This window comes from Perognathus longimembris, chromosome 15, assembly GCF_023159225.1.
Source record: "Perognathus longimembris pacificus isolate PPM17 chromosome 15, ASM2315922v1, whole genome shotgun sequence".
Classification (NCBI taxonomy): Eukaryota; Metazoa; Chordata; class Mammalia; order Rodentia; family Heteromyidae; genus Perognathus; species Perognathus longimembris.
The window spans coordinates 24,799,373-24,943,551 of record NC_063175.1 but is presented as its reverse complement, the minus strand read 5'-3'; positions in this window follow the sequence as shown (position 1 = coordinate 24,943,551).

The following is a 144,179-nucleotide window of genomic DNA, read 5'->3' as shown; positions in this document are numbered from 1 at the left end:
GGATTCTAGATACCATGTGAAGTGGTTTTGGTTAATTCCATGTTCATGAAGTGTAGGTGGAGGAGAAAGTATGTATGTGCATTTTCAGCATGCATTCTAGTGATTTTGATATGTAGGCTCTCTAGATTACATTTTGAGAATTGCTATACACCTGAAATCAATAATAGCTGTGTTGCTTAGTGTCAGTTTAGATCTTAGGCCCAAGGGGTGGATCACAAGTATCTTTGAGGTTAACAAGCATAGCCCAATCCACTTTACCAATCCAACCTCACATGAGAATCAGAAGTTAAATCCTTAGTTAAACTAAGGGGTCATTTATCTCAAAGAGCCTCCCTTCTCTGTGTATTATAAAATACAGAGAATTAGAAGCCAATATCAGGCATAGCATCTAAAAGAAGAGATTTAGAACTGTGAGTATAAAGGAGGAAATGGCAAATCCTTAACAAATAATGATTAACTGATGTTGTAACCACAAATTAATGCAATATGAAACTATAGGGTCTGAAGTTCCTTAAAATTTGTGGTTTTTATCCTTTCATCTTCTTTTATTTTTGAGCCAAATCAATTGATTTGGAGGCATATCTAGGTTCAAATACCAAAGAGAAAGATTATATGATAGCATCCAAGTCTTTATTCAATGAGAGAAAATTATAGAAGACTTCTGCAGCCTTACCCTTTTCTGTTTAGTTTATACAATCTTTTCCAATTTCTTATTACTATGTAAATATTCATAAAATGATAGTCCTTGGAATTATGGTCAACATAGCTAACTTATGCTTGGTATGCCCTCTAGACATACTTCTGACTTAATTCATTTTTGTATTTCTTCATATCTAAAAGTTTATTACTTCCGAAATTAATGTGGGTTACTTAGAATTTCTGAAATTTTTAAAATTTTGCTTCTCCTTTGTTAGAAACACCAGAGAACACAAAACGTCTGAATATTAATGCATGACCCTCCAGAATCATTTACAAATTTCGGACTAAGGCTTATTTGATTTTCAATTTAAATGCTAAATTCAACTGTACTGGGTCATGTTTGCATTATGAATAAGGAAGTCTTATTGAATGTTTCTGCATAAGTTGAATGGAGATATTGCCTCAAGGAAGTGACTAACACTTGATGATATAGTGAATATTATACAATAAGTTGTGAGACCCATGAACAGATTCAGACAGATTCTATATATTTTGACTCAATCTATAGATATTAACCATCATACCATATAAAGTACAGCATTAAAATATATATATATATAATTCATTTATATATAAATGTGACATCAAATGTATTAGATTTGTGAACCTAAATATGTGGACTACATTTTATTTTATCATTTAGGAAAAAAGAGGACTTAGAAGTTACGCTTCATTTTCTGCTCATTACATTTTTATTCTTTAACCTGTTTTCAGATATCACATTCATTGGCTCACAAATAAGAAATTATATTTTATTCACCACCCAGAAGGTGTGAATTCTAAGTCATGTTTAAACAACCAATGACTTAACACTAAGAAATATGAATTCATCAGGAAAACTAAGCAATAACTATCCAATATAGCCATGAAGAATCCATTGTTATTTTTCCTAAATTATTTTAGGAAAATAAGTAGATATTGTAGCATATATATTTATTTCTACTGCCAAATATTTAATACTAGAATTTATTGTTTTGTGGTATATCATGCTTGTACTAAATAGAATTAAATATGTTCTGATCTCTAGCATAAAGATCTTCATTTGTGTGTATATGAAGATAAATACACATATATGTATATGCATAGGTGTGTATATATGTATGCATGAATGACTTTAACATATAAACATTAAATGGAGTTACCAAGCAGTTAATGTGATACATTCCAATAATAAAATATGTTGCCCTACTGTTTGTGTTTTATATTAGGTATATTTGTCAATGAATTTGGACCTACCTCTTCTAGAAACACTGATATACAATATTTACTAGTAAATAAGCCTTCTTAAAGCATAGAGAAATATTTCACATTCTAAAAATCATTCAGGTAGTAAGATCTCTCTTTATCTCTTTTAACATAAATATGCTTGAGTTACAATCTGAAGAGAAATACATACACACACACACATACACATCATACACACAATCTTGGCATTTGGAAGTTTAGTGTAATTTCAGCAGCATACAATTTTGGGTTCCTAAGTCAAAATTAAAGGATTCTTCTTAGATATGTAAAGCCGTGTTCTGTCAGTGATAACAAAGTAGAATGAGTCTTTTTGCTTCATTTCTCTGATTAAACCATCTGTTCAAAACATTCTTAATAATTGGCTCAGAAAAAAAGATATTATTAGAAATTAAATAATTCCATTTATTCCCAGGGACAATTATTCCACTCAGAAATCTGATAGTAAAAAATGAACATGACTGAAATTTTAACAAAGAACAATTTAATGGGAACTTCACTTCAGTCTCCATTAATAGATTACAGCTTTGTGACTATTGTTCTTCAAATTACACCAAACTAAGCACTTTGCTAAATAGCCAACATTCCCAGTAATCCCTTAATTTTCCTATATGAAGTTTATTCCATTGAGTGAAGAATATTTTTAGAGTTGATTGCCCCAGGTGTAATCTGAGTAAGGAAAAAAACATTCTTAGTTTTACATAAAAAACTAGAGTTGTTTTAGAAATTACTGCATTGTTTTTGGAAGCTACCCTAAGTAGTTGAAAGCTATCCATATTAAAGTTATATATAAATAGGATCCTAAATCTTTTTATCCCTCAGGATCCCGTAAATGCTATAACTGTCAAGAAGGTAACAGATAGAAACGTGGTACACGGTTTTAGAATTTCAGTCACAACATAGTTAATAAATTGCAGTGATATTCAGTACCCTGCTCAGAATTTAATCTAAAATCTCTAGCAAATCATTTTGTAATCATTATAAACAGTTTCATTAGGCTCCATTCTTCATCCCTTGGATTAACTATAAAAGACAATTATGTTGTTTTCTGTTTCCCAAATCAGACCATTTGTGCCCACATAAGTGAATCTTGTTAGACTCAATAGAGCCTTTTATGCTCCTCTGTCTTTTAAAAAGTCAAATTTTCTAAACATTAAATTACAGTAAAATTACACCTAAAATTTATGATGAAATAATGAGATTTTATAGTGTTAGTCATGCATTAGTTTTTGAAGAAATTAATTCCCCAATACATGCTGTTAGTGATTTCTTTGTTTTTGTAAAAATCAGACAAGCAATAATCTTTGTTTTGCAAATAAGGCACCAAATTCCTGTTGCCTCATCCCTGCAGTATAACTCAGAGTATATGCCTCACAGTAGTTTCGGTCAGTGTTGGGGAACAATTAGTTCTATGCTGTCCTGCTTCCTATAAGCCTTGCCCAGTCCCTTACCTGGGAGGACAGAAAACTATTAGCAGAGTTAAGGAAGCCTTTGTTGTGACATGTTGCCAAAAAACACCTGTAAGTCAGGAAATTCTGTATCTGTTATGCCTTCCCTCTCAAGTCATGTAGCTCTGCTTGATTGTCCTCTAATCAGGTACTATTCCTTAGCCATCTCATTTAAAACAATATCTAGTCACAATCATTGCCACCAACATCCTTTTCTCCACCTTACTTTAATCTTTCCTCTAGCATTTTTCGCCTTCTAAACTCATGTAGGTTTTTGTAAAAAAAATATATATATATATAGTAAAGGTAATATACAGAAAGGTTACAGTAATGAGTACATTTCCTTTTGATCAATGTTACCCCCTCACTCATTGTCTCCCAGTTTTTCCTCTCTTGATTTCCCTCCTCTTCAAGTTGTATAGTTCGTTTCCATCATAGGGTCTAGTAAGTTTGACTGCTGAATTGGTTCACTCTTTGTTCCACTATTTCTGTGCTACTCCTTCCCTCCCTAAATCAGATAACTTTATACACAAGACAAAAAATACAGAAATCAAAAACACTAACCAGGAAATTGCACTCAATTGGAGAGAATCTTGGAGGACTTTCCCCTATTTCACAAATTAAGTAATGAATGACTGGCAGAATTCTATAAAGTGGTTCATTTGTGAGCTAACCTTGTCCTGGAATTTGGGCTATTGCTTGCTTCTTCCAGAAGCTAAAGCTAGTTTCCTTCTGAGACTATTCTAGCTTATTTTTTTTCAAATTTTTATTATCAAACTGATGTACAGAGAGGTTACAGTTTCATACATTAGGCATTTATACATTTCTTGTACTGTTTGTTACCTTGTCCCTCATACTCCCCTCCCCCTATTCTAGCTTATTTTTATCCCTCTGCTACATTCTGCTCACTTCACACTCTGCCTCCTGAGACTAGCCCCAGCAATTATATCATTAGAGTATGAATCATTTGTAGATTCCTAACCCAGTATACCCAAACATCTTTTAAACATTAAATACTTAGTATTTGGACTTAACTAAATCCTCCAATAATAAGAGTTGGTCATAATAAAATGTACCTCATCACTAAAAACAAATGAAAAATCAGAAAACACCAAACAGGAACTTAACTAAGCATTCCTTTTTGTTTATTAAATCTAAATCTCTCTACAATGACTAATGTACTATCAGAGACACACTTTCAAAAGATGCTAGTTTGACTGAGGGGGAAAAAACAATATTTGTATCCCTTCAAGTCTCTGGAGTATACTTCTAAGCAGGGTCATCTTACTGATTTGATTCAAGATAAAAAGAGTAAAAGCCACTTTGGATGAATCTTAGATAGAAAGTTGCCAATATAAGACTCTTCAGTGTGCCCTCAAGTAATCTTGAGAACTGGGAACATGTTCAGCTTCCAGCAGCAAATCAATCTCATGGTTACTGTGGTAGGAGATTTTCACTGTCTGCTGTTGCCTTTCTCATTCTCCTCTAGAGTCCAAGACTTAAATAAGTCATCTTCAATCGAAATGGTGAAAAGACACAATTGGAAATGAATAATCTCTAAGAACAGATGCTAAAAAAAAACCCAAAACTGGCATTTGCCTATGAAAAATGAATTTGGATCTTTAACTGAGGAAAAGTAATCAGTTCATAGTAGTTTAAAAACATTTACTATATATCCTGAAACTAAAATTCCTGGTAAAAATCTCTGTAACATAGAATGATGATTTCTTGGATTCGACATCGGAAGCATTGGATAACACAAGCAAAGAATACATAAGTGGTCCTCTAATTAAACTAAACTTATTTTTGCAATACAGAAGAAACAACAAATATAGTAAAAAAAAAAATACATAGGATGGGAGGAAACCCTTTGCAACAGTGGTTCCTTAAAATTAGAAAGGAGCCACTTGAATTATTGGGAATGGGAAGTTTATAGTTTGATTCCTTGTAAGCAAATACAAATTCATGAAGCCCTATCTTAACAGAAAAAATGGTGAGCATGGTGGGTTGTGCCTGTCATCTACTGAGAATTCTGAACTCAAGGATAGCCTGGACTACCTAGCAAGACTCTATTTATTAAAAAAGGGTTTTTTTCTAATTAGTTTAGTATGATAAAATGATGCTTTTGATGGAAAAAAGACTTTTTATGAAGTTGCTATGGCTGAATTCAGTGATAGAAATTATTCAGTTATATTTATTAAAACCTTTAGAGCTCTTGTCATTTACAAAACATCATTATCTAAAACTTGTTTACTAAAAATGGTTATTTGATTGTCTGGATATAGATCTGATTAAAAAAACTAGTAATGGAGGCATAACAAAAAGCTAAACTGATCGGGAATCATGAACAAAAATATACTATCTAAGAAAAAGGTAAAATATCAAAAGGACTGGTGGAGCACACCAAACAAGAAATATAATGCGACATATTATATTCATAAACTGCTTTGTTAAATGGCAACTCCTTTGTACAGCTACTTGAAGAAAATTTTAAACCCCTCCAAAAAAGTAATGTGTTGAAATATCTTGCTTCAAAAACAAAGCAAAACATATCTTGTATTTATTTCAAAACAAATTTTCACAAACATAAAAACAATTGCCATTTTGACAGAAAGCATTTGTCTAAAAGAATATAATAGTCATCTGTACAAGACAAACACATGAAAATAGTTTGGCAACAAACAATATACTTTATCTTCACAAAAGTTTTTCTTTGGCAAAAGGTCATTTTGCTGTTCTCAAGCCAAATCTACACTTAAAGGCAGGCATTTCATGTAGAAAGTGTTGTAGTTACTTCTGGATTTAGCTGGCTGCAGAGAATGGTAAACATAGAGAATAGAAAACAGAGTGTAGCTAGACTTGTAGGTCAGTGACGAATGTTTGCCTAGCACATGTAAGGGTCTGGATTTATTGCCATCACCACAGAACAACCAAAAAATATAAAATAGAGTAACATTTACAAATATTTTGAATGTATGTGTGTACAATATACCCACGTGTATATATATATATATATACATATATATGTATATATATATATACACACACAAACACACACATTGTGTGTGTGGATAATTGAACTACTATTTCAGCTTTGCTTTTTGCTGGTTAATTGGAGGTGGAGTCTCTTTTCTTCCTGGACTAGCTTGAAGCATAATCATCAAAAATATTTTTAAAATATAGCTATATAAGCCTATTACAGCTACCCACTTGACATGTGATGTATATTCTTATTTTATAGACTTAATTTTTTTTGGGGGGGGCCAGTCCTGGGCCTTGGACTCAGGGCCTGAGCACTGTCCCTGGCTTCCTTTTGCTCAAGGCTAGCACTCTGCCACCTGAGCCACAGCGCCACTTCTGGCCGTTTTCTGTGTATGTGGTGCTGGGGAATTGAACCCAGGGCCTCATGTATAGGAGGCAAGCTCTCTTGCCACTAGGCCATATCCCCAGCCCTAGACTTAAAATTTTTTTTAAATCATCAGCTTATTAATAATAAACTGGCAAAGATGTTTTCCCAGTGTGTCCTATTTTCATGATATTTTATTTCCAATATTTTATTCACATCTTTGGCTTGAAATGTCTTTTAAATCCTTTTAATGGCCCCCACAGCAAAAATTCAGAAAATCTTCATACAAATGCATGTTGCTCTTATTTTAGTCATACTAATCCAAATATTATAAAACCACAAATGTCCCTTCTCTTCTAATGGAGTGCATCCTGACAATCACATTGTAAATTAAAAATACCCAAGCTAAAATATATATTGCATGGGCATATTGGATGTGCATCATAGCTGGGCAACACAGAGCACTGTTTCCCCCCAGGATTGCATGGCTGACTGACAGGTGCTGTCTCCTGGAACTCTTCAGAATCTCAGCAATATTGCATTGCATGCAGCCAGTACAAGAAACACCAAAACCTAACATTCAAAGAACAGGATTTACAGAATGTTTTATTTGTGCCATCATTAAATAAAAAATCATCAAGTTGAGCCATTCTAAGTCATTGCCCATCTGTATGTAAGATTTTCTCAATTTTAAAGGACATTATATTTAGTGTATATATCTATATACATATGTGTGTATATGTATATATTATTTATTTCATAATGTATTTCTAAAGACATGTACAGAAATTTTATTGCCCATGAAATGAACACATTTAAGACAAGAAAATACACATAAGAACTAAATAGCTAAGCAAAAATAATAATTTCCAAACCATTCACTTTAATAGCATAAATTGACCTTGCTTTTTGTAGTATTTATAATGAGAAGTCATTTTTTTCCTGCCTTAACTTATAAGGTTCCCCCAACAGATACTATTTTGATAATTAGTACACAGTATTTGGAGAATACTATTATTATTTTGAATGTCTTTGCTATTTGAGAATAACCATTGTCACAAAAATTGCTTTTATCCTTAAATCTAATCCTAATGAAGATTTAGCACGACCCTGGTATAATGATGCACTGCAGTAATCTCAGATACTTGGAAAGAGAGAAAAATGTCCATATCCAAAGCTGGCATTGCAAAAATAAATACCATACCCTATCTGAGAAACAAGCTAAAATAAAAGAAATCTCATCCTGTAGGATTCAGGTTTCCAAAAAACTTATATAGCAAGTACTTCCTGAATTAAATCCCAATATTACAACAAAATATTGTCAATTCTCTTCTGGAGATACAGGAAAAGCAGTAAATTACTCCAGACACCATGGAACAGCACATCATCTCATCATTTCTTAACAGGTTCACACCAGTTTCTGACCAAATCTTTTACGTAGTTTTCATTCACACACAAAAAACTGGTTTTCTGGAAGGAATGGTACAAACAACAAAGTGAAATTTCAGTCTTTTATTCAATGTCACACAGACAAAGCTCCAGATGGAAGATGCACCATTCATTACTTACTGTCTTTACTGCTTAAATACCAAAAAGAATTAAATTGTCTTATTGAAAAAATAAGTCTAGAAAAACTGGCAGCAATGCATTCTATGGAAACAGCTCTCAGGAGAATATTCTCTGATATGGAAAGGGAGAAGCAGTCCAAATCCTTCAATTACAAAAGAAGTGTGTGGTCAGATAAGTATGACTTCTGAATGCAATCTTGTAATCAGCCATTCTTCCTGAGATGCCCATGTGACTTCAGAGAAACAGGCCACTTTTCTAACAAAGATTAACATGCTTCCACTGTGAGTAGTACCAACCATTCATATCCTGACATGTCATTGAGAGTAATCCTGGACCAAAACCAGTATGAAAGGAAGGAGGAAAAGAAAAAAAGAGAAGGAAAGATTGATAACTTAAATGGTTTGATCAAAGTTAGGTGGTCACAACAGTAAGTTAAAAACAAAAACAAATGCCTTCTTCTAGATCTCAGCAGCAATGACTCCTAATGATGCACAGCAAAACTGTAGGAAACGGTTGACCTTAAAACAAAGATCATTTATTTTAGTGCTAACTTGAAGTGCACAGCATTCTATAGGAAAACTCAAATAACCATGTAGGCATTAAGGAGGAATTCCTTTGCACAATAGAAAGTAAAATAAAATTTAGCCAAAGAGTTATCCTTTTGGCCTACTAAGTCTAAGTGCATGTTAAGTACAAGAGAACTCTTTGGAAAAAATAAATTAAAAAGCAGAGGCCAGCAATGTTTGACAATAGCTAAATTCTTTAATCTGTTTCCTGTGAGATCCCATTTAGATTTCCACATGAGACACAAACAGCCTGGGAAATGGTTTTTAAAAATTATTAGGAATACAAAATTTATGTACAACTTGCAAAATTTGCATTGACCAATTCCACAGGTAACAATTCTTACTTATCTTCTTTATACTACCCAAGCAATTTAACTTCTCTAGTTACCCACATAGCAAAAGAACATTCAACTATAATCTTTCTGACTACATAATACATTTAAAATGTATTTCTAGTTCAGTATGCACAAAATATTAGCACCTTGTGGCATATATGCATACACATATGATATGAATACATATTTGATCTATACCAGAATATGTATTTAATTGCATTATATCAAATTATATTAATTATATAAATAAAAGTTTACAGTTACATCTGTTTGTAGTCATATTTTATAGAGAGTATGAACATGTATACACTGTACATATCAGCCCATGTGTAGACACACATTAATATATTTATACATTAAACAGCTATACATACTATATAAAATATATATTTATATGAGAGAAACAGAGAGATAAAGCCATTTACTTCCAGTAACTATGTGAATATGGCAGGGATTGTTCCTTCTTTAAGAAAGATATGCATTATGATTCTAACTTGCTTAACTTTTCTGATCAATTTCTTTCTCTGGCTACACTGTAAGTAGAAAGGATACATCAAAATGATAATAAATAAAATTCCAGCCACAGGCTACCTAGAGAAGTTCAAAGCCACTTTTATTCCCAATTTAAACCTACATAAATTGGAAGGTAATAAAGTAGTCTAATTTCAAAGAAATTAATATTGAAAAAAACTACTGAAGGATAATGTATAGTATATATTCCTTAAACTACTTAGGTGCATTTAGAATATTAAAATATCAATTTTAAAAGATAGAAATTGGTACTGATATTTACTAAATGAGTATTCCTGAATTAAGGGGGAAAAATTTCTTGAAAACCTTTATTCATTATATTTCTGAAAGTAATATGATTATATAAAACAATGAAAATAAAAAAATCACAGAGACTCTTCTTAAACATGACATTAAAAGTTTTTTTTCCACTTTCCCTATGTTTTATTCCTCTCTCCTTCTGTATAAACAGAAATTTATTCAACCTTTTTGTGAAAAATTAGCCAAGATTCAAAGATGTCTCCTTTCTAAACACCAAAATATAATATCTCCATGGAATATATCCTATTATGAAGTGGAACAAAATACATTAGGATACTCGAAAGCCAAAATTCTCCATCACTACTCTACCTGATGCTTATAAAGTAGCAACTTATTTATAATCACTTCAAGAGGAAGTTATTTATTTATTTGTTTATTCTGAACTGGGGTCTGAATTCAGATCCTGTGTTTATTGGATTAGATGTGGCCTCTACTGTTTAAGCCACACAGTCAGCCCAATTCTTCCTTTTATGTTAGTACTCATTTTTTAAAAAACTCAGATCATAGGAATTCTTTAAAGGCTTGTGTCTACTGCTTCCTCTATTGCCTGTAGATAAGCTTTTTACTTGTTACTTTACAGTTGATCAGGCTTCAAATTATGATCTTCTAGATTTCAGATTACTGAGTAGCAAGAATTAAAGGTATAAGCCACTGGCACCTTGCCAAAACTTAGTTTTGTAACACCAGTTGAAGTATAACTGATATCCAAAGAAACTTTACATATTTTGTGCATGTATTACAAGAAGCTTGAATGTATGCATACACTCATAAAATTATCACTACAGTCAAGGTAACAAGCAAGTATTACATTGCCAAATATTCCCTATGGCATTATTCTTCCCTGCCTTTTGGTAGTAAGACATTTACATGACATATATCTTTTTAAAAACTGAAGTATCACAAGAGAAATTCATGAGCTCTAGGAGTTACATTGAGTAACTCTTAAAGCTTAGCTTCTATACCTAAAACATTTCTATTTCCTTTCTTTGTCTCATCTACTTTTTATTTCCCCATACCTTCCTTTTTTATGGATTGCGTACTGTTATTACTCAACTTTATCAACATTATTGGCTTGTGATATATACTTTCAATGCTTATGTGTTGGATTTATTGCATACACCTGTAACTCACGTGAATATATATTGAAGTGAAATGTAACCTCATGTAGACATAACTATTTTGTAGAATTATACCAACATTTTCCTCTTCCCACATTTCCATCTGTGTTCTGATCGCTACAAAATATTGCACTTATTTTGCTGGAAATATGCAATGACTTTATTTTTAAAGAAATTGAACTAAGAAGCATATATCTATACTTATCTCTGTGACTACAGCTAAGGCTCCTTGTTTTACTGTGCATGTTTTCCTTATGTTGATAGGGGTCATCTTAATATTTCTTGCAAATATGTCATGATTAATTTTTATAGGGTTTTTTTGAAAAAGCTTTTACTTTTGATGAGAAAATATTTTATGCATACTGGGCATTTTTTCAGTACTTCAAATACTCAGACTCATTTGTCATTTGTATTGTTAATAACAACAACAAAAGTTGCTGTCATCCTATCTCTCTTCTGATTCAGCTGGTGTTGCCTTTTTCCAAATTATTTCTAGAGATTTCCTCTTGATTTTCCTCACAATTTGTTTTGCAAAACTGGGTGATCATATGAGTCCTCTGTCTTGCTATTCCTAAACTAAGAGTTTTTTGAACTGCAAATGGAGATCTAGATATTTGGTCCAGCTCCAGGAATTTGCATCAACATGACAAACACATAGTTTTGAAGGACAAGGAAAGAAGACTTGCCATGCAGTAAAAGTATGATTCAGAAAGAAACACAGCATTTCAGTCTGTCTTTGGGATATAGACATGAAACTCAAGAAATGCACACAAAAAATTCACAATTACTAAATAGTCCTGTCCCTGATCTGCAGGACAGGATTGGGTCAGGAATGCAGCTGGTTGTTCTTCATCTCAGGGATAGTCAGATAGATTCTGGTTAAAATGAAAATATTAGTGAATGGAGGATTATCAGGGGTTTTTAGCCTCCTGGGCTCTCCTGTCCTGCAGGAGAGACGGGAAAACACGCCCCACCAGGACGAGCCAAGAAGAGGAAAAGAGGACTGAGAGACTGCCACCCAGCCCCCCTCTTGACAAAGGAAACACAGACAGCCTGGGAGCCAATCAGCACTAAGACTGGTTTAATGGCGTCAATGAGCTGTTCTTTTAAACGGGTCGGAGGTCGGCGGAAGGGGAGGGGTAAGTGCACCAATGTAGGGGCTGTGAATGAATGCCTGAGCTGTCCGTCAGGGTGGAGCTCTGAGGGACCTCCCTAAGGGTCAGCCTACATCTACATCACGGCCCACAGGACCACCTCTGGGTTCACCACCAGCAGCCATCTTGGCTCACAAGCGGTCTGAGGCAGGGCAAGCTAGAACTGCCTCTTAATGATGCAAGGCGTCTGGGCAGGTGTGCCCCACAGAGGATGGCTTTGAACCCCAATGTTACCAGTCATTTAGGTCCTCTATTCCAAGTGGCTGTAAGTGGACTGCTTAGACAAAAGACAGGTGTATAAAATGGAGATAAACATATCAAGCTTCTATGTTCCTTCCAGTTAAATAAGAACCTGATATAGAACTTCTTGGCCATGTAGATTTCATCAAAGTTAAAACACTACAAACTATTATACTTTCAAATAATTTTTGTGTCTGCTTCTTCCAGATTCCATTACACAAATATTTGGATGTAATGGAACATCACAGAATATTGATATAATTTCTAGGTTTTTTTGTTGTTCATTTTATTTTCCAGTCTTGGAGCTTGCATTCAGGGCCGGGGAGCTGTACCTGAACTCTGTTGCTCAAGGCTAGCACTCTACTACTTTGAGACACACACAGCTCTGCTTCCAGTTCTCTGGTGGTTAATTGGATATAAAAGTCTCATGGACTTGCTTTCCTGGGCTGGCTTTGAATGATGATCCTAAGATCTCTGCCTCCTGAGTAGCTAGGATAATAGGCGTGAGCTACTAGCTGCCAGTTTCTGTGTAATTTTTATGCATATATATTATATTATGAATTATTTCTTCTACTGTCTCCAAGTTACCTATTTTTATCCTGATATTTGTAATATGCAATTATTCTGAAGCCATAGCTGTTTCTTATCTCTAACGGTGGAGGTATTATTTCTAGAAATAATATTTGGGGCGTGTTTACATTTCCACGACTCAATTGACATATTCTATATATCATCTAGATTATTGAACATATGGAATATCATATACTATTCTTTAAATGTCATTTATTTACATAGGAATGATTCCTTTGTTTTACATCTATTAATTTCTTTAAAGGTGAGTCATGTTTATTGACCTTACTTCAGAAGATTCTTAAATTATTTCCATTCCTTCAGAAAAGACCAAAAATTTGTAATAATTTAAGCCAAAATTTTTAGTACATGGGAATAAAATGAAAAGGAGAGTAAAATTATAACTTATCTACACACAAATTTTGGTCCTGTCTTATTGAGACATTTCAGAGCTCTATGAATTTTAGAAGAGGAACACCTTATAATTCTCATATATTTAAGCATACAATTTTTTCTAGGATGCAAACAGTTTAACACACTCATGATTAGAACCTACTTATTTAGAATTGCACAAACGGACACTAGAGAAGCAGCATAGTCTACAATGAAATTCTTTGGATTTATGGGAATAAGGAAAATTACTCAAGTTCATTACCATTTCTTCCCGTGCATAAATACTAGGTAGGTCAGAAGTGGAAGATTATAGTCAGTCCTTAATCCACTGCTCCCATTATGAATCCTGTAAGAGCAGAGGAGCTCACTCCACAACCATGTTTGAAAACACATATAATGTTTCGTTGGGTCTGGCTCACTTCTCTTAGTATAATTTTTTCCAAGTCCTTCCATTTCCTTACGAATGGGGCAATGCCATTCTTTCCAATAGAGGCATAAAATTCCGTTGTGTATATGTACCACATTTTCCTGCTCCATTTGTCTACTGAGGGCATCTGGGTTGGTTCCATATTTTTGCCATGACAAATTGAGTTGCGATGAACATTGTTGTGCTGGTGGCTTTAGTGTGTTCTTGTTTGTGGTCTTTTGGGCAGATGCCCAAAAGTAGAGCTGCTGGGTCGTAGAGGAGCTCTATGTTTAGCCTTCTGAGAAATCTCCATACCGTTTTTCAGAGTGGCTGAACCAGTTTACATTCTCACCAGCAATGAATGAGGGTTCCCTTTTGGCCACATCCCCTCCAGCATTTATTATTGTTACCTTTCTTGATAAAGGACATTCTTACTGGGGTGAGGTGGAATCTCAATGTTATTTTGATTTGCTATGGCCAGTAATGTGGAGCACTTTTTCATATGTCTCTTGGACATTCTCATTTCTTCATCAGAGAAGTCTCTTTTTAAGTCTTTAGCCCATTTTTTGAGGGGGCTGTTGGTTCTTTGTGGTTGTGGTTTGGAGGAATTTAATTCTTTTAGTTCTGCAAATATTTTAGATGTGAGGCCTTTGTCCGTTGTATGACCAGTAAAGATCTTTTCCCAATCTGTGGGTTTTCTGTTAATCTTGTGAGCTATGTCCTTTGCCATGCAGAAGCTCTGCAGTTTGATGCAGTCCCATTTGTCCAAACTTTCTTTGATTTGTAGCCTTTCTGGGTCTTTGTTAAGGAAGTTTTGTCCTATGCCAAGGAGCCCAAGTGTTTCTCCTCCTCCTCCTTTTAGTGTTTTCAGGGTATCTGTTTTTATTTCTAGGTCTTTGATCCATTTGGAATTGATTTTGGTGCAGGGTGATGTATAAGGATCTAGTTTTAGTTTGTTGCATGTGTTGAACCAGTTTTGCAAGCACCATTTGTTAAAGAGGCTATCTTTCTTCCAAACTATTGTTTTAGCTCCTTTATCAAAGATTAAGTAGGCATAGTTCTGTGGGTTCATTTCTGGGTCTTCAGTTCTGTTCCATTGGTCTTCAGGCCTGTTCCGGTGCCAATACCAAGCTGTGTTTGTTACTATAGCTTTATAATACAGCTTGAAGTTTGGTAGATTAGCAGTTAATATTTACTACAAAGTAGGTCAAGTGATCTTAGAGGACTCAAGGGTAAATATTAACTGCTAATCTCTCTTTCTGATCCCAGTCATTTCTCTTTAAATGTGATTTTTCACCCCGTACTCTGCCAATTCAGAATTCAATACCGATATTTTATTGTTTTACTATTATTCAATCATGCTTAAAATAATTTAATATGAGCATTCTTTAAGATTTCCAGGAATTGGAAAGATACATTGTAGTGCTGATTGGTAATTTAAAACATGAAAGTGCACAACTGATTCTAAGCTCTAAAATTCCGTCACAGGAATATATTTCAGACCACTTGCTTCTCTTTGTATTTGAACATACACATAGAAATTCTGTTCATTTCTGACACCGAACAGTGTAGCCCAGCTTGCTTTCTTGCTAGCTTTATATTTTCCAATAAATAGATATATATTTTTTAAAAATCTCTAAACGGACTCTCTAATTCACTTTTTATTCGTTTTATTTTCTCAATGGAATAAAGGAGGAAAAGTCAGGACAGAAGAGAAGGAAGTCTTATGAAAGCAGGTCACCTAGGTTTAAAACATGATGAAGAAATTTCTCTACTTATAATATGAATGCTATTGTCTCTTCTAAAAGGTACCTAGCTCCAAATGATATTCTTCAATGATCACATAACTTTGTCTAAAGCTTGCTATGTCATTTGTCATATGTTAGCCCAGATGGTAAGCTTCTTTCCAAACAGTAAATGGCTTGAGAATTTTAAAAACAGACCTTAGTAATAGTGTTTTTCACAATTTATTACATGATAATTTACCTGGACGATTTGACCTTGAAGGTTCTTTTTTATCCTGAGATTGTCAAAGGCCATGATTTACTGATAGAAAATTTAAGGAATTTTAGGAGTAAATTCTGTACATCCTAATGGCAAGAGCTAAATGCAGAGATCAGAACATTTCATTTAAATAGAGGTATATGAAAATATGAGGAGAGATGGAGCCAATTTGTACTTATTGATTTGATGACTATTATTTTTTAGACTTCTCTAAAATGATCATTTCCAGTTAGGGTCAAAATTATTTGTCTATGAATGTGTCTGTCCCTAAATTTCAGGAAATGATTGTTTGAAGGCTTACCATAGTTCATAGAGCATCTTGTCTGTCCTTGAATTGACCTACCAAATATTAAATGAGCATAGTCATCTTGTTTATCTTGCTCGGGTTAAGATTTCACCTACACTGCAATATTTGGGTACTATACATTCATGTCTTTTCCTGAAGCTTCTTTCACAAACTGTTCATATTTTTCTTCCTTTGTTATTTTCAACCCTGTGGCATAGCTCAGTCAATCAATTATTGCAGTCGGAGCTGATGCTGCAGGATTCAAACAAAGGCCCACTAGCAACACAAGGAAACAATGATGAAAGCAAGGCAATGTCTGTGTCACGGAATCAGCTGATCAATCCATGACTGAATTGTTTTTCAATGTATGTCAATTCAAGAACAAGGCACTGAGATATATATTTGAGGTGTGAAAAAAAGGGGGAGGTGTGATTTCCAAACAGTTTTCTTCACAACAGTGCAGAGCTGACCTTGCATTTAAGGATAGAGGATGGGGGCAAAGCTCTAGGAGACTGTGAGCTGTATGAACAAGTGCTGTTTACAGGAAGCTGTTTTAATACTCATGGGAGAGCTGAACAATAGAAGGAGACAAAGCTCAGAAAAATGCATGCCTTTCCTGTGATTGATCCTTTTATCTGTCCATTCCTGACAGATGATAAAAAGAAAAAAGCACTTACAGGGCCAGAAAGCTTCCTTCATTTATAGTCTCCTAATATGAGAAATCTTCCTTATTTAGAATTTGGCTATTAAAGCGTTCACCAGTGTATATTTTATATTCTCCTGTAATTTAAAAGAATAAAAAGGATTTAAGGATGTGAGAGGAAAATCTAGGACTCTTTTTAGAGACCTTTTGTTTTGTAATTAATGAACTTATTTGGGGCATGAATGTGACAGAAAGGATGGTAAAATTAAACAGGGCTTTGGTTGAAGTTTAGGAGGACAGTGGATGTAAATATGGAGGAAGACACTCATGTGAAGGTCAGCTCTCAGGCACTTTGGTTCTCATTAGCCACTGGGTGGAGGTAAGGATTCAACCACACTGATTCCCAACACCCTGGTTTCAACTTCCAGTAGCCCCTAGGAAATGACAATTCCATTAGAACCACACATTGTACATAAAGCAGGAGATAGACAATTGCACACTATATCAGCCTTTTGGATAAATATTTTTACTTATCCATGTATTAAGGAGCTCAGATCTGGCCAGTGCCATCATTGACCAGATAGCAAGTTGTACTATCTAGCATCTTGTCTTGATGGGTGTGCCTGGGTTCCTACAGGAAGGGAAGTCCCAAGCCAGGTAATAGATATTCCTGAATCCCAAGAGACAGGGGTGAGCACATGGCCTATAGGTTACTGAACCTCTCAGTCAAGTGCTTGGGACTGGGAGTTTCCTCTGGGTCAGGCCAGCTCAGGCACCATTATGCCGTGCCACAAGTCACCATGCTTACATCCTGGGTCCTGTCTCCTGGCTCATCTTTCGTCCCCATGGCATCCCAAGTCAGCTCTCCATTGGAGCTGAATTGGTTTATCAGTATCATTTTTGTTCTTTCTTCCCACTCTGTCCTGTCTCCTAAGAGTGTTAAGGGTATGTGTGGGCTGCAGAAGTTACTTAGAAATCTTCTGGAAGTAAGTCTCTGTGTCTCTGTCGTGTTCTGTGTTATGTTTTTCTGAAACCTGGGACCCTTCCATCTGTGGCCAGTCAGTTCGCTTTGTACTTCTTCAATAAATCCATCTTTTTTCATCTTTTTGCTTGACACTGTCTCTGAGTGGTGGACTCTTGAATGGACGAGGAATCCCCTTCCTCAAACCCTATAACAATCCATATGATTCAATTTGGCATATTTGGTATATCATCTAGATTACTGAACATATGGAATATCATATACTATTCTTTAAATGTCATTATTTGCATAAGAATACTTCCTTTGCTTTACAGCTAATAAATTTCTTTAAAGCTGAATCACATGGGATGTAGCATGTGAATGTGATGAGATTTGCTTTTGAAAACAATGCTTGAGAAGCAAGAGAAAGTTTCAGAATCATTAGAAAGATAAATTTCACATACTCGTGATCTAATACTATTCAATTTTCTTTTTAATGCATATAGAAATGACTTGCTATGCAGGTTAAAATAAAAAATAAGACATAATCCCCATCTTCCATTGTGATTATGACATGGCTAAATTCCTACACTAACAGTATACAAAATAGTACTTTTTCAGCAGATTTTTTTCAAAAGGTACTTTGGCCATTTAAGATAAAAAAAATATCATTTATTTTATTTTATTTATTTTTTTGTGAGATGTGGGGCTTGAACTCTGGGCCTGGGCACTGTCCCTGAGCTTTTAAGCTCAAAATTAGCACTCTACCACTTTGAGCAACAGAGTTACTTCTGGTTTTCTGGTGGTTAAATGGGAAAAAAAAGAGTCTCATGGACTTGCCATCCCTGAGCTGGGTTTGCACCACAATCCTCAGATCTCAGCCTCCTGATTATCTAGGATTACAGGCATGATCCAACCGCACCCTGTATTAGTACTGACAGGTTTTATTTCAGTCCCTTTATGATAAAATTCCTTCTGGTCAATATCACGTCTTTCATATTTCTCTGGGATCTCTCCCAACCTCATCCATCCCCTGCAGTTACCCAGTTTCATTTTCACATGCACTCACTAAAATGATGACCAAAGTTAACCTGTATCCTAAATTCATACAAAGTTTTCCATATACCCCAATAAAAAGACAACTATAAGAAGGATGTAGAATATTCCTTACATTTTGTGGGAGAGTTCTATTTTGTGGGGATATTTGGCAATGACTTGGATGTTTGTAATAAATTATAATGCTTTGAGAGTGAGATCCAGCAATCATACATGCTTAGCAGTTTTGAGTCAATAAGAAACGAGGACACATGAGCAAATGTGAATATAAAAATAAGTCCATGTAGCAAGGTTTTAGCAGTTAGAGAACAGAGAGGACTCTAAACAGTCTGGAAAAGGCACATTTATGAAGCAGCCATTACCCTGAAGGCTGAGATTTAGTACCCATGCAGAGTAGCCAAATCCTTAGCACAAAGCTCAGCCCCTCCTCCGAGCAACCTAGAGACATCCTATAAGTGGTGTGGCTGACTTGCTGAGAATTCCACTCCTGGAGCTTAAGTATAATCTGTCCCCAAAGGTGTTGGGGAAACCTGCTCACGAGGAGTTATCTTTTGAAAGAGGCCTGTTGCAAATGTGCACTGCCAAAGGAAGATCTTGGTCGCTGATGCTGGACAGGTCTAAGGGTAGAGGTCACACCAGCACTCACAAACCACCCACTTTTTCCCGAAAGGTATCTCTGGCACCCTCTGTTGACAAAATGTAGCATTTAAATGCCCCAGATAGCAAATTCCCAATTTGTCATTTAGAATGTGAAGGCTACACATCAATAGCCCACACACATTCCTGGTTATTTAATTTTCTTCGGAAAAAGTCTGGTAAAATTGTTAATAAAACTTTATTCCAAGCAGATAAAAAGAAAAGTGGCGAGACTGAGACAAAAACAGAATGAGAAACAATTGGAATTAAGACTGGATAAACACTATGTATGTATTCCACTTAGAGAAAGTCAGGCTTGCTTTACAACAAGGAAGACACGCAGATGCGTGATAACCTCAAAAGCATGCCAACCCCTCCAAAAAATATCAGAATGAAAAATAGTGCATACTAGAAGATTCTACATACATGAATTACAAAACAAACGAAAGTAATCTTTAGGGGAAAGAAACCAGGATAACCACTAGGTTTGGGAGAGGATGATGATAATTATGATAGATAATTATGTATGGTAGATAATAGATGATAGCAGTAAAGGGTCAGAAGGAATTTAGTAATGGTAACATTTCTATTTCCATCTGTTGATCAGATATTGACTAAACCCCTGTATACATTCCTCAAAACATCAAGCTATGCTTATTATGTGTACATTTTACTACCTGTAGTTGTAATGATTGTTTTAAAGTTTAGAGGTCTGACAAAATGACTTAAACAGTTTAGCTGAAACTAGCTAAATTCTGACACAAAGAAATTCTGTATTTTAAAATTAATTTTTGATCATACAGTTTTCTAAGAAAAAATACAAAAGGTTTTATGGTGATCAAAAATAATAATGAAAGGCATCTTCATAGTTGATTTTCTGTGGCTGTATTTTCATTAAAAACAAATGAAAGCATTTGTGTAAATAGTTTCAATTTTTGTTGAAAGAACTGTGTTTTATTCTTCAAATAATAGACAGTAATAAGACTTACAGAAAATACAGTTTTCTCCAACATAGGAAACAAAGCAGAAAATGGACATTTTTGACTTATTTTATTTGGCTGTGTGATACACAATAAAATGAATCAGAAAGGTTATCCAGCTACCATGACCTATATAACACACTCCTGCCAAGGGGAATAAAAATGATTTTTACCTATTTGAACATATTCTCAAAGAAGAGGTTATTTTTAAAAGTGTTAAGCTGATAACTCTCAGTAATTAAACAGTGAAAAGATCAGAGGTAGTGTCACTATAAATTTTACAATATAATATAGTCATTGGATTTAAACTATGTCCAGCATGCATTTTTAGAAAAAATATTCAATACTTTTATTTGAAGTGGTGTTCTGTACCCATCACTACATTGCTGATTGCTGTACTGATTGCACAGATAATTTATTAGTTAACTAATTAATCAATTAAATTTGGGGAATACTGAGGTTTTAACTCAGATCTTACACTCACTCAGCTTGTTGCTTGGCTGGTATTCTACTACTTTAGCTATATCTTCAGCTCCAGGTTTTGCTGACTATTTTTGGAGGTGGAAGCTTGATGATTTTCCTGCCTTCCAAGTAGCTAGGATTACAGATAAGCATGAGCCATAACTGGCAGGGCATACACTTTTGGCGCAAAATACAAATGAAAGAAGGCTGTAAGATATGTAGCATGAGTAACAAACACAAATCTACACATTGATTTTGGGAAAACAAAACAAAATTTTAAAATGTGGCAAAACTCTCAATATTTGTGTGTTTTCTAGGTTAATAGGACTGTGTGACAATGTTTGGGATAGGTTTTGGTGACAAAAAGTCATCAGCACCATAATATTGATAAACAGGCTCTCACATGTCTTTCTTTTTATAATTTAAGATGAACATGCATGATAGTGATAATTATAGATCAAAGCAGAAACTGTACCATCAGCAGCCGATATTATTGTCAGTGGAGGAATTGATGGTGAGAGCTTTTATGTTCTAAAAAGAATACATCAATGTTTTTTATTATTATTTCCATATTCCATTTGGTTGTTTGTCTTGCTTTTATGCCAATATATTTTAGAAATTACTGAAATCTTGAAATCATCTACACTTCACTCTTATGATCGAATGTAAATTGATAAATATATGTTAGGAAATGTGGATTTTTTTAACAAAGTTCTGAGATCTATATTTTCAATTTGCTTTTGATTGTATAAATAGCAGAGTGAAAAGTTATTTATAAAAGAGAACTCCCTATGGGTTTCATATGATTAGAAGAATTTATGTAATATTTTAATATTGTTCTCAATGAAATATATTATAAAATTTATGCTTTATTCATGATAAAAATAATTTTATCTTCTAAAGTAAACATATTTTTTAACACAATTCAATTTACAAGACAATAGCATTCTGCAGAGAAAAGTTACTATAGAACTCTTGGGTACAGGTCTGTGTTAATTTTTTTCTATAAATATTATCTTATTACATCAGAGAGATTCAAAGATGATATATATATACACACACATATATATATATATATATATTTTTTTTTTTTTTTTTGCCAGTCCTGGGCCTTGGACTCAGGGCCTGAGCACTGTCCCTGGCTTCTTTTTGCTCAAGGCTAGCACTCTGCCACTTGAGCCACAGCGCCACTTCTGGCAGTTTTCTGTATATGTGATGCTGGGGAATCGAACCCAGGGCTTCATGTATTAGAGGCAAGCACTCTTGCCACTAGGCCATATCCCCAGCCCCAAAGATGATATTTTGAACTTAGAATATTTGACTATATTATGTGACAATTATAGGAAAATTCCTCATATCAAAATATTATTATGCTAATAAAGAAAGCAAATACATCAGTATTCATACTATGTTATTATGAAACAATTCATATGTAACTTATTTGTCCACTATTCACAAACTTTAGTATTATTTTGGTGTGAATTGACAAAGAATTATAAAATTAAATGGACAGTACATGCTGGGCTCTTATGTCTACATTGCACTAGGATTTATATGTAAACCTTAAATATCATAACTGTTTGAAATTCAACCATGTTCTACTTTATAAAATAAGGCTTTTCTCTGGCAATTTGTCAATATTCGAAATTCTAGATGCAAGTGCCTTTGTAGGATATACTTCCCTACCAAGGAAATACTTTCTCTATAAACAAATATAGCAAAGACATTCTCTGTAAAAATTTCTCCCGTGAACTGCTCTGAGATTTGAGAATTCTACTTAAAAGCTAGCCAGGGAAGATAAGTCCCTAGGACTCTTATTGCCAGTAAACTCCCAAAAAGCCAGAAGTGGGGCTGTGACAGAGCACTGGCCTTGAGCAAAATACGAACAGAGAAAGAAAAAAAAAAGTCAAAAGTGGAGCTGTTGCTCAAAGTGATAGAGCATTACCCTTGAGCAAAAATACCTCAGAGACAGCACCCAGGACCTGAGTTCAAGACCCACAACTCAAAATAACAACAACAAAAAACAGGTAAAAGAATTGATTTGTACTTTATACAGTGATATCTTGTTTCTTTCATTCTTTTAATTTTTCCTTTGATTTACAATAATTTTTATTTTGATCCGCTTTGTATTCTATATAAGTTCATCTGATTTAAGGATGGAAAGGGGAATCACAGAAATGGGAGACAAAGGACAAAAGGTGAGGGGCTGGGAATATTGCCTAGTGGAAAAGTTCTCACCTGGTATACATGAAGCCCTGGGTTCTATTCCTCAGCACAACATATATAGAAAAGCCAAAAGTGGTACTGTGGCTCAAGTGGTACAGTGCTAGCCTTCAGCAAAAGGAAGCCAGGGACAGTGCTCAGGTGCTGAGTTCAAGCCCCAAAAGTGGCCAAAAAAAAATAAAAATAGGACAAAAGGTGAGCCAATGCAACAGTGATACAACACACTATGTTGGAAATGAACTTTACAACTGGGGGAGTAAGAGAGTGTGGGGGAGAAGTAAAGGAGGAGAAAATGAAGGAGGAGACAACACTGTTAGACAAGAGTTGTACTCATTACCTTGCTTACCTAACTCTGTACATCACCTTTACAATAAAAAATCCACAAACAAACCAAACCTCAGAGACAGTGGCAAGATTTTGAGTTTAAGCCCCAGGTCTTGTACAATAAATAAGTAAGCAAGAAATTGAATAATTAAACAAACAAATAGTGAAAAAATAAACTATTCTGTTTTGTTTTCATAAAGCCTTTTGCCAATTGTTTTACTTTCAAAAAGTTAAATCTATTTTATAATTATGCTTTTATTGTACTGTCCAAGATATTTTTGTACATTTTATGGTCATCTTGATTTATCTTTCTCTATATTTCTCAAGGAATTTTGTGTCTTAGGGATTTCATTTCAGTTCTTGGTCTCTTGATTATTTCTTCTATTTCTTAAGAGACAGAATTCAAAGTTTCTGTTTCTCCCACATAAAGATGATGTGCTTATGATTTTCTTTTCCTTGTTGTATTTTCTAGACATAATCTTTTGAAAAATAATTTATTACATTTATGTAGGTCTGTATTTTACCTGCTCTTTTGTGTTCATGTGGGTATTAACTTCTAATACTGTACCATTCTAATGTTTCTATCATGCTAAAATTTTCTTAAATGATCCCATACTCAATGAAATTTTAGAATAAAATTGTCAATTATGACCAAAATGACTGCTAGATTTGCAATTAGTTGAGGGAGACTTTCCACCTTAAAATAATTGGTATCCCTATTTTAGACTACAATATTTGTCTCTATATTTATTTGATTTTTTCTCATCAAATATTTTATAAATTTCAACAAACAAATGTGCATACACATCAGTTACACATATTTCTAAGTGTCTTTAATTTTGGTGCTGTTGTAAATAAACAGCCAGAGAAATAATAATGTGGATTAACATTGAATGAAAACAAACTGCAACATTTCCAGTGTTCTCCCCTGATGGAGTCATACAGGAAATACTTTGACCCTCCATGTGTGACACTATGCATAGAATCTCTTCCAGTGTAAGTCCCCGGAGACCAAATAACCCAAAGAATTTCTTGAGATCTGGCTATATAGGCACCTTGACCAGTGTGTATCAAAAGTCATAAAATATTTAGCTTGAAAGGGCAGCTTTGATCTGTCCTTACCTGGTGTGGAAGCTAACACTGATCAAGATTCAGCTACATCATAACCATACAAAGGCTATCTCTGCAAGGAAATCTTTCAAAAGATGAAAGTTTCAAGCCTTCTGGATTTACTTTTTTTTCACAAGAACATTTTGAATCCTTAAAACTCATACATGGAAACATGTTGGGTTTTTACTTCATATTGACTTCTCTTTCAACTTTGCCTGGCCTACTTCTCAGTTCTTATCATTTGGTTTTGTAAATTCATTATTATTGAACATTGGAATCTTTATGTGATGCATGTATAATTCCAATCATACTACTGTCATTCAAATCTAAAAAGCATTTAATTTTTGTTTCTTCTGGCATTATAATGATTATAACCCAAGTTTAACGTAGAACCCAAGTAGAACCCAAGTTTAACGTGGAGTTTGAAAGAATGAGTACAAACATCCCTGTCTTGTTCTTGATCTTCAAAGGGAAAGAAACCACTTTTGACATTCTCATTATAGAGAGTTTTTAAGGACAGTTTATCTGATAGAGAAATGTTTATATGGATTCGTTTTTTAAAACACATTTTAATCAAAATTTGGTATTTTTTTAACAAATAGAGCTATATCTGTTGAGTTGATTTCTTACATGTTTTTCTTTCTTTTTTTTTTTTTTTTACCAATTCATAGGCTGAAATACACAGCTTAACTTTTCAAAAGCTGATCAGAACTTCATTTTCTCAAATAACTGTGTATAATGTAATTCTGTTTTCTTACTTCCTGGGTTACACTTGGTAATGTTTTGTTAGTGACTTCTGTGTTTATGTTTATAAGGTTTATCGGTTTCCATTCAATTGAGGCCAAATCAATATGTGTCCATGATTACTTCTGCTCACTATAAAAGCAGGACCACCAGTGTCTCTCATAACCAGTGAAATCTGAGGTGTTCTGGTGTGGCTGCCAAGGAAGAAACATTATTCTGAGTACCAGGTACTACTTCTCACCCATTCAGATGGTTCCTTCCCAGCTTCTGATTATTTCCTTATGTATATATCTTGAATCTGTAACTTTTCTCTTTCTCAGAAACTTGCTCCTGTTTAGTCATCTAAAAGAAAGGGAGGCTCCACTTTGTTGGACTCTGGGAGCTCACTGGCTCAGCTGGGCTTTCCTTTCCTGGCTCACTTCAAGACTTTACAGGAAAGAAACAGTGACAAGTAGAGAGCACCCGTCAGAAAGCATTTTTCACTTGATTCCAGTTTCTCAGAAATATAGTCACCAGATCAATGTCTTAAAAAATGACATTTTGTTATTTTATATATTTTGTGTTGTTTCCTTAGTTGTTTCAAGTTGTGTGGGTTCCCTCTACCCCTGCATCTACAGAAATAAAAGCAGAAGTACACTCTACTTTTTTTTTCTATTTTATGTATGTCAATCTTAAATCATGCTGTCCTTGTGCAATTGACATGTTTTTTTAAATATGCTACCAACACACTTTTATTGAGCACTTATAAGAGCATAATGGCTTTTTGTAAATGCATTCAAGGGCTGAATAACAGATCATTTGGATTCTGATTCACACATAGGGTCATTTGGGGATTTAATTGCACTAGGAAAGAGAGTATTCCCATGGGGATTAGCTGCTTCACATTTGGAAACAAGAGTAGAAATGAAGGCTTGGTTTCCTGTCAACACAGCTCAAATTACTCTTTTTTAATTATATTTTTATGATCTTTAAGTAGTTGTAAAAAGGGTTTGCCATTCAACAAATCACATTATATGTACAATTCATCTTGATCAATGTCATCTCTTTCATCAATCTTCCCCATCCCTCGCAACTCTAACCCTCTCCCTCTCCTTTTTTCATTTCATAAAATCTGAATTGGATGTTATGAATCTACATTGCTTTTTCTCCCTCCATTATTGACTCCTTGCCTATCACCCCACCACACATTCCAAGTTCCATATTTTCAGAATCTGTGTATTTGAGGGTTTATTTATTTTTCCCCCCTTTGGCCAGTCCTGGGGCTTGGACTCAGGGCCTGAGCACTGTCCCTGGCTTCTTTTTGCTCAAGGCTAGCATTCTGCCCCTTGAGCCACAGCACCACTTCTGGCCATATTCTGTATATGTGGTGCTGGGGAATCGAACCCAGGGCCTCATGTATATGAGGCAAGCACTCTTGCCACTAGGCCATATCCCCAGCCCAGGGTTTATTTTCTTATGGTAAGACAACATTATCTTTTTCAAATAAGAACATGCAAGTTATAATCTGAATAATATTACTACTGAAGTAAGATTCTCTGTGTATCTGAAGATCAATGCAATAGGATACAAAACCAAGAAATAAATCCACATACTTAGAGTCAGTTGATATTGGAAAAATAAGGCAAAGTTTATACACTGGAAGTGGTAAAATAGAGGAGAAGGGGCACAATTGCTGAAATTGGCAGTGAGGACAATAAAGTAATCAATTCTAGGGCTGCAGAGAGGGGAAATTTAGAGAAGAAAAGAACAGATTACACTGAGCAAAAGAAAAGAGATGTAAATCATGAATCACCTAATATGAAAGGAAATGTTTACAGTTACTAATTGTGAGGAAGCAAGCATTGTAGACTAGAGTGACATCAGAATTTGGGATAAGATCTGTTTATTATATGTTATATGTTGGTTTTTGCAAAAAAAAAAAAAGTAATAAAGCGAGGGTCTGTGATGAGAGCCGACAGGGAGGGAAGGAGGGAAAGAAAGGAGAAAGTGTACGATAGGGATGACAAGAAGTATACTTGTAATCATTTCATTAAGACTTTAGATGTAACCCCTCTGTACATACAATATCCTGACAATAAAATTGAGAAAATGAAAAAGAATTAACAATATGAAAAGGAAAAAGAAAAGATTCTCTGTGTACCTCATTCACAAAGCTCAGTGAATCATGAAGTTCTGTAGATGCAAACTATGCAATTTACCTACTTCACCCATTCTACCTGCTTCACCTGTTCTCATCTTAATACTTGAAGACAAGTAGACTTTTATTTTTCTGCTTTCAACCTATATTGAACTAATTCTTCTCCCATGCCAGTTCAAATTAAGTACTTAAAGAAATTTGAAGTTATATAAAAATATGTCTAATTCAAGTGGGCTGATATGTCTTTTTCTGAAAGCACCAATTTGTCTTTTCTCTAATGGGTAGATTCATTAGAATGTGATAACCGGTATGGAATACTTGAAGTCAATTAGAGGATCATTATCATCTATAATGCATACATATATATGTGTGTGTGTGTGTATATATATATATATTGAACATGATTATTTTAGAAAAATTATATTTTCATAGTTACAGAGATTTGTTTCCCTAGAGGCATTTTATATGTGTTAAGTAAAGAAAATTTAACTAAGCCATATGTTTCATTTAGCAGAAATGGTGATGTCCGCCGGTGACACTTTTCATACTTAAATGATAAAATATACTGTAGCTCAAACACAGTATTTTATTTGGGCATAGAAAGAAATTTTGAATGCTCTCCTGAAAAGTAAGTGATTTTGAAGTACGAAATGAAAATGATCTTAAGTGTGATTTTCAGATGAATTTGGTAGTCCTATCCAACCCATGCTTTTATTCCTATAATTAACAATTATTTATCAGCCATTTAAAATTGCATCTATAGGGCTGGGGATATGGCCTAGTGGCAAGAGTGCTTGCCTCGTATACATGAGGCCCTGGGTTCAATTCCCCAGCACCACATATACAGAAAACAGCCAGAGTGGCACTGTGGCTCAAGTGTCAGAGTGCTAGCCTCAAGCAAAAAGAAGCCAGGGACTGTGCTCAGGCCCTGAGTCCAAGCCCCAGGATTGGCCAATAAATAAATAAATAAAAATAAAATTGCATCTATTACTTCCAGATGTGAAACTTCTGGTTCAACACATCACTGTGCTTCTGAATAAAAATATGAATTTTAAGATTTTCATTCCTAACAATAGACCAGCCGAAATGTCATAGCATTTCTCCTTCAGAAAACAATCTTAAACACATTGGTGAAATATTCTTTGTGCTTGGTAAATGCACCTCTGACCTCTAATAAGATGTGGCTTTTAGATAGCTTTATGTGCTTATTTACTATAGCAGAGATCACTTAAATTATGAGAAATATCCATTTCATCCCAGAGAGTTATGTAGGTTGCCTGACATTTGGCAAGGAAATGTGTTCTCTTCATTTGAATTAATATTTTAGTTATGAATACTTTGAAAAGGCATTCAATAGATCAAGTCTTTTCTGAGAATATGTCATTCAACAATTAACCTAAATGTCTCATTGCAAGGGGATAACCTGGGTCTTTTATTTACCTAGCAGCCCTCCAAAAAAGTGTTCATGAAGGAAATGAATATACCACAGCATCGCTATTTACTTCCCAAAAGGCAAGCTCTGTGGAGCAATGTGTATCAGATCAAATTCTATCGTAGGTGTAGGTACACAGCAGCAGTTTGAAGACTGATTATTGTCAATAGTGCTGCAATAATCATGATTCAGAGTGTATCTCTGTTTTATCTTGACTTATGCCTTCAGGAATGTATCACAGTACTGTTAAAGAAGTTCCACTTTTGTTTATATTGAAGAACTTTCATCCTAATTTCCATAGTAGCTGAATTACTTTATATTTCTACTAACATCTTCCCATGTACCATCATTCCTATCAGCATTTGATTGTTTATGATAGCCATGCTTAATGTTAACCATTCTGACTGGAGTGAGATAGACTTTCAATATCATGTTGATTTTCATTTTCTTTATGATTAGAGATGTTGAATATTTCCTCAGGTATTTTTTGGCCATTTGCATGTCTTCCTTCAAGATCTATCTGTTAAGAACATCCATGTTTTTATTAATATAATTAGTTCTTTTGGTTAGCGTTTTCTGTGTTCTTTATATGTTCTGATTATTAATCCTTTGTCAGATATATAGCTAGTAAAGATTTTTACTGTTGTGTAGCCCTTTGTCCTTTTTCTGGTGACAATTCTTTCTGCCTTGCAGAAGTTTTTTAATTTGATGGAAACTCATTTGTTTGCTCTTATTTGCAGAGCTATTGTAAACCTCCTATTCAAGTGATTAGCATCTACTTTTATTGGCTATGTCCGTCTGTATTAATTTCAATTTTTCAGGCCTTCCATTAGAATGTTCAATTCATTTTGAATTGGTTTTCACACAGAGATCTAGTTCATTCATAACCCTTCTTTGAAGGGTTATCTAGTTTCCTCAACACCATTTGCTGAAGAGGGTATCATTTCTTCAAGTATGTTTTTGAAATTATTTTAAGCAAGCAAAGTATAACTGTAAAAACTTATTTCTGGTCTTTCTGTTCTATTCTTTTGGTCTATGTGCCTTTACTTTTGTGCTGTTTTGTTATTATAATTCTGTACTGTGGAAGCAGTCTATGTGCTGCTTTTCAAATGATGAACAGACAAGGAATTATTGCACATATATATTCATATAAATGCATATGTATACAATAGATGTTGTTGAACTATAAGAAAGATACTAGGAAAGGCTTCAAAGTACAGCAAAAGTATTATGTTTCTTTTCTTTTTTTTTTTTTTTTTGGCCAGTCCTGGGGTTTGGACTCAGGGCCTGAGCACTGTCCCTGGCTTCTTTTTGCTCAAGGCTAGCACTCTGCCACTTGAGCCACAGCGCCACTTCTGGCCATTTCTGTATATGTGATGCTGGGGAATCGAACCTAGGGCCTCATGTATATGAGGCAGGCACTCTTGCCACTAGGCCATATCCCCAGCCCAGTATTATGTTTCTTGTCTCTTGTTTTTTTGTTGTTTTACACAAAGAGGACAACAAGTTTCTAGGAAGAGTTAAGAGCCAATCTGAGTGTGAAATCATGAAAGTACAAATTTTGATATGGAAACCGTAAATAATTTAGTGAAGTTTTAGTTGGCAGCAAATCTGATGATCTGAGACTGTGAATGGCTGGAGGTTTATTTTGAAGTCCAGGTAGATTTGATAAAGCATACTGTGTAATATAAGCCTTCCATAGTTACACACTAGAGTTCTTTTGTAAGGAAAATTGTAGAAATAAAAATAACATTTATTAACACCCAACCATTGTCTTTATCACTTTTTTGTATCATAACACATCTAATTCTAGCCCTAATTCTATGTTGAAAGTGTGATATATGATTTATATCTGTAAAAAAGTGCATTCACAAAAGTTTTATGATGTGTTCCAAGATATACAGTTTGCAAGTAGATGGAACTACAGTAGGAGTCTGTATACCCATGAAAACATTGTGGCAGTTCTAATAGCAATTCAGGTGAGTGATGCAAAGAGTTGAAACATGGGTAGTTGCTGTAGTGACTTTAAGAAAGTAAAGGATTTCCAGGAGTCTTACTGACAGTTTTTTTGGAAACAGGAATTAGATTGCAGGTACTAAAATGCCCCTTGTGTTTTGTCAAGATGGTGCTGGGAAAAAAAAAAAAAGAAATCTGGTCTGGAAAGCAAGCACTGGCAAGCACTCCCCCTGCTGGAAACCACATGCTCTTTTCTCTTTGATAAAATCTCCAATAGTTGTGAGGATAGGAAAATATTCAGTGATCCAAGTCCTTCCATTTCCTTATGAATGGGGCAATGTCATTATTTCTGATAGAGGCATAAAATTCTATTGTGTATATGTACCATATTTTCTTGATCAATTCGTCTACTAAGTGAAGTGACCAAACCCAAAGATACATGGACTCTATGTTCTCCCTCATAGGGAATTATTAGCACAGGTTTAGGCTAGTCACAGCAGAGGATCACAAGAGCCCAATAGCTATACCCTTATACATAAGATGATGCTAAGTTAAATGAACTCCATGTAATAGAAACAACTATTATATCACTGTTGTAATTACTTTCAACATGTGATGTGAAACCGTAGCTTCTATTATTGATGACCCTCTTGTATCCCCTTCCTGTGGTTGTACCTGCACTATCTCTGTATCTTATCTGCGTACATTGGAAACTGTGTATACTGGTATTAGAACTAGGAAACTGAAAGGGAATACCAAAATCGAGGGTAAAAAGACAAACCACTACAAAAGAAATACTTGCAAAACTGTTTGGTGTAAGTGAACTGAACACCACATGGGGGGAGAGGGAAAGGAGGAGGGGGGGAGGGGGGAATGAGGGAGTAGATAACAGTACAAGAAATGTATCCAATGCCTATTGTATGAAACTGTAATGTCTCTGTACATCCGTTTGACAATAAAAATTTTAAAAAAGAAAATATTCAGTGATCCAGTGTCACCTATTAGACAGACACAGTTCCCTGCACGATGAATATTTTCTTTTTCTTTTTTTGAAATGCAAGTCAAAACAACATTGAGATTCCATCTCACCCCAGTAAGAATGTCCTTTATGAAGAAAACTAATAAATGCTGGAGGGGATGTGGCCGAAAGGGAACCCTACTTCATTGTTGGTGGGAATGTAAACTGGTTCAGCCACTCTGGAAAGTGGTATGGAGATTCCTCAGAAGGCTAAACATAGAGCTCCCCTAAGACCCCGCAGCCCCATTTTTGGGCATCTACCCAAAAGACCACAAACAAGAACACACTGAAGCCACCAGCACAACAATGTTCATCGCAGCACAATTTGTCATAGCTAAAATATGGAACCAACCCAGATTCCCCTCAGTAGACAAATGGATCAGGAAAATGTGGTACATATACACAATGGAATTTTATGCCTCTATCAGGAAGAATGACATTGTCCCATTTGTAAGGAAATGAAAGGACTTGGAAAAAAATTATACTAAGTGAAGTGAGCCAGACCCAAAGAAACATCGACTCTATTGTCTCCCTCATAGGGAATAATTAGCACAGGTTTAGGCTAGTCACTATGAATGCATAAGATGATGCTAAATGAAATGAATTCCATGTTATGGAAATCACTGTTATATCAGTGTTGTAATTACTTTCAACATGCCATGTGAAACCATAGCTTCTATTGTTGATGATACTCTTGTATCCCCTTCCTGTGCTTGTACCAGCACTATCGCTGTATCTCATTTGAGTATCCTGGATACTGTATATACTGGTGTTAGAACTACAGAAGTGAAAGGGAATAACAAAATCAAGAGACAAAGGATAAAAAGACAAATGACTCCAAAAGCAATGCTTGCAAAATCATTTGGTGTAAACCAACTGAACAACCCATGGGGGAAGAGGGTAAGGGGGAGGGGGAAGGGGAGAATGAGGGAGAAGGTAACAAACAGTACAAGAAATGTACCCAAGGCCTAACGTGTGAGACTGTAACCTCTCTGTACATCACTTTGACAATAAATAAGAAAAAAATCTAATTCAAAAAATAAACAAATAAATAGAAAAGAAAAGAAAATATTCATCGTGCAGCGAACTGTGTCTGTCTAATAGGTGACACTAGATAAGATTAAATACTAGTATTTTGAAACTGCTTCTTGTTTTTCTGTTCTCTATTATTCTCTCTAGTGCCCTGGAGGAACATGTCCTAGAAATCTTATGGGCTCCTCATATCTGTTCCATGACAACTACCACCACCCTGCTGCTGTAAATTTCACATTCCATGGTAGATAATCTGCAGAAGGAAATAAATCTACATTACACAAATAGGAAAGGGAAATTGATCTCCTTTCAACTTCAGGATCAAATTTTGGAAAATTATGCCAATTGAACCCAGGAGCAAATGAAAATAGTGGCATCCACTAATAAAGGCACAGCAAGTGGTTTTAATTGTTAAAGTAAAAGAGGGTGTGATAGAACTGTATGTAAGAATGTAGTTTGGGTCTGAAGATTAAATAGGAGTCTTGCACTCTTACCCAACTTGACATTTGTTCCCGAAGTAGCCAACCATTTTTGCAAAAGGTTATCTCTTAACAAAATGATAAAAGATAACAAATATTCACAGGGATGTAGGGAAAAGGGAAATCTTACACTCTATTGGTGGTGATGAAAGTTAACATAACTGCTATGGGAAAATGTATGGGCATTTCCCAAACCATGTTACTCAGCAACCCCATTAATGAGCAAAGCCAAAGAGGATACCAGTTATTTATGAGATAGAGGAAATAAAGATTTATTGGATAAGATGGAGAAATCAATTAATACCATGTATAATTGACAATTTCAAAGGAAGTAGACTATAAATCTTCCCACAGAAAATAAACAGGGAAGGTGATGGATATATTAATTGCTTGGATTAAATATTCCTCAGTGCAGTCATACATCAAAATACCATGTTGGATCCAGTAAAATATACACATTTTTATTCATAAATTGAAAGTAAATTTTAAGAAGTCATTTATGTATCTGTCTCTGTGTGGCATTGTTTGTATGGGACAGACCTTAACTTACCTAGCTCATTATCTCACAAGTAAATTTGCCACAAAATATATAGAGAATACAGAACTCATACGTCTTCTTTCCCATTGATGAGAGTCCACAAATATTGTATACCTGGAACACAGTACAGACAGTGCAGAGCCATCTCTGCTTAAGTCCTGGGAAGATAAGAGAGAAATCCAGTATGGCACCTGTGGGTAACAGTAATTGTGACCTAGAGTCTGAGATGATTGTAGAAAGATAGGTTCTTTATGCTTGAGATAAATGTGAACTGCCTTGTTCTGGCTGAAGTAAGTATGTTTTTTTTAAACTTTAAGACTAAGAATGTTGAAATTCAGGGATACTTAACTCCATAAGTTTAACACATTACTAAGAATGTTTCCTTACCTACGTTATTATTGTTTTGGTTCTATTACTACAAAACTATCTCTTTCTGTACTATCATGATCTCCAGCACTCCTTAAGCTAGCTGATTTCTCATCTGTACTTGAGGGCATAAAACAGATTGGAGAAGTAATAATAGGAGAAAGATCTAGATAGAGATGAGAGGAAACATGTAATTGCATGTATTTTACCCAGTGGTCTTGTTCTTAGAAGAACACAGTTGTATACCCTTGTCATGGTGAGGAAGCTATTTCCTAGATCTGATTACCATACTCCACTTTGAATCAAAACACCTGAAATGAGAATGGAGACAGGTTTAAGTCATAATAGTTCACTATAGGAACTTGGTAATTTCCATCTCAATATCAATATTTTAAATTTCAGTGTTCTTTTAAAAATAAAGAATGGAAGTGGGTGTGGAGATATAAACACATACTGTGCAGCTAATGAACTGTAATTAATGATGACTCACTTTTATATAAGGGGATCCAAGAACAACAGTAAGGCTCCTCTAAAATTTCCCACTGTAGAGAGAAAAATAGAAACTTCAGAAACACAATAAAGTCCCATGAGATTTACTTTCCTAATATACTCAGCAGTTCATTTTATTTTGTCTTAAGATGTTGATATGTATGTTGATCTGTATTTTTTTGACAGTCCTATCTAGGGCTTGAACTCAGGGCCTGAGCACTGTCCCTGGCTTCTTTTTGCTCAAGGCTGGCACTCTACCTCTTGAGCCACAGCACTCACTTCTGGCTTTTTCTATATTTGAGGTGCTGAGGAATTGAACCCAGATCTTCATGTGTACTAGGCAAGTACTCTACCACTAGGCTTTATTCCCAGCCCCTGATCTATATTTTTATGTAGGAAAAATACAGATTGTAGTAGGTATATACATATAAGATGTAACTGTAGGCATGTCTTTTATTACGTAAAATGTATAAAATTAAAAATTGAGAAACACAGATCAACAAGCTCAATATTGACAAAGGGTAGTGAGTTTTATTCATTATTCAAAGTATTGTAAGTTTGCTAATCTTTGAAGCAATTCCACATGTCTTCATCAACTTTTCATTGCAGTTATGTAACATTTATGTTTTATAAATGTCACAAAAAGGTCTCGTTCTAATTTGTACTTCAGCTTTCTATAACCAACTATTTTCTCCACCAACACCTGCTAGAAAAAAATATACCTTTAAATATAACAAGCTTTTCCACTAGGTTTATATTTTATTTTATGTCCTAATTAACTTTAAATGAGGTAGATTTTTATGAGGAAAGAACACTATCAAGTCAATATATAAATAATGTTATAAGTAGAATCCCACAGGATGAACAATGATATCTGTTAAAACAACCCAATTTTTTTAAAGCCAGCTCTTGCAAATTGATATGTTTTTGTTTCCAACTAAAGATTGAATTATAACTTACTTCTAAAAGCAGGACTGTGTGTGTGTGTGTGTGTGTGTGTGTGTGTGTGTGTGTGTGATCTATCGTTTATATTGAACAAGGCTAACTCAGCAGTGGATAAAGTGTATGTTCCTTCACATGTATGAGCATTATATTTACCCCGGATTAACTAATTAACATTTATTGTGGAAGAAATACCCTTAGCTTTAGAAATAAAAGTAATGATATATAATATATAATACATAATATAAACATATAATAACACATTATATAAATTAGTTAGCATTGTATATATATATATATATAATACTGTTTATATATTTAAACTTTTTTATTGACAAATTAATGTACAGAGAAGTTACAGTTACATCTGTAAGGCAGTGTGTGCATTTCTTACCACACTTGTTGCCTCCTCCATTTTTCTCCCACCTTTCCCCCTCCCCGCTTCCCTTCCCACTCTCCCCTGAGATGTGCAGTTGGTTTACAGAATATTGTCTTGTAAGGATTGCTCTTGCATACATTCACCTATTACCCTTTGTTTCTACATTTTGGTGTTCCCCTTCCATAGTTCCAGTAAACGTTCATACAATACTCAGTGTACCAAAGTCAGTTACAGTGACATCAGAGGTAACACCATGGTCAAGAAAGAGAAAATAAAAAGGCATAATTTCATAGAGTACATTGGAAATAGCAACAACAAAAGCAAACCACTTATTTCCAAGTCTTGTAGTTCATTTAACTTAGGATCATCTTATGTGATCATATGTGTATTGCTATTGAGCTATTGTGCTACTCTGGTAAGACTATCATAGACAAGTACCAATTGTTTCCAATGAGTGAAACCATAGAGTTTATATTTCTTTGAATCTGGCTCACTTCACTCAGTATGATTTTTTTCCAGGCCTTTTCATTTTGTCATGAATGAGGCTAAGTCATTTTTTTCTAATACATGCATCGATTTCCATGTATATATGTACCACATTTTCTTGATCCACTCATCTACTGAGGGGCATCTAGATTGGTTCCATATTTTTGCGATAGTAAACTGTGCTGCAATAAACATAGTTGTACTGATAGCTTTAGTGAGATCTTGCTTGTAATCCTTTGGGCAAATGCCCAAAAGCAGAGTTTCTGGGTCGTAAGGGAGATCTATGTTTAGCATTTTGAAGAACCTCCACACCGCTTTTTAGAGTGATTGAACAAGTTTACATACCCACCAACAGTGTAGTAGGGTTCCTTTTTGGCCACATCTCCACCAGCATCTGTTGTTGTTAGTTTTCTTGATAATGGACATTCTTACTGGAGTGAGATGGAATCTCAATATTGTTTTGATTTGCATTTCTTTTGTGACCAGAGATGTTGAGTCTTTCTTGATGTTTCTATAGGCCACTCGTACTTCCTCTTCATAGGAGTCTCTCTTTAACTCTTTAACCCATTTATTATGTGACAGTTGTTTCTTTCAGGATTTGTTTTTGGAGAAATTTAATTTTTTGAGCTCTAAGTATACTTTAGATATGAAGCCTTTGTTTGTTGTGTGGCTAGTGAAGATCTTCTCCCAATCTGTGGGCCTTCTATTTATCTTGCAAGCTATGTCCTTTGCCATGCAGAAGCTCTGCAGCTTAATGCAATTCCATTTGTTCAACCTTTCTTTGATTTGTTGTGTTTCTGGATCTTTATTAAGAAAATTTTGACCTGTGATAAGGAGCCCTGGTGTTTCTCCTATTTCTTCCTGAAATGGTTTCAGGGTATTTGATTTTACCTTGAGATTTTTTTATCCATTTGGAATTCATTCTGGTTCAGGGTGATACAGGTGTTAAACCAATTCTGCTAGCACCATTTCTTGAAGAGGCTGTCTTACTTGCATCCTATTTTTTTTTTTTTTGGCTCCCTTATTGAAGATTAGGTGGCCTTAGGTTTATAGGTTCATTTCTGGGTCTTCAGTTCTATTTCACTGGTCCTCCAGCCAGTTCTTTTGCCAGTACAAAGTTGTTTTCATTACTATAGCTTTATAATACAGTTTTCAGTTAGGTATTGATATTCCTCCTGCTCTTCCTGCTAAGTATTGTTTTTGCTATTTGGGGTCTTTTACTGTTCCATATGAATTTTTTGATTGTGGTGCTTTCGTTAAAGAATGATGTTGGGATACTGATGGATATTTTATTGAATTTGGAGATAGACTTTGGTAGTATTGCCATTTTCATGATGTTAATCCTCCCAGTCCAGGAGCATAGGAGGTGTCTCTACTTCCTTAGTTCTGCTTTAATTTCCTTTTTCAGGTTTTTAAGTTTTAATCATAGAGGTCTTTCACTTCTTGGGTTAAGTTTATTCCTAGGTACTTTAACAATTTTTTGAGGCTATTACAAAAGGAGTTGCTTTCCTGACTTCACTCTCTCTCTTCTCATTGTTGGCATACCGAAAAGCCATTGAGTTTTGAGGGTTAATGTTGTACCCTGCCTCTTTGCCAAAGTTTCGGATCAGCTCAGGTAACTTGGGAGTAGAGTCTATTAGGTTCTCTAAATACAGGATCATGTCTTCTGCAAAGAGGGAGAGTTTTACTTCATCTTTCCCTATTATATTTGTCTCTTGCCTGATTGCTCTGGTTAGGAATTCTAGTAATATCTTGAATGTGTTAAAGAAGAGGGGAGAAAGCAGACATCCTTGCCTTGCTCCTGATTTTAAAGGAAATGGCTTTAACTTTTCACCGTTAACTACAATGCTAGCTGTAGGTTTGACATGGAGCTCCTGAAGCAATCTGTCTTGATTGATTATGAATTATTTTTTGTTCTTTCTCCATAAAGTCTAGACTAACTTCAGTTCTGGAGGTTTGGTCCTCTATATCACCTAGTCTTGATTCCAGACTTTCTACTTTTTTTTTTTTATCTCCCTTCCTTCAATTTTGTCATTCTTTATGGCTTCCATCTGTCTCATATAGTTTTCTTAAAGGTATTGCATGGATTTCTTTACTTCATTAATTTGGATCTAAGTGATCTGTCTCCATTCTTTTTTTTTTTTTTTTTTTGGCCAGTCCTGGGCCGTGAACTCAGGGCCTGAGCACTGTCCCTGGCTTCCTTTTTGCTCAAGGCTAGCACTCTGCCACTTGAACCACAGCGCCACTTCTGGCCATTTTCTGTATATGTGGTGCTGAGGAATCGAACCCAGGGCCTCATGTATACGAGGCAAGCACTCTTGCCACTAGGCCATATTCCCAGCCCCCCGTCTCCATTCTTGTATCTGAGAGTCTCTCTATTTATTCTCCTCCTTTTCTTTCTGTTGGAATTCACTGAGCCTTCTTCTGGAAGCAATAAATTCCTCTATAGGTCTTTGGTTAGCCTCCCGGCACTCACATATGGCTTCCTGCATGCTTTCCATCTTTTTACTGGTCATACTTACCAGTAGTGCTTGTAGAGCATTTTGACAACTATCCTCTAGCTTTTTCATTGACTGCTGTATGGCCTGTTTATTTTGAGTCAAGATTCCCTTGCTTGTCTTCTTTTTATGCTTTTTCTGCGCATTTGGGAAAAATTGCAAGACCAATTGCCCACCAGAGCACTATTTTTAAGGTATAAACCCACCTTGACTTGAGCCCAGTATTTGTACACATTTTAGAAGTTGACTATCATAGGTAAATTTCCTCTCTCCCTTTTTGGATATACAAACATTTAATGCTTTCACAGAACACAAAGACAGAAACCAACCCTGAGCCCTGCAATTGCACTGATCTCAGTAGTTCAATGTGTTAGGTTAGGACGAGGGAGTTTGTGATTCAAAATAAGCCAGAAGTAATGCTGTGGCTCAAGTGGTAGAATGCTAGCTTTGAGCACAGAGAATCTCAGGGACATCACCCAGGCCCTGAGTGAGTTCAAACCCCAGGACTGGCCCGCCCAAAAAAGTAGTTGTGAGAAAGTATTTTGTAGACTCCTGTTGGAATTTGTCTGATCTTTTCTTAATGATTAGAATCAATCTATGGGTTTTGCAGAGAAAGACAACAGAGAAACACATGCCAGTTTTATTCATTTTATTAGGAATTTATAATATCTATGATTTAAGAGCACTGGAATTAAACCTGGCTTTCTTAGCTGAACTAGAAAGTGCATAATTTTGTCTGGGACTTTACATTCCATATTCCCCCTTTTTACATTGCTTTTTGGGGGAGAAAGTATTGTTCATAACCATTAAAATGTTATTTCTATCCTTTGGATTTATTTCATACTTATTTGTTTTTATTTTCAACATTATTATACTATCCATGATGTCAAGTAATCAGATGAAGTGGACATATTGATTCTAAAAATATCTCAAATAAAATTTACTTTTACAATAGGAAGAATGATATTGTACCATTGGTAAAGAAAGAAGGGACTAAAAAAAATTATGTTAAGTGAACTAGATCAAGTCCAAAGAAAAAAGAATGCATGTTTTCCGTGTGTGTGTGTGTGTGTGTGTATGTGTTTGTGTGAGAATATATATATGTATATACATATGAGTGTATAATATATGCTAAATTTAACTGGCAAGTAAATCTGTTGGGTGATATGCAAATGTATACAAAAGTATTAATGCAAATAGTGTAGATTCAAGGTAGAACTCAAAATGTGTAATTCCTTGGAAAGGCAAAGTGAAGTTCAGCAAAATGAAACTCCAGGAAGCAGGTACTCAAAAGATGTGAGGTGGGGACAAAGGGAAAGAGAAGAGGGGCAGAATGTTGCCACGAATCCAATGTATATCATAAAAAATTAAGAGGAATGAACAAAGGGGTGAGTAAGGAAGGGATGATGAAATGTTTAAAATGGTGACACTGATGAAGATATATTGTGTTCCTAAACTGATTGTTAAGTGGCAACTTCTTTGTACAACAACTTAAAGATAATAAAATACTAGCTGAAAAATCTAATTTTAATTATAAAATTTTATTTTTGCTGGCATGTTAGAGCATAGATTCTCAGAAATACATCATTTATAGTAAGTTATTGTTTAATAGAATTTAAATATATTTTATTATAGTTTCTCTATTTATGTGTTTTTAATTAAGAGACCCAAATTATTATCGGTTATCTTTGTTATAAATGAACCTTTAGCAATTATGATTTTTTGTTCCACATGTATAACTATAATGATATGATTTTTGTTTGTTTTAAGTATGTGATTACTTACATATATTAACTTTTAATTACCAACTTCTGCATCATTTTCATCTTCTAGCAGTCTAAGGATTATACTTAGGATGTTGGGCATACTAGGAAAGTGTTCTGATAGAGGGTCTAACTATGCTGGTCTTGAAATTCTAGTCCTCCTACCTCTACTCCCTCAAAACACTGTAATATTTGGCTAATGGCACCAAAATAGATACAGAGCTCTTTATTTACTAAGGATCATGTAACTTTTTAAAATAAAATATTTTTTCAATTTATTTTCTTATATAATTTTAATTTTCTGTTTTCATAAGTCAATGGGTACCTTTGGCTTTTCTAAATCTTTTCAATTTGTTTCAGTTATCAAATTTATCAGACATATGTACTTTTTTGTCTTTAAGACTTATAATTTCTCTGATTTGTTTCCTATTTGGTAATGTTTCCTTTATTCTCTTCATGCTTTGGGCTGCCTTCTTTCTTTTCTCTCTTTCTTTTCTCTTTAATCTATTAAATTTGTGCTGTGTATATTTGAGGATAGTTTATTTTTATTTTTATTTTATTGTCAAATTGATGCACAGAGAGGTTACAGTTTCATACGTTAGGCCTTGGGTACATATCTTGTACTGTTTGTTACCTCCTCTCTCCTCATTCCCCACTTCCCCTTTCCCTCTCCCCCCATGAATTGTTCAGTTGGTTTACACCAAATGGTTTTGCAAGTAATGCTTTTGGAGTCGTTTGTCTTTTTATCCTTTGTCTCTCAATTTTGATATTCCCGTTTACTTCCCTAGTTCTAATACCAGTATATACCATATCCAGTGTATTCAGATGAGATGCAGTGATAGCACGAGTACAACCACAGGAAAGCATACAAGAGGATCATCAACAAAAGAAGCTAAGATTTCGCAGGACGTGTTGAAAGTAATTACAACAGTGATATAACACTCATTTCCATAACATGGAGTTCTTGATAGTTTTGACATGCATGTAACTTAGAATTACTTTATTTTCCTGTTGTAATGGTCATTTGATTTTAAAACACAATTTACTTTTCCAAAAGATCTTCTCTTTAAGTTTATTTTGTCATTAGTTCAATATAATTTTAAATATGCACCTATCTTTCAAGTCTTCTTAATGTTAAGTCTTTTATAAAGAATTACCCTGAAATATAAAATTAAATTTCTACCCTTTAATGTTTTTTCTAAGCAGATAATCTTCAACTTTAATTCTACTTTCAGTCTATTTATTCATGTGGACTTTTATTTGGATTCAATCATTATATCTTATTACTTTTCTATTTATTAAAACAATCTTATTTCAATCTTGACCGACATTGAATTATTCAAGAATTTTATAATTCTCTTTTCCTTTTTCTTCACTTTATATTTCAAATATGTCATCTAAGTTCTACAGTAATTACCATAGACATTATTACTCTTTTCTTTTTCATATAGACATTTACTATAAGATATTACTTTTTTGCCTCTTTCCAGTTCAGCTCCTTAACTTTTTTTATTATTTATATGAGTTTTACTGAAACATGAATTAAATCCCACACACAATTGGTCATCTGTATTATGGCTTTTATTGTTCTACTTAATTCAGTGACATATTTCTGTTGTTTGTTTCTTTGCTTCCTTGTACATAATGTGTTTTAACTGACTCTTCAGTCTTTTTTTAAATTTAATTTTGTTTGAAGCATATTATGATGAAGTTGCATTCATTTTGCTTTGTGCATTTGTGTACTAAAATTAGAATTTGAATCCTTGTATTGTTTTTAGAAATTTTTCTACCAAGATAAATCAAAACATTTCTTCTCTCCATTCTAGCTTCCAACAATATGCTTGCTCAACCTGATGCATACCTAGTGTAACCATTATACTTTTCCTACACTGCCCATTCTGCTTATTTTTGTGATTATTTTTCCAAAATGGACTTCAATTATATTGAAATTAATTAATCTAGATGAAACTGTTTTTCATCTTAACACACTAGTGAGATGTGTTATTCTTTTTGAGAGTGAAGAATGTTTTAGCCATAAGCTGTCTACTTTTCCAGCATTGCTGGGATCATAGGCACACGACAGTATCTCTGTGGTGATAAGATCATATAAGCTTTTATGCCTGAGTGGTCATAGAACTTCCATCTTTCCAACCAAAGGCATCCATGTAGTTAGGATTGTAGATGAGATGTGAGTCACTGATGCCAAGGAGTGATCTAAAGTTTTTTTTGTGGGTATAGTTTTGAGAAACTCAAATTAGTACACTTAACTGCTTCTCTAGTTTAGTGTGGTAATTGGTTGTTTTTCTTGTTGCTGTTGAGGTGATACCTTCATCTGGTTCACTGTACAAAAGCCATTTTTACAAATTGTATACGTCTCCACAACTTGTACCATCAGTGAAAAATATGCCGTGGAAGTGCAATCAATATTAATTAATTAATTATTGATTAATTAATATTAATATCACAATGTCCAAAGGAGGAGAAAAGGAATTCTTCTTGGTGAGAAGAAAGCTATCACTTTCCCAGGACTCCTGAAATGTGGTGAGATTGGCAAGGAAAGACACAGTACATGGTTTTCTGGCTGCTTAGCACTGTATCTCTGTGCTCTTGGGAATATGATGATTCAGATATCTTTCTTAATACCTTTCTTCCAATTTCAAGATAGTCTTGTTTAAAAATATCCTTAAAAAGAGATTTGAATGGTCATAAAGCTTCTAAAACTGCACATGGGGCGGACTTCTTTTTTTAATTTAATTTTATTGTCAAGGTTATGTACACAAGGGTTACAGTTACATACATAAGATAGTGAGTACATTTCTGATCAAACTTGTTACCCCTCCCTCATATTCTTCCCACCATTTTCTCCCATCTAAGTTCCCCCCGCTCTGAGTTGTATAGTTAATTTCCAACATGTTGTGAGTTCCACTGTTTCATTTGTTGGACTTCTTAGAAGAAGTCGCAAGTTAATTTTCTGCTCAATTCCAATTCTCTTTTCTCAGTAAGTGTCAAAATATCATGGAGTTTTTGTGACTTTTTTTTCCTCTGGGCTTTCAAAAAACAATCTTTACTTAAGTTAGTTTAAAACATGTTCATGAAGAACTATGTGCCAGAGTTTTCTTTCTTAGGCCTTGATAGCATTTTTATTAAATGATTTCCACTATCTATGAATATCAAGCTGAATTTCTCTTACACTTTTATAGTTTCAATTCAGCTTTGTTGACTTCCCCCCACTGAGTTTGTACTTTAATGTCAAAAGACCCCATAAGCTGTTATAAGAAAATTGTAAATGAATCTAAATTAGTTCCAAAACAGGAGACTTATTTTGACATGAAACAGAGAGAATAATATGAAAGACTTATCTATTTAGTAATTATCATGCATGAGTCAGTATATACAAATTCTTTCTGAGCACTTATGAGCCTTGCTGGGTTAAGTGCACTACCATCTATTTTTCTAATTGGATTTCTTTAGTTTTGCTGATATATGGTTTTTGCTCTTGTAATCTAAAAGTTAATTAGTTTAAGATTTTTCCTGGGAAAGAAGGATCAGAGGAGCAGCAGATACCTATCTAAGCTCTCTCCAAGAATCCACACCTAGAAAGTCATTTCAAGCAAGTTATAGTATTGTAGAGATTCTGGCCATAAAGGAAAAATCTAGGTAGCTGGCTTGAGCAAACAGATTTGAGCTCCAGACAGCTTCCTGCCACACTCTGGTGGAGAGCATGGCTCCCCACTCGCCTACAGCACACAATGGCAGTAAGGAGAGAAACCCTGCAGATAGGAAGCAGACAGACTTGGATCACGGGCAGATCATGGATGGTCTGAAAATCCAGAGAAAGCTTGAGTACCCCAGAAAGACATTCTCAATTGCTACCAAACCAGTATTACAGAAAATCCTCAAAGATGTCCTATATATTAAAAATCGACAAGATCACAATACTGACAGAGAAATAAACCCTAAGTACAAAACCAGGAATTGAGAAGATATAGCCTTTAAAAAGCTAAACATAAAGAAAGGAACAAACAAGCACTTCTCAATCCTGTCAATATTAATGGAGTTAACTCTCAAATTAAACAACATAGACTGAAAACTTGGGTAAAAAAGTAAGACCCATCTTTCTTCTGCCTTCAAGAGACACATCTTGCCAGCAAAAGCAAACATATTCTGAAGGTGAAAAGTGAGTATAAGATCTATCAAGCAAATTGCTCCCATAAGCAGGCCAGAGTTGTAATCTTAGTATCAGATAAAATTGACTTTGAAATAAAAGCAGTAAGAAGAGATAAAGAAGGTTACTACAAACTAATATAGGAATCTCTCCTACAGGAGGATATAACCATTCTAAACAACTATCCACATTAAAATACTGGAGCACCCAATTTCATCAAACAAACACCAATGACTCTAAACACACTCATAGATCCAAACACATGGATTGTTAGAGACTAACACACACCACTGTCACCTCTGGACAATATGCCAAAAACTGAGCAAAGAAACCTCAGAACTAAATAATTGCACAGACCAACAAGACTAACCAACATCTACATAATATTCTATTCAGGAACACTTGAATATACATTCTTCTTGGCAGCACATGGAACATTCTTCAAAATAGATCACATTTTAGGGCACAAAGCAAATCTGTACAAATTCACAAATATTGAAATCATTCCCTGCAATATCTCACAACACAATGGAATAAAATTTTAACTCAACACAAAAAGCCACCACAGAAAATCCTACAGCTCATGGAAGCTGAACAACATATTGCTGAGCCACCAGTGGGTCATCAAAGAAATTAGAACAGAAATTTAAATGTTTATAGCATTTAGCCAAGATGAGCACACAAAATGCCACCTCCTTTCGGAAACAGCAAAGGAAGTGCTCAGAGGAAATTTTAGAGCTATGAGCACCTACATCAACAAACTGGAGAAATCTCAATTCAACAATTTAAGGAAGTACCTTAAGCTCCTTGAAAGAGAGCAACAAGCCAAAACCGAAACCAATAGATGGAAGCAAATAATTAAAATTAAATCAGAATTATATGACATAGAGTCGAAAAACAAAACATAAAGAATCAGCAAAACAAAGATTTAGTTCTTCAAAAAAAAAAATTAACAAAATTGACAGACCCCTAGCAAATCTTACCAAAAAAAATGAAGGACACACCACAATGAACAAAATCAGAGACAAAACTGGAAACATTATGACAGAAACAACCTGGATTCAGAATATAATTAGGGAATATTTTGCAAACCTATATACTAATAAATTTGAGAATCTGAAAGAAATGTACAAACCCACTACCGACCCATATCTAGCAAGGAAATAGAAATGGCAATAAGAGACCTCCCACCCAAGAAAAGCCCAGGTCCAGATGGATTCACAGTGGAAATCTGTAAGGCTGTCAAAGCAGAACACACAACAATATTCCTCAAACTCTTCAACAAAATTAAAAGTGAAAGTTTGCTACCGAACACATTCTATGATGCCAGTATAATCCTTATCCAAAACCAGACAGAGACTCATCAAAGAAAAAAGAACTATATACCCATTTCTTTGATGTACGTCGATGTAAAAATTCTCAACAAAATTATGGCCAATTGACTTCAACAAGTCACGAAAAAAAATCAAACTTGATTCTTTCCAGGGATGCAAAGCTGGTTCAATACATGCAAGTCAATTAACATAATTCAGGAGCAAGAATCACATGATTACTTCTTTAGAAGCAGAAAAAGCATTTGATAAAAATCGAGCACCCATTTATGATGAAAGCTTTGGAGAAATTAGGATTCCAAGGAATCTTCCTCAATATAATAAAGGCTGTCTATGACAAACATACACTGAGCATTATACTTAATGGTGAAAAATAAAAGTTATTTCCTTTAAAATAAGGAGAAAGACAAAGATATCTGCTCTCTCCACTCCTCTTCAACATAATAACAGATTTCCCAGCCAGAGCAATAATCAAAGAGGTAGATACAAAGGGGATCCAAATAGGTAAAGATGACTTTAAACTCTCTCTTTGCAGAAAACATGATCCTGTATTTAAGGAACCCCATAGAATCTACTCCCAAGTTGCTTAAGCTGATACAACACTTCAGCAAAATAGCAGGATATAAAATGAATCCTCAAAAATCAATGGATTTTCTGTATGCCAGAAATGCTAAAAGCGAAGCTGAAACCAAGGAAGCAACTCCTTTTGCAACAGCCTCAAAAAACAAAATACCTAGGAACAACCTTAACCAAAGAAGTGTAAGACCTGTATGATGAGAACTTTAAAAACCTGAGAAAGGAAATTAAAGCAAAACTCAGAAAACGGAATAAACCTCCCATGCTCCTGGATTGTTAGGATTATCATTGTGAAAATGGTAATATTGCCAAAGGCTATCTACAAATTTAATGCAATACCCATCAATATCCAAAAATCATTCTTTAATGAAATAGAAGAAGCCATCCAGAAATTCATATGGAACAATAAAAGACACTGAATAGCAAAAACATGTCGAAGCAGAACGAACAATGCTGGAGGAATTTCAATACCAAATTTCAAGCTGTATTACAAAATTATAGTAATAATAATGGCTTTGTGTTGGCACAAGAACAGGCCTGAGAACTAATAGAATACAACTCAAGACCTAGAAATGAGCATGCAGACCTATGGTTACTTAATTTTGGATAACAGAGCTAAAAAAAAAAAAAAGAATGGAAGAATGACAGCATCTTCAACAAATGGTGCTGGCAAAACATGTTCAACACACTAACTGCAACAAACTAACTAGATACTTATATATCACCCTGCACCAAAATCAATTCCAAATGGATCAAAGATCTTGAAGTAAAATCATATCTCCTAAAACATTGCAAGAGGAATAGGAGAAACACTTGGACTCCTTAGCACAGGATGAAATTTTCTTAATAAGTGCCCAGAAACAACAAATCAACGAAAGGTTAGACAAATGGGATTGCATCAAACTACAAAGCTTCTGCACAGCAAAGGACATAGCTTGCTAAACGAATAGAAAGCACACAGATTGGGAGATCTTTTCTGATCATACAACAGACAATGGCCTCATATCTAAAATATATGTAGACTCAAAAAAATTAAATTTTTCCAAAACAAATCAGCAAAGAGCCAGCTGCCCCCTCAACAAATGGGCTAAAGACCTAAAAAGAGACTTCTCTGAAGGGAAAATGAGAATGGCTAAGAGACACATGAAGAAGTTCTCTACATCACTGGCCATAAAGAAATGCAAATCAAAACTACACTGAGATTCCACCTCACCCCAGTAAGAATATCCATTATCAGGAAAACTAATAATAGCAAATGTTAGAGAGGATATTGCCAAAAGGGAACCCTACTACATTGTTGGGAGTGTAAACTTGTTCAACCACTCTGGAAAGCAGTATGGAGGTTCCTCAAATGGCTAAACCTAGCGGTCCCCTATGACCCAGTCGCCCCATTTTTGGGCATCTACCCAAAAGACTATAAGCAAGAATACACTAATGCCACCAGCACTATGGTTTCCCTCATTGGGAATAATTAGTACACATTTAGGGTAGTCCTAGCAGAAGATCACAGAAGATCACAACAGCTCAGTAGCTATGTCCATATGAACACATAAAATGATGCTACGTGAAATGAACTCCAAGTTATGAAAACAAATGGTATATCATTGTTGTTATTTTCAACATGCTATGTGAAATCAGGTCCTTTTTCCTTAGTAATTTTTTCCTGTGGCTTTATCCTTGATATCACTGTAACTGATTTTAGTACCCTGGATATTTTGGATAAGTGTATTGGAACTAGGGAAGGGAAAGGGAATACCAAAATTAAGAGACAAAGGATAAAAAGTAAAACCATTGCAACAGCAATACTTACAAAGCTGTATGGTGTAAACAAACTGTGAAATTCATGGGGGCGAGAGGGAAATGGGTATGGAAGATTCAGGGGGCAAATGAAGGAGGAGGTAACAAGTTGGGTAAGAAATATACTCACTGCCTTATGTATGAAACTATAACCTCTCTGTACTTCACTTTGGCAATAAAGAAAAGAAGAATTTTCCCTTTGTAATGCTTTCATCTTCAGATCATCAGACAATTTTGTTTACTATAAAATTTTATTTACTTACCTATAAAATGCCTTCAAAAGCAAATATGCAATGTTTCAATGACAGCTGGCAAACATGAACAAATTGGTGCATCTAGTTGATAAATATTAACTGATTTTGTTTTGTGAACTGATTAAAGAGTTTACTAGAATACATGCTGGATTGTTCAGGTTTCCATTGCTATGAATTCATATCTCCCATAGTCAACTGAAAAGGAGATTCACTCATTGCTGAGCTTTCAGTTTATAACTACCTGGTACTGTTTACCTTTGGATCAAGAGTAAAGTACTACATATGGCAGAGAAAACTGCTGAACTCTTTGCAGAGGAAGCAGAAAGAGAAGAACCTCAAGGTCCCACATTCCCTACAAAAGCCCAGCCTGCAATGTCCTGACTTACACCAACTGGGTCTCAATGATTGAATAACCTACCATCTCCTAATAGCAACGTAGACTATGATTAAGCATCAAAACAATAGTATATACTCACATGTAGAATGATATTACAATATTTTATTATCATATCTCTTTAGAAGAGCAGATTTTAATAACATAGTCATATAGTAATTTAAAAAGTGACATGTTAGAAATATTAATAGGTATTTTTGAGAAACATTGTGAGAAAATGATTGCTTCATCTTGAAACTCTATTTTCTATCTCATTTGAGACACAAGGTATGGGGCAGCATGTATTACTTCAATCTATCCTGAATGTATAGCTGAGGTTGCTATGAGATGTTGACAAAATATTCTGATTCTTTCAAGATAAAAGTTCTTCCCCAGCCTTAGGATTTTTATGTTTTCCCATTATGTAGATTGATCTTTTGATAGGCTGAGTTGATTGATGATGTCTGGATCTCACCAGGTAGGAAAAACTTTGATTGTATGTGAAGTAGAGAGAAATGAATACTCAGAGAGACTGACAGTTGAATTGCAGGCATCACATTAACCTCCAGTCAAAAAAAAACCTTAGCATTTTTAGTAATTTTCTGATGGTCATTGAGTAGTTGCCTGAACAAAACTGAAATGGTAAAACTACAAAATAGCTATTTGCTAGAAATCTTGAACATTGTTGTATTATGTAATTTGGCAGAATAAAAGCGCTAGGATTAAGGTGAAAGGTAGGGTTAGAGTTAAGGTTATATTTAGGGCTAGGATTAGGGTGAGAGTTAGGGCTAGCTTAAGGGTTAGGGGTAGGGTTAGGGCTAGGTTAGGGGTAGGTTTTGGGTTAGGGTTCAGTCTAAGGTTAGGTTTAGGGTAAGGTTAGAGCTAGAAATACGGTTAGGATCAGGCTTAGCATAGGGCTCAGGTTAGGTTTAGGGATTTGTTTAGAGCCAAGGTTTTGGTAAATGATTGGCCTGGGTTAGCATTATGCTCAGGGTTAGGGCTAGCATTAGGCTTGAGGATAATTTTAAGATTAGATTTTGGGCTAGGGTTATTTGAAGAGTTATTGCTTGTGTTAGGACTAGGGTTAGTGTTGGATTAGCTTTAGCGTATGGATCAGGGTTAGTTTTAGGCCTTTAGAAGTTTATGGAGATGGAATCTTGCAGATTTTTTCTTTCTGTATGGCCCTTAGATTGTCATCTTCCTATTTTAAGTCTCTTACATAGGTGGCCACACCACGAAGTCTCAATGATTACTCAGCCTAGATTAGTCTCAAATCATGAACATTATATGAATTTCACATATTACCAGTAACACCAAGCAAGGGTTCACACTTGAAGTAGAAGCGTTATTCTTTTGAAGTTTCTATTTTGGATATTTTTAAAATAATTATAACATTTAGGACTTTAAAAATCAAATGTGCTTTTATTCATTTGATTAATAAGAAATACAGGTGTAAATTATGTATATATACACAAACATGGGCAGAGGTTCCAAAGAAATATTCATATTAGAACTGCAGGATTATTGAATTCTCTCAGAGCAGATCTTGAAAAGCTTTGTGAGAAAATTATTCATAAAAAAACAAAGGAAGATTTTGTTACAGCTGTCAAAACACACCCCAAACCCTAACAACAACCCTATTATTAGCCCTAGGAGTAACCATAACACAAGCCCTAACCATAACCTTAGACCTAACCCTTATTCTAACCCTAATACTAGATCTATCCATAACACTAATGTTAATATAATGCTGACCATAGCCCTAAGTCTAGACATAAACCTGTTAAGCCTAACCCTAGCAATAACCCTTATACTAAAACTGGCCTAACAAAAACCATAGCTTTAACCCTATACCTAAACTTAGTGCTACTGTGGAACAAACCTTATGAATAACCCTAACACGGAACCTATCCCTAACCCTAACACTAACCCTGGTCTTCACCCTACCAATAACACTAACCATTTCCCTAAGGCTAGCCCTAACCCTAACACTAAACCTAGCTGTAACGCTAACCCTAACCTTAACCCTAAGCCTAACCCTAGCCCTAACTCTAACCCTAACCCTAGCTGTAACCCAGCCCTATTCCTAACCCAAGCCCCATCCTTAAACCTAACCCTTATAACATTCACCCAAAAGGAAACCTGTGACATGGTTCAGGCAGAAAGGCATTTATTGAGGGAAAAGCAAACTGATAACCCACACAAGATGGAGGTGATGAGAGACAGAGGGGAAGGAAGTACAGAAGAGGAAAGAAACTGAGAGAGAAAAGGAACCGGATTATATAGGGAAAGGTAGGAGATATGGCCAGATGGGTTGGATGTAACCTCAGAGAAGGAGGTAACTGCCTAAATGTGTGTCAGTTGCCTAGGTAACACAGGTACTAGATGCAGACTTAAAAATCTGGGGGGCATATGCATGGAGGCCTCCCGAGTGTGGACCTTACATTTTGGCCTTTTAGTAATTATGAAAAACGGGGCCAACTCTCTCTGGCTACTTCCTGTTGGCAAGGGGCATCAACCTTAAGAGGAAAGTCAGAGATGTAGCCCCTCCAGGAGAAGGAAAGCTGCAGCTGTGCCTTGGTAGGAGATGCCAGTCCTTTGATGAAGCCTGGTAGAAATCTCATGAGCCAGTGGCTGTAACAGACGTGTGGTCTGGTGGATGCATAGCCAGCAATGGTAAAGGCAAGAAGTCCAAGGTGAGTTTCCTTCTACATTTGGCAGTATGGTCAGAGGAGGGGTGGTCAAGGAGGTGGATTAACCCTCAAAAGAACCAAGGGAGAAGGGGATCCAGTGACTCCTGACTCTTTCCCCTCCCTAGTCACAGCACCAGAAGTAAGGATTACCAGAAAGGAAACCTATCACATGGCTCAGGCAGAAAGGAGTTTATTGGGAGAAAGTAAAATAGGAGGCCACACAAAATTGAGACGTGGGGAGACTGAGGGGATGGAAGAAGGGAAAGAGAAAAAAGAGAAAGGGAAAGAGAGAAAAGGAAACAGAGCAGGGGCTGTTTTGAGCCAGATAATATGGGGAAAGATGGGAGATATAGCCAGGTGGATTTGATCTGACCTCAGGAAAGGAAGACATAACTGCCTCTAGGTGTGCCAGTTACCAAGGTAACTCAAGGACTGGGCTCAGATTTAAACAGGTGGGGTGCATTTACATGAAGCCCTCACCGGTGTGGACCTTATAACCCTAACCCTGGCCCTAACCCCAACCCTAACCTTAGCCCTAACTCTAAAACTAACTGTAGACGTAATCCTAATCCAACCCTAGCCCTAACATTAACATGAACATTAACTCTACTTAAAACTATTTTTATATTCAATTTATTTTTTTTATTTTTAGTGTCAAGGTGATGTACAGAGGGGTTACAGTTGCATAGGTAAGATAGCGAGTATATTTCTTTTTTTAATTTGAAAGTGAGTGACAGAAGGGTTACAGTTTCATACATAATACCTAAGACATTGAGTACATTTCTTATCCAACTTATTACCTCTTCCCTCATTTTTCTCCAGCCTCCCGCCTCCCCATCTCCCTCTCTCCCCATGAATTGTACAGTTGGTTTACACCATATAGTTCTGTATGTTGCATTGGTTTTTCTTTTTATCCTTTGTCTCTTGATTTTTGTATTCCCTATCCCTTTCCTAGTTCCAATACACAATATGATTTAGTTTGATTTTTTCTAAGTGCTTCTATTTCCTTATGAATGGAGCAGTTTCATTCTTTCTGATTAGAAGCATAGAATATCATTGTTTATATATATATGTACCACATCTTCTTGATCGACTCATTTACTGAGGGTCATCTGGGTTGGTTCCATATTTTAGCAATGACAAATTGTGATGTGATGAACATAGTTGTGATGGTGGCTTTAGTGTGGTCATGCTTGTAATCTTTTGGGTAGATGCCCAAAAGTGGGGTTGCTGCCTCATAGGGGACCTCTGTGTTTAGCCTTCTGAGGAACCTTCATACCCCTTCCCAGAATGGTTTAACAACTTTACACTCCCACCGACAATGTACTAGGTTTCCCTTTTGGTCACATCCCCTCTAGCATTTGTTATTAGTAGTTTTCCTGATAATGGACATGTTTACTGGGGTGAGGTGTAATTTCAGTGTTCTTTTGATTTGCATTTCTTTTATGGCCAATGATGTAGAGCACTTCTTCATATGTCTCTTGCCCATTCTCATTTCCTCTTCAGAGAAGTCTCTTTTTAGGTCTTTAGCCTGTTTTGTTGAGGGGGCCATTGGTTCTATGAAGATTTGTTTTGGAGGGATTTAATTTTTTGAGTACTAGATAGTACTCAAATATAGGTATATTTCAGATATGAGGCCGTTGTCAGTTGTATGGCCAGTAAAGATCTTCTCCCAATCTGTCCTTTGCCATGCAGAAGCTTTGTAGTTTGATGCAATCCCATTTGTCCAACCTTTCTTTGATTTGTTGCATTTCTGGGCATTAATTAAGTAAATATCATCCTGTGCCAAGGAGCCCAGGTGTTTGTCCTATTGCTTCTTGTAGTGTTTTCAGGGTATCTGATATTACCTAGAGGTCACTGATCCATTTGGAATTGATTTTGGTGCAGGCTGTTATATAAGGATCTAGCTTTGGTTTGTTACAGGTGTTCTTCCCGTTTTGCCAGCACCATTTGTTGAAGAGGCTGTCTTTCTTCTATCTTATTTTTTAGCACCTTTATCAAAGATTAAGTAGCCATATGTCTGTGGGTTCATTTCTGGGTCTTCAGTTCTTTTCCATTGGTCCTCAGTCCTTTTCTTGTGCCAATACCAAGCTATTATTTTTTTTTTTAAATTACGTTAGCTTTGTAATACAGTTTGAAGTTTGATATTGAACTTCCTCCATCACTGTTCTTTCTACTTAGGATTGATTTTGCTATTCAGTGTCTTTTATTTTTCCATACGAATTTCTGCATTGTTTCCTCTGTATCATTAAAGAACGGTCTTGGGATGTGGATGGGTATTGAATTGCATTTGTAGATAGCCTTGGGCAATATTGCCATTTTCACAATGTTAATCCTCCTAATCCAGGATCAGGGGAGGTGGTAGAGCACTAACCTTGAACATAAGAGACCCAGTGTCCAGGCCTTGAGTTCAAGCCCCATGACCACCATCACGAACAACAACTTCAACAAGAAATATCCCAATTTTCTGACACTGAATAATGTTAAAGTAGGTTATGGCGTAACAACATTGTGATGTATTATGAGACTATGGTTTAAGGTTTGCAAGCAATCCAAAAAGCCCTTCAGATATGCTATAATAAGTACAGGATAGTATTTTCTTTTGTTTTCTGAATTTAAAATATAGTATATTTTTATGACACAGTCAGGTTTCAAAGCAACACATAGTAACCTAAGGCATCAGTAGGTTAATTGTATAACATTTTATTCTTTCATTCCTTTATTCTTCCATTTACCAGGCAATATGCAAATGATAAGATTAAAAAAAATATTGTTTCATCCTCCAAACTATTATATAATAATCTAAGAAACAAATTATACTGAGTTAAATGAACTATTAAAATTCAATATAATCACAATAAATTTTAAGACAGTAATCTTTTTATCTTCTGCCCCATAGCTTAACTCTGAATTCCATATGTGTTAGAAAGAATATTTACTTACTGAATTTTTACACGAATCAAAGTGATTTATCTGTGTGATCATAGAATAAACAAAGACTACCCTAAAATCCAATGAAGATGGAGCTAATTTATCTGATTTATCCTACTTATTCATTTAACAAATATTCCAACTGTTTTTCCATGAAACAGTAACATTAACACTCTCTTTCTTCTTAAGTAAAATATTGCTTTTCCAAACAATATAAAATATCCACAGAATAAAATAATCCAGTTACTGCCTGACTCGCATAGTTTCAACTATGAGAATATGTACTATTCTGTAAATGCTATGTGTGTTTAGTGTTACATATGTACATATATGCATATATATACATATATGTATGTCTATTTAAATGAACAATCATTATATGTATTCCTATGTATGTGCATAGTGCTTAAGTATAATATTAAATATAGCATTTATGATATAATGGTGATAAGTGCACAGATAAAATGTAATTCCTTTTATTAATGATTGTAAATATATTTATTACAACTTAAAATTTTGTTAACAAGTGTATATACCAATAAAATTCCATGCATAAATTCTAACAAATTAGTCATGTTTAAACCTTTGGGTCTGAAGATGATTTCCTATGCTAAAAAAATAAATCTGATAGATCTGACTTCTAGTTAGAAAAGGTGTTAGAACATTATGTTATCTGTAGTTACTATGCTCATTTCATGATACTTTGAAGCTTCAAACAACATTACCTGGAACTATTGTGAAGAATGTGCACTTAAAAATCCTAGCCATTTTCTTTCTAATGTAATTTCCTCAAACAGAAAGCTTACATAATAAAATACCACTTCAAATAATTGGTACTTGGAAATTTTACATATTTCTGAGAATATGGCCATGGACTTCTAGCTTCCTAAGTATTGCAAGGTTGGTGGAAATTAAAACTCTCTACCACACTAAGGAGGTGCAATTTGTAAGCGAAGACTAGAGTTCTGTGCCACGCAATGTTGATTATTACTGAGAAATTTGAGAAGAGTACTGAACTGGAACTTTACATAATATATCTATCTCACTTCCTAATTGATACAGTATGCAGGTATTCAGTTCTCAAGTTAATATTGTTTTGCAGTTTTTCCTATCTAACAGATATATAAACAAAGTTTATATATAGCTACCATAAATTGGGTTCAGGGTTATATAGGAGAAACATGGGGAAATATCCTCTTTTACTTGACTGAAATAGTAAAGCCCTTAAAAGTTCATCTTAAATGATAGTGTGAAGTAATATTTTATTTTCACTTAATTTCTATTGGTATTGGTATTGATTTTGAAGAAAGTAATTTGTTTAATTTCTTGAATATGATTCACTGAGACTAAGATGCTCTTAGATATCTGAGTACAAAGATTAGTTCATTTCTCACTTTTGCTAGTTGACAGGTTGACAGTCCAATGTCATAGAGTTGATCTTCAATACTTAACATTGTAGGCTAAGTATCTGTGTTCAAGTTTTCTTTGTTCTCTCAGCCATAGGAATGGAAGATAGAAGAGGTCATATCCAATGCCATAGCCAGTGAAAGTAATATGTCACTTCTGATCAAATCACACTTGTTCACTTTGTATACTGTCTGCTAGTAGTAAGGTTCAAAAAGCTAGAAAGCATATCTTAATTATAGTATGCAAGAATTGTCCTCTGTATCTTGACTACTTTTACCTTCACTCACTCCCCATTTCTTTCATTTTTTTTTTTTTTTGCCAGTCCTGGGGCTTGAACTCGGGGCCTCAACACTGTCCCTAGCTTCTTTTTGCTCAAGGCTAGCACTCTACCACTTGAGCCAAAGTGCCACTTCTGGCTTTTTCTATATATGAGGTGCTGAGGAATTGAATCCAGGCCTTCATGAATATGAGGCAATCACTTTACCACTAGGCCATATTCCTAGCCCCACTTCTCATTGTTTTCTATGTCCACATGCAACATACCTTTATATCATGTTGTATATTCAGAAATTATTATTGTAAAAGACTTGCTGCTAGAATTCCCTTATACATTAAATTAAACTTCTTCAAATTTATTATTGCTCCTTTCCTTTCCTGGAGTAGGCTCCTCTTCATTGATTCAATACATTATTCCCCATAATTTAGAAGCTAGAAGAACTAATCTATTTAAAACTGATGTTTTTTCAGGATGAGAGCTAAGGGTCTCATTTCAGTCTTCTATATGTGGACAGATACTTTTCACAACACCATTTGTTGAAGAAGTGTATTTTTCTCCAATGTAGTTTTATGCCTTTGTATAATAATAATCTGGTGATTACAATAAGGAAGTAGAGAAAAAGGGACGACTGTATACTACTTGTGGGATTGGATATTAAAAGAACCAGAAGGTTAATTATAGATATTCCTTAGTACACTTAAGATAAAACTACCATTTGATTCTTCTATATAAATTGATTCCACTATGTCACTTCTAGACACAAATCTGAAGGACATGTCAACATAGAGTCAATACATGGACACATCCATGTTTATAAGAAGCATTCTGAGAAGCAAAATAATACAATCAGCCTAGATGCCAGTCAACTAATGAGTGGGTTGAGAAACTAAATATACACAATGAAGTATTAATCACCATAAAGCAGAATGAAGCCAGGCACTTGTGGCTGCCACTTATAATCCTCACTACTCAGGTGGCTGATATCTGAAGATTGTGGTTCCAAGCCACCCTGGGTAGGAAAGTTTGTGAGACTTTCATCTCCAATTATCCACTAGAAAACTGAAAGTGGAGCTGTGACTCGAAATGGTAGACCACCACAAAACCTCAGGGACAGTGACAACACCCTAAGGTTGATTGCCATGACCAACCAAAACATAACAAAATAAAAAAATAAATGTAAAAGAATGAAATATTGTTATTTCTCAGGAAAATAGATGGCAATGAAGTTAATCAAGGATATCAAAATGAATGAGAGGATTGTAAATCAGATTGTGAATGGAGGAGAATGGTGAAAGGAGAGTATGTGTGGGGAGTAAACAAGATAGACATTTTCTACACATAGAACAAATAGAACAATAGAATAGAATAGAATAGAATAGAATAGAATAGAACAAATTCTCTTGTGTTTGTTTCATGAAAGAGCAATGGGGTAGAATGGAGAATGATAGACAAAAGAAGTTTGCTTGTGGCACATTGGAAGTAGAAATCGTCATATGAAACTCCTTTGTAAACATAGGCCAGTAAAATAGAAAAAACAAATACATAGATGTAAACAAAGTGGTACAGAATGAATGTTTGTTTCCTTTCAAAATTTACATGTTGTTTTCTAGTCCTCTTTGTTATGGTATCGGATAGAATGGCAATTCAAAGTATTCATATCATGAGCATAAAGCACCTATGAATGGGATTAGTGAAAAATGTACGGGGGGAGGGGCTGAGAGCTGCCTTCTTCTAGCACAAGAAGAAATGTAAGAAGGAGACAGCTACCAATCAGAAGCTTCTGTATACTAGACTTACCAGACAGCAGATGTGAGAAATAGATTTCTCTTGTTGTTTTTTTAACAATAAAGTAAAGAAAATCAAGATGGTCTTTGGCATTGAGCATGCTACCATTTTGATGAACAAATGAATCACAGACCTCAGAAGACATTTGCCATTGAAATAGATTTAATTTATCAAATGACTTCCAGAGTGTACATTGTACAAGATTCTTCCAGATTTATAAAATGGCATTGTAATTAATGGCTGGAGACACTTGTTTGGAAAAAAAACCTCCAGTTTTGATATTATCAAATCAATGCTATTTCACCCTCATTCTCAGGTAATATTAAAATATCATGAAATGAAAGACTCCCACAGAATCCATGAATAACATTAGTATAGAATTGCTTTATTTTCTCGGACTTGTATGCCTGGACCAGCTAAGGAGTGACTTCCTAGCCAGGCAGTATATCCTGCTTCTGTGGAACGGGACATGCTAGGCTATTGACTTAGGGATCTTAGAATATTAATATGTTAATATGTGCTAGAATTCGTTCTTGTTGAATGTGGTTGCCAAATGATATAGGAACCTGAAAGACTATAGGGCGGTATAGAACTTATATCAATTTATAAGACAATGTATGCATGTGGAAATTTTAGAATATGTTATAATATGCACTTATATTTGGAAGAATTTAGTGTCCATTGTAGGATCGTCTAGACTCATTGTGGTTCCTACAAAAACGAATGGCAGGATTCTAGTATTGGTTATACATTAAAGGTAGTAAAACAACATTGGTTAACCCTTTACCTTCACTTAATTTCTTCATCTTTTTTCTTCATACTTTCCTTTTCATTTCTATAGTTAGAAATTTTTAAGTCTCATCAAGAAGGCCAGTCAACTGGGGATATAGCCTAGTGGCAAGAGTGCCTGCCTCAGATACACGAGGCCCTAGGTTCGATTCCCCAGCACCACATATACAGAAAACGGCCAGAAGCGGCGCTGTGGATCAAGAGGCAGAGTGCTAGCCTTGAGCGGGAAGAAGCCAGGGACAGTGCTCAGGCCCTGAGTCCAAGGCCCAGGACTGGCCAAAAAAAAAAAAAAAAAAAAAAGAAGGCCAGTCAAACCTGGAACTTCTGATTCTCTTGTCCGAGCTCTCCAAGGGCTAGAATTATTATATGGTTGAACAACTACATCCAGCTCTCCTCTTTCTTATAATAGTCCCTATCACATCTCTCATGTTCTTTGTTTTGCCCTAGAACTTGACAAAAAAATTGATCATTATTCTCTTTAATCATTGTATATTCTTAATGTAATATTTGTAATATTACATAAATTATTTGTGTAATGAACTGAGACCCATAGGAAAAAATAACAATAGAAAAAGTAATTCTTAATTCTTCTTCAACCAATTGGAAGTATGACCTTAGGAATTTGATTTTCAAAGAAATTTATTTTTTCCTTCAGTTTGACAGAGAGTAGAGCACTTATTCTTGTCATCATCTTGTGAAATGTTTTAATCAATTTGAATAATGTACATTGGCCTGTATTAAAAAAATTCAATGATGAAAATAATCTGACAACAGTTATCATAAACAGGTTGGTTGGTGTGGTGCATGAATGTTATCCCAGCTACTTTGAAGGCCGAGGTAGAAAGATTTAAATGCAATAACGTCCTGTGCAAAAGTCTGTTCAATCCTATCTCACAAACATGGCAGTTGAGTGTCAAGTATTTTAATCCTAGCTACTTTGGAGGTAGAGCTCAAAGAATCAGTTCAAGATCAGACTGGGAAAAAGTGTAAGACTCTATCTGAAAACAATCTAAAATCAAAATGTTTATTGTGTGGTTCACATAGTAGAGTGTTACCAAGTATAAGACCCTCTGTTCAATCCTCAGCACTATCAAATAAACAAATAAAAGAAAAAAAAACAAAAGTGCTATTCCAATTGAGTTCAATTTTATTATGGCAATTCATTTAGTATATTTAGCACACTGTATTCTGAAATGTCTTGTTTACGGGTATTCTTGTTTTTGCCAATAGGGCAAAAAGAGAATTCTTTCTCTGATTAAATGTTTTGAGAAATTAATGATCTGTTAATATGAACCTACTTCTTAAGGAAAATATGTTATCAAAAAAGATCAATGCTATAATCTTTTTTGTTGAAAAGCTTGTGGTCCAGGTATCAGAATGCACCTGGGAATAGAGTGGATTGAAGCAAGCCTATACTTGCTAGGCATCCATTCAACTTGCTAAAAATTATTGTTCTAATGAGCCCAGAAGATAGAAATGTAAGGACATAAATACTATTAAGTATTCTGGAATGAGACAACTATAATCAGTTGGAGACAAGACTGAAAGTGATCCAACAACATTTGCTGAATTTCAGAGGTACTTTGTGTAATACCATTTACCTTAGCCAACACCTCTAAGATGCCATTACCAGAAAAGCAGTGAAGAGATTCTTTTTCCAGTTTAGACATGTAAGTAAGATTGCCAAATCCTCTTCATTTCTGTGAAAGGTTAGGAGGGAGGACTAGGAACAATTACACAACTCCCTGACAAACAGCCTCCAAATTTCTGTTCTACACCAGCCCTATGTTTTTATAATACATGCAATTACAGAAACCCAGAACTACATTAGTAAGTTTATAACGGCCACAACTAATGATCACTGTGAATTCTTATCTCATTTAACCTTTCATGGTATGACGATACTGTTAAATCTCTGCATACTCACTGAACCATTCTCCTCTACCAACTACTCTGTTTTCTCTCTCTTTTTTTTGTATTTATCATTCCTTTGTTTTTGTTTTCTTCTCTTTTTTTTTGTTCCCCACATGAAGAGGGCAGATTAGTCATATCATTTGTTAATATTCACACCTTTAGTAGTTCTCTAATTTGAAGGATACATCCCTTATGAATATGCACATGAGACAAGTTAATACCCATTTATTGTTTTGTATTTCTATTGATTCATTTATTACCAGAGTGATATACAGAGGAATTACAGTTTCATAAATAAGGTAGTGAGTACATTTCAAACTTGTTACCTCCTCCTTCATTTCTTTCTCACCTCCCCCCATCCCCAATCCCTGTCCCCCTGTGTTGTACACTTGGTTTAAAACATATTGTCTTATATGTATTGCTGTTTCATTGGTTCACCTCCCTTCCTACTTCCAATAAATGTATATAAAATACCCAAGATGCCAAAATCAGTTACAATGACAACAATGGTAAAACTATGGGGAAGAAAGACAAAAGATAAAGGCATAATTTCACATGGTATATTGAAAATAACAACAACAATAATAACAACATCTTAATTCCATAATTTGCATTTATTTATTTCCATTTGATTTGCATTTCTTTTGTGGCCAGTGATTCTGAGCACTTCTTTACATGCCTTTTAGCCATCCTCATTTCCTTTTCAGAGAAGTCTCTCTTCAATTCTTTAGGCTATTTATTGAGGGGCTAATTGTTTCTTTCAGAACTTGTTTTGGGGAACTTTTCTTTTGAGTTCTAAGTATATTTTAAATATGAGGTCCTTGTCTCTTGTATGTCCAGTAAAGATTCTCTTCCAGTTTGAAGGTTTCTTGCAAGCTAGGACCTTTGCCAAGCAGAAGCCCTACAATTTGATGCAATCCCATTTGTCCAACCTTTCTTTGATTTGTTGTATTTCTGGGATTTTATTAAGAAAGGGTTGACTTATGCCAAGGACCCCAAGTGTTTCTCCTATTCCTTCCTGCAATGTTTTCAAGGTATCTTCTTTTACTTGGAGGTCTTTGATCCATTTGAAATCAATTTTGGTGCAGGGTGATAAATAAGAATCTAGCTTTAGTTTGTTACAGGTGTTTAACCTATTTTGCTAGCAACATTTGTTGAAGAGGCTGCCATTCTTTTATGAGCTCCTTTATTAAAGATTAAGTGGCAATAGGTCTGTAGGCTCATTTCTGAGTCTTCAGTTCTATTTCATTGGTCCTCAGCCTGATTTTGTGCCAATAGCAAGCTGTTTTTATTACTAAAGCTTTGGAATAGAGTTTGAAGTTTAGTATTAATAGTCCTATAGTGCTGTTCTTCCTGCTTAAGATTTTTTTTCCTTTTGCGGTCTTTCATTGTTCCATATTAATTTTTTGATTGCTTCCTCTATTTCATGAAAGAAAGGTGTGGGTGGATATTGATGAGTATTATGTTGAGTTTGTATATAGCCTTTGGTAGTATTGCCATTTTCATGATGTTACTCCTCCCAATTCAGGAGCATGCGTTTTTTTTTTCCATTTCCTTAGTTCTTTAATTTCCTTTTTCAGGTTTTTAAAGTTCTCATTACAGAGGTCTTCTTTGGTTAAGGTTATTCCTTAGTATTTTTTTTTTGAGGCAGTTGCAAAAGGAGTTGCATTCCTGATTTCAGCCTCAGTTTTCTCATTGTTGGCATATAGAAAAGCCATTGATTTTTGAGGATTTATTCTATATCCTGATACTTTGCCAAAGTTTTGGATCAGCTCAAGTAACTTGGGAGTAGAGTCTATGGGGTTCTTTAGATACAAGATCATGTCGTCTGCAAAGAGAGCATGTTCAACTTCATTTTTCCTATTTGGATCCCCTTTATATTTGTTTCTTGCCTTATTGCTCTGGCTAGGAATTCCAGTAGTATATTAAAAAGGAGTACAGAGAACAGACATCCCTGTCTTTCTCCTGATTTTAAGGGAAATGACTTTAACTTTTCATCATTCAGTATTATGCTACCTGTAGAGTTGTCATACATAGTCTTTATTATATTCAGAAATATTCTCTGGATTCATAGTTTCTCCAAACTTTCATCATAAATTGGAGTTGAATTCTTCTAAATGCTTTCTCTGCATCAAGTGATTCTTGCCCTTGCTTCTATTGATGTGGTGAATTATGTTAATTGACTTGTATATATTAAACCAGCTTTGCATCTCTGGAATGAAACTGGTTTGGGGATAAGGATTATGCTGGCTTCATTGTTAGTGAATTTTCATTTAGTTTGTGGAGTGCTGGTGTGAGTTCTGCTTTGAGGGCCATACAGAATTCCACTGTGAATCCATCTGGACCTGGGCTTTTCTTGGATGGCATTTTTCTTATTGCTGTTTCTATTTCATTACTTGATATGGTTCTGTTTAGAGGGTTTAAATCTTCTTGGTTAAGTGTGGGCATATCAGTATTTGTTAGAAATGCATTCATTTCTTCCAGATTCTTAAATTTGTTAGCATATAGGTTTGCAAAATAATCCCTTATAATACTCTGAATTTTAGTTGTTTCTGTCGTGATGTTTCCACTCTTGACTATGATTTTGTTTATTTGGGTGTGTTCTCTTCATTTTTTTTGGTAAGATTTGCTAAGGATTTGTTAATTTTTTAAGAACCAATTCTTTGTTTTGTTGACTCTCTCTATGCTTTTCTGAACTCCAATTTATTTGATTTGGATTTAATTTTAATTATTTGCATACATCTATTGGCATACATCTTTTTCAAGGAGCTTCAGGTGCATCATTAAATTGTTGGACTACGTTTTTTCCAATTTGATGCTGTAGGTGCTCAGAGCTATAAATTTTCCTCTGAGTATTGCTTTTGCTGTTTCCCAAAGGAGCTGGTATTTTGTGTGCTCATTTTGGTCAAATACCGTAATCATTTCAATTTATTTTCTGATTTCTTCAATGACTCACTGGCTGTTCAACAATGTGTTGTTGAGAATTTGTACTGATTTGCTTTGTGCCCTAAAATGTCATCTATTTTGGAGAATGTCCCATGTGCTGCCAAGAAGAACTGGGTGGAATATTCTGTTGGTTACGTTTGGCTGATGTATGCAATTGTTTTGTTCTGAGGTTTCTTTGCTGAGTTTTTGGTGTGTAGATCTATCCCCAGGTGACAACGGTGTTTTAAAGTCTCCAACAATCAATGTGTTCAGATTTACGTGTGTTTTAAAGTCAGTAGTGGCTCTTTGGTGAAGTTGGGTACTCCAGCATTTGGTGTATTGATGCTTAGGATGGTTTTATCCTCCTGTAGGAGAGAAGACTTTATTAGTATGTAGTAACCTTTTTGTATCTCTTCTTACTGACTTTAATTTGAAGTCAATTTTATCTGATTGCAACTCCAACCTGTTTATGGGGGTTGTTTGCTTAATAGATTTCATTCCAGCCTTTCACTTTCAGAATATGTTGCTTTTGTTGGCAAGATGTGTCTCTTGAAGACAGAAGAAAGATGGATTTTTGTGTTTTAATCCAACTTGTCACTCTATGTCAGTTAATTGGAGAGTTAAGTCTGTTAATATTGAGAGTTAGTATCAGAAGTATTTGTTAGTTCTTTTCACTATCTTTTAAAGGGCTATGCCTTTCTAATTTTTGATCTAATAACCTGGTTTTCTATTTAGGGACCATTTTTCTGCCAGTATCATGTTCTTGTTGATTTTAAATATGTAGAAAATCTTGAGAATTTTCTGTAATGCTGGAGATACAGTGTTTCAGTTTTTCCTTATTGTGGAAGGACTTCATTTGTTCCTCGGCTATGAATGAAAGCTTAGCTGGGTGCAATATTCTTGGTTGATAGTTATTTTTCTTTAGGGTGTGGCATACCTAATTCCAGGCTCTCCTTGCTTTCATGGTCTCTGATGAAAAATCTGGAGTAATTCTGATTTGTTTTCCTTTATATGTGATTGTTTTCTTCTACCTAGCAGCTTTAAGGATTCTTTCCTTGGTCTCTATTGATCTTGTCGGGAATACAATGTGTTGATAGGATGTCCTATTCTGGTCTGGTCTGTTTGGGGTTCTAAATGCTTCTTGTATCTGGATGGGCCTATCCTTCTGGATATTTGGGAAGTTCTCTGCTAGTATTCTGTTAAACAAATTACCTATTCCATTAACTTCCTTCTGTATATTTTCCTTAATACCTATTAGCCTTAAATTGGGCTTCCTGATTGTATGTTGGAGCTCCTGCCTGAAGCTATCTGTTTTCCTTATTGGACTGGTTTTGTATTAATTTTTGTTCTTTCTCCATAATGTCTAGGGTATCTTCAGTTCCTGAGATTTGATCCTATGTATCATCCAATCTGCTCTGTAGGCTAGCTACTTGGTTTCTTATCTTCCTTCCTTCTGATTTGTCTTTCTTGATGGGTTCCTTGTCTCTGCTATAATTTTCTCTTAGGTCCTGTATGGATTTCCTTAGCTCATTAATTTGGTGCTGTCTCTCAAATCTTTTGTGGAGGAGCTATCTTTTCATAGGATTCTTTTTCCTTCTGTTGGTGTTCATTTATCTTTCTGTTTGTGGAAGCCATCTCCTCTATTAATTTACAGTTGACTTCATTGTGTTCACATATTAATCTTTGGCTTGCCTCCTCACACTCTAGATTACTGGTTTGAAGAAACTCAAACTTTTCATTTATCATATTTAGCAGCAGAGTTTGTAGAACATTTTGAGGACTATCATCTAAGTTTTTCATTGACCTCTCTATTTCCTGTTTATTATGAGTGGGAGTTAAGATTCCCTGGCTTGCCATTTTTGTTGTACTTCTTCTGCCCATTTGGGAAGGGGTGCAAATACAAGACCACACCAGAAGACAATTTTAAGGTGTAGACCAACCCAGTCCTGAGAACAGTAGTTAAACAAATTTTAGAGGTTCACTGTCATATTCCTCTCTCCTTTTTTAAAATATAAAAGCAGATTTAATGCCCCCAGATAACACAATTTTAAAACAAAAATCAACTCTAAGTCCTGTAATTGCACTGATCTCAGTAGTTCAATATCTTAAGTAGGCATTCCCCTTTGAATCTCTGAATTTCTTTGTTAGGGGAAGTGGTATTGTGATTCAGGAGTTGGATTATTTACAGTTATAACTGGTGAACAAATCTATGCTTTTGTTTAGATCTATCTGAACTGAAAAGATTGCTCAATGAAGCCCTTTGTATTGGATTGGATATAGACATAGTCTATCTAGACAGCCAATAACCAGGAAGCAGTGGACTATGAATGTCCAAGAAGTAAATTTAGGGGAAGTCAAGAGTCATGAAATGAAGGGAATGAAAAGAACAGGGGGATGATGATTGAGATCTAATGAGAAATGAAAATGTGGAAAAGAGTAAATGTTAAAAATAAATAAATAAAAGACTAAAAATCCCAAATAAATGAAAACAAACCCAAACAAATTACTATATAGGTGTAGATGAATACTACCAAAATTGAGGGTACTGAGATTGAGAGGTAGTGGTTTTTGGTAATCAGGATTGAATTTTGTCTCTACCCAATGAGGAAGGAGGCCTCATAAAGGTTGTTTTTTATGTATTTATGGAAGAATTAGAAAAAGAATTAAAAAGATAAATTAAAAATAAATAAAATAGGGCAAAGTTAAAAGAAAAGAAAAAAGGGGGAATGTGAGAAACAATAAAAAATAGAAAATAAAAAATATATAAAAATGATGAAAATATTAGAAAATAGTTCTAGCTGGTAAAAATTAATTGGGTGGTCTTGTGTCTCTTTTGTGTCCACTTTCTAGTCTTTTAATGGAGCCTCTGATTTCCTTGTGATGGTCAGTTTTCCTGTGGCTGACCTGGTTGCCTAAGTAAGTTTGATTAAGTTGGCAGAGAGCACATCTGCTGTTTGGTCTGCCTGACCCTCCTCCCAGGCTAGTTTATTCCTAGAGCTGTCTGCTTTGTGTGACTTGCCACTGGGAGCTGGATGCTTTATGTATCCTGGAGTCATTGCCAGGGGGATTATAATCAGTCTGGGTTGTGTGACTTTTCCCAGAGATCTGGTTGCTGAGGTGTTCTTTTGGCTCTCTGGAATATCCTCTCCTTTTCTTCTTTCTTTTTGAGTCTCCTGCATCTGGCCAAGCTACAGATCTGCAGAGGGGCATGGCTGCCTCTGGCTGTACTTACCTGAGGCAGGAAGCCATCACACCCTGTCAGAATTTCCTCTCACCTGAGTGGGTTCCCCTGTGTTGAGTTGACTTTCACTGAGCAGACTCCTTTGCCCTTTTGAAAGATGGCTCCATCATCTTCACCTTTCCCTGGACTAATTTATTTCCTATCTGCTCTGGCTAGGTGTATGCCAGAGTCAAAGATGGCGTTTTTCTTTATGTGGTGGTGGGGGAAGGGGTGCCTTCCAAACGCTGTTCTGTGAGCATGAGTGAGTATGTCTTTGTGGGGTACTCACGCTTTCTCAGTTTTTTCAGACCATCCTCCATCTGTGTCTGTCTGGAGACTGGAGGCAGAAGGTTTCCTTTCCTAGTCACCTATGCACACTGAATGTGAGAAAGGGGCCACGCGCACTGTCTCTACTTCTCTGCCAGTGTGACAGCAGGCCGCCACTGCCACTACTGCTGCCGTTGCCCAAATCTGTCTTCTCAAGGCAGTTGCCTAAATAGTCCCTCTCTAGCCAAAAATCTCTATACTACTGTTGCTCATTTGGTGTGACTCTCTAGGTGTGGGTCTTTTGTTAAAACACTAAGATTGAGTGCTTGGCGAGAACTCAGTGCCCTGATGCTCATCCTCCATTTTCCTCCTGCTTCCTGTTTTGTATTTTTTAATCCATGTTCTTATTCCCATTCTCATTAGCTTCCAGATGCAAATGTTCTAATAATATTTCATAAGCTTCCTTAAATTAGTCTAATAAATATACTATTAGACTGACTCATTTTGGTTTTACTATAATTAAATTTGTTGCTTTACAAATCCCCTCTTTGTTACGTATTTAAGATTGAACCAGGTTACTTTTGAACATTTAATTAGTTCTCTCAATTTACTACATGGAAACCAGTGTTCACCAGCTTCTGTGAAGTTGTGCTGCAAAAACCAAAATCACCTGAATTGTTACTACATATAAAAATAAAAATTTAATTTGTACTTGAATTACACTTTGTCCATGGCATTCCTTTGTCCCTTTTTCACACTGTGATCCAGGATCCAGAGTTAAGGAAGAGTCCTAACCTAGAATGTAATCATTAGGGAAAAAGGAAAAAAAAAAAAAAAAGGAAAAATGCCAAAATGCAAGGCTACTTAAATTCCTTAAACCTCTACCTAGACAAAAAGTACATGTGTATTCAGACTAGCACTTTTAGACAAGTTGACTCTTTTCTTCGTTTCTTTCTTTCTTCTTTTCTTTCTTTCTTTCTTTCTTTCTTTCTTTCTTTCTTTCTTTCTTTCTTTCTTTCCTTCTTTCTTTCCTCTTTCCTTCTTTTCTCCTTCCTTCCTTCCTTCCTTCCTTCCTTCATTCGTTCCTTCCTTCGTTCCTTCGTTCCTTCGTTCCTTCCTTCCTTCCCTTTCTCGTGTCTTTTTTTGGTACTGGGGAATTGTACCCAGGATGTTGCACTTGCTAAGAGAGTGCTTGGCCACTGAGCTACAGCCCAGGCCAACCTTTCTAGTGTTATATACATTTTTGGGAAATATAAGCCCCCCAGAGCATTGGCTTTTCTAAGACAAATGCATTGAGTATTTTCACAGTAAAGCACAACTTATGGGATCACCACATTATTGATTTCCCCATTTATTAACACTTACTTTGTCTCCACTTCCCCACATACATAGATAGCAATTTAATGAATATGCTCTGCTTACCCCATAAATATATTCTGAGAATTATGCTGCAGGATACACACAAGGGGAATTACGTTATGGAACAAATGCATAATAGAATTGAGTAAAAACTGTAATATTGTTCTGTAAGCTGAATACAGAAGGCCAAATTTTTACTGTCAGTTTCCTATTAATAGCATCAATAAACATTATCCAACTTCCTAATTCATAAAAAAAAATCCTGTAAATGAAGAATGATAAATTCATTGTCTAATGTCTATTGTTCTATTGGCAATTTCAGTATCTATTTATGGAACTTTTATATATTTTTATCAATCAACTATAACCCAGTGTTTCTATAATTTGTTTCCCTTTCATTATTTTGTTTGCATATATACATGTATATGTATATATGATTATATAATATATTTATATATACATAATTAATTCCCTCTAATTACTATATGTTGACCAGTGTTTACCAGTGTGTGTGTGTGTGTGTGTGTGTGTGTGTGTGTGTGTGTGTGTGAGTTTAAGATAGAATACAGGGTATGTTCCACCACTGAGTAATATCCTCAACCAATTATCTTTGGAAGTTCCAATTCATCCACTGAATATCATCCCCAATGACCTTCAATCAATTCCCATTGCTGCAACAAAAAATTAATGCCATTGTTTCTCATAATGATCACTCTTTTCAACATCAGATTGTTGTAAACCACTTCACTTGTAGTAGATGAATAAATATTAGTAGCTCAATTTTAGTGGTTCATTCTAATAGCTCTTTTTCCTTCTTTCAGTTCCCTAGTTACAATCATTCATTAAACATTCATTTTAAATTTTTGTCAGGATTTCAAGATTGAAATATAAATACACTGCCCTAATAATATTAATGTTTGCCATTTTCCTTAGCACAAATACCAAACTTTGGCAGCCTAGTCATACATTTAGGAAACCTTGTCATATGTGTCTTCTTTTGTGAATGTCACTCCTGGCACTTCAACTCAGGGCATGGGCATTATCCTTAAGGTTATTTTTGTTTTGTTTTGTTGTGGTTTTTTGCATTCAAGGCTACCATTCTACCAGTTCAGCCACAGGTCTACCTCTGGCTCTTTGGTCATTAATTGGAGATAAGTACCTCATGGACTTTCTTGCTAAGGTAAGCTCTGAAACATTTTCCTCAGATCTCAGCCTCCTGGAGTAGCTAGGGTTACAGGCATGAGCCACTGATGCCCATCTCGTGTGTGTGTGTGTGTGTGTGTGTAACTTCTCTGAGCATTATGTACATAGTCCCATACTGTGAATTACTTACCAATGTAAATAATAAATCTTAAAACAATCTGAAGTCCCATATAACCAGGCAACTCTCCCTCTTAGGCATTTATCTAAACAGACATGTACATAAAACATTAATCACAGTACTGAAAAATAGAAATAAGTCAATTCCTATCAATAAATAATATATAAAGATCTAAATAAAAATATACATTTAAAATATAAATAAAATAAATATCAAAATAAAATGAAAAATACCCATGTAATAGGATTTCATACAGATGAGCCTTCAAACTATGCTTAGAGAAAGACACCAACAGAAAATGACTCATTTTTCATGTGATTTTGTTTATATTGCATGTCTAGAGTACATACAGTTAAAGAGACTGAAAGTAGGTTTGTAACTGTTTAGGGGTGGGATAGAGGTGATAAATGATAAGCAACATCTACTTTTGCAGTAAGATATTTCAATTTTTGGATAAAGAAAAATTTCTAATATCGATTCTGGTGATGGAAATACAACTCTTCAGTGATGTTTGTTGAATTTGTAAATTTTGAATGAAATGTTTGTGAATTATGTGAAGACCTATCAAATTCATGTAACTCCTCTAAGAAGAAATCACAAAGAATAAGGCAGTTTGAACATTATGCATGTCCCATATACACTGTTTATTTTATTTTTTTCATCTATGCTTTGTAGCCTGAGCACCTAGTACCAGAACTAATCCACCCTACCATTGTTTAGGTTGGTGCCCACTTTCCATCACTTCTTTTATGCCTTGTGGCCTTTATTATGAAAATAAGTGTTATTCCACCACATTCACTGCAAAACTATGAAAGTATATCTACTAGCAGAGTGACAACTGGAGCTGTCTCAAATACAGCATGGATAAGTTGGGCCATGGGATGATTCATGTCTTGAGTAGGACAGAGCTGAATCACAGGAGATTTTTTCATGCTTTAAAGAATAGTATACAATTTAACACTTGAATTATTTATTTTGAAGCTTTCTATTTAATATTCATCAGAAATGAAAGCATGCAAAAGGAATCCATAGATGAGGGAAATAGAGCTTAAATGCTTTCATTACAGAAGAAGGGCATATCTAAGTTGTAACTAGGTAGCTAGCAAAAGAATTCCAACTAAGTCAAAATTTGTATATGTAGGAAAAATATAGATTATTTATTTTGTAATGAAAGACACAATATTATAAAGCACTATAATAGAAAAGGTAGAGAAATGAGAAATTCAAAAGTGAGTGCTATCCCATTTTGAAAAAAAATATGTAAAAAATTAATATTTAAATAAAAAGTATATACATAAATTAACTTTTATTAGATTAAGTAGGAACAGTAGAAGTAAAGAAATCCAGTAACCAAAACTAATGAGAAATATTGGATTAGATAAATTTCATTGCCAGGATATGATGAGTTGTTGCTAATGAATCTAACAACTTAGATGTAATGAAAAGAGTAAAAAAAAAGAGAAGAATTGCTAAAAATAAATTCAAGCTTAAATTGAAAGGCTTGGATTGTTCTGTACCTATTAGACTAGTTAAAAAATCTCACAAAATAATTTTTAAGAACTCCAAATCAAATGAGAGCATTCATGATTTTCCTCAAAAAATGAAGGGAGAAATAATAATCATTTTATATGTTCTCTTTCATTGTGTAGAGGAGACACATTTCCAAATTACTTTTATAAAGTCCTCATGATGATCACAAACTGTACAATACAGGAAAACAAGTACATGTCACTAGTTACGATACCAGAAAAACTTTAGTAATAGTAAGTGAAGTGAGACAGACCCAAAGAAACGTGGACTCTATGGTTTCCCTCATACGGAATAATTAGCACAGGTTTAGGCTACTCACAGCAGAGGATCACAAGAGGCCAATAGCTATGCCCTTATGAACACATAAGATGATGCTAAGTGAAATGAACTCCACATATGGAAACAAGTATTATATCACAGTTGTAATTGCATTCAACATGCCATGTGAAATGGTAGCTTTTGGTTGTTGTTGATGATGGTCATTTTGTATCTCCTTCCTGTGGTTGTCCCCGTGCTATCATTGTACCTTATCTGTGTACCCAGGAAACTGTACATACTGGTATTAGAACTAGGGAAAGGAAATAGAATATCAAAATCAAGAGATAAAGGATAAAAAGACAAATGACTCCAAAAGCAATACTAACAAAACCACTTGGTGTAAACCAACTGAACTAAGGGGGGGGGGGGGCAAAGGGGAGGGAAAAGGGGAAGGGGAAGAGGGGAAATGAGGGAGGAGGTAACAAATTGTACAAGAAATGTACCCACTGCCTTACATATGAAACTGTAACCCCTGTGTACATCACTTTGACAACAAATAAGTAATTATTAAAAATAAAAATACAGTATTACAGAATATATTAATATAGTGCAAAGTTGGCTTAAAATAGAAAATATGATGGGGAAATGTTAACAGAATAGAGAAGCAGTAACAGAATTCAAAACACAGGCATGATGAAATCAGTATTTTGCAAGACAAAAATAGAAGGCAATTTCCTCAACCCAATAAATCTTATCTAGAATTCATACAAACTTGCAAAGAAGCCAGCTACAAGTAATATATTCTACATGCTTCCATTTTCAAGAAGTTGTTGACTAAAAATAAACTTATTGTAATAAAAATCAGAACTGTGATTTATACCATTATCTGTATTTTTTGGATGAGAATGCTTTGAATTGGGAAATATTCTCCACTTTTTTGGAGAGGGCTATTTACTGAACATATACATTTTCATTATGTAAATTTAACAACAATAATAAAATTTCACAAAAGATGTTTCTCAGTAAGACTTTACTTTGGCTTAGAGACACAGATGATATATAAACTGGGAAAATTTGGCGAGTAAATCAGACATCTTAAAAATTAAGACCATAAAAAATAACACCCTAAATGAAACAGAAGCATGATGTACTGCTTGTTAATGTGTTTTGATCCCCTAAAGGGTAAGGATTGTACTTCATAGATAATGGGTCTTCTACTAAGTACAGAAAGAAGAAATAATAGACTTTTGTAAGGAAAATCTAGCAACAAGTCTTTTAGAATAATTCCATGTTTGTGTTCTAGGGGATAAAGCCCAGGAGTGGGATTGCTCGGTTATAGAGAAGCTCTGTGTTTTGGGTTTTTTTCCTTATTTATTGTCAAAGTGATGTAAAGATAGGTTATAGTTTCATACGTTAGGCCTTGGGTACATTTCTTGTACTGTTTGTTAGAGAAGCTCTATGTTTAGCCTTTTTTGTTTTACTTTTTCAAAACATTTATTGTCAAAGTGATGTACAGATGGGTTGCAGTTGCATATATAAGGCAGTGAGTACATTTCTTATCCAACTTAAAACCTCCTCCTTCATTTTTCTCCCTGTCCCCATTTCCCTCCACCTACGCCCCATGAGTTGCACAGTTGGTTTACAGCATATAGTTTTATAAATATTGCTGTTGCATTGGTTTGTTTTTTATCCTTTGTCTCTCCTTCTTGATGTTCCCTTTTCCTTCCCTAGTTCCAGTATATGTACATTTATGTATGCATACCAAAATCTGTTACAGTGTCATCAGGGGTAAAACCATAGGGAAGAAAGACAAAAGAAAATGGCATATTTTACATGGTATGTTGAAAATAACAATGAGAATGATAATCCACTCATGTCCATAACTTGGAGTTCATTTTAGCATCATCTTATGTGTCCATATATACATAGCTATTGAGCTATTGTGATCTTCTGCTAGGACTCTTCTAGACATGCACTAATTATTACCAATGAGAGAAACCAGAGTCTATGTTTCTTTGGGTCTGGCTTACTTCACTTAGTATGATGTTTTCTAAGTCCTTCCATTTCCTTACCAATGGGGCAATGCCATTCTTTCTGATAGAGGCATAGGATTCCATTGTGTATAGTCTGTTGAGGAACCTCCATACTGCTGTCCAGAGTGACTGAACAAGTTTACACTCTCACCCATGATAATGGCCATTCTAATTGGTGTGCTGCAAAATCTCATTGTTATTTAGATTTACATTTATTTTATGGCCAGACATGTTGAACATTCATATGGCTATTGGCCATTCTTACTTGTTATTCTGTCTCTCTTTAAGTCTTTAGCCCATTCATTACTTGGGTTGTTGATTCTTTGAGGGTTTATTTTCAGAAGGTTCATTGTTTTGAGCCCTAAGTATATTTTAAATATGAGATCATTACCAGATGTATAGCTAGTAGAGATTTTTTTCTCCATTCTGTGTGCTCTCTATCTTGCTAGCTATGTCCTTTGCCATGCAGAAACTCTTCTGTTTGATGGAATCCACTTATCTTGGTTCAGGAAGTTCTGTCCCATGTCTAGGAGCTCTAATATTTCTCTTACTCCTTCCTGTAATATTTTCAGGGGAACTGGCCTTACATTGAGGTCTTTTGTTCATCTACAACAAAGAAAGCCACACTAAAGCTACCTACAAAATCATTTTTATTGAGCATTGTTTACCATAGCCAAGATATCAACCCAGATGCCCCTCCATAGACAATGAATCAAGAAAATGTACTGTATATACATGATGGAATCCTACACTTCCATCAGAGAATGATATTATACCACTCATGAGGAAATAAAACATATGGAACAATTATATTACGCAAAGTAAAACAGACCCAAAGAAACATAGGTTACATAGTTTCCCTCATTTGCTGTAACTAGTATGTGCCTATAAGGCTAGAAGCAAACACATTAAATGGCACAAAACAACAACAAACCAACCATGCACTAGACCATGATACATTCTACAGGACTCTAGACAGTCACACAGTGAGACCAAAGGAAGATTTCCTTAGGAGAGGATCACAAAGGCTAAATAGCTATGGTATATGATCATATAAAGTGAATCAGTAAAATGAATTCCAAGAAATGGCAGCAAGAGGTTTAGTGTTATTTTGCTTTTTTATCTCATTTCTTGTTGTTTTTGTTTCATACTTTTTGTCTTGGATGTAAGTTTATCTATATTGGAGACAGCAAGGGGAGCACAGAAATTATAAGACAAAATTTGTACAAATGCAGTAGTGATATTCACTAGACACTATATTGAAAATGAATTATACTACTTGTAGGGGGGTTGGGAGGGAAAAACTTAGAGAAAAATGAGGGAAGTGTGACAGTGTTCAAAAAGAATACTCATTACTTGACTTATGTAACTATAACTCAATATATCACTTTACAATAACAATTAAAAATAATGCCAGTATACACAGTACATTATAAATCTATGTTGCACATGGCCATAGAAAATCATGGAAAGTAAGTGAAGGTAAAAGAAGGCAGAATATAAATGACAATTCTTGAATACAAATGGGTATTGATGAGAAGAACTAAAGAGGAAGAAGGCTACAACGACCAATGGCAACAGAGGGACAACGTTATACAGAATTGCCTCACTTGTACAGCATCATGTCCCATTCCAACAGCCCTGTTTTCTCTTCCTTCAAAGACCTTGTCCTTTCCATGCATTTGCTTGAGCGGTGTAGAAAACTAATTCCCATTACCTACTGATTTGAGACTAAGTACAAGTTTAGGAAAGTCTTTCAGCTTGTCAATTTCTCCTGCTATGCTCTATGGAGGGCTTGCAGCCTGGGCATCATAACCTCATTTAGAGATCTGCATGAGGTGGCAGTGTCTCTGGGGGGTCTTGTAGCAAGGTCCAAAGAGTCAATTTATGACACTTTTATGCTCCTGAAAGATCACAGTCAGCCCTATTTGATTTTTATGTACCCAGTGGGAGAGTAAAGGGGATAATGTTCAGGAACACTTTGCATTTAAATGATTCCTTTATTCAAAGAGATTTACAAATGCTGTATCATTAAACAAGGTTCCCTTTGAGAAACATTAGAAGTAAATACAAAACTCCAATACCTGTTTCACAGTGAGACAATTTTACTACATGGCCCAAGAAGACATGCCAGGAGCATATCATTCAAGAACAGTGACCAGGACACAAAATATGTCACCATAACAACTCATACCATATCAATTCTTCCTCTCTCACTACCTCTAGAATTTTCTAAGAATTCTCTGTCTATGAAACTTCTTGCTTCCATTTTCTAAATAAAGTAAATAAGATAGCTTTATTTCCAAACTCCTAAGTTGTTATAATACCAAATTTGAAGCCATGTATGAAACAGTACAATACTGTACAAAAGTAAGCATAAAGGATAAAGTTATTTTCCAATTTGTATATTTCTTTTCCTTCCTCGCATATTACCTGGCATAGTGTAGGCCCTCAGTACAAGTGAATTATTGCTTTGGAGAAATGAGTTTTCAAGAACTTTGAGGGACATAACAGTCAATAAACTTTAAAACTGAGTTGTGTGCTTTAATATTAAGTTAATATTGATGCTATTCATTTCATTTTAAATGAAAGCATGCTGAATATAAGACATTTTCTAGGCAACTAAATAATACCTATATCATTAATGTACTTATGTCAATGTATATATACATATATGTATAATGTATGTGTCTATATTACATAAGGCATACTAAATGTAATATATACTATGTATGTATGTATATGTATACATATATGCATGTATATTTTATGTATATTACAATTAGTGCTTTTAAACTCAGCATAAGGAATTCTAATTCAGTTCAGGCAAGTTTTCCTTACTAAAGGAAGACAATATAAAAATACATACATATGTACATATATATGTATACACATATGGACATATATAGCAGAAGTCAATACTTTGTAAAGTAAGAAAAATTAATTTAATTAGAGCAGTGCAGAAAGGGCCTGTTGAAAGATTACAGATCATAGGTAATGCAGTGATAGTATATTATATAATGTTAGGTAATATTAATGTTAAGTGATGATTAAATGGCCCTTATTAGAAATTTTGTATAGAGCTTAAATTTCATATATTGGTTTTAAAATGCTTCATTAAAGTTTATTGGTTTATTCTCCTTTTGTCATTTTTTTCTCCTTTTCTGTACATTTGGTCTTGTATATAAGTTTACCACACAAGGCAGAAGAACAGAAATTGTGGGCAAAAGGATGAAGAAACATAGTGATGAGTGGTGAGGGCAATACTGTTGAAAAAGAAATGTATTCACTACCTGACATGAGGATGTAACCCTTCTGTACATCACTTTTACAATAACACTCAGTAAAATAAATAATAATTTCTCATACTATTGTGAAACAAAATTTTTGGTGGTACATGTCAAGTTAAGCACTTAGAGTTGAAAGCCATAAGAATTTATTCATTCTTAAAAGCCAATAATTCAAAACTTTCACATTTTAGAACTGGACAGCAATGTGATTGTCCTTCATCAAATTTTAAGTTAGCAATGTGAATGTGAGTTAGGTAGGAATAAAGTAACAACACTTGCCAGCAATCAGAATGTCCCATGCATAATTGAGGGATTGTAAATTTGACTTTGAAATCCTTGATGAAAAGGCACTATAGGAAACATAATTATTAGCATACTGTTTAATGTTTTAATTGGATGTAGTTTGCAGTGCTGTGCCAACATGAGTTTTGAAGTTGATTGCCTTTTTACCTCTCTTCCTATTCTTTAAAGCTCAGCCAGCCTTAATAGGACAGAAAAAAAAGTAGATTACACATAAGAAAGAAAAAGCTAATGATTTAAGAATGTGTGGTTTTCTCTCACTTGAAACATCATTCAGGTTTTTCTTTTGGGCAATACCACATTTTATGGAGAGAAGAATATTGTATTAGGCAGCAAATCGTTGTGGTCTTGGGTATTTAGAGGAATTCTGTCTGCTGTATTAAATTATCCTGGCATCTGTACAATACCCTACTGGCTTTGATTATAAAGGCCTTTAATCATTGATAGCAGTTATTTATTACGTGTGGCTTTCATTGTGTTAACATAAACTAGCATTGGTTGTTCTTTAAAAAGAAGAATACCCCAAGTATTCACACAATATAATTTATCTCATGAGATATTAGGAATTATTAGTATAGTAAATATGAAATATTGTTTGAAAAAATGTGTAAGCATGCCATATTGAGCTCTTTTAAATAAAGTCCATTAAACCTGACCATTTTTCTCTTCCAGCCATGTAGATTATCCTTTACAAATCACTGAGGGGCAAAAAAGCAGTTTCAATGCACATAAAATTCTTTGATCTTCATGTAAATAAATAAGCTGCCTTCCTTGCCAGTCTTTTTGAATAAGGTTTCTTTCATCAAGCAGTTTGTCTCATCCTTGTGAAGATCAAGGTAGTTTTCTTCGAAACTTCAAACAGATATTTCCCACACATTTACAGGAAATATATTAAACACTGTAAATAGGAAAACTTCCTCTACTTTTCAGGAAGACAGAAATAGAGATATTTTCTGTTGCATTCCAATGGAAGGGAGGCATGTCCTCCATTATAGTCACAATATTCTAGACAAGCACCAAGCATTTGCTTATCTTGAAGGGAAGTGGGGAATACGTGCTGAGAAAGGTGAACTGGATTGGCAGAACCTAAGAAGAAAATCAAGAATAGATGATGTAAGAGAAGACTGACTATGAATGCTTGAGAGTTTTAAAATCACATGCTTATCACAATAAAAAAGAGTCACTTCAACAAAGAAAGACTGATAAAAATAGACCCAAGTTTTAGACATAGTATTAGTTGAACTTAGGAAGTGGGAATTTGGTCTGCTTCTTCCTTTTCCTAGCCAGCTCTAATTTGCTTGAGTTCTTCAACTCCCACTTTGCTCAGCAAGTTTTATGATCCTTGGCACTCTGTGAAATGCATTTTTTCTGGTCTTTGAAAGTTGACTGATTTCTTACTGAATGAGCCAGTCAGCCAGCTGTGCAGCCAATTTTCTTAGCTTCAGCAGACAGGACATCTTTGTTATTCTTCTTTTCAAAAATTGAAGGTTGTTTTTAATTGACTTTAAACAAAGATAGAGACCAATGATATGTTCATTTCCTGGTGCTCTAAGTTGATAGTGTTACTGGTTAACTCATCAGTAGTGCTATGACAACTGATAAAGTCTTTTATATGCTTAGTCCTCATGCTCCTTCAAAATGATTCAATACTGCAGGGATTCATTGGGCACCTGTCTACTAGAAGCAAGACTACATCTGGTTCTTGTTATGAAACTGTTTCTGGTTTCTAAGCAGTTATACAGAGAGTAAATGGGAAGTAGCTGGTAAACACTTTAAGTCCAGGGTAGTTGAGTCTTAATAAGTGAAATTTATGTTTAAATGTATTGTGTGATTAATCTAAGACAAAATGCTTTTTCTGGTTTTTGAAACTTGTTATTATTAAAGTAGATTGCATTTTAAAAATTTGAATGGTTATTATAATTTCTACTGAGGTATATATCGGAGGACTAGGTAATCAAAACAATTACAGGAGAAAATGATCATGTAACTTATCTATATATGAAGTATTGAAATATTGCATTTATTGACATATGTATTACAAAAGAATTGTTGACACACAACTTTTTCAACAATAGAAAACAAAAGCAGCCTACTGGTTAAGAACTCAGGTTTGGTATGAGAGACCTGGGTCTAAATTTTTGCTCAACAGTACTAAGTGCTTAGGCTACTGTGTTGGGTTCCATAGCTACAAAACTGTACATTGAATAAAACCTCGTTACATTTCAACATACATTAAATAATGCAGTAAAAGATTCGTGCATGACTCTCAAGCATACTATGGTCAGTACTTGTATTATCTTGAAAAAATCCTGGTTTGTTTTCATTTTTTAAATGAAAAAATAGAAGCTTTAAATAGTAAATGTCAGAATTAACTAGTACAATATGACCTAGTAATTTTGTGTTTCTGCTTGTAATCTCCAAGTGGTTCCACTACAGTAACTAAGTGCTATGCGACCTTATATTTGCCATCTTCTTAATTATGAGTAGTAATATTTAACTTTCATTCATATTAATCCTTTTGGCTAGAATACCCTCTTCTCCAAAAAATCATATCTTCTTTATCGGACAGTACACATGGAGAGAAAACATTCATTCATATATTAGCTACAGGGTAAAGCTCTTGTTCTTTACATTGAAATTTTCAAAGGCAGATAGTGAGAAGTCCCATGTTAGAACCTAAATAATAGGTTTCATAATTATATTCCCCCCCATTGGAATCCAATATCTGTACTACACTGCATTTTACTCAATTCATAGGTGATATTCATCCATTCATATAGACTTAGACTCATTCAATGATTTTCTTTAAAAATAGAAATTAAGGATTATTTTTATTTCCTGAAGGCAATCATACTTCATTGTGAGTGACATAAGCACTTAATCACTTATTAAGAGCTTTCTTTAGTAATTTATGTTTTGACATTTGTTAAAAAATCAAATTGCATTCTGAGTATAAATAATTAAAGCAAAATCTTTGTTGATATGTTCACATTAATATACTTATTAAATTGGGGAAGTATTGCAAACAATAATTTTTCTCATAAAAGCCTTGATTTTCACTTTTCCCTACTGAGGAAACAGAGAAGACCCATCACTATTTCTAGTTCCATAGGTAAATTTCTACTCATTTATTTTCCTTCATCCTCACACATTTCCATAGACATTTGAGTTATGGAGCTTCATGTCTCTATTTTTTGTCATCAATATCACAGACTGACCATTTCTGACCAATTTCAAGTTCAGCTTTTGCAAAGACTTCACAATAAAGAAGCATCACTTCGCTTCAAAAAAGTATGACTTTTCTACTGAAGGTAAACTAATTCTAATTGAAATAGTTTGTGCAATTAGAAATCACCAAAATCATGGTTGTGTTACTTTCTTCTAACCAGTAAATTAAATTTTGATTTGTTTCACATCATAACTTTTTCTACATATTCCTTTACTCAAATGTTGTCATACTTTATCAAGACCTCCTACCAAAGTACACACATTTAATTGCTCTGCTACAATTCTTTTTCTCTCTTACATTCCAAATAAAATTTGAATATAAAACAGTACTTTCTATGTTTGATTTTCTCCCTCCATTAGTGTACTCTACATCATTCAGCAATACTATTTCACAGTAGAAAATGATGTATTCATTACTGTGTGTATATATATATGTGTCTATTTATATATATTATATATAATACTTTCTATAAGAATAATTGTGCTGTGGCTGAAACTGCAGCAAATATTTGCTGAAGAACTGTAGCTTACAACTAAATTTTTTGAACCCAAATCTTTTTGAGCATGTAGGATCATGCTACATAAAAAATATCTAAATTGTTGTAATAAATTTCCATGTAATCTAGAATAATATTAGTTATTTGATCTTTCTTTAAAACCATGAATATGCTGTTGAAAAGGTTTATGCCTTTGTTTTTCATAGCTTATGGGATAATCAGGTAAGCAAGTGTGTATTCAATCACATTTGAATTTATCCAATAATATTTGAGTACTTAATATATGTCAGATACTCTGGTATATTTGAAATAATTCAGCTCTTATTACCTCTTTTCTTTATATGAATAAATGTATTTATTTGCCTGTGTTAAAACTTGCCTAATGATTCATTGTATGGTGAGAACTTAAATAATACTTTTAAAGGGTAAATACATGTCAAAATGATATTTTTTCTAATATCTGCATATTAACCAATGATGAAGAATGGTTAGACCAAAAGATCTTGTGAGTCTGGCAATATTTTAATATAAGGAACACATACAGACATAATTTGAATAAGATCCCTTTTTTTTTTTTTTTTTTTTTTTTTTTTTGCCAGTCCTGGGCCTTGGACTCAGGGCCTGAGCACTGTCCCTGGCTTCTTCTCGCTCAAGGCTAGCACTCTGCCGCTTGAGCCACAGCACCGCTTCTGGCGGTTTTCTGTATATGTGGTGCTGGGGAATCGAACCTAGGGCCTCGTGTATCCGAGGCAGGCACTCGCCACTAGGCCATATCCCCAGCCCCAAGATCCCATTTTTGTGATGCCTAAATATCTTATAGATGTGTTCAGTCAAAACCTTGAATTCTTCTATAAAGTGTATCATGGAGTTAGCTCAAAGTTATTTCAGATTATCCAAAATTATAGATTTTGCATAATTAACTAAAAAGTATACTTGCTTACACACATTCATATTGTAATATGCATGTGCTGGCATATATTTTTCATTTCAAAAATAATGATAGCCCTAAAAATTCAATGTCTGTGGCTGTGGCCAGACTTGAATTTCTTTACTTAAATGTGGGTGACAACTTCTTTTATTAACTCTGGTTTTGATGTCCCTGCCCACTTATTCCTATTTCCTGTTATTTTTCTTCTTCTTTATTGTCAACGTGAAGTACAGAGGGGTTGCAATTTCATATGTAAGGGAAGTAAGTACATTTCTTTGTTTGTTTTGTTTTGTTTTTTGCCAGTCCTGGGCCTTGGACTCAGGGCCTGAGCACTGTCCCTGGCTTCTTTTTTGCTCAAGGCTAGCATTCTACCACTTGAGCCACAGCACCACTTCTAGCCATTTTCTATATATGTGGTGCTGGAGAATCGAACCCAGGGCTTCATGTGTACGAGCCAAGCACTCTTGCCACTAAGCCATATTCCCAGCCGGAAGTACATTTCTTATCCAACTTGTTACCTCCTCCCTCTTTGTTTTTCTCCCCCAACCCCCCTCCCCACTTCCTTCTCCCCCGTGAGCTGTACAGTTGGTTTACACCAATTGGTTTTTTAAGTATCGCTGTTGCAATGGTTTGTCTTTTTATCCTTTGTCTCTGGATTTTGGTATATCCTTTCCCTTCTGTAGTTCCAATACACATATATACAACATCCAGTGTACTAAAATCAGTTATATTTATAGCAGGGGTAAAACCACATGAAGGGAATACAAGGGACAAAAAAGGTACAGTTTCACATGGCATGTTGAAAATTACTACAAACATGATGGCTGACTATATTTCTATTATGTATCTATTTGTACTATATATACCAATGCTTTATATATAGAATGTATATTATATAACACAGATATAGTATATGTTATAGAATACATATAGCATATAATTACAGTATACATATAGTATATATATGGATTATGTATATTTTATGTAATACATACATAACACTTATTTAGCATATGTATTGTATATGTAGGACATTGATAAATATATATATCATCACTTTTTATTTCTTGTCATCATTTAACATTGAAAAAAATTAATCTAAGAAATCAATCATCACTTAATATTTTATACAAATATTGGTGATATAAAGATATCGCCCATCGTATTTGTATACTGTTAGATCATAAATATTTGGTTAATATACTGATCTTTGTGACATTTGAGTGTGTCAAGTAGCAGCATTTCACATTGACTAGAATATCATTTTTGACCAGTGTTCTTAGAATGGAACTGAGGGTATGGCAAACGTTTGAAATTCAATAAACTCTTATTTTTTGTTTTAATTAATTTATTTACTTATTGTCAAAGTGATATACAGTTTCATATGTAAGGCAGTGAGTACATTTTTAAAATCAAACTTGTTACCTTCTACCTCATTTTTCCGCCATTTTCTCCCTTCCCAGTTCTCTCCCCCGAACCGAGTTATACTGCTGTTTTACAACACATTGTCTTGTAAGTATTGCTTTTTCATTGGTTCTTCTTTTACCCTTGTGTCACCATTTTGATGTTCCCCTTGCCTTCCCTACTTACAATAAATGTATTAAAAAATACCCAGTGTAACAAAATCAGTTACAGTAACATCAGGGGTAAAACCCTGAGGATGAAAGACAAAAGAAAAAGGCATTATTTCACATGGTATGTTGGAAATAACAACAACAGTGATAAACCACTTATTTTCGTAACTTGGAGTTCATTTTGCTTAGCATCATTTTATGTATTCATATGTGTGTAGCTATTGAGCTATGGTGATCTTCTGCTAGGACTATCCTAGACATGTACTACTTATTACCTGTGGAGGAAAACCATAGAGGCTATGATTCTTTGGGTCTGGCTCACTACACTTAACATGATTTTTTTCCAAGTCTTTCCATTTCCTTGAAAATGGGTTAATGTCATTCTTTCTGATGGCAACATAAACTCTATTTGTAAACAACGTATTTGCTTCTGATATATTATTCTCTGGAATGTCATGCTACTGTGTCTGCTTCATGATATATACTTATTTTGATGCAATTACTTTAGAAACATGTAAGAAACCTACTTCAATCTGATTATATATTTGGCAATATTGGAGTATTATATTTCATTACCCAAATAAACATTTTTTAATTTCAACTAGAAATTCAAATGTTAAGCCAAGTTTTTTGAGTCAATTTTGAGTCAAGTTTTTCTTGAGATGACTGAGGATGACTCTTACATTTTAAAATCTGGTTGTTAAATTCATTTCTAGCATTTCTTTCTGCATTGATATGTGGGACCAATTATGTGTTCTTTAAGTGAAGGAATTATAAATTTGTATTCAGAATTGGGCATGGTGGCTCACACCTGCAACCTTAGCTACTCAACAGGCTGAGACTTGAGGATTGTGGTTTAAAGCCAGTCTGGTCAGGAAAGCCTATGATCCTCTTATCTCCAATTAACCACCAAAAAAACAGAAATGGTGCTGTGGTCAAGTGGTAGAGTGCTCGCTTTTACCTGAAGAGCTCAAGAACAGTGCCCAGGCCCAATGTTCAAGCCCCACGATCGACCATACTTACAGACATATACACATACATACATACATACATACATACATACATATTCAGCCACCTATGTCTTTTGAGAAATATTCTTATTCTTGTTTTCGAATCATTTTGTTTTCCCCAGATTTTTCTTTTGAAAAATCTTTAAAAAAATTATCTCTAAACTCTTACCTACTATCAAACACATGAACTGGATTCAGGTGTCTCTGCAGTTAGAGTCTGTCAGTACTAGGTTCTCCCTGAAGCATTTTAAAGCCATTAGCTCATAGGCATCTCATACTTCAAGTATACATTTATCACTACGCATCTAATGTTATAATATTAGCTAATGGTTCTATATATCACAGACCTCTGCTGATAAATTACAATTTTAATTTAGGTAGATGCTCTGATACTGCATAACAAGTCGTCATGAACTTTGGATATAAAATAACTATTTACTGTGCTCATACCCTCAGAATGTCATAAATTTGGATAGGACATAGCTATGGTGTCATTATTTTTATCCAACCATATATGGAATCACACCAGGAGGATTTTTAGAGTTGTTAGTGAAAAAAGTCATTCAATGCCTCACCACTCATATATTCTGCTATACACAATATCAGCTATTTCTAGACTTCTTATTAATTATTTTGTCTGATTCTCAAAATGTAATTCAGTCTCCATGGAAAGAGTAGTTTGAAAGTGTTGCCTAATAAATAGCAACTTCTATTAAATAATGTCAGGTGTAGGTTCCACTCTTCCACATTCCAGTTGCCTCTAGTAACACATACTCTGAGTTTCTCTCACTATTGTTTTCTTATTTTATTTTCTCTCTCAAGCCCATCTTCAGTCCCTTCTAAGTAATGACCCTATTATGAGGCGCTATAGAAACTTCCATTACAGAACTTTCATTATTTGTATTTACTATGCTAAGAACACATTTAGTCCACAGATTGTATTTTTTTCTTATCTATCAAATCAATTAAGTATTGATGAATGGGATTAGATTGAGAGGGATGGGAGCAAATGATGAAAGGAGTGAGATTCATCAAGGTGCATTATAATTGTAAACTGATGTGTTGAAAGGTAACCTCTTTGCATAATTACTTAACGATACTAAAAATACAAATAAATTAAGAAAACCTGGTTGATGCTCAATAGTGTTGGTTAAATTATTTTTTTAAGTTAGGTGGATCACAACTTTTCTCCATCATTTTGACTACTAACATATATATATAAAAAGTCTTGTCCGTTCTATTATCAAATACTTATCTTCATAAACATTGTATCTAAGTTTCAGGCAATGTAAACATATTTTGCAGAAACTCTTGCAATGATAAGCATAAGGCATTTTGGATTTGAAGTGTTGATCAAATCTGAAGATCAGTGCTTTTCATCATGTCAAATGAAAACAGAAAGATTGAATTTAAATTTGTATCTTATTGGAAATAACTTGTAAACATTATAACTACAATGGGTAACCTGTAAGAAAATATATTTACTTTAACTTGTACTTAAATAAACAATAGTATCTTTCTTTGGAAAAATATATGTCTTTTGTTAATACTTTATATGCTATTGTTTGCTGGTAGTATACAATATTCTGGATTGCATTAATCAAGTTGTTTTGTTAAATTCTGTTAACAATTTCATGAATTAGAAAACCATCTTTTTTCCCTTGAGTGATGGCAGTAAACACATTTATAAGTTATTTGAACAAATCTTATAATGTATAATAATACAGAGACAGAATTCAGATTGATTTGATTGTGAATAAAATAATTTCCCAAATGTCTTCAAAGATGTAGTATATGACACAAAATTTTACTAGCTAAAATTACTTTTCATAATGCTATCCATTTGTCAGAACACAGGCTTGGTCTTCTTAAACCTTGAATATTGTCAAATATTTATGGCAAACAAAAAAGTGCAGTCAGACATTCTCTCACAGTTAAGCAGTTACAATGATCTTACATCACAAAGCACAACCAAGATCAAAGTCTCATGTGCTGACGTGGACGTATGTTAGTCACACAAACCACTGACAGGATAGTTCTATACACTGCCATTTCCTGGGCTCCAATTATGCATGTCTGGGTTGAGTGAACAGGCCTCTGAAAGTGACATGTTTAAACTTTTGCCAAAATATTACAAAAAATGAATAAAAGGAAAAAAAAGCAACTATCCATGACTTACTATCTAAGACTAAATTCTAGGCAACATACAATTCATAAAGAAAATAATACCAAGAATATAAAAATTTAGCTAGGTCAGTTTGCAGCCAGAACTGAAGGTACAGATAGAGTTATAAGTAAAATGTGGTGTGTATGTCTTTCCGCTTTTGAAAGTGTATCTTCACATAGATAGTCATCAAAATTAGTCCTTCTTTGTAGGAGAGATTAATGAACAGAAAACCTGGGCTTCAATGGGTGATGACTATTTCTCTTTAATCCAGTCTTTTTTTTTTATAATAGCAATAATTTATTAGTAACAGAAATACTTTTTCCACAATTGTTAGGCAATGAATCCTTGCTAATTCTACAGATAACAAATTATTTATCTTTTGGAATACAGATGTTTTATAAATGTACTTTACTGCTTTAATTTTATGAACTTCTATTTATGTTCTAGAAATAGTCCACTGACTTCATTACAATGACAGACAAAACCATTAAGATTTTTTTTGTAGAAAAATGTATTTCCAGTAAAGATATCTAGATTAATTTTTGTGGGGTAGCTAGGCTCACTGCTCTTTCCCAGGGAACAAAATAACAATTGGCTCTCATTTTCCATTTGACTGTTAATCCAGAGATTGCAAGAGAAGTATAGAAAAGGTGACACTGATCAAGATGCATTGCAATTAGAAATTGATTTGTTGACTTGAAAGCTCTTAGTACAATTACTTAGAAATAATTTAAAAGGTACTTAAAATAAAAGAACATTGGAATTACAGTCAGCAAACAAGATTTTTCTATTCTTCACTCTGTTACTAAAATAATCAATTAATTCCAATATGTAACATAATTACTATAAGATAGCTAGTTCTAAAAAATATACACATGTTACAAGAGAATACTTTAAAGCATTAATTTGTATTCCTATCTTTCTGATTATTAATGTACCTTAGTTATATTTGGTAATATCCAAAAGTATTCCTCTTTCACATTCAACCCATTTCAGGTAGTCAAGTACTAATTTCCTTGCATTATGTAAGAAAGGAAATTGTTTCGAATATTAAAGTTTACAAAAAGAATTCCTGAAGTATATACTGTACTCATAGGCAAACACTCATTTTAACTTCCTGATTTATTATATTTGTCTATTTTCATTTGAGGAAATGAACATCCCACATGTAATTCACAAATGGAAAGAAGAAGAGAAAGAGAAAACAGCCATGCCTTTTTGATCCTTCTACTTATCTCTTCAATAAAAAAGCAATAGCTTGTCTGGTTGCTTCATTGATTCCATTTGTAATTATATCTTATATCCCATAATTGGGACCTAATCACATGTCTAACCACTGGGGAATCTGGACAGATGAAATAAGGTTTTAATTTGGAAAAGTAGTATCCTAAATTTCAGGGCAGTTTTATTGTAATAAAGAAATAAGAATGAACTATTATTGAATGGATGAATGAGCAAATATTCCATTGTGGTAATAAAAAGTACTTGAATTTTATCTTTCAAAGCCAAACAATAAGAGGGAAAAGTGTGTGTGTGTGTGTGTGTGTGTGTGTGTGTGTGTGTGTGCGTGCATGCGTGTGTACATGAACATACTCATGGACTAGATAAGAAGTTTCATAAAATAAGGAAAGGAAGTAGGAGCATCATGTAATTAAAATTCTCTGAGCATCAATCAGAGTAGTATTGTCTTTCATCAAAACAAAGAAGGCACTTATAAGTCACTAGTAAGCTGGGTCAGTAACAAGGTATAAAGTACCTCCTATTTAATGAGAAACAATACTGACAAAGACAAAGCCCCATACACTGTTGTGGACTTTGTAGAAGTATGATCATTTTTCTAGACTTAGATTTTTAGAAACATTTCTATCAAGCCCATACTATGTGACTCTCCAGTAATTAATCAAGTATATCTGGAGGGCTAGCTTTAAGAAGAGAAATGAAAGCCACAATTGTTATCATTATGGGAGTAGATTAGTCTAAAAATAACTCCTCCACTAAGGATGTGGTACTTGATAGCTTCCCTTTAAGTAGGCTTTTATTTGTTCCTCACACCTGAGAGAGTGATACTATTTTAGGATCATTATAAATATAATAGAAGAATTGGACTATAAAATTAACATCACCAAAGTTATCAATGTAGATAATTAAACAGAAGGTTTGTAGCGATTTCTTCATTTCTCTAAGCATCATTAATTAACCACATAGACTTACATTTGCTCTTCTTTAAACATTGATGTTTGAAATAGGTGCCTTCAAAACTTCTCATTTTATAATAGTGTATCCCAGATACTTTAGACTGAAAGGCATAGTTCTACATGGACAAGAAGCAATAATAGGCACAAAGACATTTGATATTTCAGACTTTATCTGCACCTTTGCATGTATAAGGTGTTTGCATATTTAATAAGAGGAGATACACAATGTGTTGAGAAAGCACTCTAAAACAGTCATTTCTCTGTCCTATTAAATTATAAAGAGATAACGTGATGGAACACACCAGGAATTAGGAAGACATGGTTCAAGTCCAGCTAGAGACCAAAAGTTAGCAAGCCCCTCTCTTAGTCAATAAGCCAGGCATGATGAAACTCATCTGTAACTCCCCTCCTGTGGGAAGTTATAGGTAAAATAATTGCCGTATGAGGTGGATCTGAAGATCCTATGCAAAAATTAACAGAAGCAAAAGGCCTGGGGATGTGACTTGTGTGGCCGAGTGCTGGTCTATGTCCTCACAACCTAAATTAAAAACCCAGTGCTGCCAAATTTATTTTAAAAAAATAAAACCATGAGACAAAACTAAATTATCCTTAATATAAACATCCATGGCTAAAAATAATATTATCTTTCCCAGTTTATTTATACTTGAGCACTTGTTTAACATCTGACAAGTAAGGGGGAATATTCGCTGTAGTTTTCTGGGTCTTGGTTTAGGTGTTAAGCAAAGAAACATTGGCCTCTTCTTTGATAGAGACACAATCTCAAGTTTAATGTCACTCATAAATATAGGAATATACTGTCTTTTACTCCATCCAATTTTCTCATTTCCAGCTGCCCCTATAACTTCATTCAGTATCTGACCATTTGTAATTCTGGCAAACATACAGCAGAACCATGTATTTTCTCGTGTAAAAATAACAAGAGGAGTTATTTGCTCTTGCAAGTGTAAAAACAGTGGTAGTACATATCACAGATATTTTACTTATTCAATTTACCACAATAGAAAAGCTAACAGAATGTTTTCCTACACTTTTTTGGAAAACAAAACAAAACAAACAAACACAAAACAACCAAAAAGCATCAGTGATAATCGTTTTTGCCTGAAATGTGGCTTATACTTTAGAAGCTAAAGGCAAAAGTAAAGTTCTAAGGGCTCTTTTATTCTTCTTCATTTTCACAGAAGTCTTTCAAAGGCAGAGTGACTATTTACGATAAAGATCCTCACTGCGGTTGAAATAGATGATCTTAGTAACACAATGTAAAGCTGTTCATTTATTTCATATATTCCAATCAACTTAAGTTCAGCACTTTCTTTTTCCTTGAAAAAGACATTCCTTTCTATTAAAACAGTACCAGTACCAACAATTTGTTCAGGTATCTATAACTCAAGCAAATATAGACTAAGATAAAAATCATACAAGTAGGGTTCCCTTTTGGCCACATCCCCTCCAACATTTATTATTGTTAGTTTTCTTGATATAGGATATTCTTACTGGGGTGAGGTGGAATCTCAATGTTGGTTTGATTTGCATTTCTTTTATGGCCAGTGATGTAGAGTACTTTTTCATATGTTTCTTGGCCATTCTCATTTCCTTATCTCTTTTTAAGTCTTTAGCCCACTTGTTGAGGGGGCTGTTGGTTCTTTGCGGTTCTGTTTTGGAGGAATTTAATTTTTTTAGTTCTGCATATATTTTAGACATGAGGCCTTTGTCTGTTGTATGGCCCGGTAAAGATTTTTTTTTTCCCAATCTGTGGGGTTTCTGTTTATCTTGTGAGCTATGTCCTTTGTCCTGCAGAAGCTCTGCAGTTTGATGCAGTCCCATTTGCCCATCCTTTTTCTTTGATTTTTAGCATTTCTAGGTCTTTTTTAAGGAAGTTTCATCCTGTGCCAAGGAGCCCAAGTGTTTCTCCTACTCCTACTTTTAGTGTTTTCAGGTTATCTGTTTTTATTTCGAGGTCTTTGATCCATTTATGGAGATTCCTCAGAAGGCTAAATATAGAGCTCCCTTATTACCCAACAGCCCCACTTTTGGGCATCTACCCAAAAGACCACAAAAAAAACACACTAAAGCCACCAGCACAACAATGTTCATCGCAGCATAATTTGTCATAGCTAAAATATGGAACCAACCCAGATGCCCCTCAGTAGATGAATGGATCAGGAAAATGTGGTACATATACACAATGGAATTTTATGCCTCTATCAGAAAGAATGACATTGCCCTGTTCGTAAGGAAATGGAAGGACTTGGAAAAAATTATACTAAGTGAAGTGAGCCAGACCCAAAGAAACATGGAATCTATGGTCTCCCTCATAGCGAATAATTAGCACAGGTTTAGGCTAGTCACAGCAGAGGATCACAAGAGCCCAACAGCTATACCCTTATGAACACAAAAGATGATACTAAGTGAAATGAACTCCATGTTATGGAAATGACTATTATATCACTGTTGTAATTACTTTCAAAATGCGATGTGAAACCGTAGCTTCTATTGTTGATGATCCTCTTGTATCCCCTTCCTGTGGTTGTACCTGCACTATCACTGTATCTTATCTGAGTACACTGGAAACTGAAAATACTGGTATTAGAACTAGGAAAGTGAAAGGGAATGTCAAAATAGAGAGACAAAGGATAAAAAGACAACTCCAAAAGCAATGCTTGCAAGACCATTTGATGTAAACCAACTGAACAACTCATGGGGGGAGAGAGAAAAGGGGGAGGAGGAGGCGAGAATGAGGGAGGAGGTAACAAGAATGTACCCAAGGGTACAAGAATGTACCCAAGGCCTAACATTTGAAACTGAAACCACTATGTACATGACTTTGACAATAAATAAGAAAAAAATATTTTAAAAAATCATACAAGTGGCTGTAACAAAAGGCTTCATGTTTTTTGTAACCATGACTTAGGGTCATGGATCATTTCATGAAAAATTAATCCACCAAGAATTCTCCAACCATTTAAAATTTCAATCTCCAAATTTATAATTTTCCATAAAGTCATTAAGTATGTTAATAAAGAGACTATCATGGGAAAAATCAATGCTATATCATCAAAATCAAATATCTGTTTCTTTCAAGCAGCTTGATACCACATTAGGCACTTGGCTTATAGGATTTATAATATAACATAAAAATAAATGATAGAGTGAAGATAGTATCTCATTTAACACTCCCCACCATGGAAAAGGGTATAATTTGGAATTTATCATGGGCCTACTTTTATAAACAAGGAGATTGAAAGCCTTGAACTAAAGTTTTATGACTCTAGATACTCCTCCTCTGCCTTCTCCTCCTCCTCTTCCTCTCCTTCTCCTTCTCTCCTTCCCCTCATCTCCTCCCTCTCCTTCTCCTCCTCTCCTCTCCTGCCTTCACTCTGCTCCTCCTCTGCCACCACCCTCTCTTTCTGTTCCTTTTCTGTGCAGGTCCTGATGCTTAAACTTAGGACTTGGTTCCTGTCCCTGAGTGTTTGTGCTTAAGGCATGAGCCATATCTCCACTTTCAGCTTTTCTGTATTAGAGTCTTACAGACTTTTCATACCAAGCTGACCACAATCAACAGTCCTCTGATATCAGCCTCCTGAGTAGCTAGGATTACAGTAGGGAGGCATCAGTGCCTGAGTTCTTAGATTCTGCTACTTTAACAACTAAATTTTCTTGATGAAACACTAATTTTACAGGATATTGTTCATTGTATATGGTTCACTGTGAGCCATGTAATCTTCATTTGGAATTTTTTTAACCAATAGAAGAGGTAGATAAGAGAATATTTTTGTCTAACATGAAGAATTTTACACATCTTAAGCACACTGTGAAGTAATCCAGACCTGCTATTGAACTTCTCAACTACCAAGCTGTGTTTGTATTAATCCATTGCCATGACTCCATGATGTCTTCTCCAAGTGGTCAGTAGCCTCATCCTTTCCTCTCAATTTTCTGAGCAATTATTCTAATACTCCAATCGTTGACTTTCACAAATAAATAGCACAAGTAGTGGACTCCTGAGAATCAACAATGCTCAGTGCTTGTGCCCTCACCAGCAATGGGAATGATGTCTGTCTAGGGAGCTGTTTTATGGTGCTAAAAACAAATGGTACCTTAGTCAAATTTTCACATACTATTGCAAAACACCCCATGCTACATAGTGTATAAAGAATAAAGGTTTACTTAACTCACAGATCCAGATGTTAAAACCCAAGTTTAAGTTACCCTTTTATCTTATTTTGCCTCTGTAGATGGCTGAAAAGCATCATGGTGAAGTGTGCCTGAGGGAGACATTCTTTGATGAGACTGGAAGCCAGAGAGGGGAATAGGATAATCTTGCTTTTCTATAACAATCCACTAGGGACTCGTAAGAATCACATAAATTCTTTCTGAGGGCTATAACCTAAGGATCTATTTTCCTTGCACTATTTCCATCTCTTAAAGGCCACACCACCTTCCAACATTACCATATCGAAGACAAACTTTCAATACATGAGTCTTGGGGAATGTACTGAAGCTGTGTACAAGCCCTTAAGCATGACTCTAGTAGACTCAGGAAGTTATGGAAAATTATTAAAAGTTATACACAAGTTCAAAAGAAAGTGAACTAAGATTGACAGGTGGGGAAGAGACTCAGCTGTCCCCTCACTGAGCATGTTCACACAGTTGCTAGCTACCATTTAGTACAAATATTGTAGACATTACTCAAGTGTTCAGAGACTCTAGTTCAGAGGACCTCAGAGGCCCCTTCTAGACTCCAATATCCCTTCTAGTTAGAAAATAACTGTGTTTTTGTTCCTATTACCAAGTATTTCATGTATGACTAATGCCTAGAAAAGAGCACAGTTATAATTATTCAAAGATAGAAGAAAAACAAAAGAAAATATTCCTCCATAAATACTCTACAAAGGGGTAGGGTGGGGCAGGAGGGATGGGTGAGAATATTAAAAATGGTGAACAAAATGCATTGTACTCATAAAACTTCTTTATTGAAGGAAAAACCTAAAGCAAAAATCAAGGTCAGATCTCAGCAATATACAGTTTTATGCGGTGGTGGAAAAACTATAGCACATCTTTGCTACTCTCTGCCACCTATATTGGCAGATTTATATCCTTGTGTAATCAGAATAAATCCATTTTGTTTCATAATTGTTACATGTGGTTTTGACCTAACTTGGTATAAATAAATAAATAAATAATAAATTCAGAGAAATTTAAATTTGTTCTAGGTACACTGTTGGCATGCATAGAAATATGGAAACAAAGTCCCCTCATATTATAAACATAGATTAAAGAATAAAATTATAAGCAGAATGAAACCCCCAAAATATAATTGCCATATGTCTTTTGTAGCAAAGTTGATGGGGAAAAGCTCTTAGTCCCACCCTATCATCAATTGGGTTTTAACCCTTATTTTTTGTGAGTGTTTTCTCATCCTTTACTTGTACCCAAAGTAGATACACGTGAATGTGCTGAACTTCAGTGGCAACAGGAATTTTTACATTTGTTGAAAGGTGTCATGTCTTCTGCAGTAGTTGAATGGAGTGGTGGAGAAATAACTCAAATTTCTGCATATTGTACTGAATTCTACTTGTGTTTTTCCAAGCTTTGTCTTTACAATCTCACTAGGAGGGAAGTTTTAAACAATGCTGCTTTAAGAAACACTGTAGTGAACTACCACACTTTTTAGATTAAAATATTCTACCAGAGTTAGATTACGAATGGGAGGTAAATAAAATAGGCTGTTGGTATTGCAACTAAACTGTTGAGAGGAGACACAAATGTATTCAATGCATTTACTATTTTATTCGCAGATTTCCTTAAGACAAAACCAAGTCACAAAGATTGAAACAATGTTAGTTGACATCTATATAAATTTAGCTTTTTTTTGTGGCCAATGATTGGTAGTGGATGGTTAATTTGCTTATGTTCTTATCTTCTGACTACTTTAGAGGTAAGATTTCTTTTACATAGATTTGGTGAATCATTAGCAAAATTTACTAGCATTTTACCTTTTAATATATTATGGAACATTTTTACTGTTTGGATTTTTACTAATTGGGTGTGTATATGTACATATATATAATATATGGATGTATATCTATCTATCTACATATGTCTACACACATACACACATCCAAAGTTTTTTAAAGTATAGTTATTTTTCATAAGTATACTGTCAAGTATCTTGAAAGGGGGGGGGGTGAGGAATGTTGTCTTTTAAACTGATTGTTAGTCCGCCTCATATTTTCACTTCTTCTCAGACCTTCAAGGATTCCTGATGAGGTTAAAGTGCCTTACTCTGTTTAACTAGCATACTGTCTTTCTCTTTTCCCATCATCAAGAGTGTCCTCGAATGTTTTCTTCCATGATAAGCAGTGAGGAATATGGAAACAGAGCATATGGTTGCCTTATTCATCAATATCCCTTATTAAAGTTGACCTTCGGAGTATTCAGGGCATGAGGACCAGAGTTTTAGGGATGTAAAATTTGTGAATGCACAAGTTCCTTATATAAAATAGTGATACAATCCTCTCATATACTTTAAGTCGTCTCTTGAGTATTTATAATGTGCACTAACATGTTATTGACATCATATGAACACTGGCAAGGAAAAAACTGTATATATTCAGTACTAATACAATTATTTGCATCAAATACAGTATTTTGAGTCCACAGTTGGTTGATTCTTACAAAGGGCATATGACTGTGGTACTGAATCTAAAGCATAAACTCAGTTAAGATTTGGTAAATAAATTCCTATTCAAGGCACAATTCTATATCATGGGTATGAAGAAGAAAGAGAAGTGGGTCATTAGTGTGAAAATGAACTTTGTTCACAGAATTATATGTTATTTTGTATATTTCTCCACTGACAGAAAGAAACAAAACTACCCATTAGAAAAAACTGTCTTGTGTTATAAACACATTCCTATAATTTGGTCAATCGGCTGATAAATTTTTCTGTTATCAGAATGCTTCATGACATCAAATCTCAACTGAACCTACTTCTGTCTTTCTTTTGTCTATATAAAATCTTTATGCCACCTTTTCAATTGACAAAGTGTTTTTATCGCTAAACTCACAGCCATCTTAATCTAGTGTTTGCATATTTCCAAATCAAACATGTGACTTCAGTAAACTTGGTAAAAAAAAAATCAGTAGATTTCAAATAATATTTTGCAGAAAAGCATGCAGAAATTCTCTCTTCTAATGGGTTTTATAAACTAGTAAGCTTTACTTCTTATGCTCACAGCATTAATAGAATTGTTTGCTTGCAGATACTATTTCCCTGAATCCTGAAAATACAAAATCATGTCTGCTGGTATATTTTCTCAAAGTAATCAGAAATTTTTGGTAAATGTTATAAATGACAATGGCAGTTTCTAGACATCAGTCTCATAGCATTTGAACCACACCATCTCTAAAAGTGACCTTTCTTCTTGCTGATCTGCCACACCTTTCAATCTAGAAACAGAATTCAGTGATTCAGCAAAAACATTCTTCCTGTGTGCAACAAACTCCGTTAAGCTTTCAAATAAAAACTCTGTAAGTGAAGGTCATTTTTATCTCACAGAAAAAGACACATCTATATAATTGCTATGTGATGTAATAAATGTCATGGTGAAGAACTTGGTGGCATTTACGAGGTAGAAGATGTTTCTAAGAAAAAAGGATAGTCGTACAAAAGAGATTATCCATTTTCATCCTCAGCAAGTACCCCTGAAATACTGTTTTAATGAAAATAATTAGTTTCTATTTCCATTTATTATTTGCCTTATTAATGTAGGAAACTTCATGCACATTTACATAATTCATAATTCTCCCCTCCTATGCTGAGGGATTTGGGGGTTGAATTTCACCTGGGCAACCACATCCAGAGCCAGCCTTAGAGGAGTTTTCAGCACTTTATCAAACCCACCTCCGCACAAGGCAGAAGGCTGAGGACCACATACAAGGCAACTTGGCAATTTCTTTATAGGAAACTTGGTGATCTAGTCCAAGAGAGGCAACTGTTAACTCTGCTCTATTTTAGCTCCATTTTTTTAGGTCGAAGACAACCTATAAAAACTCAGAACTGTAACTTTGAGCTGAATATTTAAAAAAAAAATCTTCTACAGCTGTTCCTCCCAATCTCCGAACAGTGGCTGTATTTGGAGATTCATTGACCCTCTCTGCCTCTTTATAATGATGGCTTGTGTGGATACCAAGCAGTTGTTCTGAGGTGTCATCTCTGCAGTCCACTGATCCTCTGATTACAATACACACTCCTCAGATCACACCTGATTTGGAGGATGAGGGAAAGTGCTTTCAAAGTCAGCAAGCAGCACATTTGTTCACACAAGCACTGAAACGTAGTTATGCATCAGCTGGGAATGCAAAGGTATTAAAAAGAATGAAAGTGTAACGATGACTGCTTTAAGTCTGATAGAGTACCCAGAATTATGTATAGACAAGTGACCTAAGTTATACAAAAAGGTACAATAAAAATACCAACATATTAAAGGGCATCTTGCAAGGCTTAAAAGCTACCTATATCTGTGTTATTCTTTTGTTTCATTTACATGTATACATGATGGCATATGTGGTAATTAGTACCATAATGTTATAATGAGTTATTTTGTTCATAATTTGTCTCTTTGTTTCAGTATTTCCATAACAATCTAGAGTCTTCACGGATGCACATTAACATCCCTACAATTCTGTTTTAAATCTTTACTTATTTATGATAAAAGGCTCTTTATCTACTCACCCATTTCTCAGCACATTCATTTTCACCCTCTCAATCTTTTTATGGTTTCCTAGATCTCCCATAATACAACACATCTATTTCCAGAGTAGCTCACAATCCATACTGTTTTTATTCCTCCTATCATGTATGGTTTATTCATTAAGCCAGTGGTTACTTATTTGGTAGCTGCCATAGGTCAGGAACTATTCAGGTGATCCTGGCAGGCAAAAAACCGGAAGGAATAGCAAGGAAGGCAGTAATCTAGTAAACAAAATCATTTGATGAAGTGGTATATTATAAGTACTATAAGAAGCAACAACAAATGATTGGTTGGTGAGGTAGATTATTGGGCATGTAATGACAGTTCATCACAAACTTTACATTTTTAATAAATAGGTGTTTAACTTTGTATGTAGTCAAAACCAGATTTTGGATTTAATTAATTCAATCCTCATGATCTGAGTTTGAAGGCTAATGAACTTAAATAACTGTTGGCCTCAATAAAACAAGGTCTCATTTTATACTCATTTAAATATTTCAACATTAACAAAGTACGTGTGAAACCAAACTATTAATTTTAAATGGTACAATTAGTTAATGCCTTAGAAAGATAATGAGAATCTTAGAAAAATGATACTTTATACTACTTAACAAAACTTTAAGTTACTCTAGTTTTGTTATAATTCAGTTAAGATGTAAGAAATATAATTTTCAAAGCCTTGAAATTCTAATTAAGTATTTCAAAGTCTAGCTAAATATAGGTTGAAATGCGTTGAATTCTAATAAGAATTAACCGAAACTTGACAAAGTTTTTGATGTACTCAATTATCGCAATGCATGTCCTATAATATTTGCATGGGGCTTTGCAAAAATTTCATCTACATTCTATTATTTGATGCAAGTACAATTTAAAATTAGCTGTTTTATTTATCTGTTTCTCGACTGACTGACAGATTTATTTTCCAAAGCCTGGAACAGAAAATGTTATTCAAATTTTATTTAAAAATGATATGTGCTATTGAACATACCAGGACTTATACTTGAGTTTTTAATATCCATTGTTTACTATAAGGAGTCACAATTCTTAACAACAAAAAAAACATAATCTAAGAACTTAAGCATCACAATTTTAATTACTCATTTTTAGTAAGCTTTTTAAAAATATTGCTAATTTTGGAGGTTATGTATGTAAACAGTGTGTTATTATTCTCCCAGTAACTTTGCTTTTATAACACCTCTAGTGTGGGGGGCATAAGAATAAAAGTTGTCTACTTCCAGAGACTTTTGAGCCACTTTGCCCAAAACACTGACTTATTAATTGACATAACCAAGTGTCCTCTGGGTGACCTTTGACATCTTGAAGCTACATGTATCACAGGAGGACTCATGTAGATGAGTGAAGCTACTGATGACTGCCCCTAAATCACCTATGCTCATGCCTTAAGGCAACCTGATTCTTTATCACATAACTATCTCCAAACACTTTCCTTAGATAGGAATTCAAAACTTAGATCTTTGGGTTGCCTTGCAAATTAACACTTTGCAAAACTTGTCTTTGTGATGAGCACATGGCATGTTGGGAAAACCTAGATTGCTTTAAGAACAAAAATGACTGATTTTATCATGTGTTGTTTGGGGAAGGCACATGGATCAGAAAGTCGCCATGTATAGATCCATCCATACATACATACATATACATACACACATACATGCATATGTGTGTATATGTGGGTGGGTTATGTGTAAATATATCAATAAAAGACAGGGTAAAAGACATAGAACCAAGCCTAAAGTATCTCTTGCTAAATATATCTGGACAAGTTTAGCCATAAATTAGGCTATAATGGGTTACATACTCCATTTGTAGAACAGAATGCCAACACACACACACACGTTTGTGTGTGTGTGTGTGTGTGTAATGATGGAGTTTTTAAAAATAAACAGTCTTACACATAGTTGTTCTATGTTTCAGAAAAAAATGTTTCACAGTCAATTCAGTACACAAATGTAAGATTTAAGTTAATCCTGAAAAGGAAGTTTAAACATTTTACACACATTTACTACTATACTTAAATTGCTAGTGTTAATAAATAACACTAAACCCAGACACACCAAACCCAGACTTTATAATACTTCAGGCAAACATACAGATATTAGTAAGTGATGAACTGATTCAATATAATCTTGCTAAGGAAACCTTGCCTTTGATTTCAAGATTTCTAGTTTTGCAAAAAGAACCATGTAAACTTCATATGTTCAGTAAAATTTCTTAAATAATGATACTCTAAATGTAAAAATAATGCAACCAATAAGGTATTTCACTACAGAAATTTCCTTTGGTAAGCCTATGTTTTTCATCTCAATTGGATTTATATTGATAAGATCAAACTTGAAAAAAAAAGTATAGATTATTTGACATTGGAGGTAAATTCATGAAACTCCTGATTTATCTTCCACTTCAGTATTTATTCATTGTCTCTTAGTCAGCTTTAAATGTTGCTTTAAATGATAGCTGAAAACCTCAGCTATTACTATTTTCATTTCCTCTCCTTGTTATTCATCATTATTGTCATGTGACTTGTGTTTTTCACTACAATTCTAACCTAACCTTTCAGGTGGATTTATCTACTTACCAGCTTTTCTCAGATCTTTCACATGGTTCTTGAGTTCTATATTTCTTCCTCAGACCAGCTTTTCTTGGCATGTTTCTGTTCCTATGATTGGCAAAACTTCTATTGCTCTATTCACCCAAAACATCAGCTCAGGTTCTACTATTACACAACTTCTGACTGTCCTGCACTCATTTATCTGGCGTTCAGACTATTCTGTCCCCATTCTGTACTGAGAAGACAGAACACGTTATGCTCCTCTCCTGATTAAAACAGCTCAACAGCTTTCTAATTCACGAGAGAGGGATTTTTATTCCCATCACTCATTCTTTCTCGGCTCTCTTCTTATTTCATAACCTGTGTCACTCTAAATCTCACCTGGCCTACTTGTCAATTCTGCATAATTCCATATCCTTTTCCCCACAAGGGCATCATCCATCCAGCCTTAAAAAATGATACTAATGGAGATGAACTCCAAGATATGGAAACAAGGGTTTGGTTTTCACTTTTTATTTTTCTATTTTAATGTACTATGTGGTGTTATTATCTATCCTTTCTCCCTTCCTCCTTTCCTCCTTCCCTCTCTCCCTCTTTTCCTCCCTCCCTCCCTCTGTCCTTCCTTTGTTTCTTCTTTTTCCTTTTTCTTTTTTGTTCCTTTGGTTTATCTCTTGTCACAATTTTTGACTTTGGTACCCTGTGTCTTGTATATGTATATATGTTTAATATATATGTATGTTTAATATATATATGTTTATTATTTGGGGAAAGTAAGGAGAATAACAAAATGGTGAGACAAAGGATAAAGTATGAACTCACAAGACAATGTGTTGGAAATTAACTGTACAACTTCAGGAGGGAGTAAGGGAGAGGGAAAGTGGAAGAAAATGAGGAAATGGATAAGACTGTTTGAAAAGAAATGTACTCATTACCTTGCTTATGTACCATGACACCTCTTCACATAACCTACAATAAAATAAAATACAAATAAATACAATAAAAATGTTTTTAAAAGAATAACAATGTTTAACATTCTCTCATATGAAGAAACTTGCAAGTTACTGGCCTGACTGCTGCTTTCCTCATATGTATAATAAAATTAAGTTCTCTTATTATTAATCCATTTTAATAGATAACAAGACTAGCCCATAAGGTTAATAGTACCAAGGTTTTCTCACTGTTAAAGATTATACAGCTTGTGTTTGTCTAGTCACAAACCCATGTTCTTACAATTAAATTGAGTTTATTTTTTTCATGTCAGTCATCTCTATTTTCTTTAGATGTATCCTAAATTATCAACCTATTTGATCATTAGTTATCCCACTTAGACATGTTTCACCTAATCTCCCATCTAAGAGGCAATTTCATTTCTCTGTCTCCTAGCACCAGGAGCTATGCCCTCTCATTGCAAAACACGTTTCTGCAGTCCTAGACTCCTTGTGGAACTCTGACTGAGTCTTCCTCTAGCTCTATAGGGTGGATGTTCCATTTGCTTCACTCGTGTGTGTGTGTGTGTGTGTGTGTGTGTGTGTGTTTAAGTGAAATAAAACTACAGAAAGAGGCAAGAGAGACAAAAAGGATGAAGGAATAATAACCATCCATTTCTGCTATTTAGCAAGGGGAACTGAAGCAGAAATGGCAAAACAATAATATTAAATTGAGTTTTAATCTCTTCAATTACATTTAAATATCTCCTGAAAAGAGAAGTAAAATAGTGAAAAAGTATCTTGGTATTCATTTTATAAGGTCTTTATTTTTTTTCCACAGAAGGATACTTATATCCCTAAACATTGATTCTTGACATGAAAAAGCAGTATTCAATGACACCATCATGACTATATGTGTATGTTTCAATCCAATAAAGTATTTAAATAACTGTGAAACTAAAAAAAAAGAAATCAATGTAGGTTAATGATGAAATGAACTTTATCTAGCATTTCTTCTTTCTAACCAAAGTCCCTTCCAGATGCATTAATTTTTTTTGGAAATAGATCATTTCAGCCCAGGCTCATGAGACCATTACTTTTGATATCCAAGGCCTATTATTATGCAAATTTTATATGTGCCCATAGAGACTGATTTTATTGTTGTTGCTGACTTTGACTTGAATCATCTCAATATTTAATCAGAACTACAAAATAAATGAAGCCTATTTAACTATTATATTTCTAAAACATTGTTTCTATTTTTTTAAACTGTACTTTTTCCCCCTGTCTTTTCATTTTTGGTACTTGAGATCAAACTCAAGCTTTTGCACTTGCTAGGTAACCACTTTGCAACTGAGATATACCTTGGCCCTAAAAATTATTTCTTTTTAAAAAATTACTTAATTTTTTGTCAAAGTAATGTACAGAAGGGTTACAGTTTCATACGTAAGGCAGTCAGTACATTTCTTATCAAACTTATTGCCTCTTACTTCATTTTTCTCCCATCTTCCCCTCTCTCTGGGTCCCTCCCCATCCTCCCCCAAATTTTACACTTGGTTTACAGCATATTGTCTTGTAAGTATTGCTGTTGCATTGGTTAGCCTTTTATCTGTTATCTCTCTGTTTGGGTGTTCCCCTTCCCTCATTCTGCTAAACATACATACAATACCCAGTGTACCAAAGTCAGTTAAAGTGAGTTATTTTTCCTCAAAAACAAAACAATATTTACTCTTGACACAGATGCGTTTTAATTTGCAGATTAAAATAAAAATAAGACAAAATGAAATAAAAATTAAACCTTGGAAATTTTAAAATTACTCTATAGAGTAGAAAAGTTATTTCTAATCATATTATTTCATCAGTGAATAATTTTGATCTTTATACTTAATAATAACATAGGAGGGCACGTTTAACATCAAAATATAATTATTAAATTATTTTTCCTGGCTGGTTAGGGGTTGCAGGGTTTATAAGTTTTGTGATGCTTCTCTGTGCCTACTTTTGACATGAACGTCCTAATATAGGAAATAAATTTGAGGAAGCCAAATGGCCATAAGGTTTTGAACAAATAAATTTACTTCCTTTCTGTAGTAGCTCTAATGCAATCATTTGACCATCACTTGAAAGAGTTTAAAACAACAAGCTTCATATTGTGAAGAGTTATTTACAGTTCAACGTATTGACTTTTTTAAGCCTGGTCTACTGAAAGGGTTCAGTTTGACAATCACTGGTTCCACCATTGTTGACATTATTCGCCATGCAGTCATGGAGTCCTTTCTGTAATTTATTCAGAGTCCCAAATGCTGAAGAGACAAAGAGACCCAAGGCACAGTCTCAGGTTAGCATTTTAGTATCCAAGCCAAAAGAGCAAGCCAGCAAGGGCACTGCAGGCAACCCCATGCAGTAAGAACAGAAGTAATTTGTGAGGCAATAAACGACTCTTATTGTAGGAAGAAGAAAAGCAGCAAAAGAAGGAAAATAATGGACTGAATAACCTTGTCTTTGTGTAATACAATCTGATTACAGGGGCAGGTGTAATAAGCAGTTTTCATCAGCACTGGTCACTGCTAAAGACTGGATCTCCTATAAACTGCAATTTGGTAAAATGCAATGGAGCTTCCTTTAACTCAATCCTGCCAGTGTGCACTGAATTAAATAGAAAAATACCACGAGGGAGAAAGACTGCACATAGTATCTGTGAGGATTTTGATGAAACACAAAGTTGCATAGTGTTTGTTTCTTAGTTCTTATATAACCCTGTGAGAAATCAAAGTGAGAGATACCCAATACATTTGTTAAATGAATACATCATTGACAGAAAGAATCTGCTTTATGTCTCACTAAACAGCCTTAGCTGAACACTGAAGCACAGATTCCTTTCTGTCTTCATGACAGACAGTTTTGGGGAAGTTAAGTGAACTTAGTCAAAGAAAGGGAGAGACCACGGGGAGACTGGTTCTCCTGTTTTCTGATACCTAAAGGATTACTGGACTCAATAGTTCATGGCACTAGCTCAAATGAAAGTATTTGATATACCATTTATTTTTCTAATTTAAAAAAAGCCTTTCTTTTCTCACCCAACTAGTAATTAGTTTCTGTCAACTTTTAATTATTTTTCATGAACATCACTATTCTTCCATTCATATTACTAGAATCAAGGAGATGTTAATCCAAATTGTATTAAAACACATTATTCTTTAGTTTTACAGATGATAAAACCATCATTTATCAGATCATGGGTACACAGCTTTTGGCCAAAGATTTACATGTACAAATATGAAAGCAGTCATCACTTCCCCAACTCTCATTAATAGCTTATTATACCCTTACTAAACCTTGAGTATTCTTATGGAAATAACTTTCTAAACCAAAGGGACTTGATTGGAGCGAGTATTTGGCCAAAGTTTTCATTTTACCCTTATGAAAATTAGGCTCTAGAGAAAAGTGATAATAATTATCCCAGATTCCTACTGGTTGAGTTTGTTTGTTTGAGTTTGTTTGTTTTTACTGAGTCTAGACATTCTGATGAACTACTATGCCTGATTTTCCACCATACTTTTACTTGTAAAAAACAGAAATAGCCATATCCTAAGCCCTGAAAGCTGTAAATTGTGGTTACTAATTGATGCTTTAGGTAAGGAATTTCTATCCTTATTACCCAAGCAGGTACAATCTAATCACATGAGTATTTATGTGCATACAATGATCTCTAGCCAGAGTTAAGAGACATGAAGTAAAGGAGGAGTGGGCAGATTTCGATCTGATACAAGGTTACTGACTCTCAGATTGAGAGGTCATGAGTAAAGATAGGAGAGAAGCTCTAAAGATGCTTTGGCTCTAATGGCCAGCAAGGAAACTGTGACCTTGAACAATGTCACTCACAGGCTGAGTTCCCCAGCAACTGCATAATCTCAGATGTAGGTTGATTCTTCTCCAGAGCTGACACACACAAAGGAATATGACACCTTAGCAGTAAACCCAGGGCAGATTTCCCACTCAGACTTTCAACCTAGAAACTGCCAAATCTCTGATCATGTTCTGGGAGAAAAGGAAAACTAAAACAAATACAGGTTGTCATTTAACTAAAATAATTGGCTCCAGAAATGTTTCAGATTTCAAAAGTTTTAGGGTGGGAGAGTCAGATTTGGAAATTTTTACATGCACATAATGAAGTATCCTGGGGATATGACTGAAATTGAAACACAATATTACGTATATTTTATATATTCTTCTTACTTGCAGGTTGAAGGTCATTTTACATATTATTTTAATTTGTCTGAATTTTGACTGTAACTTGTTACATGAGGCCTGGTGTAGAAATTTTCAATCATGATGTCATGTCTGCAACTGAATTATTTCAGATTTTTCAACATTCAAGATTTTGAAGATTTGGATTAGGTGGATCCGTGCATACACTTCTACCTTTGTCTGGTCTCACAACTTTTGGTCAGTTCCAGAAAATTCTCCTTGTAGCATTTCACAATTACTCATAAACTGTTGCTCCTCTCATATCCACTGCCATGAGGAAAGGTTTGTTTTCTTAAAGATAAAGGAATGTGTTTACCAAGTACTTACAAGTTTCTTAACCTTTTAACATATGTTAAACTGTTTGAACATTTTTATTAAGTTTCTACCTTTTTGTGTTGTCACTGATTTTTTAAAAAAATTTGCCCAGGGGCTGGGGATATAGCCTAGTGGCAAGAGTGCCTGCCTCGGATACACGAGGCCCTAGGTTCGATTCCCCAGCACCACATATACAGAAAACTGCCAGAAGCGGCGCTGTGGCTCAAGTGGCAGAGTGCTAGCCTTGAGCGGGAAGAAGCCAGGGACAGTGCTCAGGCCCTGAGTCCAAGGCCCAGGACTGGCCAAAAAAAAAAAATTTGCCCAAAATAATTAGGCATAAATCTTGATGTTTTATTAAACAATTTTGCAGATCATGGTTTAGTAATAGCAGTAATTGATATATTTTAAATCTCTCTCTCTCTCTCTCTCTCTCTCTCTCTCTCTCTCTCTCTGGTCTCCCTCTTACTCACTCTGGTTTTTACTTTCTCCCCCCACCCCACTATAGATAGATAGGTAGATAGAGAGAGAATATATACATATATGTATATGTATATATGTATACATCTATATATGTAGGTATAGATATAGATAGCTAGATCTTTCTTGTGTCGCTTCTCTCTGAAGTTTCAATGGTTCTCCTGCTTTGAAGGAACATATTTTTTTTGTTTTCGCCTTTTCCTGAAACATATTTGTCATCCTTCAGATACCTATAAGATGCACAAGATTTTCTTGTTGTAGTTGGTTTTGTTTTGTTGTCTTTTTGGTCTGTTTCTTGTGGTGTTAGGGACTGAACTCAGATGATTGTAACTGATAAGCAAGTACTCTACTACTGAGCTATACCCCATATGTCTTTGAATGACATTATGTCTTGCAGGAATCTTTAAGATAGAGATGTCATCTACAACCTTCCACATTTCTTTATATTGTCTATTTACTGATTCAATTGATCATAGTATATTTTAACTAGCTGTTTAACTATGCCCATGATGTATTATAAGCTTTAAGAATTAAGCTATCATAACTATATTATTTATTTGTATATGCTAAATCCACAAAACCTCAATGTCTAACATATAGCATATACTTCAGTTAACATGTATGGAGCAAAAATTAAATACATGATTAAAAGGAAAAAATGCAGCAAGCATATTTTTGTTTCTGTATTTTCACAAAGTACTTAGCTAAAAGGGTATAGTCATGTTTCTCTTAAATTACTGAAACCATTTGGGTCAAAAGTATCTTTTAAGCAGAATTTAGAATTCCCTCATCATTATCAACATATGACTTTAGGCTATGCTGTGGAATAAAATAATCATTGAGATACAGGGAATTTAGAATTAGAAATGTTCCTTATCTCTTTCAGTCAGACACCAACTATACCATTTCTAAAGCTTTATAATTGGTAAACATTGTTTAAAGAACAAATTAGCTCCCTAATTTGGCCTAGTAGCTCTTCTAAGGTGGCTGTGATGATAATGAAGCATACATCAATTTGTGAGCAATCTAAGCAGGATAGTTGACTGAACCTGAAAATTACTTGCAAAATGTATGAAATGTTTACAGCTCTAGTTGAAAATATAATATTAAAATGTTTCTCAGGTCACATTATAAATTGACCGAGTGGTTTTTTTTTTTTTTTTAAATTGGTTCTTGTAGATTGTTATAGGGGAGAAAAGTAATACAAGCAGGTTGGTATTTGGCCAGTGATTTTATTGTCAACACTACCAGAGGTAAGAGAATATAGAAAGTATAGCATAGCATGGAAAAAAATAGTCCAAATTACATGTCCTTATGGTATATTTTAAACAATAATTTTAAATAATTTATATGCTAGTTGATGGAGCTTAACTACATTTGTATCAAAACTATTTTTTGGAGAGAAATTAAGGACTTTGTGAGCCGTGAGTTAAAACATAAGAAGAAGGAACCAAAATCCTTATCTCTTATAATCATTATAGTAAAGGGCAGAGTAAAAGTCTATGATGAGCCACAATCAAGAAAAGATAGAGCATAACCAGAGGCTAATAGTGAGAACAGGGAACTTGAGAAAAGAAACAAAGAAAATTCCAAAAGAACACAAATGCTAGGAGACCCCTTTGCTCAGATAAAATCCATGAAGCCAATGGTTTGTGACTTGGGCAACTGTTTGCTGGAACCCAGATGAATCAGTTAGCTTATTCTGCATACCCCAAACTATCAGCAGCTCATAAAACTTTCAGTCATTACTGGCAATCTTTATAATTGCAGCTGGAACTAAGAAAAGAAAAGGAGTTTTATGTACATTTTCCCTGTTCAGTTATTTTCTGTAGGTCCTGGTTATAGATAAAACTGATTCAAAAATGTAGAGAATATTTGCAGACGTTGGGCTTGTGATAGCAATAATCATAAGTGAGAACACCCCCCCCCACACACACACACCTGCAAGCAAGTAGAGAAGCACAGATGGTACAAAAGAACCTTTCTATAGGTCGTGAGCCAGACCCCATTACTCTCTGTTCCTATAATGGCCTTGTGCAGTAACTGTGGACCATCATACTGCACAGATGGAAGAGAGAGTTAGAGGGCTATTGAACATGTGAATTTTCCCAGTGTGTCACAATTACAGAAACATCTGTGCTAAATATTTTCAAGCTGATCCACTATAAAAATTGGCAATGTTCAATAGCACTCAATGTCTTTCCTTTCCCTAGTGGGAAAGCAATCTTAATGAGTGCATTTGGGACTACAGCATAAGGCATGTACCTATGCTGATTGCTTGCTGTTGAAAGCAACCTCATTTGCATTTTGCTGTTTTTAATGTTCTTTCTTTTTCCTTCCTCCTTTCTTTCTTTCTTTCTTCTTCTTCTTTTTTGCTTGTAAATGTAAGCTGAAAGGAAAATCAAACCATTTACTGCACTTGTCATTGAAATGTTTCCCAGGGCTCAGTTAATGGAATGGCTTGGGCAAGGGCAAGGAAAAAGGAGAGCAATAAGGTCTCTTGATAGTAATTGCAGATTCTGCTGCCTGTTAATTCTGATTATGTTGAAAGGGATGATTGGCTGCATCTGATTTGTGAACAACCATAGTAGGTATTTACTAAGCAAAACCAACTTCAGGTGTGTGTGTGTGTGTGTGTGTGTGTGTGTGTGTGTGTGTGTGTGTGTGTGTGTGTGTGTGTGTATTTGATATGTTATTAACATATACACAGCTTTTACCTTCTGGAAGCTTCCAGTCTTTGGCAGTGTGTTGTGCGTTCCAATGCAGATGAATTGCCTGCCATTTACACAAACAGATGATTTTGATCCTGCAGTACTAAAATGGGATCCAAGGTGCTTCAGTGCTAGCACACTCTCAGGTGGTATCTGAGCTGTAGGTTTAAGGGCCGTACTTTGCATGACAAAGTTCTAGGATCTGAGAGTGCAAGAAAAAGAGAGCAAATGCAACACTCACTCTTCTCACTGATCAGATATCTCATATATTTTATTAAAATAGTTAATGAGAAGAACACACTTCACATACATTCAAACTGAAACCTAACTCGGTGCTCAGTAACACTAGACTTAAGTTCAACACATCAAACACCAAATATCTTGCAACAAGAGACTTTTCACTGGGAAATTTAAATAAGAAGAATGGTGCATTTAATCTGCTCATATCTTTCCTTGGCCTTCTTTCTGCATTCACCTTATGAAAGTTTCCACTTAGGTCTCTTGAATCCAACATACAATCTGTAGTTATAAAATTTACTAATGCCTGGACACACTTAGACAAGAAAAACATGCCAAGGTGCACAATAATATTTTACAAGTAAAGTCCTTAGAATCCACTCAAGCAGAGACTGTATATTGCTTTTCAAGAATGAATATGTGCAGAACAAATAGGCCTATCATGTCAGTGAATTTTTTTCCCATTGTAAGCTTAAAATCTACTCCAAGAACATGCCACCTAGGAAGAAGCTTGATGTCATCTACACAGGAACATAGATATAAAACTAAGTCCTCTTCTTCTTATCTGATCAACAAGTAGTTCCTCCCCTCTCTTTTCTTCTACCAACCTGTTGTGAAGGCAGGTTCGAGCTTGCTTTTTATTTTTATTTTTTCAGCTCCTAGCCTCCGTGACTGGCATTAATTCTTTTTTCTCTTGGGAAAAATGAGAACAGTAGTCTTGGCTTCCCTACACTAATGTGTATGAAATCATTAAACCCATGCTTGATTCATGAATAGCTGTCAAAACTCTTTACTATTTTTAAATTGCCTCAGTTTATCTTCCAGAAGTTCCTAGTAAATGTCTTTAACATGAACAAAAATAGTCAACAAAACCTGCCATAAGCAATCCCCTTATCACAACCATGTCTATTTCAATGATTTGCACATTTTACTTATTTAAGACTATTTCATAAAAATGAATGGTACACTTCCTGTATATCTATTATTTTCTCTGGAACACAGAGACAAAGAAGGTAGGCAGAAAATCCAGTCATTGTCATAAGTCTGAGACGGTCAATGAAGAGAGATCCTATGAAATATAGTGTAGGACTCACACCTTACTGGCTGCTCCACTGAAACAGTATTTGACTCTGTGCTGTTGCTTAGTTGCTCCAAGACTGTTTTTACAAATAAAACCAATACAATAAACTTATTCTCAGAGGAATTCTGTTGAAAATGCATATAATAGTACCTATCACATAAAAGCTATTTTCTAACAGTGAGTTCACCACACTTTTTCTTTTTGGTATTGCAAAGTAATACCAAGGTGAGAATTTCTGGAAAGGGTAATAACATGGCCCCATTCCTAAAGATCTTGCAACATAATACAAGCCATTCAAAAACACACGTGACTATTAAACGATTAAGCAGGTAGAGTATGATAAATCCCAGAAGATAAATTTTAAGCAAGCAATATGGAAATAATGGGAAATGACAGCTGTGGCATTTGCATTGAAACATGAATGTAACGAGGATTACTTCAGGCTATCTGAAGGAAAAGAACATTTCTTTCAAAAAGAAACACAAGAGAGCACTGAGACAATTATGGGGACTATTCAGAAGAAGGCAAAGCTATGTGGAACAGAGATGACATGACAGGAAGTTTCAAAGGGAATTTGAGTTATAGTCTGAGAGCTGGAAATTTATTCCACAGACATGGGACTAGTAGGACTCATTTAGAACCAGAGTAGATGTAATACATATGTGAAGCTTGCCAGTATTATGTATTAAGAAGGGTCTGCAGCAGATAATCAAGAAAGAGACATTAAAACAGTGGTGCTTGTATAAGTCTGGAGGTAGTGAAGGGCAGTTTCATTTTTAAAAAAAGAAGAGAAGAAGGTATTACGTGGAGAGAGAGAGAGAGAATAAGCTGACTAGACCTGATAGGTGAATGGTCAGATGGTGAAAAAAATTGTAAGACTTCATTTTCCCAGTAGAAGTAAAGTGGAGTATGGTGACATTGTTTTTTTTTTTTTAAATATAATAAAGCCAGAAGAATGAATTGTGACAGAAAGCTGATTAAAACAATGTGACAGCATGTCCTCATTATTCTTAACCCCTACACACTTCTGGAGTTGGAAATGAGTGAAAAGATGAATACTTTCAAATCAGAGACAGACACTGACTGCAAATTATGAGTTGGTAGTTTGTCAGGAGTAGAGATATCAAAGAAAACTAAAGACAGATTGTAGCTGGAGCATTAAAACCAGATTTTACTAAAAAAATAATAAACAATGTGTCAGATAAAAAGATACCTCAGTAGAGAAGTGGGTTCATTTTCTAATATAGAAAGAACAAATGGAGATTTACAGCCATCGAAAAAGCTGATGGGTCAGTAGATAATAGTTTACATAGACCATCAATAATGGTGGGATTATTCTTAAACCAACCTAAGAATATTCTTGCTGAAGAAGTCTGGAGTGGCTAGATATCAGTGGGGAGATAGAAGATGAGAAATTTTATATCAAAGCAAGAGATATGAAAGGTAGACATTTTTTTCTGAACTAAGTTGGGATTTTTGCTAAGACTAGATGAGGCAACATTTTTTTATTCAAATTTTTATTATCAAACTGATGTACAGAGAGGTTGCATTTTCATACATTAGGCATTGGATACATTTCTTGTACTGTTTGTTACCTTGTCCCTCATACCCCCCTCCCTCCCCCCCTTCCCTTCCCTCCCCCCCCCCCCGAGGTGTTCAGTTCACTTACACCAAACAGTTTTGCAAGTATTGCTTTTGTAGTTGTTTCTCTTTTTTTACCCTGTGTCTCTCAAATTTGGTATTCCCTTTGAATTTCCTTCTTCCATACCAGTAAACACGGTTTCCAATATACTCAGATAAGATTACAGAGATAGTCTAGGTACAACCACAGGAAGGTGATACAAGAACATCCTCAATAATAGAAGCTACAGATACACATAGGATGTTGAAAGTAGTTACAACTGTGATATAACAATTGTTTTCATAACATGGAGTTCATTTCACTTAGCATCATCTTATGTGTTCATAAGGGTATAGCTATTGGGCCTTGTGATGCTCTGCTATGACTTGCCTAAACCTGTACTAATTATTCCCAATAAGGGAGGCCATAGAGTCCATGTTTCTTTGGGTCTGGCTCACTTCACTTAGTATAACTTTTTCCAAGTCCTTCCATTTCCTTACAAATGGAACCATGTCATTCTTCTGATAGAGGCATAAAATTCCATTGTGTATATGTACCACATTTTCCTGATCCATTCGTCTACTGAGGGGCATCTGGGTTGGTTCCAACTTCTCGCTATGACAAATTGTGCTGCGATGAACATTGTTGTGCTGGTGGCATTACTGTGATTTTGTTTGTGGGCTTTTGGAAAGATACCAAAAAGTGGGGCTCCTGGATCATAGGGGAGTTCTATATTGAGCCTTCTGAGGAATCTCCATACTGCTTGCCAGAGTGGCTGAACCAGTTTACATTCCCCCCAACAACGAAGTAGTGTTCCCTTTTGGCCACAATGCCTCCAACAATTGTTATTATTAGTTTTCTTGATATATGACATTCTTGCTGGCGTGAGATAGAATCTCAGTGTTATTTTGATTTGCATTTCCTTTATGGCCAGTGATGTAGAGCATTTTTTCATATGTCTATTGGCCATTCTCATTTCCTCATCAGAGAAGTTTATTTGTAAGTCTTTAGCCCACTTGATGAGGGGGCTATTGGTTCTTTGCGGTTTTGTTTTGGAAGAAGGTAATTTTTTTAGTTCTGCATATATTTTAGAGATGAGGCCTTTGTCTGTTGAATGTCCGGTAAAGATCTTCTCCCAGTCTGTGGGCTTTCTGTTTATCTTGCGAGCTATGTCCTTTGCCATGCAGAAGCTCTGCAGTTTGATGCAGTCCCATTTGTCCAACCTTTCTTTGATTTGTAGCCTTTCTGGGTCTTTGTTAAGAAAGTTCCGTCCTGTGCCAAGGAGCCCAAGTGTTTCTCCTTCTCCATCCTTTAGTGTTTTCAGGGTGGCTGTTTTGATTTCAAGGTCTTTAATCCATTTGGAATTGATTTTGGTGCAGGGTGATATATAAGGATCTAGTTTTAGTGGGTTGCATGTGTTGTGCCAGTTTTGCCAGCACCACTTGTTAAAGAGGCTATCTTTCTTCCATACTATTGTTAGCTCCTTTATCAAAGATTAAGTAGTCGTAGTTCTGTGGGTTCAATTCTGGGTCTTCAATTCTGTTCCATTGGTCTTCAGGCCAGTTCTGGTGCCAATACCAAGCTGTTTTTACTACTATACCTTTATAATACAGATTGAAGTTGGATATTGTAATTCCTCCAGCACTGTTCTTTCTGCTTAGGAGTGTTTTTGCTATTCTAGGTCTTTTATTGTTCCATATGAATTTCTGGATTGCTTCCTCTATTTCATTAAAGAATGGTGTTGGGATATTAATGGGTATTGCATTGAATTTGTAGATAGCCTTTGGCAATATTGCCATTTTGATTATATTAATCCTCCCAATCCAGGAGCATGGGAGGTTTTGCCATTTTCTTAGTTCTGACTTAATTTCATTTTTCAAGCTTTTAAAGTTCTCATCAAAGAGGTCTTTCACTTCTTTGGTTAAGGTTATTCCTAGGTATGGAAAAATGAAATTAAGTCAGAACTAAGAAAATGGCAAAACCTCCCATGCTCCTGGATTGGGAGGATTATATAATTAATATAATCAAAATGGCAATATTGCCAAAGGCTATCTACAAATTCAATGCAATACCCATTAATATCCCAACACCATTCTTTAATGAAATAGAGGAAGCAATCCAGAAATTCATATGGAACAAAAAAAGACCTAGAATACCAAAAACACTCCTAAGCAGAAAGAACAGTGCTGAAGGAATTACAATACCCAACTTCAAGCTGTATTATAAAGCTATAGTAATAAAAACAGCTTGGTATTGGCACCGGAACAGGCCTGAAGACCAATGGAACAGAATTGAAGACCCAGAATTAAACCCACAGAACTATGCCTGCTTAATCTTTGATATAGGAGCTAAAACAATAGTATGGAAGAAAGATAGCCTCTTTAACAAGTGGTGCTGGCAAAACTGGCTCAACACATGCAACAAACTAAAACTAGATCCTTATATATCACCCTGCACCAAAATCAATTCCAAATGGATTAAAGACCTTGAAATCAAAACAGGCACCCTGAAGACACTAAAGGAAGGAGTAGGAGAAACACTTGCGCTCCTTGGCATAGGACAGAACTTCCTTAACAAAGACCCTGAAAGGCTACAAATCAAAGAAAGGTTGGACAAATGGGACTGCATCAAACTCCAGAGCTTCTGCACGGCAAAGGACATAGCTCTCAAGATAAACAGAAAGCCCACAGACTGGGAGAAGATCTTTACCGGACATTCAACAGACAAAGGCCTCATCTCTAAAATATATGCAGAACTAAAAAAATTACCTTCTTCCAAAAAAAAACTGCAAAGAACCAATAGCCCCCTCATCAAGTGGGCTAAAGACTTGCAAAGAAACTTCTCTGATGAGGAAATGAGAATGGCCAATAGACATATGAAAAAATGCTCTACATCACTGGCCATAAAGGAAATGCAAATCAAAACAACATTGAGATTCTATCTCACCCCAGCAAGAATGTCATATATCAAGAAAACTAATAATAACAATTGTTGGAGGGGATGTGGCCAAAAGGGAACCCTACTTCATTGTTGGTGGGAATGGAAACTGGTTCAGCCACTCTGGCAAGCAGTATGGAGATTCCTCAGAAGGCTCAATATAGAACTCCCCTATGACCCAGCAGCCCCACTGTTGGGTATCTACCCAAAAGCCCACAAACAAAATCACAGTAATGCCACCAGCACAACAATGTTCATCGCAGCACAATTTGTCATAGCGAGAAGCTGGAACCAACCCAGATGCCCCTCCATAGATGAATGGATCAGGAAAATGTGGTACATTTACACAATGGAATTTTATGCCTCTATCAGAAAGAATGATATTTTTCCATTTGTAAGGAAATGGAAGGACTTGGAAAAAGTTATACTAAGTGAAGTGAGCCAGACCCAAAGAAACATGGACTCTATGGCCTCCCTTATTGGGAATAATTAGTACAGGTTTAGGCAAGCCATAGCAGAGCATCACAAGGCCCAATAGCTATACACTTAGAAACAAATAAGATGATGCTAAGTGAAATGAACTCCATGTTATGGAAACAAGTGATATATCACAGTTGTAACTACTTTCAACGTCCTATGTGTATGTGTAGTTTCTATTATTGATGATGTTTTGTATCACCTTCCTATGTTTGTACCTACACTATCTCTGTAATCTTATCTGAGTATATTGGAAACCGTGTTTACTGGTATTGGAAGTAGGAAATTCAAAGGGAATACCAAATTCGAGAGACACAGGGTAAAAAAAGAGAAATAACTACAAAAGCAATACTTGCAAAACTGTTTGGTGTAAGTGAACTGAACACCTGGGGGGGTAGGGAAAGGGGGGAGGGAGTGGGGCATGAGGGACAAGGCAACAAACAGTACAAGAAATGTATATCCAATGCCCAACGTATGATACTGTAACCTCTCTGTACGTCAGTTTGATAATAAAAATTTGAGGAAAAAAAAATAAAAAACAATTAAACAGATTTTCAGGAAAAAAAAAAAAACAACCAATGATGTTTCAGATGTGAAAAAATTAAAAAGAAAATTTAAAAAAAGTTTAAAAAAATGTTTGAAAAGAAAAAGAGAAAAAAGAAAATAAAAGGAGTCCTCCTTGTTTGGGTGGTTTCTCCCCAGTCTCTGGTTTCCCTGCAATGGACTGCAGTCTATTTTCCTGATTGGCTGGTTTGACTTGATTTCAGTTGGCAAGGGTTGGATCTGTTCTGACCCTTCTCCCCTGTTGGTGCAATCGTGGGTCTCTGAGGTTTGCACAGTTTGCAGGCAGGCCATGGGCGTCCTCTGTAGATGGGGACATGAGCAGTCTCAGGAACTGTGGCTCCTCCGTCTGCTGTGCGGCCGCTGCCTTTGATGCCTGGACTTGACTAGGCTGTGAACTCAGCAGAGCGTGGCGCCTCTGGCCTGTTTTGCTCCACTAAGAGTTGCTTGCCTGAGGGAGGCGGCCTCCTTGGCATAGGTGGGTATGGAATGCAGCTCCGTTTTGGGCTGGGAATTAGCTTCCTCTGTGATGGGCCCATTTAGCTGTCCCAGGAACTGTTTGTTCCTCCCTCTGGTGTTTCCGTGCCCCCAGTAGCTGCTTGAAGCTTTTGCTTTAAATTTAGAAATTCCGGCGGGCAGGGCGGGGTACCTCTGGCTACGTGCGGCCCAGGACTCGCCTCCCTCCAGGGCAGGGGGCGTTCTTCTGGGTGGAGCTGGTTCTCACTGATTTTGCCCCTCCTGCCCTTTTCAAAGCTGGCTTTTTTGACCTGGCTTTCCCCAGGCCCACTTCAGTTCCAGTCTGGTCTGACCCTATGCCAGTGGCAAAGATGGCTCTTTGCTCTGGCGGTGGGGACAGGGATGCCTTCCAGAAGCTGGTCTGTGGGCACAAGTGAGAATAACTTTTGTGGGGTACTCACGCTGTCTCTGCGATGTCAGGTCATCCGTGCTCAGCTGCCATCTGGAGTATTTCTCGCTTTAGCTGCGCGGAGTGCGGGGGGTGCTGTACTGGGCGCTGTGCTGGTGCCTGCACTGGCGTGGCGGCGGGACGCCGCCCGGAGCTCAAATCTGTGTTTTCAGACCAGCAAAGTCGATTTTTCCTTCCTGTTCAGGAATCCCTGTACTGTTAGAACTTACTTTGGCTGTCTTTCTAGGAGTAACAGTTTCTATGGGGTGAGAAAACTACGATATCGGAGGGAGCTCTGCAAGCGCTCTGCTTCTCCTCCACCATCTTCCTAGGGAACCACCTAGATGAGGCAACATTTGAAATAGAAACTCAAGGTCAGGATCTAGCTGAAGAAAAAAAAAGAGCCAAAGGTATCTAAAAATTTCAAGAACTATTCCTTCTCTGTATTTTCTCCTATATTTCTCCTGAGTTTGATGCCCTGTATATGAGAATGGTATAGATATATAATTTTAACAGCATATTTTGGAATATGTCATTTGTATGAACAAATATGATTGACCCAGATCAAACTCAATCCTAACAAGCTTTTGCCACAGGAACAACCTCACATTGTGTAAGGAAGAAAGACCTTGTCTCCTTCATTCATCACTTTCTAAAAAACAATTTCAAGAGAGGGTCATTCAACAGATATATTGGCAAAAACTTCCATTATACATTTTTCTACTTAAATGTATATACATATTAAATATGATAGCCTGTTTGGAAATACAATTTGAGAACCCAAGTGCTTTTATTTCTATCTCTAATTAGAGTGTTTTTAATATTCAAGCATGAGTGTTACGACAATGAAGAAATAAACCAATACCACATCCACTAGGAATTCTAAACTTAAAAGTATTTAAAGTACAGTTTGAGTCCTACTGGGTTTTAGGCAATTTGGGCTGTCGTAAGCCTTTCATTAGATAGAGAGTTAGCATTTCTTTTGCTCGTCCATATGAGAAAGTAGATAGATGTTGGCCAAGGTTTAAAGGGCAACCAATAATTGACATACTAGTTTAAATAATCATGGAAAATATTTAGTTTATGTTTTGAAAACTCAACCCCTTTATCAACTTAACATTTAGGACTCTTCTCTGAACTAGTGCCCAGTTTTTCTACCTTTTTTACAGTCCCATGGAATTGAATGGACTACAATATCTTTAATAGAAACCACATTAGGACCAAACCAGGAAATGAAAGACTGCTTCTCTTACCTAGGAGTTCAGTGTTTGCCTCTCTGGGAAGATATAAGAAAATTCAAGCTAATATGAAATTGTCCATCCAACACATCCACATTCCAAAATAAGAGTTGTGACTTAATTCATCTCACTTCTACTTAATTTACTTCTACTAGTTCAATTTCAATACTTAACTTGCACATGAATTTACATGGTTAAGACTTTTTGTTTGCTCTCTGAATCTTTTGGTCAGTTTGCCTAAAAGGCTATAAGCTTTATGCATAAACAGACATCTATAAAGAGAATAGAAATAAATACCTTTTTTCTACCTCCTTCAGTAATCCCTGGTGAATAGCCATCTTCAAATACCTGTCTCCAAGTTTTTCATTTTCTACCCACTCTAACAACTGCCAACTTGTCAAATGATGCAGCTTTTGCTTTCCCATGGCAACAGCTCCTTGCCCTGAGTGACAGAATTTCCATACTGACAACTGGAAAATGTCCCAAATAACTCTGAGAAGCACCTGGAGTTTAATTTCACATCTTAACATCCAGAAGGAGTCTTTTTTATTATTATTTCTCACATGTTAAAGTGAGGCTATTTATATACCACACAGCTGATGGTGAGATGACAGCCGAGCTAAGCAGAGAGTATTTGAAAGCTTCAATAAACTTAGCTTCCCTGGAAATGGTAAACTAATGTCTTTCAAAAGATTTGAATGCTCTCCCTAAAATAGCTTGGAATTGCAAGGCATACTTGCATTTAAAATGGTGGTAGCATAACAGCATCCAGTCACCTGAACAACAAAAAAATGGTAAAGATGGAATAATTTGCCATAAAAGACGCAAGCTTTCCATGTCATGGTGTAAGTAAATGCTAGAGAATAAGTGAAAAATATGTATTTCTGCTGAAGACAATAGAGGGAAAACTATATTTCTTTCTCCCTAATGGTAACTCTTTATCACTAAAAATAGCACACTGAAAACTGACAAAGGAAGCATTTTTGAATAAGTCTGAATTATAGACAGTGACCTGAATAGGAGCAGTAAAAACTACTCAAAATCATGAACATTGGCAATCTCAGTCAGAAATAGAGTAATCCTTCCACTGCCTAATTGCTGTGTGTGCATGTGTATCTGTGTAAATACAGTTTTATATTTGAGAGGTATGATCTCCCTGTCTTTAGCATACAATTTGATAACAGTGGCATAAATCACTTCAGATACTGCCTTACATTTTTTTCTAAAACTGGAGATGAGCACTCTAATATATCTATATACAATTGGAAATTAATATTCTTTCTCCATATAATCCCCACATTTCTCATATATCTTCCTTTCCTGTATTGTTTTTTAAAAGTAAACTACATGTAGGTACCATGTAATAACTTCTTCCTATTTTTCTTATTTACAACATCAAAGGTTTTATAGTCATGACCATGTTTTGTTCTCAATGTGACAAACTAAAATTTAAACAACAAATGTTTGATTATTTGAGACTGGCCAAAGGAGCTCACTAAAAGGCTCAACAAAACATATTGACTTCTCACTTCTTGCCAAAGTGAATGTTAATGCCCTTCATCCTTTCTTCTTGGCTGAACTGGAAATGCCCTTATGGAAACAAGCTGGCTGCGAGAGCCATATGTGCAATTGGACTGTGAGTCTCTGAGCAATCACGGATCGGAGGCATGAAAGATGCTGGAGATTCCCAAAGAGAGAGTACAAGGAACTACACCAGTGCTGCAAACGATAGCTTGTCCCTCCTATGCCAAAGACAAATCATAATTATATATTTTTTTCATTTATTGGAAAGTTTTGATGATTTTTCTTTTTATCAAGCTTAAGAATTTAGTCAAAAATTTTATGGTAGCACAAGATATATTTCATCTTATATTTCCTTTTACTAGGAACAGGAAGAATTGAAGGCATTGCTATATTCTCTATTTGTTCTCTCCTTTCTATGTTATATACCACCAATGTACTTACTAATTAACATATTACACAATAGTAAAACAACAGCAATAACAATGAAAATGCCTTTGATTAGTTTTGCATCTTACCTCAAGGTAATATCCCTTTTTTATGGATTCAAAACTATCTTTTTCTAACCTTTAAAATAAAAATTATCAATTACCTCATTCTCCACTCTATATCTTTACCTTAAGGATTCTAAATTTGGGAGAAATTTATGCCCTTAAGAAATATTTGGCTCACATTAGTAATCCTAGCTACTCCGGATGCTGAGATCTGAGGATTGCAGTTCAAAGCCAGAAGTGGTACTAACCTTCAGAAAAATATAAGCAAACAAATGAATAAGTCAGGGACAGTGCTCAGGTCCTGAACTCAAGCTCCAAAACAGGCACCAGGTGGGGGGTGAGTGGGAAGAGAGAGAGAGAGAGAGAGAGAGAGACAGACAGACAGACAGACAGACAGACAGACACAGACACACAGAGAGACACAGACACAGAGAGACAGACAGAGACACAGAGACACAGAGAGACACAGACACACACACACATACACACAAACACATAACTGTGACAGTATACAGAAATCAATTTTGATTATTACTTTTTGATTTTCACTACTGGCATCTGATTGTCATAGAGCCATGGGAGCTGATAAGTATCTTTAAGTGCAAAGAAGATATTCTCACTGCAAGAAATTATTTAAACTTAAATGTCAGTGGTACTGTTGTTAAGAAACCTTTGCTCTAGCCTACATAATTCCTTCTTGTTCCCTTCTACACAACACCGTTGCAGTTTTCTTCCTACCATGTCCTTCTCTCCTTTCCTATCACCTTTGCTCCTTTGAGTCTGTTCATCTAGCCAGGAACACCTCAAGACCTACTGTGTGTGTGTGTGTGTGTGTGTGTGTGTGTGTGTGTGTGTGTGTGTGTGTGTATACCACTCTTGAAATCAAGGCCTGGGCACTGTCCCTGATAATTTTTCCATTTTTACTTAAGGCTAGTGCTCTACCACTTGAGCCACAACTCCACTTCTGGTTATTTCTGTTTTTGGTATTAGTTGGAGATTAAACTCTCACAGATTTTCCAGTGGGCTGACTTCAAAGCAGGATCCTCAGATCTCCGTCTCCTGAGTAGCTGGTATTATAGGTATAAACCACTTACTTGTACTTGGCAAGACCTACTTGTAAACAAGTAAATTTCTGATTCTGTGTAGCCTGCAACATTCCAACATGCTGGCATAAAAAACCCATAGATTCATTTATTTTTGGTAGGAACATTTGATTACAGTAATAATTGAACTGGATTGATGCAAACTAAATTTCTGTGCTGCATAAAGAGGACTTTATTTTCTGAATAATCTATCTGTACTTCATGGGTATTTTTGGATGGGTAGCTAGTGGTGTTGTTACCTTACTTCATAAAATTCTGGGTATTAAAAAGAATCTCAAATATTATTAGACATGGACATGGTAATCAGAGTACTCTAAAGAGATTGACTATAGAGCTGAAAAAAGAAAAAAACAAGGAATTTTGTTCCTTGGAAATAAAAGCTTCCAAGAGGAATTTCTTAAACAATGAACCAACAATTTAAATTCTGTATTTAGCTCCCAGAAATCAACTATAATAAAAATTTTTTAAAGTTTGTTTAGATTTTTTTATGTTCATTGCCTTTTTGGATTGTACATTATTTTTTATTGTACTTAAGTAGCTATACAAAGGAGATACCATTTAACCAATCCATTGCAAGTATAATGCATCTTGATTGATGTCACCCTTTTAATCATTCTCCCCATTCCTTCCAACCTAACTCCTCCCTTCATTTTTTTCATTTTGTCAGATATGCACTGAATATTATAACAATAGTCTCTCCTCTTCCTTTCTTCATTTGTCTACTCCTCTTTCCCTTATTTAGACCATAATTTTTACAAAGCTTTTAAGTATGCTGTATAATTTTTTAAAATTCAAATCGAACTAAGATGACCATTTCTTTTGATCTTGATGTGTGTTAGCATTAAACAGATATCTAATTAAACTCCTTTCTGATTCCAGGGCACCTTTTACAGTTCTGAGAATTGGTACCTCCTTTGAATAATGGTTTCCCTCCTACGTAAATCCTTTCAGAATGTCAGTGGAATTAGGTATTTGTATTATAAACCATTAGAGTTGTTGTCCCTAATAGGCAATTGATCCATTAACTTTCAAAGGTGATACATTTCAATACTGAGTAAAATATTTGCTTTTATATAGTTTCATTTAGAGATCTCTGGAGTCTTTTGAGTGATATAATCTACATGAATACTGATTTAATAATCTCAAGTGCTACCAAGACTTAACAGGGAAAATAATAGACAGTACACCATTATAATTGCAAACATGTTCATAATCCTGCAGAGTGTTGCAAAGTGCCTTCTCAAATTTGGTTCTCAATCTTTTCAAAATAAGAGTAGCAAATGCGTTCATTTTTAGAAGACAAATGTAAGCTTCAGAAAATAAGAAAATTAGAGAATGCATTCAGATAGAAGTTCAGAAATATAGGACTTGTTTCATTCTAACTTTCCTACACAAAATACCATTCTATTGTATATTTTAAATAATAAACTTTATATGGAAATGACGTATTTTTAATTTTAAAGGAGAATTATTAGTACATGGGAAGAATACAAATATGAATATAAGACCAGATAAGAATTATTTAAATACTTTGTTTTTTGTTTGTTTTTAAATAAACACATTGAGATTTATTTATTCTATTTATAGAATCTAAGATTTCTAAGTTGGACATTGAAACCAATCATTTTGGAAAGGGGTTATATCTCTTTTTTTACTAAAAACACTTGTTTATTGTCTGGCTTTGCATCCCCAATATAAATATAACGGAATTAATGTATGACTGATTGAGTGAATGGTGGAATGAATGAACAAATCAGTCAGTGAAGTTATAAGAGTGGAGAAATGTTTGCCTTAAAATGGAAAATGCATAAAAAATGTGCTACTTTCTCACTTCTTTCTCAGAGTCTGAACAGCTACATCACCCTACACACCCCAACTGCACACTATATAAACTTTCGTGCAACAAGATTTTTCCATTGTTCCAGGCTTTGTGTGCTCAGCATAATAGATCAGATTTCAAAGCATCAGTATCACTAGCCTAGGAAATTGTGCTCATTCTTTTGGCCTATAAGATGTTTTACTGCAAAAGATGTCATTTATCCATGCCAGAGATATTTGTAGCTATTAGTACAATGGGCTCTCCTAGACAGAATTTAGAGAAAAGGACACTTAATTAAGGATTTGGGCCAATTCCTCTCCTAAACAAGCTCTTGGCAAGGTACTTGATTCTGTTGCCATGGTAGGTTGTACAATATTTCTTCACTAAACAAATGCATTTTCTACAAGATACTTGCTTCCTTTTACTAGTTAGAAGGAGTGTCAAATGGTGCCTTCAATTTTCTTCTCCTGCATCAACCATTTTTAAGTCTCTTTATCATGAATATCAATATGAAATAAAAATAACAAAGAGTGCTTAATAACCCTGAAGTAATCAGATGATATTTCTAGAACCCGAGAGAAAGCCTGATGTCAAGTCACTTGGGATCTTTTTTACACTACAAATGCTGATGCCTTAAAACCTCATTGTTTCACATGTCACCCATGACTATTTTCTCTCTCTCTCTCTCTGTCTCTCTGTGTGTGTGTGTGTGTGTGTGTGTGTGTGTGTGTGTTTTACTGTACTGGATGGACACCTGACCCCATCTCCATGAATATAAACCTTGACTTTCCCATATGGTGAGATCATAAGCCTAAGAAATTACGTGGGGTTTAGAATGAGGAAGTCTGGCATTTCTGCAATGCTACCTGTGTGGCAGCAGAACTAGGTGAGGACAAAGAGAAGAAAAGCTTCTTACGAGTCTCAAAGGCACATCAATTTTTATGTGTATATAGAGGACAATGTGTGATGAAGACAATGTTATACAGGGCACACCTAATATAGACCAATGAGCCTGCCTGCCTAGGCAGGCAGAGTTAACATTAGCTTTTGTGAGCTCATGGTTTGCTCTTTAGCTCCATTCCCTCACACCATCCAACCAATGGCCTCAGGTCATTCTTACAACATTTTTCATCCAGAGCAGTGGAGTTTGAGGGAGTGAAAGAAGTAACAGGATGCCCCCGGCCCCCCACTCCCCGACAAAATGGGCCTGCCAATGACCCACAGTTTCAGTGAGGAGGATCAGCTACTCACCTTGCTGCTTACTAGCTGTCAATTCTGGGTTTGTTCTTAGACACTGTATCTGACATGAATGCCATGGTGGCATTATATAACACAGATTTGTTCCTTTCTATGACCTCCATACTCAACTATGTCTATAGTTTTGTACCTCATGGCCTATGACATAAAGCCTCCAACATCCCTCTTCCTGTAATCCAGCAATTGATTTCCTCATTTTGTTCAGCACTCTTTTTCCATTACCGCCTTGTTGCACTGAACTCAGAAGATGTTTTTTCTGTAAGAAATACCTCACAGAGTTCGCACAATTTCATTTTAGTGTAATAGACGGCTTTTACAAATTCTAACTCCTGCATTTTTAGGGATTTAAGTTGAGCTATAAAAATGTTTTTTATTACAAACTTCAATTTTAACATATATTAGAGCCTTTGTTATATTCAGTTCTGAAAATTAAACCTTAGTGTCTCATAGCATACTACTTTGGGGGCTTAATTACAATATACTTTGATGATTAGCAGTACTCTAGACTGTTTCCAGTATATCAGTATGTTTTTTTCTTCTTTTTTGAAAAGTTTGTTTTCCTTTACAAGCTCTATGTCTGACTTTTTTTATTTTGATCATTTCCCTTGGTTATTGCCATTATCAAATTACTTAATTAAATAAAAACAAAGTAAGAAAGTCAATTCCAACTGATACCTTTGTCCTTAACTGATAGCCTGAACTCAATGCAGAATGACAGTAAAGAAGTAAAACTTTTAAAGATACAAGTTGACTCCATTGACTGGAACTGATTAAGTCTCTGTTGGAGATGGTATGAAAACAATTGGAGAAAACACTCCCACTCTAGGACATCCCCAAGTCTGTAATTCAGACTCAGTAAATGAGTGTTCTGAGATCATCATCCAATTGCTACTACTGTCATGCCTGATGAACAGTGCCCCTCTATGACCCTTTTGTCCCAGCTTCTACAAACAAGGGTCTTTCCTGAAGCCTGAAGAGTCATGTTCCTGGGTGTCTAGTGAGCTTTGTGGAAGTCAAGAGTCTTTAGCTGACTGTAGGAGAGAAGAGGCAAGCTTTAGAATTGATTTTATTGTTTTGTTGTTTATCACTGTAATGGAGTTGATTTTTCTAACAGTTGAATTTGAATCTAGTTTCGTTTTAGTGTATGTAGATATCCACTTTCCCCAGTTCCACATATTAAAGACATTCTTTTTCTCCCAATGTATGTTAATGACACCTTTATAAAAGAATTCTGGGGGTTAGAGGTATAGCTCAGTTTGTAGAGTGTTAGCCAGTAAGCAAAAGTGGCAGGTACTCTGTTGAGTCCCAGTCAAGGACTGAAAAAGAAAAAGAAAACATAACTTTGCTTAGCTAGGCACTAGTGGCTCACATCTGAAATCCTCGCTACTCACTCAGGGGGCTGAAATTTGAGGATCTCAATTCAAAACTAGTGTGGACAGAAAAGTCTGTGAAACATCTTATGTACAATTAACCACAAAAATAAAAAGAAGTAGAGCTATGACTCACATGGTAAAGCAGTAGATTTAAGTTTTAAAAAATACTCAGGAGCAGTGCCCATGAGTAGAGTTCAAGCTCCAGGACCAGCACAAAATTGAAACAAAACAAAACAAAAATCAACTGGCTGTAAGCTAATCAAATGTCTTTCTCACTTTTCTGTTTCACTGGCTGTTATGTTTATTTTTGTTCTAACACTTGGCTATTTTTCCCACTCTATTCCCCACTTACTTCCTTTTTCTAAAGCTTTCTTTGGCTATTCAGCTATTTTATGCTTCCACATGAAATTTAGGGAGTTTTTGTTGTTGTTATTTTGTTTTGTGAAGCATCTTATTGGTGTTTTGATAAGGACTATATTCAATCTGCAAATTGCTGTTCATATTATGGGCATGTTAACAATAGTATTTCTTTCTATCCAAGTAGGGAATTATCTTAATTTATTTGTGTTCCCTTCAACTTTTTTCCTCAATCAATGTTTCATTTTGTATGTGTATGTGATAGAAATATTTTAGTTCTTCAACTAAATTTATTTTAAGATATCTTAGATTTTTTTGCCAGTAGACAAAATTGGTTCTGGATTTCTTCATCAGATAGTTTTCTTTTGACATGTAAGACTGGCTTTTTCATATTGATGTTTTGTGCCTGTCATTGGGCTTAAACTTGAGCTATTTTGCTGAAACTTACTGCTCTAAAATTTAAGCCACCGCTCCATTACCCACTTGTTTGGTGCTTAACTGGAGGAAAGAATCTCAAGGACTTTTATCAGCTGACTTTAAATCACAATCTCAGATCTGAGATTCCTGAGTAGCTAAGATTACAGGTGTAAGCCACAGGCTGCAGGCTTGGTATTATTATTGTTGTTATTGTCATTATTATTATTATTTTGCCAGTGGTGGGGCTTGAACTCAGGGCCTGAGCACCGTTCCTGTGCTTCTTTTTACTCAAGGCTGGCACTCTACCACTTGAACCACAGTACCACTTCTGGCATTTTCTGTTTTTGTGGTGCTAAGGAACTGAACTCCGGGCTTGGTGCCTGCTAGGCAAGCACTCTACCAGTCAGCCAGATTCCTGCCATGCTGATGAAATCAATCAGCAGTCTTTCTCCCATTCTTCTCCAAGATGCATGACCATCGTGTTTTTAGAAATAAGAGAAGTGACCAAAAAGAGCTGGAAAAGCACCACCCAAGGAAACAAAACTAACAACCATAGAAGGATTAATCGGAGTCACTAATGCGCTCAGAGAGGTGCTACTGTGAAAAGTTGATTACAGGTACCTGAGGAAGCTGGGGCTGCTGGGATGCAAAGTAATGGGGTTGGCTTGAGTCACAGGATGGATCCCCAAATAGCAGAAGGGACTGGGGACGTGGTTCAGTTAGTAGAGCACACGCCTAGCAAGTGCAAGGCCCTGAGTTCAAACCCTGGTATCCCCCACATAGTTCATCAAATGGAGAAAGACAGCGTGCCATCACCTGCACTGAGGACATAACCTGGACCCTTGTAGAGTGCCAGGACAGCTGCTCATTCTTGGTCCTCCCCGACATCCTGGCCCTGCCAGTCTAGAGCGTATGTGCCCACAAGAGTGAGCCTGCAGGGTGACCAACCACCTGGAGCAAGTGGCACTCAGGGCCAGGTTTCCAACACAGGCACACGGGGGGCGGGGGGGGGGGGCACAACCCAGCCGGCTCCTGCTGGGATAAAAGCACAGGTTATGTTTTCATCCAGAAATAAAGGACCTGGGAAGAGGGAGTGGGAGGCAAGCAGGTTTAGCCAGTGCACCTTGGCATGGACACAAAGTGCCTGGAGTCAAAGGCCAGTATACCCCCAAGGCCCTGGGGCAGGCGGAGAGCTCAGACGCAGTATGTCCCCAGAGCGCTTTTCCAGCTCCCCTAGCTGGAGGCCAGGTAGTGCTCAGGAGTGCAGGGGCCACACTACGGACGTTGTTTTATTTATTTTTTTATTCATTAACTATGCAGATTTTTTTTTTACTTTGTTCTCACGTGTTTTAGTTTTCTCTGGGTGAGAGCTTGTCACCTGTACAGATGAAGACAATTTTCCTTTTTATACTTTGGAATCCATTTATTTTCTTTTCTTGTATAATTGCTCTGATGAGTATTTCCATCACTGCAATGAAGGACAATGTTGAAACTGAACATTCTACACCCAATATGATAAAAGTATCTGATTCGATAAAGTCACAAGTATACTTCCTTCTTTAATTTTGTCTTCAATGTGTTATACATTCATATTTTAGGATCTGAAGAATTTCTTATGCTTGTATATATCCCCAACAATCATTTAGAATAGGAAGTACTTTGATTTTATTGACTTTTCAATAAAAAATAGTTAACTCAATTTAGTTTTACCAATTATTTTCCAAATAAACATCACATCACATTTATTTTTACTATTAATCCTGACAGGGCTGAAAAATATATTCTTACTTTGCAGGCAGACATACAGAGATGGGGCCTTGCTGTTGTCGTGTGGCACATGAATTAGTTCTCATGAGTTCACAAGCTAACTTCTGTCTAACATTTTACAGTGTGGAGGCTCCTCAAAAGGCTAAACATAGAGCTCCCCTATGACCCAGTAACCCTGTCTTTGGACATTTACCCAAAGATTACAAGCAAGACTACACTAAAGCTACCAGGAGAACTATGATCATCATAGCACAATTTACCACTGCTAAAATATGGAACCAACCCAGATGTCCCTCAGTAGATGAATGGATCAAGAAAATGTGGTACACTACACACAATGGAATTCTATGCTTCTATCCGAAAGAATGTCATCGTCTCATTTGTAAGGAAATGGAAAGATTTGGGGAAAAAAAAAAAAAAAAACATCATACTAAGTGAAGTGAGCCAGACTCAAAGAAACATCATTGGTAATAATTAGTATATGTCTACAACAGTCCTAGCAGAAGATCACAATAGCTCAATAGCTAGTACATATGAACACATAAGATGATGCCAAGTGAAATTATCTCCAAGTTATGGATATAAGTGGTTTATCATTGTTGTTATTTTCAATGTAGTATGTGAAAAAATGCCTTTGCTCTTTTGAATTTCTTCCCCATGGTTTTACCCCTGATATCACTGGGTATTACATATACATTTATTGGAACTAGGGAAGGGAAGGGAAACATCAAAATGGTGAGACAAAGGGTAAAAGATGAACCAGTGCAACAGCAATACTTACAAGACAATATGCTGTAAACCATCTGTACAATTAGTGGGAGGGTGTAGGTGAGAGAAAAATGAGGGAGGAGGTAACACATTTGATACGAAATGTACTCACTTCCTTAAACATGCAACTGTAACCCCTCTGTACATCACTTTAACAATTAACTAATTAATTAATTAAAAGTCAAATGAAATCTATTTCTAAAAGTTGCGAGAAATATAAAAATTGGTAGAATGTCCAGGTGCCAGTGGTTCACACCTGTAATCCTAGCTACCCAGGAGGCTGATATCGGAGGATCAAGGTTTGAAGCCAGCACAAGTAAAAGTCCATGATATTCTTATCTCCAATAAAGTACTCATGAAAAGCTGGAAGGGGCACTGTGGCTCAAGTGGTAGAGCCTTGGGTGCATGGACAGAGCCAAAAGCCCTGAGTTTAAGTCCCAGGGCTGGTCAAAAAATAAAAAAAAGATTGGTAGGATGGAGGGAAATGGAGGAAAGTATCTTATCTATATATGGAAATACCATAATGAAACAACTTACAGAGTATAATTAATAAATAAAAACAAAACATGCAACAAATTGCTACCTTATTATAATAGAAAATCTTCTAAATTTAGATAAGAAATACAGATCTAAGTTTAATTCTTTACTACTATTATTTAATTCCCATGACCTTGCTCTGTTTCTGAAACTATTGGAACTTCAATCTAGAATAAATGACTATGATAATATTTTCACCTATTCAAACATTACAGACAACTATAATAATGACAGAATGCTTGATAAACGATAGATATTACAGTTTCTGATTTTTTTTAACATGAATAGATCAATTTGGTTACCAAATGAGAACTTAAGTTACTTTTTCACAATTATAAAATCATATATGCAATAGGATCTCCAAATTCATTCATGTTACTGCTCTGATATTCAGAGAACATGTATCAACTTTATTTTGACTATATCTAATATAATCCTGCTAAGCCTTGTCATGACATGTCTAAATTGATCCAGACAGAAGACAAAATATTCCTGAGTAAGATTAACTCTTAAACATTTGCTCTTTTGGAGAACTCAAGTTCTTTCTTCTGTAATTAAGGAGTGCTCTAAATATTTTTCTCCTCACCTTTTCCAGTTCCTACTGTTGACTCCATATTAAATGTTGATACTTCAATACTTGATTTTCAACCTTTTTTCCTCACATCATGTATTTATTTCTAAAATCACATATCAGCTTAATCATCTAATTACTCACCATTCTCTACACAGTTCCCTCAACTCATTCTCCTAGTCTAACTACACACCCTTAATATTCTTATTTTAAAACACAACCCAGATATTTTCTAGACAATTTATTACATTATGCCAAGCCATTTAACATGCAATCTTTCCCCCTAAGCATTCTCCTCTCTTTCATCCACTTTTCCTACTTTGGTAAATTGCAACAACTTGTAAAAATGATAAATTCAGAAAAAAGAGAGAAAATCATCTAGATGTGTTTTTGTCTCAAATTTCCTACAGCAAACTGATTACCAAGTTTATTTTCCCTAATTTCAATGCTACTGTCAGGGTCTCTTTCATAGATTATTGTGAAGGTGTACCAGCCTTTACAATTATTTTTGTTATGGAAGCACAAAAGATACAAGTGGTTAAACAACAAAACCAAGCAAGTATGTTGTTTGCTATTTTTTCAAAAATGAAGTAACTACTCAATTTCTATTTCATGTAGTGTTGGAGTTTTATCAGACTTCAGCCTGTGGGAAAGGAATGAGCTTTCTCTTGTCATAGACTGGGTCAGTAGACTTGTCCTCCCTAACAAAGGGAACATCTGTCATTGTAAATTATTACTACAACTCTTGTTTTAGTGTCATTTATTTTGTGATATGAGAAATTCTTGGCAAGTTTTAGAAATAGAACATCTATCAAAACAATTTTTATGAAACTAGGGTTTTTCATTGTTATGATTCTAAGAAAGAATTAACAGAATATAAGTCACAAACTTGTGGTCAGTGCATTAAAATTCCAAAAGCAACTATCTGTAGTTTTATCAACATATTGCTTTCATAGTCTCTATCAAAATGGTTAGATAAGAAAAAAATTCCATGTGCAACAGCCAATGGTTGATTGGCCAAATAATTCTACATGAAACTGGATGAAATAAAGTGATTAATTTGATATTTGAGGTTTTATAATTCTTAATAACTATTCATTTGTCACTTATTCTTAGGCGCTTTGTAAGCATTTACTATCCTCACTCAAATTCTAGGATATAATTGCTAGACTCATTCTCATTTCACAGAATAAGAAGTGGAGAGAGGATATTTTGGTGATTCTATCAAGAACCAATGATAGGTATATGGCAGAATGAAATTCAGGAGTAGATTATTTAGCCTAAGAAAGTGTGTGTGTGTGTGTGTGTGATATAACTTGTGCTAATATTTGGGATATTTGGGATTAGATGCATACTTCTAAAAGCACAAGTGTTTTCACTAGAAAACTGATTGGGTTTACAGGCATTAAAGAGTTTAGGCATTCCTGTAGACCCTTTATTTTTTCCAGAAGTTATAACATAATTACTCATATTTTTTAAATGTCATACGGAAAGCCAAAATAGAAAATCTATATCTCCATAATCATACCTGTGCGCATTAAGTTTTAAATTCAGTCACACACTTTAAATCTATAATATATCTTTAAAGATCACTGTTGCTTAAAGAACTTTAGTCTATTCCAAGTCTTTAGAATTTAACTCTAGATAGGAGGCATTGTTAGATCTGTAGCTTGAGCCAATAATTATAAGAGGTGTCTTTTTGTGTCAAGCTAAGGGTTGATAACAGAATTAGAAATATTAGAAAGGTCACATGATCAATGAAAAGTATAAAAAAATCATCTAAAGGCTTCTCTAATTCTAGAATGCTGGATATTTAAACATGAAAATGGTAAATTGATTAAAATAAAATTATGTCTACAATCTCTATGTCAGTATTACCTATGAAGCTAAACAACTGTGAATATCTGTTGTTGGCATAGAATATTAAAATGCAGTAACAACATTAATTATCTAACTTGATTAGATGATCAAATGTGTGCTATACATATAGGTTCCTTATCTGTGGCCAAGATTATGTGAGCTCTCAGATAAAGTAAAGGGAAAAGAACAGAGGTTCATCTTGGTCATCCTGTGTTCCTGAAATGACTCAGATACATTAGCTTAGCACAACATAAGCATCTGATAATTTTTCTGCAAGACTGAGAGTGAAACTATAGCAAGCTCATTTATTTACAAAGTGATCCCAAAACAATCCTCATGAAAAGCATGTCACAAGAATGAGAAGAAGAGAATCATAGTGTTTCAGTGTTGTTAGAGCCTGTGCTAAACAATTAATAATAGGCAAAATGGAAGAACAAAGTCTGTGTTCCATTTCTTTAAATGAATTATTATTATGGTCAGGTGGAATTTAAAAAGTGTAATAAATTCTAAAACAAATCAGCTATATTTAAAAATATCACGATGTTGGCTCAGCAAAGGTGTCCCACACCTGTAATCAAAGCTATTTAGGAGACTTGTTATGTTATGATCTCAGTTCAAAGACAGCCCAGAAAGAAAAATCCTTGAGACTTACAAACAATCATGGAAAAGTCAGAAATAAAGCTGTGGCTCAAGCGGTAAGGCACTAGCCTTAAGCACAAAATGCTTAAGGACAGTGCCCAGGCTCTGAGTTCAAGCCTCAGGATCAGCACATCAGCCAATCAGTCAATCATTAATAAATAATATGAAAGCATTTTTGTAAGACACTACTCCAGGATATCATTCACAACTCATATGTTCTCTTTCATTACAAAATTATAGAAGTAAGAATGGTTCAGTAAGTAAAATATGAATAAAGTACTTTAAGGTAGCTCCTTTAATCAACGTTATAACTAGACCGTTCATAGCATCTTTCTCAAGACTTAAATCCTTACCTTGTGCATGATAATAATTCAGAAATATATGGTCTTTGATTCTTATAACAGATTAAAGAATAGAAACTAAAATAATAAGATCTAGAAGCAGTGGCTCAAACCCATAATCCGTAGTATTTGAGACATGAAATTCAAGAAATTGTGATTTTAAGTCCAGCTCACACATAAAAACTTGAGACTCCACTTTACTAAAGTGCTGGGCATGGTAGTATGTGCAGGTAATCCAAGCCACCAAGAAACCAAGGTAGAACAATTTCTGGATATAGGCACATGCTTGTCATCAGAGTAACAAAGGGGAATATAAAGTCCAGGCTAGTTGGCTGGACCACATCTCACAAACTAGGCACAAAAAAGGGCTGGTAAAGTGGGAGAAGCAAGTGTGAGTTGAGTCAATGAGAGATAAAAAAAATTGAGAAAGAGATTGGGAGAGAAAAGAGATAAGGAAAATAAGTTTTACAGTGACTAAAACAGTATGATTATTTGAATTGACAATAGATTTAATTCTAAGATTATAATTCTTAGCTTGAGAATTTGAGCAGACGAATTAATCTCTCTCTACTTTAGTCATTTAATCTGAAAACAAGGGTATACTAGCATCATTTCATAGGTAGAAAAATCATTAGAGTTTCTGGCATATCATAAGTATCAGTCATTCTTTCTTTTACCTTTATTTCTTATTCTCAGATTTCTGCAACTTTTATGCCTCTTGTTCTTACTATCCCACTCCATAATTCCCATGTTGTGTTTGAAACCAGTTTTCACACTGCACAGCTCCAGGCTTGCACTGTCTACTGAATGATTAATGCTCTCATAACTTAGTGTGACCTCTTGGCCCTATAAACCAAAATCTATCTATCTATCTATCTATCTATCTATCTATCTATCTATCTATCTATCTATCTGTCTGTCTGTCTGTCTGTCTGTCCGTCTGTCTGTCTGTCTATCTATCTATCTATCTCTATCTATCTAGGCACATGTAATTCCGAAGAACAATTCTGATTTAATAAGTATGACACTGATAAAGTACAAGATGGTACTTGATCTGCTGCTATGCACATATACTCCACACCTAATACAATACTATTACCATTTTTCTGATAAGTACAAAACATATTTGAGTTAAATGGAAAATTCTTTGTACAACTATATGTATGTGTGTGTGTTACATTAATCCCTCTAGTTGGAGATTCTGCAAAAACAATGCTAGCCTATGATAACAGATATGCTCATTTTTCTTTAGTGTCCAACATGAACCTTTAGTTTGGGGCAATGAGCATCCTCACAGGGTACTTCTTATACCATCCTTAGATATAAAGATCTAGCAAATTACTTTTCCTACTGAAAGGATGGAGGTCACAGTCTCCACTTCAAAAAGTTATTGATTTATTCTACAGGAGGTATTTTATGATGGCTTAACAAGTCAGGCAAGTGTTTCCAGTAACCATGGACATCACCAGACAATATGCCTTCAGGTGCCTTTCAAAGCACTTAAAAGCATCCCTCCAGGTTAAATGAGAGCTTCTCATTATTTCCTAGAAATTCCAAAATCATATTCTACAGGGATGTAAAGAAAAGGCAAACAAGTATTGGTGAAGAGAAAATAGTCTTCTGGGATTCAACCTAGAGCCTCAAATATTTGTCTCTTCCTGTGGCCCAGATAAACAATGCAATAGGTTCTTACTTTAAAGTTAAAGCTGAGAATGTGTGAGAGTCTCTACATCATTTCTGTATACAGAAACCCAAAGGATGAGTTCTTTTTCTGTTTTGCTTTGCTTTGTTTTTCACTTTTGTGCTTCTCCTGAGTTTGAATTCAAGACCTGAGCACTGTCTGTGAGCTGTTATGCTCTAGGCCAGTACTCTACCAATTGAGCCATGGTTCCACTTCTGGATCTTAGTGGTTAATTGGAGAAAAGCATCTCAGGGACTTTCCTGCCAGGGCCCCCATAGAACCATGATCCTCAAATAGCACCTGCACCCACTTAAGGGATGAGTTCTTTCATCATTCCCTGCCACACTAACATGCTCTCTGTCTTTGTCTGTCTGTCTGTCTGTCTGTCTCTCTCTCTCTCTCTCTCTTTCTCTCTCTCTCATGTACACACATAGATACAAGCACACAAATATGCAATACCAAATGGGGAAGATTTCAGTTTATATTCTGTATAAAAATACTCAGTATCATCTAGTATTTGTCTTTTGTCATGTCTTCCATTTTTATTACTAATTTATTTATTGTCAAAGTGATGTACAGAGGGGTTACAGTTTCATATGTAAGTCAGTGAGTACATTTCTTATCAAACTCATTATCACCTCCCTCATTTCCCCCTCCCCCTTCCCCATTGTCCTCCCTGCCATGAGTTGTACAGTTAGATTATGGCGTATATTAATTATCATATTAATTCTCAACTTTTTACTATATAAGATAAGCCACCACACCTCTAGCTTCAGGTAACATATTTTCTCACTCACCATCACCCAGTTTCCAAAACCAGTACTACAAAATGCAGTGTTGTTCTGCTTGATGCGTTCCATTTCTGTTATTAATTTCTGTGCCTAGAGGATAGATTATGCCTCAAACACCAACAATTCCTAAGTCTAATGGCTTACACTAGAATAGGACATTGATTTTTCACATACCTCTAGTTGGCTGAGGGTCTGTTCCATATTTTCTTCACCTCAAGATTTTGACAATGGTTCAGTTGGTTAACATAATTTTTCTACTGGTTCACATTAATTTTCCACTGCCCTATCGAAGTAGCATGTTCATATCAAGTATTAGTGGAACTCCAGATGACTGAGTCTTCCATCTAGAGGATCATGTTCAGTGAGGAGAGCCCAGTCCTCGCCAACAGTACATTGATACACGTTACATGCCAAAAGTCCACTTAGCAGACCAGGTTATACTCAGGATAGGCCATACATCACATTAAGAATTGTATGAATAGAAATATCTATCTCTTTTCTGTTGCAGAATTCTCCTCAAACTAAGTCATGTCCATAGATCCTAGTGGTTCTCTTTATAACATTGCTTTGTGGTAACACACATGTCCATTCCTGTGATCTTTATCATATTCTCCCATATTTATAGCCTAATGAGTTGCACACAATCAGATTTTCTATAAAGAAGCCTGCTTTTTCTAGAGTAAAAGCAGCCTCTATGATCCATAGAGTTGAGGTCTATAGCCTTAGAAACATGAAAGCTTACCAGGATTTGACTTCTCATAAGAGGAAAATCTAAAATGTCACATTTCTATTTGTCAGTTGTCTACAAATTAATGTACTCTCAGAAATTTCTTTTATGAAACACATCCCATGGACATGTTATCTCTCCAATTCCAGTATTCACCTATCACAAATTAGAACCTGAGTTGCATATATTTATGCAAAATGAAGATAGCATATATTCTCCTCTCTCTGCAACTGAAAATGAAATGTCAGAGATTTGCCTTATTTTCCCCTTTTCTTTCAAAGGATATTAATGCTAACAATGTCAAGTTTGTCTCCTATGAATCTGCACCTCATAAAACCTTGTTATATTCAATATCACTCGAGTTCCCTGGAGGAAATGTGAAAGTTAATGCTCAGATGATGAAATTAAAGCCATCTCTTTGGAACAACTATACTAATCCTACTTGTTTGGTAGTTTCCAAATAATTCATTTAAACAACATAGTTCTCATTCTTCGCTTTTCAGTGTGTGACTTTCTCCATCCCTTTGCATCCCTAATGCAACCTGTCTCCCTTCAAACAGATTAGATGCTTTGATATCCAGGCCTTTCACATCTGCCTACCTTTTTAGTTCTCTTGTAATTAAATCCAAAGTCTTCAAATGTATAAGCAAAGGAAGTGGGGCTGGAAATATGCCTAGTGGCAAGTGTGCTTGCCTCATATACATGAAGCCCTGGACTCGATTCCTTAGCACCACATATGTAGAAAAGACCAGAAGTGTCACTGTGGCGGGACAGTGCTCAGGCCCTGAGTCTAAGGCCCAGGACTGGCAAAAAAAAAAAAAGGAAGCTAGGTGAAACTAAAGGATTCCTCCAAAATCACAACAAATTGGAGATGAGGTGGATAAAATTTAAAAGTTGGGGCACAAAAAAGGAGCTATGAGACATAATGGGGAATGATGATAACCGAGTCTTTGCTCTTTCCCTAATCAAAACAGAAAGACTTTGAAAATGTATTTTCATTATTAGGGGAAACAAGTGTTGAGTACCATGTGGTTGCTTTATCAAAATGTTCATGTTCCCTGTGCCTCATACATGCATTACACTAAATTTAAACTGCCCTGAAACATAGGGATATACAGAAAAACAAATGAACTCGTGTCAAATTCCCGTACCAGCACCATGTACTCATGTATTTTAATGAGCATTTCCCTGTGGAATTTATCAATTCCAAAGCGTTTCAGCATGCACATATAGTATTATTAAAATGCAAAGTGATTTCTTGCATAAATTTTAAGTTTTTGCCTTTAATAAAGACATCATAAAAGCCCAGTGATAACTCCAAATTACCAGGTAATTGATGTTTAATGTCACCATGAGTTGTCAAAGTTCAGCATAAACTCTACAAATCATTAAACTCATGGACTTTTAGGAGAGAGTTTAGTTATGGAAATTGTCTGTATCAAATGCTGATATTAAAAATGAACAATGTTGTTCTGTTAAAGTAGGTTAAAAAATAAAATGGACACTTTTCAAAAGTATTGGAGTGTTGAGTTGCATGCTATTCCATAAGATGAAGTAAATGACATCATGATACAGCTGCCCAAACTCACTTTCTAGAGTCATGAGTACGGTCACAGTTCCAACTCAGAGAAACATGACTATAATGAGTTCAGTAATGAATCTCCATTGCTTGCTCTCAGCATAGGACTCTAGAGGATGTCATATTAGAGATGAAATGGTCTGGAACTACTTATAGACCAGACCAGGCACACAAGTCAATTGCCTACAGAAAAGCCAGGAAAGTAACCTTATGTTGTGCCTAAAAGGAAGGAAAGAAAAAACTCTAGACAAACAATGATAAAATTCCTGCAAACACAGATTAAAATATTTAATAAAAGGAATTTCAACACATTAAGGGATTCTTGTTTCTATTAACTGACTTGGACAGAGAAGAATTCAAGGAAATGTGCCCCTAGTTATGAGGAGTTGGTGAGTTGTACTCTCCTTTTTCTAAATGAGAAAATTACTGGGTGCTGGTGGCTCATATCTGTAATCCTAGATACTCAAGAGTCTGAGATCTGAGGCTCTCAGTTTGAAGCCATCCCAGGCAGGAAAGTCCCTGTGAGACTCTTATATCCAATTAATCACTCAAAAACCATACATGGCACTGTGGCTCAAGTGGCAGAACATTAGCCTTGAGCATAGAGAGGCTCAAGGACAGCGCCCAGTCTCTGAGTTCAAGCCCCACAACTGACAGAGAGAGAGAGAGAGAGGGAGAGAGGAGAGGGAGAGAGAAGAGGGAGAGAGAAAAGAGAGAGACAGAGACAGAGAGAGAGGGAGAGGGAGGGGGAGAGAGGAGAAAGAGAGAGAGGAGAGGGAGAGAGGAGAAGGAGAGAGAAAAGAGAGAGACAGAGACAGACAGAGGGAGCGAGGAGAGAGAGGAGAGAGGGACAGAGAGACTGAGAGAAAGATAGATAGATAGATAGATAGAGAGAGAGAGAGAGAGAGAGAGAGAGAGACTGATTGTCTACCATGAATGAGCCTATGTATTTTACTATGTAAAAGTTTGGCTCCTTTGTTCTTTGCTTATCCATTGTTGCCTTGATGGCTAACATGTATATTCTCTCTGGTTTTGTGGGCTCCAATTGTTGTATCCTGTAATTTCATGGCAAATGATAAACTGAATCTTGGTATTCATTACTTTTCCATTACTATTAGAAAATACCTGAGATGAGATGACCAACTTTAAAAAAGATTGATTAGAGCCTACAGGTTCAGAAGTTCTAGTTCATGATCAATAGTCCCACTGCTTTGGATCTATAGAAAGGGCCAGTAAGTCATTACAGGGGGTGCATGTGTTTACCAACCCATTCATCATATGTTTGCCAGAATGCAGCGAGAAGAGGATAACTAAGCAAGGTCTCCACATATCTTTCAATGACACACCCAAACAACCTAATTTCTTTCACTATATCTTCCTCATAAAGACTCTACCATCTCCCAAGAGCGCCAGGATAGGGACAAACACGTGGACATTAATAACACATATCTTAGCAGCTCAGAAAACCCAAAATATTCATGAGACTGTAAAGGTCAGAGAAAAGAAAATGAATTGTTCTACAGTAAAATAACAAACATAAGTCTGTAAAATAATCATGCTAATTAATTGCATACATTGTTTACAGGCAGGCATTGGTGGGACTCTTTATTTATAATGCCCTTGCTCTGTTGATAAAATGGAGAACCATGCATGTGCCAGCTTTCGAGATCCTTGAATGTTAATTGTAATATAGTCTTCCACATATGTTTAACAGCCGCATTTGCTGTTTAGTTTTCTGTGTTAAAGTTTATTAAGTTACTTTCTCTTCTTCTCAATTGTCTCTCCTTATTGTAAAATATAAATATCATAAATGCCCAAAAATGGGTAAAAAGAATTATATAAAGCAGAATGTATCATGAAAAGTTTCAATATTCAGAGAATTGTAAGTATGATGACATAATACACCATGAATAGTCATCCTTAGACAGGCAGGGTAAAATTACCCATATGAGAGACATAGAAACTGAAGAATAAACAGAAAAAAGAGTTTCTGAAAAATTCTTACACCACTGTTATTAGAGCATGCTTAGAGCAGAACATATTATTTTATTTGAAAGGATTTGATATGTTTGCATGGCATTCATTTTAGCAAGAACATAGGAAAACTTTGGAATTGAGTATTAAACTGAATGTATATAAGGGTTCATTTTGGGATTTTTGTGTAACTAATTGGTATATTGCACAAAGAATGAAATTATTTTATGAGAATTAATTATCTAAAAATGTAGATTGACAAACAATGATTTGTGTTTTCTACTTTCTGAATACTCTTGTTTATAAACTTACCTGCAATAACTGCTAACATTGTCTTAAGTTTGCTAACATTTATTGTTTTGCAATATTTTTGATTTAAGAATTAGTAGTGATATTGAGAAATTAAAATTTTAAACTAGTTTTTTTCTCTTATTATTTTTTTTTTAAATTTCATCTTGATTCCTAATGTATAACGGACAATTTATCTGCCTGGGAATCAGAAGTCAGTCTTGCATGTGTATAGTCTTAGGTCTTCTTGCCAAAAAAAAAAAAAAAGAAAGAAAGAAAGAAAATACAGAAATTAATTGGCTACACTGGAACAAGAAAAATACAGTCCAAGGTCAATTTTCCAAATAATATAAGTAAAGAATTAATTTTTTAAAGGTTCGCAAATCATATATTGGCATTTAGAGAAGGAAGAAGATACAGGAAAGCCAAGGAGAAAGAGAAAGGAAAGAGTCATTGAGGGAGATTTCTCTGATGGCTCCCCTCAGCACACTAGAGCAGGAATTACACTGATGTAAATGAGACCACTTGCATACTACACACCATCCAAAAGAAGTTGCTTCTGCTCGTCTGTTCACTGGAAACTGTGCCCTTGATAGCCTATAGATAAAGGACTTTGGCACTTCTACAGTAATGTATGCCTTCCTGCACTGGCCCGTCAATGGAGCATCACAGGGGCATCTGGTCAGCCTGCTGCTGCTGCATCCTCTTTCCAGTTCCTGCAACTCCACATTCATATTGGTTTATGGGTCCCTGTGCACTTCTGTGCAGACACATAGACTTACTATATCCAACAATGGTAAATGGTGACCCAAGCTTTTCTCTACACTCCAATACATAAATATGCTTTATTTAGTAATGTGCTATTTGAATATGGGCAAATAAATACTTCATGAATTGGAGTTAAAAAGTGGTCAGTTTTTCCTTTTTACAGCAATGTTTTATTAATTCTCTTACAGGACTACTTACTCTCTAAGAATATTATGTTACATTATTTCACATTAAAATTACTGCAACATTATCAATTCAAGCAGGATTGAGCACATGAAATATTAATAAGGTTACCACTCATCTATTTTTCCAAAGGAAAGGATTATATATAGGTCAAGAACCTAGTCCCAGAATAGCTTTAGGCTCTAAGCAGTAAAGAAAGACTCACAAAACAAAGATATAATGACTCAGTCTATAAAATTAATGTGACCAAATAGAATTCTAACAAGAGCAAAAAGAATGTTTCCTTCTATAATGTGTATGTGTGTATGTGTTTAGAGCAAATTATAAGTCAGAAAAAAAACTGATAGTTCTGGCTTGATTGACTCCCAAAGCCAATGCATAGAATGAATTTGGATGCATAGTCAGAGAACCTGGACTTGAGTTGTGGTCATGTGACCCAATATTGCATTAACTTGGACAAAATAATAACACTGAGCTTTACATTTCTAATCAATAATGTGTAGTGGGAATACAAATATATACTCCACAGAAAAGGTACATTGACTGAATAAGATTAAATATGACAAGCAGTCTGAACTCTTTAAGATTGTATAACCTTTACTATTAATATCAGTATTATTGTATTTCTATAAAGTTTTATATGTATTACATTTAATATCACTGTCCATTCAAATATAAATTCATTCAATGACTATATTTGAGCACACACAGACACAGACACACACACACACACACACACACACACACACACACACACACATACATAATGCCCATGTCTATATTCTTCAATCATACCTGAAGGTTGTAGAATAGGACTTCCATAATGTACAAAAATGAGCTGATAACAAGATAGCAGAAGCAGAAATCTGATAGCCTTAGCTGAAAACTCTGACTATTCTTCATATGACTTGTGAAGAATCTGTTCCTATCTCACTAGAGAAAATATCTTATGCAAATAATAAGAATAACAGTCCTCTCTGATAAGTGCAAGTTAAATCTAAAATATGCTGGGATATGACAAATTATACAGGATTCTAGACACTCACATATAGTGAGACCAAAGATGGTATTCTTAGCAGAGAAACACAAAGGGGCAGTGCCTAAGTACCTCTTCATATTTATATAAAACAGTATACATACTGAAACAAACTCCAAGGCATGGAAACAAAAGAGATTTTTAATTTAATTTTAGTTTTTCTTTTTGATGAGTCTCTCACTTTTATGTATGGTGTAACCATGTATATATCTTCCGGAGGAGGGAGGGCACAGAACTCAACGGAAAAGCATGGAAAAGTGCAGCAGTGGAACTCACTGGACACTGATGAAAGTGGACTGTATAACTCATGGGTGGAGACAGGAGGGAAGGAACAGAAAACACTGTATGAAAGGAAAGGTACTCATTACCTGATTCATGTAACTGGAACCACACTGTACATCACCTTTATAACAATAAAGTAAATTACTTAAAAAAGAACATTTGGTGTTTGACTAACCCTTATTGGCCCAGCCCTTAATAGTTTATTTAAAAATCCACAAATTTAAGCTACTAATTTACCAATGAGAAGCTTCATCTATAACTGCTAAAAGGCTCACTCCCTTCAAGGATGGATCCTATCTGAAAACAGACACTGAGAGAATTATCTTCTCCCAGGAGACAAAAACAAACCTCGCCATGGCTGAGTCCCAGAAGAGACTGGCCCCACTTTAGGAGATTGCTAGTCCATGTAAAGAATGTAACTCATGACATAGTAGAAGGTATTTATTAGTTTGCTAAGGAGGAATGGGATTGCCACACACTTTGAGAAAAACATTCATTATTGGTAATGTTAGTTTTTTAGTCACTTCAAGAGACTGAGAAGTTCCTTACATTTTTTGCACAGGCAGTTGACTTCTTTTATAATTCTTTGATAATTATGAGGGAAATTTTTCATTCCTGAGAACAATTTGTGTAAAGGGAAGAGAAAGTGATAACAATTCAGAAAATGTCGCAGATAATCCTCATACAGAAGATTGATGGAGCCAATTGGAAATTTGAATAATACAGCAATTTTGTTACCCTGTAGTCACCAAGAATGGAGAGCTGCAGACCAGAATCACTCACATGATGTGATAAAACCAAAGACACAGGTGTTATTTAAAAATTGTGTTTATTGCTGGGTAGTAGTGGCACATGTCTGTAATCTTTTCTACTCTGGAGGCAGATGTCTAAGGCTATCAGTTTGAAGCCCTACTGAGACTTCTATCTCCAATTTTCAGCGCAAAGCAGGAAGTGAAGTCATAGCTCAAGTTATGGAGAATCAGACTTGAGCAAAAAAGTTAAGCAAGAGGAAAAAGCCATGAATTCATGCCCAAGTACCTGCACCAAAAGGAGAAAATTATGCAGAGAGAAAGAAAGGGAAAAGGAGAAGGAGAAGAGGAAGTGGAAGATAAAAGAACCAAGAGAAGGAAGAGATGGAAAAGAACATGAATGAGAAGGAGAAGAAGAGGAAAAGAAAAGGAAGATGACAACAAAGGAGGAGGAGGAGGAGGAAGAGGGGAAGGGGAAGAAAAAGGGGAAGAAGAGAAGGAGGAGGAGGAGGAGGAGAGGGAGAGAGAGAGAGAGAATAATTGTAAGATGCATAATGGCACACACCTGTAATTCTATCATGGAGGAAGATAAGCTAAGAGCATTTCAAGTTCAAAGTTCAGCTTAGGCAAGTCCTCCTACCATCCTCCTACCATTGTAACTATTATTCTTGAAAATGTGGCTGAGATAATACATTTGTATTTCCTTTTTTAAAAATTAAAAATAATTATCATGAAGATGATGTACAGAGGGGTTACATACTTAAGGTAGTGAATTCATATACATTCCTTGTCATACTTGTTACCCCCTTCCTCATTTTCCTTTTAAAAGAAGAATGAGAAGTAAAATTCAAAATATTTTGTTAAGTCCTTCTCTTTATTTTGACAATCATTGTTTCCTAATACTATTCTGGGTTAATTTTCCTGTTTGCAATGTGTTTCTTTTTGAGGCCCTATTACTTCTGTCATTGC